Genomic DNA, 144,179 nt, shown 5'->3' with positions numbered 1-144,179 from the left:
CCTTCTTTTCCCTTCCCTTCCCTTCCCTTCCCTTCCCTTCCCTTCCCTTCCCTTCCCTTCCCTTCCCTTCCCTTCCCTTCCCTTCCCTTCCCTTCCCTTCCCTTCCCTTCCCTTCCCTTCCCTTCCCTTCCCTTCCCTTCCCTTCCCTTCCCTTCCCTTCCCTTCCCTTCCCTTCCCTTCCCTTCCCTTCCCTTCCCTTCCCTTCCCTTCCCTTCCCTTCCCTTCCCTTCCCTTCCCTTCCCTTCCCTCTTTTTTTTTTTTTTCACTACTCATCACTATACTATTCTTAAAGACTCTGCAAAACCAGGCAACTTTTAAAGTTTTATTCAAAGGAGGAGTTGTTTATCCAACAAGAAAATTCCTATCTTGGGCAAGCTTCTCAAATCCAATGGCAATATATTTCCTAAACAGCAGCAGCAGGATTCAGAGATCTGGCCAAATAACAAATTTTAAGTTGTGTAGTTTTAACTTAAAATGACAGGGGCCACAGCTCAAGGAAAAGAGAAGCATATGTTTTTTGCATTCATAAGGAGAAAATAATAGGAAACATAAGAAGTAGCAAGGAAGGTATAGAAATATTTATTTGTATATTTAAGTAAATTATACTTGAAATGTACAGTCTTCTCACAGATGCAAAAATTCCTCCAGTGATACAGTAAACGGAAAGCAACATGTCCAAACGCCAGCCTTTATTTTTGAAAGACATCTAATTGCATCATAAAAATGAATTCATATGGTATATCTCATTACCTTTAAGAGTCAAGGTTGATTTTTCAGATATTTGTTCAAACTCTCTGATAGATGTAACTCTTGAATAATGTGCATGTAAAATGAACATCCTCCCCTGCTGAAATGCTGAGTGCAAGTAAGTGGATGTGTGAAGACACACAGGTTATTTTACAATCTTAAAATGTTGCCCAGAACAAAAATATCCTTTTCTAATAGTACTTGCAATAGTTATCTGTAATTTGCTGCTACGAATTAATATTTCTCTTTTGAGCATGCCTCTTACACATGCACATGTGCATATACACATACGTGGAAGTTCTTTTATAATGCACCTTGGTAGACACTCTAATTCAATGTACCCTGTGCAAATAATTACACATTTAAGATAAGGTCAAGAGGAAATGTGGAATTCATTGATTAGGAAACAAAACAAGAGAAAACATCATACAATTAGAAAATAATTAAAATTCTAATTAACTTATTGCTGACAAGGATTTTGTCCATGAACCTCTGGAAAGAGGGAATGCTATTTGAAAAGTAGAAAATCTTTGCAATGTGGCTGCAAAGGAACGTTAAAAGTTTATATATCAATGAGTAATTATTACAAAAGCTATGCAACTGCAGGGTACAATATGTCCATACCTTGGAAAGTCTGGGGACAGCAGCTGTCTCAAAAGCCTATTGAAAATCCTTAATCTTCCCTCTGTCAAGCAGTTAGAATTATTTCGCAGAACAAAGAGTTACACGAGTGTGGTTACAGTTCCTGTGAAGGATATCACCACTGCATGGACCACCTCTATTTAGATCTTCTCTATTCAGACTGTGTCTATTCAGAGAAGTAGTGCTATACCTTTGAATCAACATCTAGCATTAGGATTCTGCAGCACTAGGTTTGACAACATACTGAGATAAAAACAAAAACAAATCTGTAAGCTTCATAGATGCTGATTACAACCTTTACAGCCAGGTAGCAAAGGCAGGATTATAGAATCATAGAATCACAAGGCTGGAAAGAACCTACAAGATCATCTGGTCCAACCAGAAAGAGACCATTACCATTGCTACCACAAGCACCAAACCATATATTATAGCTCCTCATCCAGACACCTCTTGAACACTGCCAGGAACTACGACTCCGCCACCTCCCTGGGCAGCCATTTCAGTGCCTGACCACTCTCTGAGGGAAAAAGATTTTCCTTATGTCTAACCTAAATTTCCTCTGGTGCAACTTGTGGCCATTTCATCAGATCTTCTTGGTTGTCTGGGAGTAGAGGCCAAACCCCTTCTCACCACAACCTCCATTCAGGAAGTTGTAGAGTGCAATGAGGTCTCCTCTGAACCTTCTCTTGTCCAGACTAAACAATCCCAGCTCCCTCAGCCACTACTCATAAGACTTGTGTTCTTAATCACCAGTGATTAAGAAAATCAGCTGATCTTTCCATTCCATTTTGACAACTCTTTTTAACTTTCATTTTTAAGTGAGTTAAGAGTGGCTAAAATATTTCATCTTTTAAAGTTTAAAATTTCCAGCCTTGAAACTACTGAGGCAAGGCCTTAATTGGAAGGGGTTATGAAGAATTATCCTTTAAATTAATTGTTTTTAACTCCTTCCCAGCATCCCTCCTTGACTTTCTCCTTTTTATGCCTTTTTTTTTTTTTTTCTTTCTATTGTACTCCTATCCGGTGTACATTCCCTCAAATGCTGAAATTCCTGTCTGGTTTGTAGGGCATCCAGAACAGTGGATATTGATTGCAGTGAGCCACCCTGGGTATTTCAGTAGACCCACCAACAGTATTATAGCCAGCTTGGAACACTGGGAAGCATGGAGTGTCAGGGACAGTCTCTGAACAGAAGTTTTCTTCTTTCTTTTCCCTTTTCCTTTCTTCACTGCCTTTTTCATTTTGTTTTCCTCTGACTTCTCATTGCTGATTAAGTAGAAATGCTTTTTCAGAAAAAAAGAACATTTCCTCCCTTAAGTATTTGTGCTGGTAGTTAATGCATATTAAAGTCAAATTATCTTAAAATAGTTTCCCCTTCCCTAATATATTAGAAAGCTGTTCTAAAACAATTTGTGGGCTGGTTTGCAAAGGGCAAAATCTCACTCAGGACTCTTTTATTCCCGATTAGCCTGACCACATGTTCAATAAAGTGCAATTATAGTTCTGCTCAACAGTGAGAGTGTGGGAACTCAAGGGAGGAAGTCATGACTCAATTTTTTCTCTCAAGTATTTTTCCACTGCAGTAATCAACAGTATTCAGGCTAACCTAAAAAAAAAAAGAAATCTGCTCCATTCTAGCTTTGTTCAGATCTTTACTTTTCACTGCTCTCTCTTTGTGTTTATTTATTGATGGTTTTGTTTTGTTTTTGCGCTTCTGATGTATTTTTGTTGAGATACTTTTTGAAATAAGCTCAAGGCTACAAGTGGAGAGGAAATGTTTTCTTGCCAACTGTATCGCTGTATTCATCCTTTCTAGTGGTACTTCTTCAGAGTTAAATTGATTAAGTTCACAGAGATGTAGTCAATTCCAAACACAGCAGGACCAGAATTCCTAGAAAAATGTGTTGTACTACTTGTCCTCTGCTGTGTACTCCAGTGGAGTTAAAATAATAAGAATGTGCAAAAATTAGTCTACTGTCAATCAATTTGTGTGCTCTTTAAGCAGCAGTAAACAATTCTTACTGTTACATTGATCTATTTCACTGTGTTGATGGGAAAATAAAAAAAAAAACCTGTAAAGTGGAAAGTGAAAGTTATTAGTCATTTAGCACGTATACCTTGATTTTCAGTAATTTATGGAGGACCATTATAAGCAATAACTAATAAACTAAAATTATTATCTGAAGCACCACCTGCTGAGGGTGCTAATTATGTAAGAATAGCATCCCAAATACTGTACGACTGTAACCAATAACCTTGCAGATAGAGTGGGAAGTAGTCCTTCACACAGGTACTATGTAAAAAACAAAATAGACTGTTTAGAGTTGTATGTGATGATTAGGATCACAATAAAATTACAGCCTTATTCAGACAGGAGCCATTTTAGTCTACCACCCAAGGATAGTTGTGCTAAATGTGTATTTGAGATGTCTGAGACAGGAAAGCCACATAACACAGCAGGCTTGGTACCCAGATAGAGCTTACAGGAGCTGCTGGTTCCTTAGCTCACAGCCTGTTTATGATGAGATCACCTGTACTCAGCAAGTTATTTGCACAGTATATACAAATCTTGTAAAGCAGTTCTGCTGGTACTCTCTACCGTACAGTTCTGGTGGCAAATGCAAATGAAACCTTCTAGTCTGTGATAGCCAGCATTGTTATTGCCAGTGACATACAGACTTGCAAGCTTAGAGGCAAGATTCTGGCAAGGTATAATCAAAACCAAATTCTGTTGAGGGCAGCAAAATGCTAATGATAGCAAACAATTGGTCCCATAATCTGTTTTACCTACAACAGTCTCCTGGAAAGCAGAGTTAGTTCATGATCATGCCAGGGGAAAAGAAGGAGTACGTGGCACACAGACATCTACAGCTGAAAGGTTTCTTTTGTAACCCTTCTTCCTTGAGTAAGTTTGTGCAGGATCCTTGAGAAATACAGAGATATACAGCATAAGCAGGATATACACTACTTAGAAGTACAAAGCAATTACTTATGACATTATCATTTATGAGCACTACATCAAATAGAGCTGGGATTTAGCAGTTACTCTTTAGACTCAGCATTATTAGGCTCATTATTATAGTCTGGAGGCCAGAGAGAGCTCTGTGAGGAGATGTGACTGGCCCTTCCTTGCTGTTCCTTAGTGTTGCTCAGTTGTGATCTTCTAACGCCTTGCTTTTTGTTCTTGTAATATTTTCTATGTTTGTTTTTTTTTTTCTCGAATCCTTGATCTGTGATCTACCCCATTTCAGCAATTCTACCTGAGTTTTCTTTTTTTATCCCTTGCAGCTGTGCAATACAAAATATGAAATATACCATTTCACAGTTCTTTTATGCTACTTCACATTTCCTCATCTGTCTCAGGTCAGGTTATGTATTTGGGCATAGTAGACCTGGGCTGAACCATGGGGAGTGAAGGGTATTATAGAGGGGACTACAGAGGGATAGAGAGTGGGTTATAGTTAACCTGTTGTGCTGCATCAGACCTAGGTTTTAGACCAGAGACATTGAACCCCCTATCTTTTTCTGAAGCAGAAGCCATCACACCTCTCTCTCTCACCCATGACTTCTCTTCCATCCCAATGGCAACGCTGGTTCCACGTAACAGACAGCAAAACTAAATTTTATCACTAATGCTGAAAAGCCATGAACTATTGTGCTTGGAGTTTACTGTGACTGCAAGAGCTGCAGTCATTAGCAAGGCAATATGGTCAATACTTCCTATGATAGCATGCAGAAAGTTTTGAGAAGACTTGATGTTTGAGGTCCAAGATTATACAGAGATGGTATTAAATTTTTTGTTTGTTCTTGTTCTTTTATCTGTGAAATGTGCCTCCTGCAAGGAGCCCTTCCATTGAAGATCTTCCAGCTGAGCATAATTGTATGCAGACACATTTCAAATGCTGTTTCCTTTTCCTGGGGAACCATCTGCCTGAATGAAGAAAGCAACATTCTCTTCACCGAACAGGAAGAAAAACATGGGAAGACTTCAGTACGCCCAGAGTCAGCCTCTGAGCTTTGGTATGGAACAGGAGTCAAATTCTCTAGCCACTAGGTTTAAAAGTGCTAAATGGTGTTATGCATAAATATAATTTTTTATGTGTGAATTGAACATAAATATAATCATATATTTTGGTTTATGTCATAAATTCGTTATTGAAAGAATAAAGGGAAAGTTCTTTGTCTTGGTCTATGCACTGCATAATACTGTTGGCTAAATACAATTAATGAAGTCACTGATGCACCAGATGACACTTGCTTTAAGAGGCAGAGAATAAAACAATAATCTACTGCTGTTTGCCTAAAACTAATTCTATTGCTTTTTTCCTGTTATGACAGGTGGCTTTAGTATTATTTTCTTAGGTGATTGCTTACCTAAGAAGGTCAAAAATATCGAAGTACCTTAATCAATCTAGGATATTAGAAACTTTTGGGCTTTGTTTTACAATCACTGAAGCTGATGGGAAGTTTGACAGTTACTTCAATAGAATAAGATTTTTAATGGAAAACATGCAAATCACGATAAGAAAATCCCCATGTTTAACTTGCAATTCACTGAAAAGTCTCCAGAGTTTTAGAAATAATCTGATCAAGAAAAGAAGATACCCAAAGTCGTAATGCTTATGTAACAAATTCCTTCTTCCTCATTTGTTTATTCAAAAAATTAATTTGGTGCAAAAGTAGTTGTCAGCATTACTGAGTTCAAGTATTTATTGTAATGTCTCACCTAATTATTAAAAATATCAGTCATACATAACACATCTTACTAGTTTAAGGGTAATGTTAAGCAAATCCACCTAAAGCTTCTTTGTATTTTGCCTTGTTAACGTAATTTTGAACAACAAAAAAAAAAAGGTTTAAATATAGTGTGGGAGGGAGGTAGATGACTAATGGAAACAAAAGTTATGCTACCAGAAATAAAATCATAGAATGTTAAAATCAAGGATATGGAAAGAACTAGTAGCAGAACTGTTTTACTGCTGGGAGTTTTCAGTGAGGTATTACTGAGTTCCCAGACCTTTTCTTCTTGACCAATAGAGCTGCAGTGCCTCACCTTCTGGAAGGACCTTTTCTCAAAGCTCTCTCCAGCCTGCATTTTATACATTCTACTAGTTTTGGAATGATGTTTTTTTAAAAAAAATCACTGTTCCCATTTCACTGAGCCAAATATAGCAATGTCAGAAAGATTCAGACAAAAATACATGAAGTAGAAAACTTCAGTTTAAATGCACTTTGGAGCACTTTTAGAATTCGTTGTGGGGCAGACATAACCAATTTTCAACACCGATAAACTTAAAAGTTGTATATGTGCATGGTTAATATTGTCCAAATAAAAAATAGTTGAACCAAGCTCAAAGAGTTTTTATGCTCCAGCAGCTTAAATGTCAGTGGTATAAAAAGCATATTCAGCATTTTGGAAAGAAATCCATCCTTCTCACCCCCATCATCAACGCCCCCATCTTGTTCTACCATGGGAAGCAGGGGTGCCATAAATCTCTCAGAGACCAACCGGTAGCTAGAAATATTTTCAGAATTATTGTAGCACAGTTGTTGAGAGGCATTTTAGTAGAGCAAAAGTAGACTTCATGAATGACCCATGGGCTCTCTCTCTTTTTTTTTTTTTTTTTTCAGTCTTGCTGCAAAGGAAAGGCCAGGGGCAACACTGACACCTTTTGATAAGAGCTGGATACATCCATTCCCTTGCTGTTGCTGTTATGCATCTACTTCCAATTTTATTCTAACCATTTCAGGCATCTCTCCAGTCTTTTAAAGAACTGCACATTTTCAGTATTCATTTTGATGCAAGTTTCAGCTAAAAAGAGGTGGCAGAGAAGGAAAACAGGGGGATAAGGGCTGGTGAAGTCATCCACTGGTAGAATCTGTAAGAGAAAATGCAAATGTGTTGTTTTGATGGTGAGGACCTTCTGTTTTGAGAAGCTTAGTTTCAAAATAAAGCCGACTGTAGATATTAGATGCTGTGAATCGTCAATCACTGTAGACAAAGACCCTACAGAAATAGGCTTAGACTTATTTTTTTCTTGAAGATTCATTTATAAATGTACACAGCTTTAACTGCAGAGGGAGAGATAATAGGTGGTTAAAGAAATAGCTTAAAAACATTCAGTCTTGGGCTAAGGCAAGAAAATTTTGCTTGAATGAGATGAATTGAATCACGTTGCTTACAGAATGAAAGCTTGAAATAAAAGATCTGCCTGTTCAAGAATCTTAAAAAAAAAAGCTGACTTTTTTCTAAAGGTAGTGTAATGGGATTCTATTATCTTCATAAAGTCTTGTTGAAATACAGTGCACTTCCGTTCATATTACCATAGTCTCAAAATCCATTTACTGCTCATGATAACATTTTGAGTCTCCTGTTTATGTTTTTGCTCAGCCCAAAAACTGATCTGTGATCAGTGCATGATGAGAATAGACATGATAAGCTATAAGACCAAGTAACAAATAGTACATTAAAAGTAAATGGGACTTGATATGCTCGGATAAATATCCTGCCCATGGTCTCCCTACACACAGATCAAACTGCGTATAGCATTTGTATTCCTGATAGGATATTTTCCTTCAAAAGCTGCCCCCCTCCGAAGCTAGTAGACAGGGGACATTTTAAGAGATTCTGGCCTTCTCTCAGCCCACACTCTAGATATGTTTTCCAAAGGAAAGCACAGGAAGGAATGGTACATGCCTGGGTTTCATTCTGACATTGTATCAGGGCTCAGCTGCTGTGTATATCTGTATTTGGCAGCTGCAAGATGCTACTTTCAATCTCATACAAGAATAGAAGAACCTTATTTCTAGGATGAGGTACTGCAATTATTTTTCTCTACTGATAATATAGGGCTTGTAGCCCTAGAGAACCAGAGTTCTGAATAACAGGAGATACTTATCACTTTATTCGGCTAAATTGACATAGTAGACATTGAATTGAAAGGGTCTTAACTGAAAGTGTTTTTTTTAGGAGTGCCTACCTATCTTTAATAACCCAGATACAGAATTTGTTAGTCTATTGACATCTTGCAGCTAGAATTTACCGGATCAGCAAATTTCTGATCCATCCTTAACCTGCTTACAAAAACTGAAATTTCATCAAATGTTATTAATTATAGAGAAATTATTAATAATTTGTGTTGCTGCTATACAATATAAAGGTATGAATTTAATAATAATAAATTTATAAACCTTTGCCTGACTATTAAAGCCCTTGAAAAAAAAAATTAGGGGGGAAAATTTCTAGAAGGACTTTTCTTTCAGTCACAGAACAAAATAATTATTTAAAAGACACACAAAATACTTCTGAAATAAAAACATTTATAAACTATGGAGGTAATTAAATCATAAACACCTTACTTTGCCTTTAGTATTTAAGAAGTGCCAGAAATTAATAGTCTCAGTGTATTTAAAGATATAAATTAAATAATTATTTAAATCAGTTATCATTCTACATCAATCGGGAACTCTTTGCAAGTGTGAGAAAAGTAGGTGTTTCACAAATTATTTTGGGGATTTGTAACGCACAATAAACAAGTTTTGAAATCAGAGGTGCATTTTCCATCCACAAGTCCTTCTGCATTCATACAATCATAGAATAGCTTAGGTTGGAAGTTACATTAAAGACCACTCAGTTCCAACCCCCCTACCATAGGCAGGACTGCTGCCCACCAGCTCAGGCTGCCCAGGGCCCCATCCAGGCTGGTCTTGAATACCTCTGGAGATGGGGCATCCACAGCTTCTCTGGGCAGCCTGTGCCAGTGCCTACCACCCGCCTAGTAAAAATTTTTCCACTAAAATCTAACTTAATTTCTTCTCTTTTTCTTCAAAATCTTTTTCCCTTGTCCAGTTACTATTAGATCAGTCAGCCACTCTCCTCTTTATAAGCTCCCTTTAAGTACTGGAAGGCCACAATGAGGCCTCCCCAGAGCCTTCCTTTCTCCAGTTTGAACAAGCCCAGCTCTCTCAGCCTTTATTTGTAGAAGAGAAGCTTCAACTCTATGATCATTTTTGTGGCCGTCCTCTAGACACCCTCCAGCAGCTCCACATCATTCCTGTGCTGGGAGCCCAGGATGCATTACCCTAGATGGGGCCTCACAAGGGCAGACTAGAAGGCAATCACCTTCCTCTCACTGCTGGCCACTCCTCTTTTGATGCAGCCCAGGATACTTTTGGCTTTGCAGGCTACAAGAGCACACTACTGGCTTGTGTCACACTTTTCATCCAAGAGAACCCTTGGATTCTTTTACACAGAGCTGCTATCAAAAACAGATGGTCCCAGCCTGTACACATATCTGAAAGCACACCTCCTAAATTATAAATCTTAATGGTCAAACATTATTTTCTGAGTTTTATGTGAGATCCCTCTGACTCCCGATGTTTGTTTGTTTGTTGTTGTTGTTGTTTTTTTTTTTGTGTGTGTGTGTGTGTGTGTCCTGATCTTTCTAAACAGTATCAACATCAGTCTGCTTTTAGGTAGCATAAGAAATTAATGTTCCTTTTTACTATGCAGCATTTAAGTACATTACAGTCAGTAATACTCCAAAGCAAAATGTTTAGGATAGAAAAAGGGCAATTTTAACAGAGATAATGCTAGATGGAGAGCAACTAGTGGTGTTATTTCCAAGAGTTCCCTGGATATTATTCCCTGGAAATGGGCAGAGAATTGCAAATATTTGCTTTTAGTTTTGGGTTGTCATTGAAACTTTGCAGAAGTGAGGCTGACCAACCATGAAATGAGACATCATTTATGCCAAAGTATCACATTAGCTGCAATAGACAATGTTATATGCACTAACGTCCTGTATATCTAGTCTTGATCCTTGAAGATCCATTTGAATTTTAACAGAGGAGGTCTCATACTTGCTGCTTCAGTGTTTGCCTTTTGTTACTCTGAAAGAAAAAGAATGAACAGTCTTTTAGTTTCTCTTCTTTTCTGCCTCTTGACTACCATACCAGACTTCTTCTCTCTTCCACCTAGTATGCTCCCAAACCTCTTTTTTTCATAGAATACCATAAACCATTCTTTAGCTTGAATACATATTCCCTAGATCACTAGAATAGATCTAAGATCCTACAAATAGTGTTGTCAGGCTTTGTTTCTCCTCTGAATCCCTGCAGGAGAGTCATCTTCCGTTATTCAAATAAACAAACAAAAACCACTACAGTTTAAAAGTTTTAAAAAAAAGCAGCACTTGATTGGCAAGGAAGAAAAATGAAATGCGTTAGAATACAAAATCAAGATATTCATATTTAGCTTTCTTAGGTTTTTCTTTGCATCAGTCATAAATACAATTATATCCCACATTAAATTTTTACTGTAGCAGTGATTTTACTCTGCTTGTGCATATAGTAACTCCAGTATTTCCTAAGACAGGAGAAGAACCAAACTTTTAAAGACTGCATGTTTATCAATATCTTCCCAGAAATGCAGTACCAGCAGCAGGGTCTACATTTTGCTATTACCATTTGATAATTGTCTCTACAGTAAAAAGTTCACAGTGAAGTCATCTAATAGGATAAATCTTGGGAACCTAGTGAGCTTGATTTTTATGTAGTTTCTCTGCCTTATTTTGGCATTCATTTTTTCCTACACAGCTTTCATAAATCTGAATATGATAAGTTGGTTTTAACCTTTCAGGACCTACTTTTCATCACACTTTCCTGACTCTATTGGCATCAATGCAGCTGTGTACAGTTCCACTACCACCACTATTTATTTATCTATCTATCTATATTTATTTATTTATTTTTGCATAAATGACCTTATTTCTTCTTCTCCATGTTCTTCCACATGCACCGTCTTGTTGTTACTAATTCACTGAAAGGATGAATTCACTTGTGGGTGCCCCATTCCTGGATGCATTTAAGGCCAGGCTGGTTGTGGCTCTGGGCAGCCTGGTCTAGTGGCAGGCAATCCTGCACATGGCAGGGGGGTTGGTATTAGAAGATCATTGTGGTTCTCTTCAACCCAGGCCATTCTATGATTCTATGACTCTATGATTATCAGACATAAATAATTAAATCCATGCACCTGAAATTATGAGCTTTAAAAAGTTCATACGTTTTTTCTATTCAACAGTCAGAAAGCTAATGACTATGATTGAAAGTACCTGCCTGTCATGTCATGTCTGGAAACTCATGAGGTAGTCTCTCATATTAATGAAAGATGGCAAACAGAGAGTTCAAAACAAAACCAGTCAACAGCAACAGCAATAAAACAGCAGAAACAAGCTCCAGGAAGAAAACTTAGGTTTCTTAAGTAGAAAAATACACAGTAAAAGTTTTTGAAGTCAGGAGAACTCTAGCAATGTGTACACAGCTTTTGGACTGGACAGGATCCTAGTGGGCCAGAACACAATGTCCTTTGCTAGAGTTAAGGTAAAACTGGAGCAATACCAGTATAGTATAGCTCAGTCAACATTAGCAGAGAATCCACTGTGTAGTTATACCTGGGTATTTCTATTCAGTTTCTTATACATTACCTTTTTGAAAATTCAGTGACATTTGTACATGACACAGAATAATTCAACATACATTAGTCTGCCATCATGGACTCCCACTTTGTCAGGACAGAGCAGTGTCCCTTCTAAGATCATACATTATTCATTCCTCTTTTAGTCATCATAAATGCTTTCATATATTTCTGACATCAATAGGGAAAAGCTGCAATCTCAATAGAAGTATTGAACCCTGAAAATCAGACTAAAATTTATGTGGCAGTTTAGATGCACAAAGCCTCATTCTGACAGATATACATTTTGCAAATGCTGGCAACCCATTGCCTGATTAGGTTTCTCATGGTTACAACACACTGTTGTCCTATCTAGAAGGAGTTCAGAATTAGTCTCCTCTGTTTTATGATGCATTATAGTTTCTTTTAAATTTTGTTGCTGTACTTCCAATATACTTAAAGACTAATGTTTATTAATTTGAACTTATTTTCCAGGTTGCCAGTTCAGCTGTCCAGAGCTGTTGTCCCAATTTACAACCAGATCACTATTTCACTGTTTTTCAAATACTATTATTTTTATGTTTCTATTTCTGTCTCAACCTTGTAATGTGAAAGGAGCTTTTCTATGTGGTCATGTAAATTGTATCACTCAATGCTGTCACACTGAGCAAGCCCACTTCTATGTGATAAATGAAGTACCTGTTTGCAGATGCTCAAATACTTAACATAATATGTGGAATTAGATCATGTCAAATAAGACTAGATCAAACTGACTCAAAGAACAGGACCACCTTTCTCCAAAGAAGGTGTAGAGGACTTAAGTAATTAATTTGCCCCCAAAAAAATTTTTACTGCATTCATTCATATAAGAAGTAACATAGAAGATTTAAAGTCCAAATCAAATAAATAGAAGCCTTGGCTTTCACTAGCATCTCTTACTGTAATCTTCTGCATCACTGCCCCATTCATACACCCCTCAAAACGTACGTCTGTCTTGAAGTCGAGGTACAGAATTCCTCCAAGACTGTCTGTGTAATAACTGGTCACTGGACATAGGAGGAGTGATTTCACAGTGCCTTATCATTTGAGATGTGCATGGGTGAAGCTTGCTGCCTTCTCATCAATAAACTTGTTTTTTTTTCAGAAATGTCCATAAGAATTCAAAGGTGACTGTATCTGGGACAGAAAGGAATCATATTTAGAGTTCTGGTAAAGAGAAAAAAAAAAAAAACACAATTTTTTTGCCCAGATTAGCAACACTTCTGTCTCAATATATCAAATGTAAACTGTTGAGACAGAAAAATCTGAGAACTACTGTGGAAAATCTGAAAGATTAATGTAGATGTGGAGAAGAACTCTGAAATGCAGAAATGAAAATGATAAATAAGTCTGGACTCTTCCAAATACAAAAGAGGAAGAAGATCTAATGTATGAAGCTGTGTACGGAGAGTGTATATTTTCCTCATTTAATCCATGGCAGGCATAAGTGGAGACCAGACAGTGGAGACAGTCCTCTTCTGAATTTCTTGCAAATGGATTTTTTTTCTTTTTAAGAAGAATTTAATAAGCTTTGCTGCAAGTAATTTCTTTCCAAGTAACTATAAAAAACTCTCTATATGTATTATGTTAAATGTATAGACCACATCCAGATCACCTGAAAACACCAAATTGTGCAAAAACTGCATGCTATAAAAAGAGAGTGAATACCAGCATACAATTTTATTTTGGCAGCTGAAGTTCTCAAGTCAAAATTGTAAGTTCTGCAAAAAAATGATCTCAGTTAAAATATTAGGTTTTAAGTATTTGCCATTGAGTCTTGTCATCTTCCTATGCCCTTGTATCCATCCCCACACCTGTCCTAAGAAACATCCTCCTCAGCCATTACTACTTGCCTTCATGTTTATGCCTTCAAGCCCATGGAGCAACGGCACAGAACTAAAAACTTCTGCTGGCTGGGGAGGAGGATGAAGGAGTAAAGATAAGGGGAAATTTGACCACACACTTCATGGTTTAAGCCATGAATAAGGGATAAGGGAAAGCTGCCTCCAGGCAAAACTGAAATAGCAAAACTCAAAAAACTCTAGAACACAATCAGGAGGAAGCTGGTTAGAGAGGGTGTTTTAACAGCTGGTTCAGCTGAAGCAGATTGGGTTTCACAGACTTGAGATACTGCAGTAGTAGATGTAACATGGAAAAGAGTCCAGGAGCACACACGAAACTAATGAAGCTAGAGGGAAAATTCTCTTATTTCTACTGTATGGATGAGGTAATGAGATGTTATCTTCCAAGAAGCAGGGATTAGACAGATGAGATCTTCAGCAATGAAGCTGAAATGCAGTTGAATCATGAGCAGGAGTTTTGGCAGAAGTATATCTGAGAGAATTCTGGTAGTCTTTGGGGCGTGATTGGTGATACACATACATACAGAAGTAATGTGAAGGTAATGAAATCAAAGTTATGTCAGATGTCAGCTAGGTGACATTAGAAATGGATATGATATGAGAACCAAAGATAATGCAGTTGAGGCTGTGTCTGTGCTCTCGTGCAAAATGGTATACCAAAGTAAATGGAAATTGAATCATTATGACCTTTCAATGTGACGTTATCTCATCTATTGTGTTCTCATTTCTCATTACTACCAGAAAGTAGTAATTCCATTTTTCTCTGGTCTTTTCTAAACAATTACAAAGTTCTGGACTACAAATAGGATAGATTGCCTCTTGATAAAGGTTTCTTTGGCATATTTTTTCTTCCTAGTATGTCTGAAGGCCTTATTAATAGCTTTTAGCTCATTTACATTTAAATCTAAGTCACATTAGAATTCATGTATTCTACTGATATACTAATCTGTTTTTCATTTTGTGTCAATTTGGGCACTTGTTACATCCCCGAATATTTTGTGTTCAAATTAAAACTATTTAAACATGACAATATTTTACGATGTTTAACAAATTAATTTCAAAAGGTTAGAAATTTCATTGTGAACTGCTAAATGAATTTATCAATACGATTTTTGAAGTAGTTATTTATAATCCACACTTCTTATGCATATATATAGAAAAGGTAGTTAGGAAAATAAAGGCAAAATCTGAAGCCAAGCTTCATTTACTGCAGCAGCATCAGGTGGTCTGTGTTTCTGCAGTATCAGATGGATGAAAGAAGCTCAGTCAGTTTTTGTCGACTACTGGCTGGGTTCTATTCTAGCATGAGTAGAGTCAGCTGAAGAAACAAATGTGCTTTCACATTCCCTGGATTCAGATTGCAGGGAATCCTTCTCAGTTCCTGGCTACTGCAGGTAGAACTTGTGGTGTTCTAGTCAGACAAGGAGTGGTCTGACTTAAACTGGTCACTTCTAATCTATGGTTGCTCTATGTTTTCTTCATGTACTGCAGAACACTGTTAAATGGCTATGTTGAAGAAGGGTAATTTGCTCATACTTCCATGAAAAGAAGTTTTAGAGAGAATATTTAAGCGAGGAAAACATTTTTCCACCTTTTTGTCTTTATTTTTCTGTTTTTCCAATTCTACAGTGGTTGACCTTCCTTTGCTTTGAACAATATCTCTACTTTTGAGAGAAGATCTCTCCTTGATGTGTAGTACCTGACGTTCCTGGTGAGTTCTTTGTCCAGGATAGCCTGGAATCAATGGCTTTTCATTCTCATTATTACATTTATTCCCATTATTCCAACAGGCAAATTGTTCAGTTTCTTTGGCACTTGTTCCTTCTCTTCTTCAAGTCATTCACCCCTTATAACCAAACGATGATGAAAGCTTAGGGCTCTGATGGACCCTAAGCATCCATCAGATGCCCTAAGCATTTAAAAGACAGAAGTTGCATAGCAAAGTGAAACTTTGGAATATCGAATAGAAAAAGAGGGAAATGATATTCAGAATAAAATAATGATTATTAGCAAATATTTTTAAAAAATCTTATGATTAAGCTCAACCAGATCAGACTGTTCCTTACAAAGCAATTAATTTTATTTATGTACAAGTAGACAGATTATTTTATCAGATTCTGTGAGTGATTTCTCTTATACAGCTGCATCAGGAGGAAGTACAACAGAGCCTATAGAATCAGCCATAGGTGGAGAGGAGGTTTACTTCCAGATTTGTTTCTGATCTTGATTTTTCTTGTTTGAAGAGTTAATTCATTCTCATTCTTTTTAAAATACTCTGTCCAACAGTCTTGATCTGGTAAAGCATGAGGAGAGGTTTGGGTGTAAGCACTTCTTCCAGGAAGTATTTCAGTAGCTGCACCAATGTTGTGCAGCTGGAGAGGTTACCGTTCCTTTAACCAATAAACTTTAAAGACTGACATTTTCACAAATATTGAACAAGAAGAGTTTGTCATTCCCTTTGTAATTTTCTTTTTATTTTTATCCTCACTGAATCAAGTGACAGGGAGCAAACAGGAAAGGACGTTACAGTGGAGGAATATTTTGAAATGTCAATAGACTATCAGTATAGCCCTAGAAAAAAAGCAGCGTATTACTTTCGTTCCATGTGCCTCATCTATCCCAGTTATCATACCAAAATCTCCAACTTGAGGGAAAGGCTTTGTGACAAAAATCCTGAGATTTCTGCAGGTGGAAAGGGTCCTTCAGGTCAGGAAGCAACATCTGAGACTCAGCACACTGCATAAGTGCAGGAATTCAACAAGTAGAGAGTGAAAAAAATCATGGTCATATGGAAGGGTTAATAATTAATGAACAGTTATAATAGTTATAAGCATGAACATTACTTATTACAGACAGCTACAAGTCCAACATATTGAGGTTATAAACTAGAGTGACAAGTAACCTAACAGCCTGATAGGATTTGTAACATCTCTTTAAAGATTTATTGAAAGAACATAATTTATTAACTCTATAGAAACTATTATATATACTCTTAGATAAAAGTTAATTCTATCAAACTTTTGATAGAAAAACAATTTCAGTACTTACCCCGAAAAGGGTACTTACCCCGAAAGATTCTATTTAGGCAATACCAATAAAAATTAAAGCTCGTTTTCTGTATGACATTGACAAAATCCTCCTGTTTGGAATGAAAGGATATTTTAACACCATCTTCTGAAATGTGAGGGATCTTATACTCCAATGAGAGTGAGCTCTTAAGGAAAGCTGGGTGGATGAACAGTCAGAAAGGCTGGAAAGGATAAGATGGAAGTCACTTCTTATATAGCACTAAGAGCCAGCACTGTTTCATTTCTGAAGTCCAGAAGAGCATTCTTCAATCTTTGGATTTCACTCTGGAAAAGAGATGATGTGCACAGGGGGGCCACTTTCTTCACAAGATATTGTGCAAAAATATCTGTCTGTAAAATATCTGATTGTAAGCTGTTTTTCCTTCTGTTTGCTGATTCATTTTCCACCATTTCTGTTCAGCTGTCTGATAAAAGTTAAGGCAGTTGAATGGCATCAGTGTTAAGAAATATTTAGAGATTTTTGGTGAGGCAAACATCACATTAAAAACTAACTTTAGCTCAGAGAGAAGGGAGATTCTTGCTATTTTAATTTGATTCTGATATCATCAGAGCATGCTGTACTTCACAAGAGTCTCTTGGGAAAAAAGGCATATCCCACAAGCCTACTAGACAAGTTTTTGCTCTTCTACTTGCACGAGATCTGGAAGAAAACAAATTGTTTTATTGCTACTCAGTTCCTGACATTTATTGTAGCTGCATATGAAGAGTACTGAAAAGAGGAAAAATTTTACATACTGGGACAGAAGGAAGGTCAGATCTCACTTGCTGAATTGTTGTAGCTCAACAAATGGAGAGAAAGCCAAGGGGAAATGGAACAAATACGATTTCCTGTGACAGAAATACAAGTCTGAAATAGATTTCTCAGCCCATAGATTAGTTGTGACACCAAAAGTGTTACGTCTTGAAAGAAACAAGGAGTGTTATTATTCGGGGTTTTCTTAGAGCTAGGAGGTACCTTGCCTCTCTCCTGTCCTAATTATACTATAATTCAGCCAGTGTACTTGTTTTTGGTATGTTCATGTAAAGTGAATTTACACTACAATGTGATATTACTGAATGCTATTAATATTTAATACAAGCAGGAAAAGATTGTTCTCCAAAAGAAAGAAAAAAAAAAAAAAGAAAGAAAGAAAAAAGAAAGCAACAGTTTGGTGGCTTTTGTAGGAAGGTCTAAGTATCCTGAAGACTTCAGGCAAAGCATGGTGTATGTGAGGCCAGCCATGCCTGTGTATCCACCAGTTGCTGCATGGCAACTACAGCACAAAGCCCACTGTAGACAAAAATGCCTCTTAGTGGGAATCTTTAACAGGTCCCAACCATGTCAAAGGTGCAGTCTCCAATGCAGTGAAGTTCTACAACTCCATAAAATGTCTGTGGTTGTTACTGGCATTGTCACTTGCAGGACAGAAAAGAGAAAATATTATGCTGTAAGGATGTGAGACACAATCTCCACAGTGAAACAACAGAGGGCTGGAGCCATATGAACTGAATATTTGATTATGAATGTGTGGCAGAGGAAGGAAAAGGTGGAGCAGGGTAGGAGTAGAGCACATGGAGTCAGAATCAGAACAGTTTCCTTGTGTTGGCCTGGGGCAAGTAGGGAAAGTAATGAGAGATGGAAATAGATTCCAGGTGTATCATTGACTCATTCCAAGCATCTAAATGTTACTTTATAGTAAAAAAAAAGTAGTTCCAGAAGAACCTATGACCTATCTTTTACATCTTAGCATCAGATGCCTATTAGAAAAATAATGATCTAATGCTCATAAGAGTCCAGGGTGACTAGCCTCTGTGTAGACAATTGCCTATCAGACTTTCATGTCTGGGATATATTTTGACCGCACGCAGAGCCACAATCCCAGAAATTCTTTAATGAATAATATAAATGACAATCCCATCATCTTTCCTAGAAAGGGCCTTAATTAAGTCAGTCTGAGATTAGTTCTTTCCAGTATCCTCATATACTTTCACTGTTTAATGCAGCTTTTCAACACAGTTTTACAAATGCACTAAAACACTTTGTATCTCTGAAAAGCTGGAAAAATAGTAAAGGTTAGTCCTATGATGAACAGATTTAGATATGTATTATCTGTCTTTTCCTTCAGTCTTTCACATTCTGTTTTTTCAGTGTGCAGGCAGAAAGGAAACGTGCAGCATTTTTCAGCTCTTGTAATGGAATGAAATGAGAATAGGCATGCAGTCTTTCTTCCTTGTAAATAATCATTGTTTTTCTGCATCCTTTTAATCTTATAGTTACAATACCACCAAAACACTGTTATCTGTTTTGTTCATTATTCAGCTGTGACATACAACAAGTAAGTTTCAAATGGCATGTTACCACATTCCATGTGGGTTGATTTACCTTTAATTTTGTTGCAGTGGGAGTAGTTGTGTATTATTAGTAAAAAATGGATCAAAGTGTAACTCTGGTGCTTGGGAACCATATGAGATTTGATCTCACACCACTGAAGTCAATATGACTGCTTCCATGTACTTAAATCAGAACAGGAGTGGGCCTCCAGTCGTCTGGGGCTTCAGTAGAAAGAGGAATTAGAATAAGGTTAATTAAACACAAGATAAATCACTGAACCAAAATACAAAGAAAGGTAGGCAGGAAAGAGCCTAGAGAAATGCAAACTGTGAGAACAGAATGAATATAAGTAAAATGGAAGTAAAATTGTGTTGGTTTTCTACTATCTTGGATTTAAAAAAAAATACAGATGAAAAATACATACAAATTTATTACACATCTGAACAACTAACTATTTTCTTTTGAGAGTCTTTGGTGAGATGAAAGTAACGCAGTGAAGATGAAACCCGCAGGCATTCCTGTTTCTCAGCATATGATTTAAGTGGAGACACTGGAGTGCTGAAGGATGAGATCTGTCACATCCTTTCCTTGCCTTGCCTTGCCTTGCCTTGCCTTGCCTTTGTCTGTTATCCTTTTTCTGTCTCTCTCTGAGTTAAAAACAAATGAAGAAAAAATACTAATTCTGGGCCTAAAATAAAGTTATGATTACTTAGACTTTCCATTAAATAATTTCAGAGATTCTATTTCTGGTGGATTTTCCTTTATACATGAGAAAAACTTGGAAAATTTCTGGACAGTTGCACCTTCAAGAAAATAAAGTCCTTGGAACTTGTGAGTAAAGACTGGAATAGATTAAACAGATGAAGACAAAAGTTATGCTTTTATTCAGTAGATTTTGTGCAAATGGATCATATAAAAATGGCACAAACAGGGAATCACATCTTTCATTGTCATATGAACATCCTCTTGCTCCTCATTCCCATACCTGAGCAAATACACATGTACATCCTTTCTCCTTCCACACACACATGTTATTCTGCCTAATAAGCTAGAAGCAGAAATAGGCATACAGTAAGCCTGTATGCCTACTACCTTAGGTATATTGTCTAAAAAGAGAGTTAAGTTCCCTAAGCTATAACAGATTTCTTTCCTAGAGGCATGGAGTCTGCATATTTGTCATGCTTTTCTGATTAGTTTTCCCCTCTACACTTTCCCATCAGTCTCCAGCTACCAATGAGACTGAAGACAAAATTGTTCAGGTTCTACTCTGCTGACTCCTAGACTAACATGTCTATACTTTATAACCTAAGAAACAGCAGTCTGTATCAATAACTTTTATGACCAACCATGATATAGAAGTACAATATGTGAGAATATATTGGCTGACAACAGAATAACAGAAAATAGGGTTGGAAAAGAAATCAAGAGATCATCTAATCACCAGAAAGACAAAAGCAGACAACTTCTTGCTAAGCTTTAGAAGGTCACCTAACTTGTTCTAGACATCAGTCAGTGGCAGGGACCACAAAACTTCCCCAGAGATTTTTTTGCTATTTAAATATTCTCTGTGCTATAATGTATTTCCAAATCCCCAATCACTTTGCAAATTAAACCTATCACTTCTTATTCTAACTAAAGTGAAAATGACAAGACAGTTCATCATTATAATCTTGGAAACTAACCTACCATGTATTTGAATTTTGCTGTCACGACCTCTTTACTCAACTAGATAACTCAGCTCCTTTAGATTTTCTTCAGAAATCATATTGTTTAGATCTCTAATCATTCTTGTTGTTGATTAACTGAATCTTGTGTTACACAGTCCTCTCACAACATTCTTATCAGACTCAAATAAAAAGATTGTTACATGACTTAAATATTTGTACATACCAGCATGATATCAAGATTTTAGATGCACTCCATGATTCCTACATCTCACAAATCTTTAGCCAGATGCTCTTCATTCTCTGTGCAGATGATTATTCCTATCTAGTGTAAAACTTCGTGTTTATCTCTACTGAATCACATCCGTTTTCCTAGACTACTCTTCCGATTTGTCAGAATTGTTTCAGATTCTAACCTTGTACTTCACTGTGCCTGCAGCTGTTCTCAACATGAAATGATTAACAAGTAAACAGCCTGTATTCTCTACTCCAATATCAAAGGTCATTATGTTAAAGTACTGAATCACACCAGCCTCAGAATAACGAATTCCTATTTGCTTCTGTTGTACTGTTGACAAAAATACCGAAAGAGTTCTTCCAATAACATAAATGGAGAGTTAACAGTTGCCTTCTGTAACATGGCTGTCCCAGTTATTCCTGAGAAGCCTAGCTTTCCTGACCTTCCTGAATGAACTGTAATAAAGCTTCCAGAAAGTATTTCTTTTCACACCCCACATGGCCATTAAATCATTGAATTTTTCAATCTATGGGTCCTCCCCAGCATTTATTCAAATTGGTGAAGTTTGGTTTGAAGATGAGGGTACAAATTCATAAATAACTTGATCACGGCAGGAGGTTATTTACTTATAAGTGTGCTGAAAACAATAGCAGAAAAGAAGTTCTGAAGAACTTAGATGATCTCTTCTAACCTTCATATTTAATATTTTCTGCCAGTATACTACGCATTTTGTCCTATTTTTTATCCATCTCTCCTCCTGATACGGAAACAGTTCCCTTATGCTTGGAAAGTACAAATCACCAGATGGGTGCTAGTAGAATATAAAAATTAAAAATAATATTAAAGTAAAGCTAAATGACAGATATGTATGTTATTTCTCCCTGACATTTCAATGGATTTTAATATTTGATAAATATACACAGTCGAATTCTTCACTGAGACAGTAACTTTCTTCATATTTTAATTCATATATTATTCGTACAAAGAAAGAAAGTCAGAGAGTTCTGTCACCTAGAAAAGTAAAAAAAATTAAAGATATCCCCTACTGGAACTGAATTTCCTTGGTTGTCTTGTTTTTGATCAATTGTGTCATGAGCATGTCAGATAAAAATAACAGAATATTTCAGGCTTAGGTTTGTTCAGTTTTTGGTTTTTGTTTTTGTCAGGAGTCATTGCTTTAAAATATTTTTGTTTTGAATTTGTTTCCATTTCACATATATATTCAAAAAGAAAATCATAAATAACACTTCATATCATAAAAACACTGTTATGTACAAAAGAAGAAACCAAACTGAAATGGATGTAACAGGCGTGAGATTTGGATCAATACCTGTTTCATGTTCTCTACTTCCTGCAGTATATCAGATATAGGTAGGTAGAAAGCCACAAAAAATGAACATGCATTTGTATTTTTAAGAAAATTCAGGTTATGTAGAAGCTTGAAGCAGTGAAGATGAGTGACCAGTATATTTTGTTTCGTTGTTTTTTTCCCTTTGGTCTCTCAACCCCCACACCCACTGATAATTGCAGCAGTCACTTCATTGTGTATTGTTACCAATTAAGTTGAATGCACTTCTCTGCAGAAAAGTATTTTTTCCTGTCTGCTTGTACAGCGGTTAATGCAATGTGATCAGGAACTAAAATGGAGCCTGCTGGGAACCAAAATTAGTAAAATAATATCAGTGATAATAATATTTTCAACTGTTACAATTAGAAGTTGTATATATTGTTTAATCAAAATGTAGAACTGAAGAAATTTGGTGCCAAAGAAAGGTGAATATAAAGAATGACCCACGGTCAGTGATGAGTCAGAAATAGTTACACAGAATTTGGAAAATCTAGGAGGATTTGGCTTTCACAAGCTTACTTAATATATGTATGCACTTATTTCTTACACACTGATGATACTAAGTACTTACTGTACTTATTCTTTTACATGGCCCTTCATGTTTTGCAAAAGAGCTTTGACTTCAGTTGCTAGTAGTTTTTATTATTTCCTGCCTGCGTCTCATTATTTCTGTGGACATAAAAATAAGCTTGCTAAGAAAACAGAAGGTAGATGAGTGCAAGACTGTAAAATAAATCTAATTTGCTTCCTGTACATTGATTGACTGATTTTAAGATTCTCATTCAATAGATAATGTGATGTGCACTGTCTCTTGGGATAGGAAAGTTGTTATCTTTCTGGATTTCCATGAAGCTGGAAGTCTGCAAACTCTGACTACTACATTGTGACACTGACTGAGCTGAAGGCTCAAACTTCCAAACTCAGGCAGGAGAATAAGACAACTGTCTTGCATCACAATAATGCCAGACATTCTACTAGTTTGAAAACCATGATGGTAGTTGAACTGTCCTAGCACACCCACTGTATAGTCTGGATTTGTTGTCTTCTGACTTCTGCTTGGGCTTATGGAAGATGGACTGCATGGGCAACAATTTTTCCTAGTAACTCTGTCATCTTAGCAGCTGTGAAAGTGTGTCAACTCCTCTGGTGAAGATTTTTATGAGTGCAGCATGTAGACTTTTGTTTATCTTTGGGTAAAATTAAGTGTTAATGGTGTTCACTATGTTGAAAAATAGTGTTGTGTAGCTGACATTCTCTATCAAATAGTGTTATTGTGCTCATTGCATGTGTTTTAGGTCCCGTGGAAATAAACACAAGGCATTACTTTCAGAGTAACGTAAGTGCATCTTCTAAGTGTGGCCAGATAGGATGCATGTTTCATCATAAAAAGATTAGATATCATATATCTGTCCCCATATTTTAACAACTTTTGCGTTATAAGCATGATTGTCACTAAAAGAAGGTCGTTTATGTGGGTTCTTAGATTTCCGAAGCTTCTAGGGTATAAAAGCAGAGACAATTTTTTTTCCAAGAATTAATGTTATCCTTCTGTGACAGTTAAATCAACCAATACAAGAGTAACCTTGTGGTATAATGTGTAAGACCAGAAGGTACAATAACCTTTTGTAGAAATTATAGCATTTTGTGTTGATTGGTCTTTCATATGACAGCTCTTTGTTTGCAGTGTGTGATCTCTTCTATGAAATATGTTGTTTTTGAAGAGCTATTGTATAACATGCCTTTCAGTTCACAAAGGAGGGGATGGCATATGCCACAGGGAACTGCAAATCTCTCTCAGATTTTATAAAAGCTATTTCATTACTGTAATGTGCTTTCCTACACAGTTTTCAATTTTTGAAACAGGGAAAACTGCCCCTTTTTTTCTCAGCCAAGCAGTCTAAAATTTCAGGAGTTGCTAAAAAATTCCTCAATCTGAATATGTTGGGAAATATTAATTTTTCCATTTTCCTTTTAAAATTCAAGGTAAAAGTTTTTAATAATTCCTGAGAATTGCTACTTATATTTGCCAAGTTTTAGACTCTGGTGGAAGAGTTAGCATACTGTATTCTCTTTTATAAAATGGGAAATGTTATTGGCACTGGCTTATATATGTCAGGGTTAAAAATACTATATTTATGTCTAATTACAATTCATTCACCAGCTTCCAGATGATATGTGCCCTGGGAATGTAAGAACTCCACATGATGTCCCTGATTTCTATAGTTACATTTGGATATCAGGAGCGGCTGAAAAGATGTTAAATCACATGTGCTGTAATAAAAAAAACCAAAACTTCCTGTTGCCTGCATAGCTGCAGGGGTTATCTCGGAAGAATGCATTTTTTCACTTTTTTTTTTTTTCTTTCAAATATATAGCATAAACTATGCTCAACAAATTACTTCTAAATCTTGTTTTGTGGGGCACTTTTTTTTTTTCCCCCTGAAGAAAAGTGAAATGTATTCATTGTCTAAAATGTCAAGTTTTGGCTGAATCTCAATCCTCCATAACAGATGATGAGCCACTGCCTATTGGTCCTGAATATCTCAAGACCAGATGTTTATGCAGAAGGAAAGTTTAGAAGAAATGCTTATCATGAAGACTGGTGCCTGTGCTCTAATTTGAGCTAAAGATTCATTCATAACCCTTTTTTTCTAATTTCACTGAATGGAAAATAAGAGATTTCAAAAGTCTTTTCATCTAGGAATCTAGGATTTTGGTTTTGGAGAGTTTGATTTGGAGAATTTGATTTGGAGAATTTGATTTGGAGAATTTTTTGGAGGTTTTCATATGCCTTAAACACTAGTTTAACATGGAATTCATACAGACAATGAGGAAAAATAAACAAATCTTTGTCAATACATAAGAAGTTGGTTTTCTAGCACAATTCTTTCTAGTATATGCATTGAATATGAGCTATGAACTTAATTTAGGTACGTAAGTCCTAGTGGATTCATTAAGATTAGAATTTAACAATACATGTAAATTACTGAAAGTCATCAGACATTCTTTGTGTATAGTACAAGAAATCAGAAATTAATACCTTCATATCAGTGGGAAAAGGGAGAAATACATTGTAGAAACAGTTAAATTTAGAAATGCACATGCTTTTGCCAAGACAAATGACAAATCACTGGACAAAACTGCACTTGGGAAAGGATGGCTTCTGTTCTGAAAGGATCAGGAATGGATGCATTTGTAGAAACTACTTTTGTAATGAAATGTGAATTCAACTTACTGAGATCAGAACAGAAGTAGCTGGATTCCAGGGCCCTCAGCAGGCCAGTGTCTGTCTGGATGATGAATTGGTACCTTCCAGACTGAAAATCTACAAATTTAAGAAATCCACAAAACATGTACTCTCAGTAGGAAATGAATGCTTTTTACCTAGCATGTGCACATGTGTCTAGAAGTTAGCCCTCATGAGTAATGGATAAAGGTTCCCATTTCTTCTTTTTTTTTTTACAGTCAAATGCATTGTAAGTCAAAAGCCTATTCAGAAGAAATACACTTTGTTCTCAAATAAATTGAGCTATGTCTCTGGCAGATGAACATTTTAAGTGCATATAGACATTAAAGGACAAGTCACAATCCATAATTTCTTCCAGTGAAGATTAAGCAGCAGATTACCTACTGCCACTTGATAGTGTTAAAGACTAGTTGCAAGCTTTTCATTTGTCTAGAAAGATGCTTTTAGGTTTATGTTTTGTCCTTCTTGCATAGTAGCCTTGCACTGTGCAAGTGTAACAGGCATATGTAAAAGAATGAAATGTATTCATGTATAACACACAAATGGTTATAGTTAAAAAAAGATTACTGTCAAAAACCACAAAGAAGGAAATGTATATATACATATACATAAATATGTAGAGATATTTTTATACAGCAGCCAGCTTTTTAATATATTTAATACAAATGCAAAACAACATATTGTGAATTGACTCAGACATCTCCTCTAAACTAGCAACACTAGCTCTCTTCAGAATGCTATGAATCTACAGAAGATAAAACATTTTTGTATAAATAACCTCAAACATATAAATTTTCACTTTAGATAAATATTTTTTAAGACTGAAAGTTTAGTCTCAGTTAAAGGAGACTACAATTCCTCTCATAAATTTCACATCACTCAGGTGAACATTTTCTGAAGAGAATCTAGGTGAAAAAGTCTTACCCTATGAGACTGTAACTTCTAATCTATCACTTGAAACATATGCATTTTATATAGAGACATTCAGAAAACTTTTTCTAATATTTTTAAAAATGGTGAAGTTGCAACAGAATTTGGTGAAAATTAAATACATTTTCTCAGTGTGAAGCTATGTTGAGCCAAGATGAGAGAAAGGTTTATAGTTTCATAATGCCGCATATTAATTCATTAGAGGGATAAAGATCATATAGTTTCCAAATAAAAGAATGAAAATAGTAATATCCATTTTATAAAATGCAGCAGGTATTGAATTTCAGTTAGCCAGTTACGTGACATTGAAGCTTCTTCAGAATTGTGGGGTCAACTGTGTGACATGCTAAATTCACCCTTAACCATTCATTTGAAGACTTGATTAAACTAGATGAGCATTTCAGATAGAATATTATGAACATTTTTATTATCTCATTCTTGAAAAAGATAATTTCTCATAACTCTGAGGCTCATTAAATATTCCAACTTCTGTTGACATTCAGTGCATGCCCCTGCATGTGAGAGTAGTCAGTGAGTAAATTATATGAAAGCAGAGTATTTTAGAAAAACAAATATTGTATTCATAGTTGTGAATACTTTTGTTAGAATCCTAAAGGAAACAAGAATGGGCATCAACTAGGTATAGTCATTTTTTCAGAATGAACCAGACCCAGAAAGGCCTTGCCATGAGGAGGCAGTGAGAAAGAGGAGGTAGATCTCTGCACGATTTCAGCTCATTTTTTGCCGAGGCTATTAAGCAAGTCTCTTTCAGAAGAAAAAGATCAATCTGTAATAACTAAAAGCAACTCTGGGAAACTGCATTCAACGTTTGGTTTTATTGAAAAGCTCATATGTCCTAATGGGTAGGCTCCAGATTTGGAATTTTGCACAGGTATCCACTGTTTTTGTTTGCTTCATGTACCTTGCCTTCTCTCCTAGTACCTTTATTTCTTCATCATAGGAGCAGTAAGTGGTTGTTACCTGAAGAAGAATGGTGAGGATACAGCAGGTGTTGATGCTGGAAAATGATATTCAGTGGTGCATATGCAGTGATCAGTAAAACAGCCCCTCTAATTAATTAATCCATTTTGCCCTTCCTTTACCGTGGTCTTGCATTTCAAATTCTGTGAACCCATTTCTTTCTCATCTGCTTCTTTTGCTAGAAGCATGTAATCATTTGCATCTAATGACACTGTTCCAAACGGAGTATGGAGAACACCCAGTGGCACAGAAAAAAATGGCAGACTGACAGAGGAGGAGAGATATACTCTTCGTAGAATATGGGAGAGAAGAACAAGGAAGCATCTTATTCAGGAAAGGGGAAAAGGAATGGGAAAGTTAGCACCTCTCTTCTCTGAGTTGGTTACACAAAATTCTCTTCTCCCTGAACTTTTTTTTTCCTGCCTCACTGCGTGAAGAATACGTCCACTGATAGGAACCACTGCTGATACGTAGGGAGGCAGAAAAAGGGAGATGATGCCTCTGTTGACAGGAAATTAGAGAGCTTGGCATTGCTTCACAAAAGTTGCCACTGATCCCTAAAATGAGTGTGGCAGTACTGTGAGCCAGATGGTTTGGTCTACAGTCAGAGGGAGCCTGACCACTCTATGGTTGCTCTCATGGGGGTACTGACAGTAAGACAAGGTGCCTCTGGGGGATTGAAAACAGCGTAGTGGTGAGCACCATGGCACAGTAAAAATACATGAAGAATTTTGATTCTGGAATGGGCTTGTATGAACCCTATTAAAAAAACAAATTAATTCTGGGTGCAAACACAGAACAAATTAAAACACTGAGCTGAGCTGAGTTTTAACCATTTTATGCATAGAATAGTAAATAGTTCTGGTGGGGAACAGAATGTGGTCACGATCATGAACCTGAAGCATAATACGAGCAAAAGCAGTGAGGATGAGGTAATACTAGGGCTGCAAAACTAGCATTTTCCTTCTTTGGAGAGATTGATTTTGCAAGCTTAATTGTGTTCTTTGAATGTAGTTGTTCAAAGTAGCACTGTATGATAATAAAACATGGGATAGTGTGAAATACTACCTCGTTAATGAATATCTGCTTATAACAAGTACTTAGGTCAGTGACCCATTTTCTTATTAATTTCCCAAAAGGTTCAGCAACTATGCCCATACTAGTGTGATTTACTGTAGAGAGAAGTTTTATTACACAGGACCTTCTTCCAAGGCAATTTTGATAAGTGATTTTATTTTAAACCATTAAATTGGTTTAACTCACAGCATACAGAGAACTCTTTATATACCCCATAGAACTGGTATTGTATTTCAGATGGTTTTATCTTCTGAATAAAAGCCATGCAAAATTGCTTCTAGGTCATTTATGTTTCAGACTATGGTAGATGCATCCGTACCTTAAGATGTTCTATGTGCTGTAGGGGAATATACTTAGTATTGCAATGTTGTAATGACAGCATACAACCATTAAGACCCAGTAATTTGGTGTGTTTGGGTGACAGTTGGACGGTGGCAGACTGGCCCATATGTTTCTAATGCTGCTTTATTTCATTCAGAAAGATTGCAATCAAAGCAGGTGTATTTAATTAAGCATATTTATCTCAAATCATTTTCAGTTAACCTCTCTTTTTCTCCTGAACTCATAAAAGAAAGCTGTGTTCTATATAATTTATTTATTAAACAAACAAACAAACAAACAAAAAATACCGAAGCTGATTGTTGATTAATTCCTCTTGGTCTCTTCTTTTTTCTGCTTCATCTTTTCCCCTCTTTTCTTCATCATATTGTTCCCCATGGTGAAACTGCTCGAGTCAAATCACTGAACATAACGCATCATGAATTCCTCAGAGGGTAAATGCAAACTGTTGTCTCTATTTCCTTGCTTTATTTATAATTCACACATACATATATATAAATTTATGTATTATTTATTTACTGTGAAACCTTATTTTCATGTAAAAATCCAGCGCAGACATGCATGTAGAGATTAGACTGAATCCAATTTGGTTTTGTAGCATTCTGCATACAACATATGAATATCAAGAATTTGTTTGACCATCATCTGTTTTTATATAGTTTATTTTTGTAGATTTTTATATATATTTTTATATATGTATTTTAATATAGCATTTCAGAAAATTATCTAGGGGAATATGTAAACTGGATTGGTTTTTTTAGCTGCAGACTTATCAGAAAAGATGTTAACTCTTCAGAGGAAAATACGTAAGAAGAAAAATGAACAGATTTACAATTAACATACTTTTATCTTGTAACACTTCCTGAAAATATTTGCAGAGAGAGCTGTCAAAAAGTTGTCGTTGAGTAGAAAAATATAATCACACAGAATTGCAAAGCATCATAGGTACTGGAAGGGACCTTTGGGGATTGTTCTGCCCAACACCTCTGCTGAAGCAGGTATTCTAGAGAGATTTGAAACTTTTGAATCACAATAACTGAAATTTACTTTCAAACAATTTATTAAAATTCCTATAAAATTTCTCAAATTCCATTACAACAGACTTCAAATTTGTGTTACGCTTCAGTTGCAACTATCCTTTCTGCTGCCAAAAAAAGTAGGCAATGCTGTTATTCAAACTTGTCATCGTTTAGTTCTGTGTGATCTGGAGAGCTGGGAGCTCAATCCTGTTTTCAGAGTTACCAAGTGTTTCCAAGGAAATAAGAAGGTGGAAAAATTTGGAAAACAATCAGAAATAATTGTTACTTAGTGTAGGGAATAGATTTAATATTTATTAACACAAAAACTATCCGCTATTAGAGCCCATTGGTACAATTTCCACTCAAGTTCCTGAAAAATGATTGCATGTCAAATTTGTCATCAATATTGCAATTTCTAAATATATATATATAAATATATATACATATATCAGGTTATAGAAAACACAAAGATATCCATTTATCTATCTGTTCTTACATTTTTGTGGGACATCTGACAATAACAGTACTGTCTCTTCTATTTATTCATCTGAAAAGTAACATCAGATATGTTGACAAAGGAAAATGTCCTTACAGTAATCAACACAAGTCCAGTTTCAAGAAAGCTGAGATCCACTGTTGGCCCTTTAACTTGACTTGACTTGACTTAGAATCATAGAATCATAGAATCACCAAGGTTGGAAAAGACCTACAGGATCACCCAGTCCAACCATCCATCCATCACCAATAGTTCTCACTAAACCATGTCCCTCAACACAAAATCCAAACGTTCCTTGAACACCTCCAGGATCAGTGACTCCACCACCTCCCTGAGCAGCCCATTCCAATGCCTGACCACTCTTTCAGAAAAGTAGTATTTCCTAACGTCCAGCATAAATCTCCCCTGGTGCAGCTTGAGGTCATTCCATTTCATCCTATCACTGGTTACACGAGAGCTGACCCCCAGCTCACTACACCCTCCCTTCAGGTAGTTACAGAGAGAAATAAGGTCTCCCCTGAGCCTCCGCTTCTTCAGATTGAACAATCCCAGCTCCTTCAGCCACTCCTCATACGGCCTGTGCTCCAGACCCCTCACCAGCTTTGTTGCCTTTCTTTGAACATGCTCCAGGGCTTCCAGGACTTAAGGCTTTGTTTCTTAAAGACATTATTTCCCAATCTGTAATGAAGGAAATCAATATGTCTCTGTCTCACAGATGTTTGCAAACCTTAACTCAGTCATATGTGGAAACTTGTGTAACATGATGGAAACTCAATAAAAATTGTTATGTATATGTTACCCCCAGTGTAAGGCTTTGGTCCATGAAATTGCTGCCATACGTAAGTAAAACTGGTCAAATTGCAGTGGGAGGTAGAGGAGGAGGGAAGAAACTTAAAATAGGATAGCTTTATCCCTGAGAATTGAGAACAAACCATGAATATTGAAGAAAAAAAAAAAACACACAAAGAAACACCTAACTAACCAAAAAGAAAAAATAACTTTGTAATTAGAATTAAAAAGCAAAGAAATGAACAAAAGACCTACACTTTCTCTAATTTAGGTGGTGTCCATAAGCATGGAGATGACTGCAAAGTTAAGTTGGTACAGGGAAAAAAAAAGATATTCTGGATAAGTTCCTTAGACTCATTTCATAATAGTTTTAAGGAAAACAGGAATGCTTAGCTGGGGATTATAATCTGCAGACATAGGTAAAATACATCTGTTAAAGGAGTTCATTTTGCAAAGGTCAAGTTTATACAGATCTCTTAAGAGCTGACTTAATTGATCCCTCTTCCAGTGAAGAAGTGCTGAAATTTCCACAGTAACATACAGAAGAACTTTTTGGATAACTTACATAAAATTTTCACCTTGGTTACACCTTCTAAGTTTTTTCCATGGATGCCTCCAACCTGTGGTTTAAGCTATTTTTCCTTGACATTGCCCATGCTTTTTATCCATGTTTTTAAGGTGGATATGTTTGTCCAAACATCTTGCTAGTTTTATTGAGATTTTTAATCCCACTAAGAGCAGAGTATGTAGGTTTGATGTAAAGAGTGCTTCTTTTAGGTCTATTTATTCAAAATAGAAAATATTTTGTAAGTATTATGCCTGTGGATGCTCTTTATTATCTTAGGAATAGGTTATTATATATACACTAGCATGAGCTCTCTATCTCTTCCAGCTGTTCCCTGCCAGAGCTTTTGATTTTCATGTCTTTGTCTTTCGTTTTTAGTCTATTCTAAAGGTGGACCCATCCTCTTCCACATTTTGCCATTGCTATGACTGCCAATTCCTTTTCAAGTTCAGCAAATAATGCAACAACTTATGCAATCTATTTTCTGTGCAGCTTCAGGGAGGGGATACTTTGCAGGACATGCAGAAGAGTGACTGTATGGTGAATGGTTGTATGTCCCTGGTGTCTCAGTACACAAGCAGGTCTTTTAGAGATGTCATGACAAGGTGACCACATGCTGTTTGTGTAATGACTTCAGTGAGACCTCCTGGTGAACTATGGTCCTTATGGATATTGTGATCTACGCTAGTGTTTGTGATGTCTGAGTCTATTGCATATGCATAAATTCAGGAATCATCTACAAATTAAAGCTGGCTGTAACTAGAAACTGTAGAATTTGTTTTAAAATGTAATTAACCCTTAAAATTATGGGACGGAATTCATATACTTAAAATTTTATTGAAGAGCTCATCAACTGTGCTGCAATGAATAGCCAGGTTACATTAGGCACGCAAAGAAAATTGTTGCATTTCAGGTGACAAGTGACAACATTATCTGGCACAACTACTAGTAGTTATTACAACAGTAAATGCAATGGAAATAGAATGAAATTATCCATATGCTGCACAGCAGAAATTAACAAGAATGTTGCATTCAAAATGGTAATTGGCAATCAGGGGAAGGCTGAAAAAGAGATGTATATTATCTTGTTTAAGGTGTATTTTTTAGTGTTATGAGCAAACTCGATCTCAAGTAAACAACATTGAAAATAAAGGCAGAAAAAATACACCACAGAGTAACAAGCAGTGAGAAGGTGTTGTAATTACTCTAATTTAAACATCTGAAGACGACATTGCATCTTTGAGACATCCCAAACTTACTGTTAAACTAGCAAAAAGCAACAAAGAAAGTAAATATGTACTATTTTCAATATTGCTCAGATCATTCTGAAAAGGAAAAAAACAGCCCACCCAGATACAAATATAGATTTGAGCTATTATTTTAGAAATGTTTCAAAAAGCATTTCTCTACATTAGTTTAATATTCTTTCTTCTTAATATTACTTGTGGAGGTTGATTCTTAAAAAAAAACAGCTTGTAACCTGAAGACTTAATTCTCTTGTCACATCCCACTTACCTGAGTTTCTGTGCTGTGAAATAAAGAAAGAGCACAACATTTCCATCACTTGAATTATTCCACCTGGTGAAAAAGTCTCCCTTGGCTGAGACTTACAATGCCAAATGGAGGAGATGCTCATCTAAACAAAGACAGCACACAGATGAGTTTGTATATGTTGGCCTACACATCTATCACCATTTTCTGAAATATGTATTGGAACATTATAAAAATTCCTTGTACTTCATTTTGAGCATTGGTAGCCACTATCAAGATGCTAGCTTCATCTGGGAACTGCTTTAATCCAGTGAGAATACTGTTAGCAGAAGACAGCCTCTTTTGCTGTGCTCTCCTCTTTGATTCCATGGCCATTGTAATAGAGATATATCTGTCCTTTCCACATTCTGGAGGTCTAAAAGTGATTCCAATGCCAAAAATTATTAAACGTTGCGCTCAGGGTTATTTCCTTTATATGTCCAATATGTTGTTACATAGGCAGGCTTTTTAAATATCTACATTTTCGTTATAAAATTTCTTAGAATTAACATCTCAAATAGATTTTGGGGAAAATAATTGAAAATGTTTAATTTTCTCTTTATCTATGTTATGCACATGAAGTTAAAAAGTGAAGGTCCAGAATAAATACACTGAATAAATACAGAAAATCTCATAAGCAATATTTTTTTAAAAAAATTTTTGTCACTTAGTTTTTGTGAAAATCTTCAGTAGTGTAGGATTTATTTAATGTAAGGGATGAACTTTTATCTTTTTAAATTTTTTTCACTGTTGCTCTTAAAGAGTAACACTTAAGGTCAAACGTTTAATGATTCCATTATTTTGAGATCTATCAACTGTACGTATTATATGTATGTTTTGTTTTATCCTTTAGCTATTCATTATTCTCATTTTTTTTTAATAAACCATTATTATCCTTTAATATTTTTCTGTACAGCAGACATGATGATGCCACAAACATCAGTATGTATTGCAATACCCAAAGTCTAATTAATTTCAGGATAGATGCTTCACAAAAAAAAATTAGCAGAAAACATTATTTTTCTATTTTCTATGAGGACGCTTATTTGGATTCTAATTATAGATTCCTCTTCTCAGGTTATTTGAAAGACGAGCAGTCTTCTACTTTTCCTCTGAGCCCCATCGCTTTCCTTACCACAGCAGCCCTGTGCGTCCTTTGTGTCTCCTCTCTGATGCATGGATCCATCCATCCTGAAGCTGTACACTAGCCTGTACTATCAGTCTTTCATAGTCTTCAGGATACATAGCAACATTAAATAGCTACAAAAGAAATGACCAAAACCAGGAAGTTTCTGTGTATCTATCTGAGATGCTGTCTACACATTTGGAAAGCTCAATCTGGCCTTTATAAGAGTAGAAGTGTAAGTATTTTCTACCATCTGTATTGACATTTATATGGAAAACTGCAACAATCCTAAAACCACGGGTAATTTTTCCTCAAAACTGTCTTATTTTAACAGGGACTTAGGTTTTAAACCAAATGATATTTTTTTTTTTTTTTTCCCCTACAAATTGAAAACCGAGAAGCAAAGGAACAGGTAGTGGTATCAGGGTTGTTTTTTGTCTATTTCTTCATTTGTTTGTTTTGCTTTGTTTTATTTTCCCCCCAAAATTAAATGCAGTAAAGGCAAAAAAATTTTCTCATCAAAAATTCAGTATTTTCATAGCTGAAATAAATCAGCTATGATTTCATTATTCATTCATCACTGTAAACAGTCTCTTGGGAGAGCTTAGTTATGGTTATAAATTAATTTCATGACTACCATTTCCTTGCTCTTTTTTCCATAGATCTTTCTTAACTACAGTTTTTAATAGGCTCTCAGAAGCATGGTCTCACCATCAATGGTGAGCTTAGGAAATCATGAAAATCTTGTTTCTGATATTCATTTAGCTGAATAGGCTGCAGATCTGGAGGAACAAACATTGTGCAAAATAAATACAATATGGGCTTAGCTAGGATTTAGCCAGAGTCAAGTGTATAGAATGAGCCATTTCCTTCTTTCAGACATGCCTTAGGGAGATTTTTGGTCTCTGTCTGACTTCCCAGATTACGTATACATGTTTCAGACATGCTGGAGTACAATTCTGCAATGTGCCATTTTGTGGCTATCACCTGAAAATATAGATATGGTTTTAAAATAGAAGGGAGTAATAGATAATTATAAGAGTAAAAGCAGCAGGAGGAATCAAACCTGCCTTTGAAAAATCCTGAGTGTTTAATACCAGAAAGATTTTATGCCCAAGTTTTCAGATTCATAAGTGATGAATTTAAATATATATATATCTGTATATGGTTTATGAGTATTATAAGTCCAAGTTGTCAAAACACTTATTCTGTATTTATTCTAGCATAAACAATAGTGAGATTGCACATGCAGTTAATTGTGCATTTCACATAATAGTGTCCACAGGGAAATAAATGAAGAAAACATAACAGATACTAAGTTCATGTTTTGTCTTCCATGTACAACTGCATCTTCTCAGCCCTTTCTTCTACACATCACAAGAAGTGTAAATAAATGATTCTGAAAAAAATCGCAAAGGATACAGGACAAGCATGTCCATATCTGTGTGTGTGATCAAATATGCCTGTACAGATATAAGTATGCATGTCTGCAATCAAAAAACTAAGTGAACATAGATAGACTGAGATTGGCTGTTTGTGGCACTGGTGTCTATGTGTGAGCTATGAATATTTATTCTCCTGGGTAAATATGCAGTAGAAAGGCAAGAACATTTAAGCTTAGTCAGGTAAGCTGCAATCCAACAAAACCTTTCCTTCATATATCTACAAAAAGCAAGTAATTGAATTTTTGTTCTCTTTTTTTTTTTTTTTTTTTTTTTTTAATCTGATGTTTTCTGATCATATGGTGATTTATGCACTATGTTACTTGCACAGAAACAGCAGAAACAGAGTTAAATGTGCAGCCCCATCTTTGGTAATTTTATTACCATGTTTATGGCTGCTAGCTTAAGAAATGTTTTTAAGGTGTTTTAAAATGGAATAGTAAAATAACCTTTGTAATTAAAAACAATTCTTAACTACATTACGGTACCCATGCTGATTTTAGTTTGTGCAACAAGGCTTGCAAATATGAAATAAACTGCTATATGTGTGAAAAGTAGGCAATCCTTTAGACATATAAGCCCCTCATGATTTCTCACAAACCTTCATTTACTTGTGCTTTAAGTCTATAATACTTGTCCTTCTGAGTATGAAATATGTCCTTTATAATGCATTACTCCAACCTCCTCCCCAGCTCTTTTCTCCAGATATGTGGTGCTCTCTTCAAGCTGTAAAAAACATTTCCCATTTAAATCAACATCCATCAGTGGCTTGGAACCCTTCTCTGCTGTGGGATTTTGTCCTTTCCTTTTGGTTAGCACTATGTACAGATGAAGAACAGAACAAGGACACCATGTTAGATTTATAAGGAAATAATGTCAAAATGGTTAATGCAATTCACCAGTTCAATAAACTGGATTACATTCTAGTAGGACAAAAGATCAACGAAAGCCTATTTATATTCATTGAGTGAAGGCTGCAACAGCAATCACATAATGCATTCCCCGTCTTTGGGCTCATTAGCTGTGCCTATTAGATTTGTTAGGTATCATAACATCCAGATGTTTCTGGACAGCTCAGCTGACATTTTATCCATGTGCAGATTAAATATTAATGGATGACAGGTGAAGAAGTGCAATAACCAGTCTTGGGTTTGGAGCATTTTCAACACGGACAGGGTTTTGTATTTCTTTTTTCCTTCTTCATGTCTTTTTTCAGAATGCATGAAAAAACAGAAAATCATGTATAGCAAGAGTGTTTCTAGCAGAAGGAAAAGGCAAGGAGCATCTTATTTCTTCTTTGTGTAAATTACCTTGGTATTCTGAAAAAAAATTCAAACTCTGGCACACCAAAGTTGCCTGTTCTTTTCTAGAAAGCTCACTATGCTCAAGTTGAGCTCTTATTTGAGAAACTGACCCTTTATTGACCCTTTCAGTTTCCTTTTTGAAACCAGTTCAGTTCAGGAACAATTCCTTTGGCTGATGTTTTTGAGTAATAATATATTCTTACTCCTCCTCTCCAGTGGGGAGAATTTCTTACCCAACCTCATTGGGAGAATCCCCTCATTTGTTGAGGGGAATTTGTTAAGAATGTGGGAATTCTCCTTCTGCTCCTTCTATGCTGAGTATCAAACTCTCAGTCATGGTCATTTTGCTCTTTCTTTCTCTCCCCAAGTATCATGATTAGTGAATAGCTAAGAGAAGTTTTTGAATTCATCTGCCTGTGCTGACATTCTTACCAGTTCAGAATAAGTGCGATACATAAGATATACTTAAAATCTTTATGTCTCTTTCCTGTTTTCTTCAAATATCAGAATACCTTTGATCGTAAGTCATTAACATAGGAACAGGTTTTGCCTTCTTTTCTCCCTTCTGCACCATTTTTTTTTAATTCCCTCTCTGGATTCTGTAGTTGTTGTATAACTACACTTTTTTTTTTACTGAAACTAGTGAAATTATTCTAGTTTGCACCAGTTAGAGAGGTGACCTACTGCTATAAGAAAGAAAAGTGAATTAAGGTCAGCCTGTTCATTAGGATCTTGTTGTTCCTACAGGTCCTCTGCAGTAACATTATCCCTTTGAATAGTCCAGTGGATGTGTATGAAAGATGGCAGAACCTGTCCCATTAACTATTTCAGTGTTCTACAAAGCAAAAATAATCTTACTCATCATTTAACAGACGATATTTTACTGTCAGATGTGCCCCAAGATATTTTCTGAAACTAATAAAATACTTCTTCAGACCAAATTAAAAAGGCCGGGAAATTTGCAAGAGAGTTCAAGTGAACTTCTTTGAATTCCTAAGCCATAATTAGGATATTTGCATAAGTGTGTTGTCATGTGGATTCTGTGTAGATTTTCTTCTCTTGTCATCTGCAAGAGCCTGGGGAGTGAGCTTTGTTGCACTGATGAGTGTTATCCAACACTTATCAGTTTTTGAGAATGTGTGAGTGAGAGACAAAATTTTATGCATTATGTTTTAACATTTTACTGCCTGTCCATTGTCAATATCTGTATTAGAAGTCATCCAGTTGTTTGCTTTGAATGGCAAATACATACATGAACCAAAAATAATTACTCAAAATGAGAAATGCAGCTGCGTAGCCCAAGCAGAATGAAGTCACTGTGCTCTCTGAGAACAGTCAGCCTTAGATGTTCAGGAACAAGCAGTATATACTGCTTGTCATCTGTTGATGCTGTTTAACCTGGCAAGTGGCTTAGCACCAGACAGTCATTCAGTCACTCCTTCCCTTTCCAGTGGGATGGGGAAGAGAATTAAAAAAAAATAGTAGAAGTCTTTAGTTGAGATAAAACTATTTAATAAAATAGAGAAAAAGAAAATAGCTATTGTTATATATGTAAATGTACATAATAAGTGATGCACAAGCAATCATTCACCATCTCCTGACTGAAGCCCAGCTAGCCCAAGCAGTGAAAGAGAGCAAGATGTGCTCCCACCTCTTCAAAACTCCTTTCGCACGATGTCACATGGTATGGAATGTCTCTTTGGCCAGTTTAAGTCAGCTGTCCTAATTCTACTCCGTCCCAGCTCTGTGGGGCCCTCATTGCATATGGCCTTGGCTCTGTACAACACTGCTTAGCAGCAGCTATAAGCATTGGTATGTTATTGACACTGTTTTTCTCCTAGAACCAGAACACAGCATCATACCTGACACTCTGAGGAGAACAGTTTCATCCCAGCTGAAATAAATAAATTTGAGAATTTAGAATTTTGAGATCATCAGCCATTCTAAACTAGAAAAGCAGCAAAAGTAACTTTTGTGTAATTGTGAAGCCTACTCAAATATCATCGTTTTGACATTTCATCTTGAATGCTATCACTTTGGATTTTCAGTTCCTTGAAGAGTGATTTGTTCTGTTTTACCTCATTGTTGTTTTCCTCTACTAGGCAAGTGAATAGAGAATAAAAAGAAATAATTCAGTGGGGGTGAAGAAGTTAACTGAGTAAAAAACAGAACATAAAAGACTACAGAAAAAAAAGGATCAGTGTTATTAGGAGAGAAAAAAAAAAAGAATTAAAAAAATAGACTTTATTTTCTTTCCAAATCAAAACTGAATATTACTACTAAAATATAAATTGCAGTTCTAGCAGAAGTTTGATATGTGATGCAGAAATGAATAGGTGTCAATGTTTTACGGGCTGGTTCGGCCCAGTTCCATGACTGGCAGGGTGAAGGGATTTCACAAAACCTGTGCCTCTGGAAAAAGGGAACAGGGGACCCCAAAATAATTAAAAACAGCGGCAGTGATCTGAGGAGAAACAAACTAATTTACTGAATATAGTATCAGAATGCAAGATAACACACTATAATACAGTATAATCAGAATTGAAGCTAATAAATCAAATATAATAATAGAGAGAATGTCTGAAAGATGGATAGGCTCACCACAATGCTGAGGTGAGACACACAGTCCAGTTGAGCAGCAGGGAGCCGACGAAGAAGAGCGGACGAAAAAAAGAGCGCATCAAGTGACCTTGCCAGGAATTCTATCTCCTCCCTGTTATCACAAAGTCCCCTGGGGAATGTAGTTCTTCTTCTCTTCTGGGCAGGTACCCAGGACTTTAGCATTAACAGTTAAACTCCCAGTGCCCCACATGATGTTATGATGTGGAATACCAAAAACCAAAAATCACAAAATCATGACATTAGACAACATTTTTCACGCCTTACTTTGTGTAACAAGAACCAAACTTCATGATCATAAAGATACTTTTATTTGTAACCCCCATAGAAAATACATAAAACTTAACTTCTGGCCCATCTTAACACTTGGATTACTTTAACTATCCAGAACAAAAGCTTTTTTTTTTTTTCTGTCACTGTAAACTCCTTTGAAGTAAAATTGTAATGAGAATGGAGCAACAGATTTCAGTGCAATAAACAAGACTTCTGCATTTTATTTTGAAATATGTCTGGTGCTGATGAAAGAGTTAAAATTTTGAAAACTTGATGAAATCTATTCCTTATTTGCTTTGCAGAAATAGAATGTATCAATCAGACTGACAAGACATTGTCATCTCAGACAGGTAATACTTTTCGTTACTTTGGAACATGTCCTTGCTTAAACCACTAAAATTACATTCATGATTGTTTGATTTTAAGTTTTTAAAAGAAAAGCAACTTTCCCAATATGATTTTTTTTCAAGTTTCCTTTTACCTGCTATATGAAAAAAATAAGAGTGATAGATAAGGGGAAAAAAAAAATAAGGAAAGAAAACAAAACAAAAAAAAAGTATCAAATGGATTATAGTAGGTCAGTGAACATGTGTTATAATAGGTCAATATTCAAAATGCACCTCAAATCTGGATCAGATGATAGCATTACAGACAGCAACATGCGGCAAATTTTATTTTTAGCTATTCCTTCTGACCCCACTTAAGATCAGTCTGTCCTATGCCATTCTAAAATCTTCTGGATGTTTTTGACACATCTCAAATCTCAGCACTTTGGCAGTGAAATTATAAAAGCTGAGATAACCAATTTAAACTCATCCATAATGTTTAATTAGACACTTTGTACTCGATTAGATGCAAAATCTTCAGCATCAAGATAACGGGTAAAAATTGTAGTGCAAAGTAACTTTTAAGCAGACTTAAGCAAAGTGCAGTGCTTTTTGCTCCTTTTATAGAAATCAGCTGTCTCTGTAGTTGCTACCTCCCCGTAACCATAGGAACAATATCCACTGTAATTTCTTAAAGTGGAACCACTGATAAAGTCATTTCATCTACAGGAAAATATATGAACAAAGTTATATCATAATAATCATACATGATATTTCACACTGTAGCTTGCATTTCAACAACTTTTGTACCTGAAGGAAGAGTCAGGATGGTGACCATTTCCTCCACTGGTGATTGTGATACATGAGATTGCAAGTTGATCCCACAGTTTTATTTTTATTTTAATCAGAATCTGATGTTGGCCAAGAAATCTTTGACTCTTCTTCATGATGGAGACTGAAAACTTCAGCACCCATTCCAATTCTGCTTTTTATCTATCTCTGTGCCTTTACAAAAGCCTCTGTCATCTGGCCTCATGGTAAACGAAGGGCTTGGTGTGATGATGAGAACCTCCCTTGAAATCAGGACTATGTTGTATGGGGTATGAGGTCAGCTGTATTATTCCACCACTTTCTCCTGCTGCTTCTTCACTTTCCTTGAGTGATACTGTCCAGAAAGAATCCAGATGTACTCATCCCTCCCACAGCATCTCCAGTAGATGAGCTTTGAATTTTTTTTTTTCCAGACAATTAGACACCAGCATTCAGCAAATAAAATGTCACAAAATTCAGCCTAAAACTTGGCCTAAATTGGTTCTCAGTAGACAGAAATCATGCACACTGCTTAATCATAAGCTTCCCCTCAGGTCTCCTTTGGTTTCATTATTTCTCTTGAAGTTCAGTAGTACCTGGCGAACAAGGAAAAGCAGCTATTTCCCTGGACTTTTGAGCCCCTTCACTAGTACCTTTTCCTCCATTCTTTCATTTAAATTCTCAGAAATTTCTCCAAGCCTCAAAATACAGACTCCAGTATATAAGCCATGGTGATCTTGATGAGAATTGATTTTTAGCCAGCAAATGTCATTCTTTAAATGCCCAAAGGCTGTTTAAACTCAGACATAGGCAGTGTTAGTAATGGCAGAAGAATCTGATCCAACTTACCTGGCAGTTTCTGCTCCAGAAGTCAGGGTAAATAAATGCATGGCAGGTTTTCTCAGGATGGCAAAAGATTTTTAAAGAACTTTGCAGTTGTCTTCTCACAGTGCTCTAAAAGTTGTTTTGTTTTTTTTTTGTTGTCATTGTTTTGTTTTGTTTTGTTTTGCTGCATATTTGCACCATATTGTGTTCTATTTCCTAACTGTAAACCAATAATCTTTTTTTTCTTTTTCTTTTTTTCCTAAATCGAGAGTATTTTACTTCCTCCTGATACCACTGAGATGTATGCTACTTTACCTAAAAATCCCTCCAAAATTAAAACATTCTCATCACTGTAAGATGTTTGAATACCTTTGCAATGATGTTCTACAAAAGAATGGGTATAAACCAAGTGTTTACATCTTTAAAAGTCCAGAATATGAAAACCTGCTGGATTTCCACCATTAGAAAGATATGCTTGTCCTCCTTTGGCTCTCATTCAGAGCAAAATATAAAGATGTAAAGAAATTGAGAACCACTGAGTGGACATATAAATTAGAAAGAAGAACACTAATTAGGGAATATTTGGACAGAGAAACCAGTGTGTATTAAACATTATAAAACTGCAAGGTAGATTGGAGGAATTATGGACTTTCCTGTGCGGCAGCAGTCACCAACTGCTCTGCACTCAGGGACAGTATGGATCCTTCTTGTGTTTCCCTTTGATTGCACTGTGTCCTCCTGGAGGCTTGCCTACATGATTGCTAACTGTATCATTCATACCCCAGGATGCTGTGAGTAACCAAAAACAGCTCAGAGGGGAGCCCTTCTTAGAGGGCCTTGATAGGAGAGAAGGGGGGACCCTTATCGCCAGGAATACCCCATGCTCTGTTAAGTCACTCAATATTGCAGCAAGACAATGTTTAATGGTTACAAAATGAATAGTTCTCTTAAAGTCATAGAACAGAATTATTGGAACAACCTCTAAAATTAAAACAAATTGTTAACATTAGTATTTACACTAAATTTGCTCTATTAACTCTCAGCATACCAGTGTCCTCCTGCCTCGTCTCTTAGAATAAACTGGAATCTCCAACTCTTTCTTCAGATGAAGTACCTTTTAGCTTGATAATCTGAGTTGGCTTTTGACACTACTTTCTCTTCCCAAAGAATTAGCAAAAGCCATGGAAATCAAAGTATGAGTATATTATGGCTTACTGTTGCCTGAATTCCTCCTCAACAAATGTTCTTCAGAGTTTTCTGTGTCTAGATGTACAAACACCACCTGGCATGCACATTTTTCTTCTTCACCTTCCCTTGCAAATTAATATTTCTATTGAATACTTTAATTGGCACATTCATGGCTTCAGGCTGCTTTCCTTTTAACAGTCTTCTGCTAATACACTTCTGAAAATTCTTATTTCCTATTAGGAGAAGTATGACATACATAGTCATCTGATTCAATTTCTAAGTACTTTCTGTTTTACAGAGACTGTAAAAAAGCTAAATGCAATGCCATTGCTAAAAAAGAAACTGAGAATTAGATCCTTATCCTCAGTACTTTACTCTCCTCCCACATCCCCAGTCTAGGGACTTATCATAATCTCATAATGGAATGAATGGAAACTCCAGTGTGTAGGTCTACAAAATTTTCACAGCAAGATTTCCGTATCAACATTAAGTTTTGCAGAAAGTTCACAGAGAAAGCTTTTACACTTTTGTTTAACCAAAACTCCACACCCTCTGCAAATTCGTTCTAAATGGGAAGCAAAATTCTCAGCAGTTATAAACTCAAAAGAATAACACATTTGACATTCCCCTCTCTTTTCTTCCCAGCCTTATATGCCATTTCCCAGATTTTGCTGCTGATTACCACCACATCTAATCTTCGTGTGGGTTGTCATTTTCTTTACGTTTGGTTTGGTTTGGTTGTTTGTTTTATTAGCATTTCTTAATACATTTAAAGAGTGTAAGGAATAGTAAAAGACCTGTGGCAGCCTCAGTAGCCACATTTGTCTGGTAGCTCAACTTTCACTTTACACCCAGCTTCAGCATCTGGTCCCTCTCCTCCATCCTCCTGGCATCTTTCCCTCCCATTTTAATTGTAACTAATGAAAGAGTCACAACAGAAATGTTATTTGCAGTTGTTACATTTCAGAGAATACAGACCTGAAATAACAATTTTGAAGACAGCTACACTTGTTATAGCACTGGTATCTTTGCAAGCTCCCTAAAAGGTACACGTGATATTTGATCCTTTTACTTTCTCTATGTGGGAGTTTTCATTACTAAGCCACTTGCCTTTTATGTTTGAGTGTGTGCTCTTCAGTATGCATATCCCCTAAGCCAAACACCCTGCTGCATTTCATCTATGGAGGCAAGGAATTCTGTTTGCAAGGTGCCCTTATTCTTTCTGCTATTTCTTCATTTACTGGTTTAATAACCTTCTTTCACTGCTCATTGTGTTATTCATTCAGTTTTTTTAATCCACAGTAGAATAAGACTCTGCAAAGCAAAGCTGTAGAGTACAAAGGCAAGGAGGATTAAGTAAAAAATTGGAAAAGTCTTTATTTTATTCACTTTCTTTGCAATTAGTTATGTAAATACATTTAATTATGTTACTTATTTATTTTTGTGTTGGCAAATACGTGAATGGAAAAGCAGAGTGATTTTCTAAATGCCCTTGATACATTTACATAAGGAAAAAATTTAATAAGTAAAAGGAATCCGATCGAATTGTTCAATCGTTCAGTTAATTGATACTTCTGATCTAAAACATATTTGACAAATGTAGATGAGTAGATTATTCTTTCCATTCCAGAGCTCTTATTCTCCATCTCCTTGGTTTAGGTTATACTAGCAAGAGCCATTTCTTACATTGCTCTTTTTCTTGCCTGCATGATAATTTTAATTTAGAGATGGATTTTTGGCTTCTATTCAAATAAACGTCTATAATCAATTTTACTAAATCTCTTCTATCACTTCTACTATGTGTCACTGTGTAAATAGTTGTTAATGATTATCTATTTTCTAGATGTTTGGTCATATTGTAAAAAAAACCAACAGGATTCTAAAAGTTGTCATTTATTGATAATAAAGGAAAACATAAGATTAACTCAATAAAATATTTTATTCAGCTCATTTCATTTTTTATTTCAGTTTCTTAGTCCTTAAATGTAAAATTATTATACTTTCAAAATGAAAGTCAATCATTTTGAGAAAAAAGATATGTTAAAACAGTTCCTTTCAAATCAGAAATTTTGTGTAAAAGCAGAAAAAAATTGAAATGGACCTATTTCTTTGAATACATATATACACAAAAGAGCACTTCTGTGTATAACATTATTATTGCTCTGCTGTAGGACTGCTGTGTTGCCCTGCAAGCTGTCTGATACTCTCTTCGTATCACTGGTGCTGGTGGGAATGGATGCTATTGTTATTAAATATCATTTACACTTGATTTTCATCAACTAAAGGTTTCCTTGAGTGTTTTTACAGCTTGGAACTCTATGGGCAAAATTACTTAGTTAAGCTGATGTCTACAAACACAAACAAAAAAACTTGACCTTCTTGCTTTTTTTTTTTTTTTTTTTTTTTTTTTTCACCTATATCTTCCTCCCACAGGTGTGGATGTAAAGTGATGGTTCCACATTTGCACAAAGCTGCTCTCTGGTGAAATTATCCACATTATCCACACAGACTAGAGAGCTGATAGCAGCTCTGAATTCGCAGTACCATCATCATCTCTTTCCTTCCTTGCCTACCAGGTCTATGGTGGGGAGTGGGACAGCCTGCTGCTCTCAGTGACATTGCTGTCCCACATTGGATGGAGGAAGCAAGCAGTTACAAAAATAAGGTCCCAGTTCTGTTGTTGTGGTACTAATTCCCAGCTTGCTGGAATAGGAAACATACAGAGGCTTAGAATGGCTAAATGGCTGCATTTATTTACCAGTTTTGTTAAAGTCTCTTCAAATCTTCATAAAGAAAGGTCTGAGGAGGCCTTAAAAAAAAAAATAAAAAAATAAAAAAAATCCACCAGACTGAGCATTGCTATATTTATGTCTTTGAGCACTCAATTCTTTCTCTTCAGTGTTATCTGTTGTGCTGCTAACTGCTGTGTCTCCCATGACTGCATCCTCAGTTGTCATGCAGTCCTTACTTCCATGTCATACAGGAGAGACCATGAGGCAGCAGTCAGCCCACTACCACTTGCCTACATTGCAGGCTTTTCTGATTTTCTCTATCAACAAAACCAACAAAAAAGATGCTTGATCCAGAAATTATTAGTGGCAACCATTTCAGGTAGTTTCTTGGTTACGACCATTGAAATGACATATTAAAAGCTAACAAGCCTGAAGGAAGCAAGCGATCCACATCTCCTCCCTCAATAGGCAGTATGTACCCAGCTGGTCTCTGTGGTAATCTGAACTGAGTGCTACCCAAGAGAGTCATTTCCATTAACTCATCCTGACAAACAGTATTAACCATGGGCCAGTTTCCAAACTTGGACAGTGTAAATCAAGATCTTCAGTTAATTTCTAGGCATTAACAGCATTGCTTGGTTGCCAAATTGCCAGCTTTAAATTGTATAGTACTTCAGATTTTTGTGCAGGGCAACATGATTTAAGTATTCATGATGTTTGAAAATTGTATTGGATTTTTCCCAAATTGCTATCACTTTAGAGCTGTGATGATCAAAACCAGTCTCAGAAGCAACCTCACTAAATTATATCATTTAGTAGGGACAAGTCAGGTCTGATATTGGTTACTTTTAGTCTTCTGGCTTGTCAAACTATATTTATTATCACTTCTCACAGTTCCAGACAGCAGCTGCTGCTGTTTTCAGCAGCACTACGGGAAAGAAGAGAACAATAAATGATAGAATAATACCGTTTCTTTTCTTCTCCCCTCCTTCTCACTTCAATGACTGTTCAATAGAAGATTCAAAGCTGGAAGGATGTGTAGTGGCGATCTTCATTAGCCATGAGGTCCTTGGAAAAGTAAGGCAAGAAATTTATTTCTGTACAAGGACAAAATTTATTGAGGAGGGAGAATAGATATGCTTAAGGAGACACAAAAGGAGGAAGGTGCTTATGGGTTTTTTTGTAACTGCTGTACTACAGCATATTTGCCCGCTCATCCATAACCTGATATACGACTCCTACTCCATTAGGAAATGTTCAGATTTAAGAAAACTCTATATTTACCTTTCCTCAGTTCTTCTAATTCTGTCCTGAACAAATTCCATCATAAAATCCTGTTGTTTTTTGTTGTTGTTGTGTAGCTGTTTTAGTTTTGTTTATTTATTCATTTGTCTGTTTTAGTAAGATCCTCATTCTTTTTAAGAAGATAAAGTATTATCCTACAATATTTGAATTGAATTCAGGACCTCCAGCAGAGAACCTCTAGATGAAATGACAATAAAGATTCAGACCTTTCTCCATAAAGAGAATTTACTGTCCAGTCAGAGGAGGAAATAATGCCAGGAAAGGTGAAGGAGGTGTCAAATTAATGTACTAAGAGATCAGTTTAGGTCTATATAATGCCATGACAGCTTTTCTGGGAGGCTCCCTTATAAAAGCCAGTAGGACTACATGTTAGGTAACTTGAATGTAAAAACTTCAAGATACAACAGCAAGAAAAAGAATGAACATTCTATTTTATGAATCATTCTTTATCTTGAGAGATAAACCAGTACAGGAATGTGAAACTTGTGCTTAGTTGTATCAGCAAGAGCAAACTTAGTGCCCATCAAATATTGATCTACCTAAGAGAATAAAAGTAACTGAAAAGATTCAAAGTTCAGTTCACATTATTAAATTATTTTAACATGTAATGACAAGACAAGATCTTAAAATTGCTTCAATTGTCTGCAGAGATATTTAGTCATCCAGCTCCTCAAAGTGCAATAGTTTTTAGAAGTCGAAACAAAAATCAACTGATCACAACAGTGAGATTCAGCTAATGAAAATATGTAGCCAGCTGAAATACGTAACCTTCAACCTTCAGTGGGATGTAGCACAGTGAATTGGATCAGCTGGCCAATTTTGCTGTTGGTATAAATTGAGATATGTATTTTATGAAGCCTACCTTGTGACTATAGACATAAGCTGCAGAAGTGAAGCCATCAGACTACTCAAGTTATGTTATAAAAATATTTGTAAAATATTTTTTCAGCATTAATTTTCCTTTCTTGTAGCAGAATGAGCCTTAAATTAACCCGTTAAAGTCTTCCTGGAGATCTATACAAAATCTGAGTTTGTAGGGATCATTTGGTGTTATTGACAAACTGAAATTTACTGCCTGTTGTTTTTCTGTTTAAATATCAGGAATCACTTATTTAGTGTGCAGATGACCAAGCAGTGGCACAAGATGCCCAGAGTGGTTGTGGAGTCTTTGCCTTAGAGATCTTCAAAAGCCTGAACCTGAGCCTGAACAATCTGCTCTGCATGTCCCTGCTTGAGTGGGGGGTGGACCATATGGCCTCCAGATGCACCAGCCAGATTTACATATTCTTTGATTCTGTAGTACATTTCAAGTAACTCAGTCACACAGAATTATAAGGTTAAAGGGTAAACTGGGCTGGGATGGGCCTTAGGGTATCCCTAGACCAACCCTAGGCTCACAGCAGGATACACTATAAGGTCAGGTCAGATTGCTCACTGCTGTCTCCACTGTGTGGACTTGAAAACCTCCAGGAATGGAGTTTACACAGCCTTTCTGGGCATCTGTTCCACTGCTGGACTGAAAGCACTGTCACAGCGTGTATCCCTTAGAGCCTAAAACAGTGTTTTTAAAATCTATTTCAATATGAAGATCCATTTTCTTTTTCTACTAAGGATACGGAAAACTAGGTAATTTAAATCTTCTAAGAGTGGGTTTTCTTTGCTTTGCCATTGTTCACAGTGCTCAGGGAATCAAAAAACAGTGAGAAACAGTGGTAAAAACTCAGGGTGCAAACGCTCAGATACAGTCAGTAAGTCAGGAAGAAACTGGAGATGAAGTCAGAAATGATTGATATAAGCTCATGCTCTTTTTTTTTTTTTTATATATATATATTTCTTGACCAGTGAATTCAATTCTGAACTGTTAAACATAAATCTTCAATATTATTTATAAAATTCACCCACAATCTGCAGAGAATAAAATACGCTTCAGTACAGGATCCAAGTGCCAAATGAATATGGAGATGGAACATGCAGATGCATCTATGGCATTAAATCTGGATACATAGCACATTCAGAATGTCAGTGCTGGGAGAAGGAGGCTACAGCTCTCTGTTGCTTCTTTTCCTCTCTGAAATCTGTTCCCAGACAGTTTTTTCTCTGTTACGGAAGATAAGGACTTCCTGAAAGATAAAAACTGAAGGAAGTTATTTCCTAAATAAAGAGAGAGAGTGGGGAAATATACAAACACACAAAATGCACAAACAACAATAAAAAAACAAAAAATACTAGGTAGTTTTCAGAAGAAAATAATGAAAGAAGAAACACTGACAGCTCAAAACTATGAAAAAATATTTTTATAGGATCAGTGTGAAAGTGTTTTTTCTTGGTTGCTCTAGTGAGCAACAGAAAGAAAATCATTTATTTCTGTACGCCAATATAGAATATTTTATTTTACAATACCAAAAAAGAACATTTCAACAACTGTGTACTTCTTGCTATTGCAGGGCCTCAGATTTTGGTAGTTGAGCTAGTTTGATGTATTTTCCTTCCTTTTATATCAGTCAGAAACATCCTGAAAAAGTAACATAAAAGATGACAAATTAATATTTCGCGTGTGGAATTATGTATCACATTCTACCCTGTGAATTATAGAGATTTTATCTAGGAATATAACCTTTCGTACAAATACATAGCACAAATGGAGTTCCACACCCAAAATAGACCATAAACTTTTGAAAAGCATAGACCCAGGAAAATGATGCATCAATACAATATTTTATTAGCAACTAAATTTAAAGCAAGCTTTAAATGTGTTCCTTCTTGATGCTGAGTAAATGAGCTGGTTTTTTTTTCCCTTTCTCTGAACTTAATGTCATTTATCAACCCTCCTGAACTCACATTTTCATTCTCTCAGTACCCTTAAGAGAGGAGACCTGTTGTTATTTTCAGTGAGTTCACTAGAACTTGAGTGCAAAAACTACAAGAATCTCTGCCTCGAAATGCCTCACTGAAAACACATTTACAGGGGGGGACAGCCCTTCAAACCTCCCTCAAGCAAGAAAATTCACTCCCACCAATCCCCTGCCTTCCCCCTCCCTAAAAAAAAAAAAAACCCACAAAAAAAAATATCAATCTATTTCTCTGTCTCAACCAAAATTCCTCCTTCCTCCATCACTTTGTAGACTAGACACACAAAAATGCAGTCTTGTACACACAATGCTACCCCTTAAAATATATGTCCTGCTGCCACCTAACACTAGCAAAGCCCAGAGAATAATATGCAGTGGGTTGAGGTTCACCTCTGCAGCTTAAACCCTCAGCTTCTTTTAACCTCCTCAGCTAGAATCACTCTTTTTAGGGAAATTTTCATCCCAAGCAGGATATCTGAAATAGAGGAGATGAAATATCAAATGAAAGTGAGTGCTCATGCTGAGCACACAGAGATCCATGGGCACAAAGACAGATACCATAGCCCTTATCAAGCTACCTTTGTATTACATCAGTCAGCTGAGAAGACTGAATATCACTACTTTTTCAAGGCTTTCAAAAACAGAACATATTCTGCTGGTCTGCTGGCTCTGCTGTAAGGACAAAAAAAAAACCCAAAAAAACAAAAACAGCCACACAGGTAAACAGTTGTGATAGGATTGACTGACTCAAGAGGGAAAAACCTTCTGTGCTGGTCATCTGGCATTCCCTCTATAGTGACTTTACAGTGACAGAAAGCCTAAAGCATCCACCCACCATAAAATCTGTGCCTCAAAGAAATGAGATGAATCATAGTCTAAAGCTGTCTGTTTCCCTCACTGACTATGAAGAAGTCAAATGAAGTGAATGCTCCCTCCTCAAATGAAGTTTGGAAACCACAATAGTAACAGTAAAGGGCTTTCAGATTAGAGGATCCAAGAGTTGTATAGGATCCAGATTTGCACACTTCATTCTGAAATGTGATCAGTTGCACATCCCTGTAATGCTGACCTCAGAAGCTGAACTCAAAGGATTCCAGATGTATAAAGTATTTAAAAAGGCATAAGCTGGCTTATATTTGAAGTTCAGGGTGTGCTCCATAGAAAATCTTCAAAGACATACATTGAAAATTATGCGAGATTTGGAATGACCTACAAGGAAAGATTAAAAGACTGTAACTGCTTAACTGAAGAGCTTATACTCAAAGAGGGCATGTTAGCATGAAAACTAGCGTAAGAACAGCACACAGAAGAAATAAATATTTATTTGAAGTTGGAAATCTTTTGGAAAAAGAAATGAGAATGTAGTACTGATGAAGACTTCCTGGGTCATCAGTTTTTTCTCCCCTTGCCATTTTAGTCAGCTATCTCAGAGAAGCTCTTAGTAATCTCATTTTAAAACAAGACAAATTCCTTGCTGAATGAAAGAGTACCCAAATCCTCAATTCTCCGGCAAAGAGAAAAGTCTTCTCTATTACTGCCCTATCTTTATCTATGGCTCACATATTCTCCTTCATATTTCTGAAACAATGTTTTTAATTTTCCAGCTAAGTGGTGAAATCCTTATTTTTAATAGGTATAGATATCACATATATGGTTTTATGTGTCATCTCTTCTGTCCATGAATTCTGTACATACTGAGCAATAAACTTCCACACATTTTTTCCCTGTTTTGATTGTGTAGCTATTTGCATTTCCTTAAACTCATCCCCATTAGTTTTTTTTATATCCTCAACAACTGAAACTGAAGTATAGTACCTATTCAGTTTCAATCAGTTTCTGCATTTTAACCTTTCTCTGTCAATACGATGTTGCCCCATGACATTTCTCTTCCTTTCTTTTGTCATTTCTTCAAAATCCCACAAATAACTAACTCATCTCAATTTTTGCCAGGATTCATTCTCTTTTCCAGCACTTTTCATGGTCTCCAGGCTATAACTTTACTTGCTTCATAGTATTACAGGTAACAGTACTTAAGCCTGGACTCCAAATGGTCTCAGACAATCAAGACAGAGACTTTATTTAAAGGCTTTATTTTCTAAAAGACTTGGCCTTTTAAACACAACAATTGTTTATAAGAACAAATAAGAAAGCTTTTCTTTCATTACAACAGAGAGCAAAAAGAAATCTGAAATTTACAAAGTTATCATCATATAAATTATTCTCTACGCATTTCAGAAATCAATGACAAACTTTCTCAAAATAAACTTAAATCAGTAAGTTTAGATTTTGACAGACACAAAGAAATGCATTTAATAGTAAAACTGACTGAAGAAAACAGCCACTGGATACATTTAAGGAAGTCCTTTTGTATACTGGAGCTCCATGGGGTCTTTGCTGATGAAGTCTGAATAGAATTGTCTAAGGGATGCTCCTTAATTTGGAGTATGAGTAGAACAGAGACTTCATGAGAAGATTTTTCATGTCTTCAGTTTCATGAGGATGGTGACATTTTCCATGAGAATATGATGGAATGATTATTTCAGCTTTCTGAGTTTCTTCCACTTAAGTTAATATAATTTCAGTCTCGTAAAGTAATTGTGTTTCATAAATATTTCCTATTTTATTAAATTTTGTTTCAATTTTGACAATATGCATTCTAATAAGCAATGTTTCACAGTACACACATACACACACACATAAACATCCGTATATATGGTATTTACTGCAGCATTCCACATCACTAAAACTGGTTTTATCTGAATGAAATAAAATTTCACATACATATTTCTGCATGAATTATTTTAAAGTTTTCTTCCCTCGTGCATTTTTATTATTATTTTTGTTCCAGTTGAGAATGAAAAAAAGTTCAGAAATGTCAAAATTTCCGTTGTGAGACAAAGTCTATTTTTCAGCCATCCCTAGAAACTAACAGCAGTTTCTGAAGCCAAGAAAAATAATCAGAAGATCCATTTAAATAAATGGATGCTTTTAGCCAATGAACAAATAAATTTATGTTGTAATCAACATAGTACCTCCATGAGGTCCTTTCACATTCAATAATATCAGTATAATTAACGAATGATGTTGTAAAGAAGACATCAAAACATAAATTAAGCACTTAGGATTCAATTTTGCTCCAAGACACTCAAAACACTTCAGTTACCTTCAACAGAAATTGCATATGCCTAATGAAGGAAAGAATTTGGCTATTAAGAATCACCATAAACAAAAAGTAACAGATTGTGAATGGATACTTCTATTAATTTTTCTAACAGCTTGCAAACAGCCCAAGCATTATGTAACATGGTAAGTGTTATACCATTTTATGTTTGTAGGTAAGTCAGAGCCAGCAATGTCACATGATATTTTTGTCAGCATTAGTGATTGGGCAAGGTCAGCTTCATCTTCAGTTTACATGCTGATTCGAAGTAGGTTTCATCTTCTCTCAAGGTATATATGTGCATGTATGTAGGTCGGAAGTCAGACAGGAAATCTCCTCATTTTTGTGACAAAGAGGAAAGCAGGTCAGTATCCCCAAAACTGCCTGCCTTTCATTTCTTCATATTTTGGTTTCACTCAGTCAAAAACCAAGGTCACTATTTTATTATTTTTATTTTCCCTCAAGAAGAAGATGGTATAGAGAAATTAGCTTTAGCAGGAACATATAACTATACAGCACAATGGCTGAAGCTCATCTGGAATAAAATATAAGAGTTATAATATATTACATATAATATATATTACATAAGTATATATATTATATGTAAGAAATTTTAAATATGAGCAATCAGAGAGCAATGAGCTTTGAAGAAAGAAGATTACCATGGTTTAAGGTGTTGAAAAGAGAAAAACCTGTTATCTTCTTTGAAAATTAAACTAAAAAGTATTTAATGAACAAGGTGCAAAAGATTTTTTAAAATTAGAGTTATCTTGATAGAAGCAGATTATTGAGCTGTGTTCTATGGTACTAAATTCTTTGCATAAACCACTGGACCAGTTGCAGTGCCCAAAGACTGACACACACACAGGGCTGGCAGTCCAGAGCCTTCTGGGAAAGCAGCTGAAGGCAAGGAAGAACACCTACAGGTGTCTCAGATGGCACCAGAGTCCTCTGCTTAGGTAAATTAGCCCAGGTCTGGATAAAAAATAGCTATCCATTATTTCCCATCTGCATAAATTTATATTGTGGCCAGCTCTTATGATCCGATGTTGTTTGTACATGATATTTCAGAATCATGCTATTCTGAAATGTACTCAAATTTTCTTTAAGTGAAAAAGTACATTTTACCTGCTCTTGTAAATTGATTTTTGTTTCTGTCTCTGAATACCATCATAAGCAACCATGTCCTATGTCCACTATTTTACATAGGCATTCATTAGGAAAGGTTAAATTAGCTCTACAAATAAGTTGTAAGTTAGATTTATTTTCCCTAATTGAACTAGTGAGTTGACACCTATTGTCAGTCTTTCTGTGAGTGCTAGGATTGTATTACTTGTATCAGTCCTGAGTGGCTCCAATAAATTAAAAAAAACTTGAAGTTCTTTGAAAGATATATGTTTCAATAAAACACAATTAAATTTGGGAGTTACAATTAGATCATTCTCCTAGTTTCATTTTTTGTTAAAGGATTGTTGCTTGTGTGGTTCAATAATGACCTGATATAGTGACCACAATTAATACAGTATTAAGAATTTTGAATTTATGAACCTCAAAATTAGGTTCATTCTCAATTACTAGATGTGGTGACAAACCACCGTGATTGAGCATTTCTCAGAATGTTAGAATGTTTCAACAGAACACTGAATGAACACATCTTTATTCACATACCAACTCTGACTGCTTTCTGTGATCATGTATAGCTGCCAGCACGAGTGCTTCAAAACAAAAAGACCAGCAAAACTCTAATAAAATATATGCAACATTTTAATAGGTCAAGAGTAGTTATATTCAGTTATATTGAAATCAGAGGTTGAACAATATTTTGTTCAATTTTACCTGGCACAATTTAGACCAGATCATCAGAAGTAACTTTGGTAGATATTCCTACCTTCGCTATGTGCATATATATATAATATATATATATATTTTACAAGTTGTGAACATCTGAACTATTCCAGAAACTTCTGATCACCTCAATTAATAGAGAACTACCAAAGTCTTAAATGTTCTTGTATTTTCTAGATCACAAAATTGAATTGAAGTTTCTCGGAAAACTTCAAATTCAAAAATCACCAGAAGTACAGAATAATACAGTTGTTAAAACCTTAATAGAGCATCAGACTAGGAATTGTTTCTCTTCTTCTTCCCTTTCCTTCTCTGCAAGTATGAAATGAATTGTGCCTCTTTCTGGGCAGAGAAATGTGAACAAGGGTAGTTGTAATGAAGTATTATTAAATTACATCTAGATCAGAATGTTGATGCATAAAACATAAATATTTTAGAAATCTTAATTCTTAAAAAAGTGTTGATGTGATTGTGAGATTGGGAAACATTGTTATGGGCTGCAAATTTTAGGCAGTTTAATTTCTTAACATCTTGGAGAAGGTGGAAAAAATATATATTCCTTAAATAAAGGAAGTAAATCTCTTTGCATATTTGACATAAATTTGTTTTTAATGAAATTACTTTTCAACCTCAAGCCTGAATGTGGTCTGTTACTAAATGAAAAAGATTGTTCAATATCCTACCAATATCCTATCCAATATCTATGACAGACTGACTTCAGTCATAACCTTTTAACTGTATATCAGCTGTATATTCTGTGAACAATGATTCACTATAGCACATGTATGTGCCAGCACAGTTTTACCACTGAGAGTATTTTACATGAGTATCAAATTTAATTTTAGTTCTTCATATGCTAGTTATTAAAGCATATTGTTTAGTCAGTGTTTCTAAGTGACATTCTTCCTCTTCTAACTTTGGACGATGATGATCAAATAAATACTATCATGAATGCATTGGAATGATTTCTTTAGCTGGATTCCTGAGTGTCTGGGACAAAATGAAAGGACAGATCAGTCATAAGAAGAGCCTCAGAGACATCTTTCATCTGTGACAGCTGAAGGCTCACCAGACCAGATTTTGAAGAGAGATGGCCTTGACCTCTGCTGAAACTTCTGTCAAAATAACTGATTGGTTTTCATATAGACTGTCCATAAGATTTAACCCAGCAGGATGCTGTGGTGTCCAAGGTAGGGAGCCAATTGGAGCAAAAGAACAATAAAATAAATAAATAAATAAGAGCATGAAACTCTGGGGGCTAGGGGTTAGGGCAGCATTCTAACATTCAGCAATTCCCAAGAACATCTTATCTCGGCAAGCTGTGAAGAATTTAGTTTCTCATTTGTTTCAGCCTTCCAAAGGCATCTTGCTGGCAGATTGAGTTTCAGAATGAGGCTGCCAGGTCCATATCAATACTGGACAGTTTTCAACTGTGAACAGTACAGTACAGCATAATACAACAGCTTGTGACCGCGCTTCCACTGAAGACTTTTACAGAACCTGGAGATTTTCTGTTAGATCAATTTGGACATGGTCTGCCCCTCTCGTCCCAAAAGTAAGTGAAACAGCTGCAATAAAGGAAAAGTTTTTGCTCACTCAGCTTGTTGTGGACATTTTTTGGCACACTTTGCTGTTTTGCCTGTTCATACTTGCCAAAGACAAAGTGTTTTGAAACAGTTATACACTTCATGTTGTTTTGCAACTTTGCCCATTTAGTTTTTGCTATGCATTACAAAAAGAAAATGCCTGTAGATGTGAAGAGCTTACAACATAACTTTCAGACTCTCTACAGCATCAGTTTGATCTGATCTCATATAAGCAAATGACACATTAGCAAAATAAAATTTAAAATCACTATTATAATTGGTGTAGGCCTTTCAAACAAATCACTGATTAACACAATAAGAAATATCTATTTTCTTGAGAAGGTGGGAACATTTGGGAATAATTAAAAAAAAACAGATGGAAGTATGCAGAGTTTATATATATAAACTCTGGAATATATGCATGTACAAATATGCCTTTGTTTCATCCAAATAAAAGAGTGTTGTAGTCCTTACTTGTGTATTTTATCATATATCATAAAGCACAAAAGGGAACTGCTGTACAGGATAATTTTCATGATTGCTAAGCACCCTTCATTAAATGTATGCTCATTTGTTTTTTATAGGTAAAGACTTTTCATACATTTATGAAATATGTAACAAAAATTTGGAACTCAGCCAGGGCAGAGAGAAGTCAAGAAAGTTTGCCTGGAGTTGTGAAAATAACCCACATTCATACCACATCTGTATAGGCAATTATTTTGCCTTCAATTTGTAATAACCATAAAGCATGTTCTGTGATCATGGAAAGAATTCTTTCAGAGATTGACAAGCTAGGGCAAGTATAAACATGGCTCCTTCATGGCACTTTACTTTTCTGACAGTTCTCCGCCCTTTCCCAAAGGAAGTGAAAGAACATTTCCAAAAGTTTCTTACTGATTAAGTCATTTAGAAACACAAATGGTACCAAAACAACTGGGTCATGCTTTTCATGACCCCTTATTTGTTGTTACCCTCAACACTACTTTGGATTTTCCCAAATATTTGAACTCCCTGTAAAAGCTCCCAGGAGTTGCTTACAAGATTATCAATCAGGTAGTTTAATAGATAATCTCTTTTCTTCCCCGTTGTGTCCATTAGATGGTATTGATTTGGATCCACACTGAATTTCCATAATTTTCCAGATGCTCGGGTGTTTTAATAAAATTCCACAGTCTGCATCATTGTTATTACCACCTTTATAACTGTGATGTGTGACAGAGTTCCAGCACTTTGGTTCTCACTGCTGGGAAGCACAAAAAAAAATTAATTTCCAGGGTGAAGTGCTTATGACTAATATATTCCCATCTATCAAAATGTTTCAGATGCACACAGGGAAAAACAAACATTTAACATGTATTACATTACGCACTTAACATATAAATTCATGTTTCCAGATATCTCTTTTTTTTAATTTTTTTTCCTCCAGTTATTGGTCCTTCTACTCAAATCCATGAATCTGTGCTAAAACTGTGATGAAAAGATGGTATGATGTAAATGTGCTGTTCAGAACTTCACAAAATTGTTGATTTCTGAAACTTGTTAAAAGAGCAGAGTAAGTACAAAGGACAACTGTAGGTTATAAGAGAAATTTGTCAGTCCTTTGTAAAGCACATAAAAAGCTATGTTGAAATGCATCACAGAAGACATCTTTAGTATCTGAAATGAAAAATTAATGCAGTAGGTGGTGAATGAATGCTGAAGTCACTGCCAGCCACTCAGAAATGATGGTGATAAAGATCCTGTAGATGTTACGACAAATACTCAGCACTTAATTGTGGGGATAATTCAAATATAGGGAAGAGGTATAGGTCAGTTCTTTTGTTCTAAAGTGAATGGTTTACTTCTCTTGAAAGCAACTCTAATTAAGATAAAAGGCAGGACATTAGCACTCAGTATTAACATTATGAACAGCACCAGCAGTATGCACCTCTGAAGTGAGTTAGTTATTTATGGTGTCTGTGGTGCAGCAGGGCTCTTTGCATACACATCAGATATCAGGCTCCAATGTACACATACATGTTCAGTGAGGGAATTAAGAAGGTGAATATCACCTGCAGAGTGATTTAACAAACTGAAGCTGAAGACTCCTTTCTTTATGACTCAAGGCCTTCACGGATTCATATGGATTTTACAGATTATGTCTAAAAGGAGAGGATAGCACACGACAGCAGCACTCCACAGCAAGACCAATGTGTGCCCCAGTCTCACCCAAGTTTGCACAGAGAAACCCCAGTTGGATCAGCCAGGCAGCCACAATGGCTGTCAGCCTGAGTCCTGGTGTGGGTAAGCCGCTGCAGACACCCAGATGTCACTAGAGACAATCAGATCACACCCAGCCTATTGTCCAACTGAAATGTAAGATCAGAAATGTACTTCAGTCTCCAGAGGTTGGCCAACTTATATATAAATTTTTAAGACCAGTAGCCTTTCTAGTCCTTGCTAGTGCAGCTCGGTTTCTTTCAGATATTGATCAAGACAAGTGAGGCATACTCCAGTGCAGTCAATATAGTGTTCCCATAAAACCCCAGCAGTTCATTGCCTCTGTACCTCATTAACAAAGTTCCTGCCTTTTGTTTAACCAGGTATAAGATCAGCCATAGTATAACATTACCAGAGATGACAACTACTATGATTAGCATAGCTTTTAAGTTAAAGTATTTTAACTTTGTTGAGTTCTCTTCCTGCTGGTGCCCCAGATTGTGTCCCAAATGTTACTTTTTTTTCTCTCTCTTTCAAACTGAAAGGTATTGTACTCATATCCACTTGAAAGCTATTCTTTCTTCCCTTACATTCCCACCTATTTCCGTAACTGTATGTCTTATTCAGTCATGGTGAACAACCTTTGAATTTGTTCTCAGATAAAAGACTCCTGGAAGATAACAAAGCAAATAAGAAATTATGCATAATGATGCAAGTTGCATTAACATGAGCTTGGAGCACATTCATCTCAACAGAGATAACTTTTCCAGTTTCCAGGAGCACCAGAGATACCATGATACCATTTCTCTGGGGAGAGCTGTTGTTCATAATTCTATCTCTGATCTGAGAAGGGATTTCATAACATTTAGACAAACACTTTCTGTACAAAGCAGTAAAATCTGAATCTTTTATGATTCCCTCAGCTGGATTTGACTCTTGAAGAGGCATATGAGGACACATTCTGTATCCTTTTTACTGTTTACAAGTATATTTCTTTGCGTAAGAGACAGGTACAGATTGAGAATCTCTCACTATAATAATAGTAATAATAATAGCAAGATAGTAACAATATTTTGTATATATTTCCCTGTAAAGACATTAAGAGGATGGGACCAGAACATTTTCCATTGCTACTAATGCTCCTATTTATCTGATCGGAACTTTTCTGAACATTAATATGTATGAATTAAGGTACTGACATTAGTATCTGTATTTGTTTAGGTCTAAGGTAACAAAACTTTTCTGGGAATGATTTTTGAAAAAAAAATCTGTCCTGCTCCCAGAAAATATAGGCATTCCTGTGCTGTCAAACATGACTGTGTTTTGCTATGATGTTTGATGCAACTACAGACTTTTACGCCCTCATTTTCTGGTGATATAAAATGGAATAGAATACTTGAAGAAATAGTGAAAAAAATTAAGCTCAGAATTACAAACAGTCAGAGGACAGACATGCAGTTTTCGGAAAGGAGTTTTCTAGCTTTATCCTAGCCCAGAATTCTTAACACAGAAATCACTGTGGTATTTTTACAACTTGTGCTCTAGAGGGAGTGAAATAGATCCTTATTATTGTCCCTTCTGGCCATGAACATCTACCTGCATAAAATAAAACTCCTATTTTAGGAGTACTCACAAAAATACCTTGATATTGCTCAGATCTCAAAACATACATTGAAAAAAAAATTAAAGCAATTGATCAGTTTTTTTTCAAGTGTTTTGTCCCCATTGAACTCTTTTCTGCTCTGTAGTGATGCTCTAATAGGAAGAATAGAGGTTTTGCTACCAGTAAGACATACAATCTAGTATGTGTGAAATGTCTCTGGAAAATTGATATATTTTAGATTTAAATTTTCTCCAGCAGAGGAAAGAGTTGAAGTGGTATCCCACATCTCAGATGAACAGTTTAATTCTCATAGGGAGTTACACAAAAATGACAGTGTGCATTGAAAGTGAAAGTAACATCCAGAAAAGTGCTAGTGGCTTCCCTGAACCCAGATTTCCAAGTGAGGTTAGGTAATTTTTTGACATGCCCAGTGGGATGTCTGGGAAAGGAAGGAAAGTAGGAGCCCACTGAAAAACAAAAACCGCTGCAGTCCTGATCCTCAAGGAGATGCAAGTACTGGGGTTCTTTGTGCAGATTTCTCAACTCCAGGCAGGCCAAAATTCACTTTCTGCTATGTCCCACTGATGCAGTGTATGCTCAGGATGGCCACAGCTTCGGCATTCTGTCTTTTCTGAAGGTCTTTCTTGGTAATGGGGAAAAGCAAGATTTTTCAGTGCTATCTGTCCTGCCCGAAAGCTGCAGCCAGAAATGCAAGACAGGCTGGATCTCTTCCCCATGACAATTAGTGCTAGATCTCTCTCTAAGCACTCTCCCAGTCCTATCTCAGTTTCTGAAGCTACACCTTTCCTCTTGCAAAGTTACACTGCTAATACCTTCAGAGCTAATGTGTGGTTTTATAATACATGTTTCATAGAAGATCAAGTAGTTAATGTTTCAAAACACATTCAAAGTAAGGTAAGCATAGATAATCAAAGCTAGTATGTTTTATTGCCGTGACTCTATTTGCATATACTTTTACTGAAATCCAGCTCTGATCAGTGAGCATCCAAATGCAGGTATGTTTTTTTTGTTCTTCAGATAGAGCTAGTGACATAGTCACCCTTTTTTGACTAATGACAGAGGAGACTATCTCAAGGGAGAGAGTGATAACATCACAAAACTGGAATAAGTAACCTCAAAGATTAATGAGGACAACTGAAATACTTCATCTTGACTAAAAAAATTGCTGGGTAAGAAGGAAAATGTAGCAAAATAATGTTCAAGATTTGCATGAGTTCTGGACCAAATGGAAACACTTCCACAGACTTGAACTGGATTTGTACTCATCTCATCATCTGCTTTAAGTAAAATAATACAGCATAGCAGTGATTCCTGAGAGTTTCCTTTTTCAGACCTTCCACAAATCTCCAAACAAGCAGACCTACAAAGCTGTTCAGTGATGATATTATACTTGTCTGATCTGTATTGCCTGGCCTGGATTAGATGACCTTACCATTCCTATTTCTCCCTCATTAAAGCATTTTCAGATAACTCAGTATGTAATACAATTGTGAATTAAATACAGTGAGAAATATACCTTTTACCTATTGTAGAATTAATTCCAGTGATAAGTAAAATGTAAATCTCAGGATTGCAGCATTTTGCCCACGAAGAAGAAAGCTAATTTCTCCTATCAGTTGTGTCTGATTGTGTCTCTCAGCTGAAACGAAGAAAGAAGTCATTCTGAACATTTTGCTAATAAGTAATATCAATCAGGGAGGAATAATTACAAAGAAATGGAAGTAAATTAGCTTGCCTCTTGACAGCACTGAAGTGAGAAATGAGTACATAGGAAAGGGTATGCAGTGGGTATGAAGAGTGTATTTGAGTGGAACATGAGTGCACTTGGAATGTAAAAGAAAAATGAGTTGAGGGGAAAAATTTAAGAAATAAAAGGCTCTTTTCAGTGGCGTTCAGTGATAAGGGGCAAAAACTGCAACACTGGGAGTTCCATACAAATACGAAGAACTTCTTTACTGTGAGGGTAATAGAGCACTGGAACAGGCAGCCCAGAAAAGTGGTAGATTCTCCTTCTCTGGAGACAGGGGGCATCTTATCATTTTGGAAAAAAATTACATTTATTTATTGTTTCAGGGGAGTTCTGTTGTCTTTAGCACTTAGTCTCTGTTTCCTGATATGTCTGATATGAAGGTTACAATCTGGACCTTGTTTCAAAAGTTGTTAAACAATTTAAGAATTTAAGATGCAAATGAAATATTACTGTATTCCCGGTAAATAATATCTTCCACAGATCTATATATGATCTGACTTCCTTCAAATCCTCTACCTAACATAAGCAGCTTGTTGGTTGTTAATAGAAAAAACAGGAGAGTGATTATCCTGAGTCTACTGAAATCATATTTTAGCACTGTCACAAACTGCATTACTTCTGAATTACTACTTCTCTACATGGAGACTAGATTGCGAAGACTGTGGTCTGTTTTCAATCTTAAAATGAGAGGTGGCTCTAACATAGCAGAGTTGTTTCTCCAAAAATATTTTGTTGTCCTGTAAAATGTTACATATTAAAAGATGAATGAATTTTACCACAGTTGCACGTTTCATTCACCATCATGCTCTGGTTCTCTGAGAAAACGAAATCTTCCCTCATTCTAGATGAACACCACAGCTTCCATAACAAATTGCTTGTGTTGATTTTTCTTAAGAGGCCATAGAACTGAGATTTGAAATTCCCAGAGAGATGGAAATGGGAGGAAAATATCTGGCTTCAGGGAAAACTGTTAACAGAAAATCTTCATGATAAGGTAAAATAAATTAGGAGAAAATACTTAGTTGGTGTAAGTACTTTGATTTACAAAATATAAGCCATACAGCTTCAATCTTTAGTCAATAGGATCTGGGTTTGTGATTTCTCAAAGGATGTGTTTCACATCTCTTTGAGTTTTAGTACGTTCATTTTAAAAGTTCTGCATCATATATACAATGATGTCAAAAGAGACAAATTACATCTCTGTCTGAATGGAATTCAGACAAGTATAGAAGGTAAAAAACAGATCTAAATTTTAGTGTTCAGATCAATTTCTGAATTGATCTGAATACAATATTCCAAAAATAATTTTCAAATCCTAATTGAATTCCAACCAAAAGCTATTTCTACTGAAATAGTAAATAAGTTAACAACAAACAAAAACTAGCGCTATTAAAATGTCTAAGCAATAGCTGTTTCCATTATTTAATGAATTTTAAACTTAATTCTTAATAAAATTTCTTATGGGATTGAGGAAGGGGTTTTTCTAGGGTTATTGTTTCTGAAGTTTGCCTGTTATTTCAGAATCTTATACATGAAATTAAAAGCATTTAAAGATAAAATTTACAAAATTACTGAATAGATCAGAGAGTTATGCTTCCATTAATGCTCACTGAAATAAGGTTCCATTTACCTAAAAAAAAAAGCTCTAATAAGCTTGATTAGGGTTTTTTTCTTTTCTTTTCTTTTCTTTTCTTTTCTTTTCTTTTCTTTTCTTTTCTTTTCTTTTCTTTTCTTTTCTTTTCTTTTCTTTTCTTTTCTTTTCTTTTCTTTTCTTTTTTTTTTTTTCTTTTTTTTTTTTTTTTTTTTTTTTCTAATGCACGTTTTGTCTCGTCAGCAGTTCAAAGCTTGACAGGATAAAATATTGCTATGTACATCTTCTGTTATCTTGTCAGAATCTTCTTCCAGACGCTTTGACCTTCAATCCCATGATGGCATCTATTCACATGGCCCCAAGCCACATTTACAGCCCACACTGCCAGCTGCAAGTTGCAAGTCCAGGATAATAATATTTCATTTTCCCTGATGGTTCAGTTTTCTTAGGGAAAAAAAAAAAAAAAAAAAAAAAAAGGAAAAAAAAAAAAAAGAACGTTATCATTGCTTTCTGCAGTTAAAGGTTACTAACAGATTGTGAAATTCCAGTCAAAGAGTACCTTAATAAAAATATTATTTGCAAAGTCATTTATATAAGCTTAGATTTTTCAGCATATTCAGCAGAGAGAGAAAAGCATCCACATAATTGCTTTTTCTCCTCTTTCAGTTATAAAAAGATTAGAGAAATAAGTGAAGCAATGTCATTAGCAAACATCACTAGTTTGGCACAACTGATGCGTTATTGTGCATTGAAACATAACTGGAAGATGTGAGACACATCAGAGAAATAAAAAGCAACAGACAGACTATTTTGGTATTGCTAAATATTCTGATTTTGCAGAAATATATCATTTGTTTTTTGCAAAAGCTAGTATTTTTTCACAATTAAAGTGATCTGTAAGGGAAAAAAATACACAAAACATAGTATAAAACAAGTATGCAGGATTACTTCTCTCTCTTTCAGACAAGCAGAAAATCAGCAGATGTGTGAGTTCTGTATTAATCTAGGATGTAGAATTGAATATTGAAGCAGCTATTTAAAGTTTGAATCTATGTGAAGAGGTATTAATATGCTAACACTGATAACTCTGTGTATCCACCCTATCATCACTGCCCATCCACTTTTCGCTTTTTAAAGCACAACCCCTCTTTACATTGACAATTTCCCTTCTTTCCTATGTGATTAATGGAATATTAACTTGAGATAATTGAGTTCTGTAATTAACATTCCAGCCCTCTGTGCTAACAGGAACATGAAATTCAGGAGAAAAAATGTTTTTTGCTCCCCAGTAAGCTATGGCATTTCTCAGATTAGTCCTACTTATTTACCATTCTCTTTAAAGTCCAGAGAGATGAAATTAATTTAGGTTTGATAATTTGAGGGTATACCCAAACCTAGAAATCTTTATTTATCTTCTATTGCTTTTTTCATAGAACTAAGAAAACATTTAAACAGACATTACTGCTTAAGATAAATGAATGAAAATATTTAGTATTGTGTTAACTGTTGAATTATGGAGACATAGATAATAATATTCATAAAAGCCTGATCTTTGAACAGAAAGATTATACTTGAATATTTCACTATTAGATATTTCAGCAAGTTCTGTTTTCAGTCAGTATCAATTAATCTTACAAAATTTATTAGTCATTTTTGTTGGCTGCACTATCCTGCATAAAGTAGAATTCATTATCTTGCTAGACAGTCTCCTTTTTGTATATCGTTGCTATTTAGGACTTTATTCTTACTTTACTAAGTAAGAATAAGTAATGTTTAGAATCATTTATTAATGCCATAAAAAATATATGTGCAAGCACTTGAATTGCCTTATTGTTAATTCTCAGGCTTAGATACTCTTGAAGCCCACAGAAAGGTAATATGCAACCCCTCTGCAATGGTTACAAGATTCAGATGAAATCATGTATTCATTTGTGCAGATACTGTCTGATTTTACAGCCCAGTGACTCATGCAACAGAAAGGGCCGCTCATAGCTCAGCTATTCATCCATTAACATCTCAGCAGAGCCAAGAGGTCCCTGCAATACCTGCCTTCAGATCTTCTACAGCACTCTGCAGTATTGTACTCCCATGTCACATTCAGGAACTTGATGAGCTTCTGCCAGCAAAGAAAATGAAAGCAAGTGCTTTCACATAAATATGGATTTCCACCTTGGGAGCACTGCGTTCACACTGTCTGCATCCCCTGACATCTGTGGAAGTGCAGGTTCATAGCCAGGGAATATTTCTGGATCCCACAACCTCTTCTTTTGCATCCTTTGTCAATATGGTATAAATGATTGCCTGAATCTTCTCAAAATTACCTAAAGGTCTTCTCAATTGCACAAGTAAAGCAAATGGGAATTCACTAGCAAAAATTATTCTTCCAAAGTCATAGTAAGCCAGAGGTGTCATTATGTGTAGCACTAAGGTTGCTAAGTATTGTTTCCAATTTTAGCAGGCTGACACATCCACACATGCTTCAGAGGGACTGTCCATAACTGACTTGGAAAGTCCTGGAAGAGTGTTCTGCTGACCCAACTCAGAAGAGCTGCTCACACAGGAACAGGTCTCCCACTCCCCAAAACCTTAAATATGGACCTGCCATAACCTAGCAACCTGGTTTGTCACTGTGGAAATACTTAATCTCTAGTAATTCCAGAGTGGCAGTAAGAGTAGTAACTTTCCTTTCTTCTCTCTTTATAATAATTCTTTCCAAGAATAAACATAGAACTAAGTCTTAGTCTGTTTAAAAAAAAAAAAAAAAAAAAAAAAAAAAAGCTGTGCAATATTGTGGCTCTGTGGATAACATTCTCACTGCAGGACTGAAAGAATCTGAGTTCCATCCCACAGAGTCATTCAATTAACATACAGAACTCTGGCCAATATTTACATCTCTAAATTAACACACATCACAGAGTAAGCAGAACTATACAAGCTCAAATACCTGTGGAAGGCATCATTGAGCACATAATGACCGGGACAATACCTTGCATAAAATTGCTAGAGCTCAAATGAGCAGTTCACTGCAGTATAAAGACCTCAGAGAGTCAGAGAAAGGTTTTTCTTCAGAGAAAGGAAATTGCTCGTTCAGGAGTTACCACAACTCTGTTAAAGATAGAGAGCAAAATCTGTTGTACTCATCCACCTCAGTTACAAGTAAAAGTGTGGATCACTAAAAAATAAGAACTGAGAATGTTAGATTCAACAAAATTTTGACCAATAGCTTCCACATTGCGTCTAAAGAAATCAGAGTATTTTAGACTGAATAACCCAAGTGTTACTAGGTAGACATACAGGTGGAAGGAGGGAGTAATTTTTCTCTCTCCTCTTAGCCCAAAGGTTAAAAAAAAAAACAAACTTGAGCACCCTTAGTAAGCCCTTGGATATGCCTACAGACACACATCTGAAAAACCCGTGCTCTGAGATGAGCTGTGGGTATTTTCACAGCCCAAATGTTCTCTTCGCCACCAGGGATCTCAGAGAGATTTCTTAAGTCCAACAGGGCTACACTCTGAAAGGTGCTATAGCTGCGTGCTAATTATATGTGCCTTTCTATAGAAGAATGGGAATTTGTATATTTTAATTCCAGCCATATCAACTAAATACATACAAGCTTCAACTTTACATTCCCTGGAGTCATTTTGAAAATTACATCTGAAGGTTTCAAAGATCGCACTTCATTATATACATAAAAATATAGAGACATGTACACAGGTTGAGGTGAAAATTATTAATTTAAGCTATTAATTTAATCCATCTTTTGAATAAAAAATAAAAGCTTCTCCAAGTCTTTATCTTCTTATTAGGGAACGTGAGTCCTGATGAGTTTTCTTTAACTCTGTGTGAAGTTAAAGCAGTCCTTCCATAGGGTTCTGCAGACCAAGACCCATCCCATTTACCAGTGCTGATGCAACCAAGGACTCTTGCAGTGACTAAATGTACAACAGCCTACAGAGACAATGACCAGCATACTCAGAGAACTTAATCAAAGCAGTATATTATGAGAATTTTGCAATAGACAGAGCTGTTCAGTCACTGGAGCAGTAGTCCCATAGCTACAAAATATTCCAGAGCTAGACAGAAACAGTTTTTTCTCTGTTGCATATTCAGAAAGACCAAATAAACTTCTTATTTTTATTAATGAATAATTTTCCAGATTTTCCAACTGATTGGATTGATTCCCTTAACAATGTTAGCAGAAGGTAGGAAAGAAAATCATGGTGAACAACAGAAAAAAATGTATATTTTACAGGATGAATAAGGGGAGCTGAGATGAGAAGAAAGGCACAGTCAGGGGAGATGGACTGGGAGGTAATGAGTGGAATGGCTGCCCTCTCTCCCCTGTGTCCAAAACAATGTGTGTGTCATGGGGAAATGGGGAACACTAAATGCTGACACATCACCAGGATGTCATGAGTTGTAATTAGACCTCAGAGCGTGATGACATCATAAACCCATTAACACCAGCTGCTAATTATGGTGTCAATGGAGCACCTCTCCAGGTATTTACAGTCTGCTTCTTCACAGGCACCATATTCAATGAATTATTCATCATAGATCTACCTCTGTTTGATTAGTCAAAATGCACTCACAAAGTACAAACCTGGGCTTAAAAGTGGATTTTGCTAGACCTCATTTAAGCTGTCATATAAATCTACTTTTTCAATTTATGAATAAGTAACCCAACAGTTTATCTTTTCTTTTCATGATGTACGAAGCAAAGAAATTGGCATAGAAAAGCTTTTCTGATAGTTTCTGTCTTCACAAACCAGTCTCTAAAAAAAAGTAAAAGCTCTCAAAGCAAATGCATCTTTTATGCTTTGCAAATACTATCTGCCTGCTGAATGAAGATTTTCTGATTTATTATAGAAACATATTGACACAAGGTAAGAGAAAAGAAAATAATGGGAGACATTTGTATGCTTTGGTAAAGTCAATTTAATTAGTATGTGAACCACACAGATAAATATCATCACTTCCTAATGTACTCAGTCTGGACACAAATCAAACCAAACAAGGCAAGCTTTTCAAGCAAAACTATTTATCACAAAATGAATAAAAACAAAAAACAAACAAAAAAAAACTCCAACCAACAACTAGAGCAAACAGCCCACACTTGCTTTCTTATTCATAACAGCCATTGATAAGGGTAAATGAAACAGTTCAGTTTAATCAGACTCTCACAAAAAGTACTGATTCTTGTAACCGCACTAAATAAATATCATAATTTACATTATTATCTGGAGTATAAAACAAGCAGCAACTTTACAAATTCTAAGCCATAAATCCATTTGCTTCTTTTCACTCATTCTATCTATACAAAAAAAAAAAAAAAAAAAAAAGAGATAAACTTTCATTAGTATAGAAAGCCACCTCATTATTTCTTTTTATTATGCCTCTCTCCACAAACCTGTCTACTTTCAATCTCTGAGATCCTCAGGAAAGAGACAATTCTTTGCGTCTTCAAACCAGGATATCATTGAACAATAACGGAGTTCACCAAAAACCAAAACTTCTTTCTCAAGAGAAGAACTAATATTAAGGCAAGTATTCTTTTTTGCCTGAAACAAAGTGAAAAGGTGAATATACAGTTTAAAAAATCCTGCTGAAATTTACATTATTGTAGCTAAGACTCTAATTACAAAATTTTTCAAATAAAAATGCTTTCATTGCCAGCATTTACTATATCATTTTTGTGCAGGGCTCTTGAAATTTCTTTCCTTACCCAAGATCTGAGTCTGTTGCATAGAGGCTGATGTTTTCCCTGAACCATGTTTGCAGTCCATTGGCTAGTCAGTTAACTCTCCCACAATACAGTCTGCTCATTTCCTATAGTGCCAAGATGTTCACTCTAGAAGATACAAATACCGATATTGATTAAAAACCAAATGTTAATCTGAGATGTAGAAATGTAATAGATGTATTTGACTTTGGTATTCTCAGTTGAGGAAATTTCCAAGACTAAATGTTTCACACACAAAAAAAAATTAAATTCAGAGTTCAGTGGAGAAAATGCTTTATCAGTAATTAATTTTTAATTCACCCTTAGTAGCAGTAACAATAAAAATAATATCCTGAGTACTGTTATGAAGTTATCATAAAAAAAAATACCTTTTTTTCAAGAAACAGTACAACATAGAAATAAAAAGCAAGATACCAGACTTTGAAAAATTGTACCTTTAATTTGCATAATTTTATACCAACAGAGAAAAAAGACCTTCTGTCCTTAAGGACAAAATATGCTCTGGTCACAAAATACACAGTGAATAGCCCCTTGAATAAAGCATTTACAACAGAATAAGTAGAACAGAGTGAGAAACACCTCAAGCCCTTAGAGTCTCAGTGGAGCCACTATTAACTTAGTAAAGAGGGCCTGAAGATTTACAGAAGTGACGGGAAACTGAATATCTACAAAGTAGCTTGAAGGTAAAAGATATTCCATATCCCTATTCAAACACCTTGATTCTTCCTTCAAAACATTCTTGACATTTCTTTTGCTGTGAAGATCACCTTTCCCAGGCGTTCAGCTGTGATGTGTGAGAAAGCTTAGAAACAGTAATAGGTGTTAAAGGTCCTCTACACTTTATACCTCTAGCCCTCTCCACTTTGGAATGTACTTTACTTTTGATATAAGCAATTGTTATGGTCTATTTCTGTCCTGTCCTTAAGTGAATCAATATAAATCCTTGTGAAATGAAGCAATGTGTTACTAAATCAGGTTTGACCTTTTAATCCTTAAGAAAGTGTTAGAGTTGGCTACGTTTCTACATTTTTGGCAGTTATTCAATAATATCTTTTTTTTCTTTCTTTCTTAAGAAGCTGCCTGGGGTAATTATTCACATAATGGGTATGGGAATAAGTAAGATGAAATATTTTAATTGCCTCAGAAAGAAAAAAAGAAAAGAAAAGAAAAAAAGAGTGCGCTTGTTAAATTGACATCACAGTAAATATTCATTCACTTGCAGATGCATTTTTTTTTTACAATTATTGTTAGCTGAAGACAATAAAAATATTTTCCACTTGTTGGAGCAAGGCATTTACTTCAGTAGAGCATCAAATCAAAGCTCACGGCCAGAGTTCTCTTTTCAAAACACCTCGATCATCATATCTACCTGCAGAACAACCCATTAAGAATAGTCCAAAGATCACCTAGGAATATTGAATTATGTGCACTCATTCTTGCTGAATTCTCACATTTAAAGTTTATAATTTGTAAATAATGCATCCTTATAAAGACAGAAAAGAGCAAAAATAGGCAAATAGGAAGGAGCTGGTCAGGGAAGGGTGCAGGAAAAGGGAGTGAAATCTCTTGATCTTCAGTGAAAAGACTAAAATAAAAATCATTTATTGAAATATCCCCCAGTTCCATGTTGTGAAAATGTCTGTATTTTTTCAGGGGAGCTTTTTCTTATAAAATTTCATTTCTGCTGCAAACTATGTTTATTCTGTGGGAGTAATTTAAGGTAGGGTGTGATCCTGGCATCCATGCCCTGCCTGTACTCATCACTTATTCTAATGACAGTCCCACTCAGCCACACAGGTGAACAAGGACAGCCTGGCTTCAAGCTGTCTCTGGACTCCCCTTGCTCTTCTGAGCTTTAGTCCCCTTCTCCTAGACCTACTCCTCTGCTTTCAGCCCAGTGCACTTCTAACTAGTAATGTCCTTGGGCTGCAAAAGGTTGTTTCCTTCCTGTGGATTGGCTTATAGTTAAACAAACCTCCATTTATACTCTTTGTGGAGCTGTGCCATCTTGAATGCCCTGCATAGGCAAAGTAAGTAGAATGACCTGTTTACTATTGCTTTCGTATTCCTATATTCCTTGACATGTATCCTGACAAAGATATGTGTATATAAGTTCCAGATAATTTAACTTTCCTTTTTAAATAAAATAAATAAATAAATAAATATTGGATAAAAATGTAGTGAAGATATCATTACATTTGTTTTAATGGGATGTTTTTCTCTCATCTATCTTTTCATTATTATTTTTCCAGTGTTATTTTCAGGTTCAAATACAATTCAGGTTGTTTTCCTCCTTTTTATTGCTTTGCAGAGCTGCACCTGAAATATTTATTCAAAACAAGAAGTACAAACATAGAGCAGCACTTGCATATTTCTCCGGTGTTACCTGACCTCCAGTACAGTTCTTCTCTTTTGTTAATAATTAAGAGAATAATTAGGATAGCAGAAGAGCATTTGTACAATTAATAGTACTTTCTATTATTTTTAAGCAGAGGAGCAAGCAGAACAAAGACTCTGTTTGGAAGACTATCTCAGAAATTCTTTCTATAGTAGACAAGAAGCATCTTTCCCAGAAGGAGATTTTTATTTGCAGAAAAGAGCACACAAAGAGGACAATGATCTGATACATATCTGAGCTGGATGGGACTGCAAATCTATAGCCCTAGTATCTATAGTCTGTGTTGTATAAAACTTAATGAGCTCATATCAAAGCACTTGAGAGAAAAGATGTGCCTGTCCATGGCCCCAAGCACTCCCGTAGCTCTCATCAGAATTCAGACACCATCTTTCTCAATATGTCATGGCCCAAATATAGACCTGTATGTGACAAGAACATGAAATCAATGAAAACAGCATGGGAAACCCAATGAATGGGATTTTTATTCTTTGTTTAAATTTTTCCTCATTAGTCTTCTATTCTGTTTCACATTGCTTTCAACAACAGCAATACTGAGTGCAGTCAGAATCAAATGCGAGAGCTCCAAGAACTGAGCACTCCAAGCCTGAACGAGAAATAACATTCTTCAGATCAGGGACACTTGAAATATTTCTGAAAGGCTGCTTGGCCTTTCCATCTTGTATTCAGGGAATGATGGAAAACAAATATATATATACATTAATAAAGAAAAAGAACATATTACAAGAAAAAGAACTAATGATGGTCAAAGGAGATCTTTATCACAGAAAGATTCCTAGGGGAGTCCACTTCATTCTAGGGTATGAGGTACAGCATTTACACAAAGTTTCACAGAAGCAACTTCTCTTCGCTGCAAAGAAAAATGTTTTGATATCACAGATTTTTCTGGTACATCTTTAATGAATTTGGAACTTGCATGTAGTACAACTTGGATAAATCATATGATAGAAGTCACACAAGCACTTCAGTTAATGTCTCTCTGAAATCAATGTCTCCTATTTATTTCCATGGAAAATATACAAATATGCATAATATACATAGAGTATATACATATATATAAATATACAAAGAGTACAATAACACTGTTTGACTGAACAAATTCTAAGCTACAAAACTGTTTTTCAACATAATCACCAACATTAGCTCTCCATTTTTTGATAGCGATGAACAAGAGCCTGCATTCTGCACTGAAAAAAAAGAAAATCTGCAACAAAATTTAACAGAATATTGACAGGAAGGTTCAAACTCTAGTGCCATATCACCAACAGCCACCTCTAATGTCTTGGACTAATATAATAAAATAGGAGGCATTACTTTCTGAGCCACCCTTGTATATATTCCTAATTTTCCTAGTAAGTATGTATCCCTTCCAACCTGAGTAATTCTATGATTCTATGATCTGCTACACAGACAGTTCAATCTTCCTGAGTGCTTTCAACCAAGCAGTCACTGAACTAACAAAACACACACTAATTTTTGGTAACAAAACAATCAGATTGACTAATGACACATAACTGACAATCTTTGCAGTAGAAATGTCAACATCCAAGGTAACTTCCATTTACTTCCATGTATGGTCAAGGGAGAAAAACAGATATTATTAATGTGTATTCTGATGACTTATTTTGTATTTATTCTAGGATGAATCACAATCTAGAAATGGTTATTTGTCTCTGCCAACTAGAAAAGGAGAACACAGTGACCATATCTGGATGTCTTCCTTTCAGCATCTTAAAAATAGCATTGGCATATTTTTTCCTTTTGTGAAATTTTCTTCTCTTTCAAAAACTTAGAGCACCTGTCTTCTTTATTATTTATCACTCCTCCAGGTGTTTTGTCATCCACCTACTAAAACAAAGATTTTACATTTTTCTTCCAGGATATGGATGAAAAAGAAGTGTTAAACAGCAAAGGGCAAGAACTGACTTCCATACAGTTTCACTAGAAATCCACCCACATGGTGATGAATCCAAATTGCCAATGGAATTCGGAGACCCACCTGTTAGCCAGTTGTTAATGCATTACATGTATGTCTTGTTGATAGTGTGCCACTTTATTTTCTAATCTAAATGTCAGTCAGCACTAAGTCAAAAACAATAGCAGATTATAACACATTGACACTCATACTTTTATCAACAGATATCAAATTAGTTTGAGAAAATCTATTATTCATAAATTGTTTAAATAGAAATTTATTTTATTGTGGTCCAATCACAATTTAAGAATTTGAGCCCACAGTCATTTCAAATTTGTTTCTGAGGAAGCTATCATGAGAACAGATATATAGAAGCTAGGGTCATTATCTCAGGTAGGATATATTAATGACAGCCCACACTGAATCTGGGTAATGGAGTCCACTTAAGAATCTCTTGAGATCGGATCTTTTGTCCTGTTTGGTTATTTCAGATATGAATTCACTTGTTCCCACAAGTCCACTATTAACTCCCTATCCAATCAGGGCCTCTTGGTCTGAAGTCGTCAGACAGAAAGTCAGTTTAGAATGCTGCTGTTCAGAGTATCAAGGAATAATTGGCCAAGGTTCATGGATGTACCCTCAGCATTCTTCTCCACACAGTTATCCAATTTCAGGATCTTTCCCCACTTCCAGTATGTTTTGTCTAGCCTCTTTTAACCACCCTCTTCCTAGGACCTCTTGTTTCAAGGAACAGCTACTTCTGGGAATCTTTCTTTCAGAGCCATTTCTTCTTTCCTAAGTGCTTGCTTTTTCCAGTCCAAATAGTCATTGTGTCTGATAGTCTGGAGAAGGTTCTTCAAGTGCTGAGCAGAAGTCCCCTGAATCCCAGGACTATATCCTTTCTTTCTTCTTCACTTGTGATAGCCATAGCTTCGAGATTTTCTTGTTTTCTTGGTCAAGATTATTTGAGAACTCTAAAAATTATTTAAATTTCCATATTAATTAATACTAATTAATTGAATAGCCAAGAAAGAACTTCATCCAGTTAGTTATGAATACTATATTTACATATTTGCATGTACAAAATACCTAAATATAGTAATGTCTATTAATCAGTCTTTTTAGTCATTGTTGGAGTAGAAAAATTGTGAAGTAGAATTATTATATTATCTTTCTCCCTCTCCATGACTGAAAAATAGAGCAGAAGAACTTGGAAGAATTTAGTGATTGTTTCTCACTTTCATTGTATTATTTTCCAAAATTAAAACTGAAACATTTTGCCATTGTTAAGTTTCTAGAGTATTTAGGATTCCTGTACGCATCCTTTATGGACTTCCTGTGACAATGGTTTACAGTTCCTAGCTTCTAATTATGTATATTACTTGACCTTTTTTTGTTCTTTTAAATCTTTTCTCCTACCAGAGTTGAAAGAGACCACAAGCAGAGGTAATCCCTATTGGCACTGCCACCATTGCTGTTACCTCTTGTTCTCCGCAGGGGCATTGAATCAACTGAGATTTTGTATTTTTTCCTTCTAAAACAGCTGTTTATCTATGGTTTTCTGTGCTAAACCCTCAACGTACACCTTCCACTGTCCCCACTGTCCCTTATTATTTTCTCTCAGTCAGGCAAAAATGATTTAATTCTCAAATGCCTAATGCTGTGGGGGATTGAGCCACACAGACTTTACAGGAAAAGACAGAGATTTCTTGTCACACTTGTTCAGTGCCACAGTCTCCCTCCTCATAACCTTGCTGGAGAGCAAATAAACAGTCTCAGCACACAACCGTCCAAGACTTACTGCTGCCAAACACCAAACTTGAAGCTACACTTTAGCAAAACTCTTCTGTTTAGCCCTCATTCATGTTATACCTCTGATTGTGCTTGATCGCCGAGGTCCGCGGCTCGAAGCTGTCTCTGGCAGAACCGCCGCGACTTTTAGCGAGGTACAAGGGGATTTTAATCGCTTTCCTCATCGAGGATTCCCGCGGCAATCGTGCGGACGCCGCTCTCAGTCGGGCTGCTCTCGCGAGAGCAGCTGACGCAGAGTGGGCGTTGCCAACGCATCGGCGGGAGATTTAAACGGGCGCAAACCGGAAGCAGCCCTTGATCGCTGCTACAAAAAGCCCTAGGGAGGGCAGCAACAGTCGCTGCCCACCTGAGGCACAGCAGAGGAGGTAGTATAGCTGTCTCCCAGGCTGTCTTAACGTGGTGCTTTTGCAAGCTACCCTTGTCTGCACTCTCCTGCAAGGAATCTTGTTACAGCTATTGGTGGTAAGTGCCAGGGCACTTAGCGAACCTGGCAACAGTGTGAGGGTAGGGGGCAGCAGGGCAGGGCCGATCACTTGCACCCCTTTAGGACTTTCTTGTTGAGTTAGTGAGCCTGCTGGTTGCCATGGGTGCACCCCGGCAGAAGGCTTCAAGCACAAAAACTGTGAAGACCCGTGCAGAGGTCCCGAGCACACGCAGCAGAAAGACAGCAGCCAAGAAGACGGTCCAGAGCCAGACTGAGGTCTGGTGCGTGCATAGAGGGGAGAATAACAGTATGAGGTGTGTGGCGACTCAGACAGAGATACCATCACGAGATGCTAGTGTGCAGGTCACTGGCTGTGAGGAGTGCCACAGCCTGGCATTTGCAATGCCACATGAAGGAGGCAGCACTTGTATAAGGTGTGAGCAATTGAATGACTTGCTCAGCCTTGTGATTAGCTTGAAGGAGGAAGTGGAGAGGCTGAGGACTATAAAAGAGTGTGAGAGGGAGATTGACTGGTGGTGTCAGTCCCTCTCAACCTCAGGTTCTCGGCACACAGACGAGGCTCCTCACGGAGCACGTCAGCCCCTGCCACCTTACAAACACCTGGTAAAGGGGAACCAGCCAGCTGACAGCGTTTCAGCGAGCCCCCTGTCCTCTCTTCCCCCTAACAGCAATTTGAGAAGGGAGGAGGAGTGGAAACGGGTACCTGCTCGGCGGAGGGGGCATCCCCCAACCCGTCCATCCCCGACTCCCCAGGTGCCTCTGCGTAACAGGTTTGAGGCCCTGGAATTTGAGGGGGGGACGAGTGAGAGGGCGGAGACAGGTTCACCCGTGAGGTTGCCTCAGGCGAAGCGGTCGCCCACAAGCCTCAAGACTGCTTCTACCCGTAAGGACAGAAGGGTGATTGTCATAGGTGACTCCCTTCTGCAAGGAACAGAAGGCCCTATATGCCGGCCTGACCCTACCCGCAGAGAGGTGTGCTGCCTTCCTGGGGCTCGGGTCAGAGACATTTCAAAGAAAATTCCCGAGTTGATTCGGCCTTCAGATTATTACCCACTTTTAATAATTCAGGCTGGCGGCGAGGAAGTTGATAAGGAAAGCCTGAGGTCTATCAAGAAAGACTTCAGGGGAATGGGGCGAATGCTTGAAGGTGCTGGGGTGCAGGTGGTCTTTTCTTCTATGCCCGTGGTGTCAGGGAAAGGTACAGGGAGGATCCAAAACACCCAACTCTTAAATAGATGGCTAAAAAGCTGGTGCAGACACAAGAATTTCGGCTTTTTTGACCATGGGGCAATTTACACTGCACCTGGCATGATGGCTGCTGATGCATGCAGCCTGTCCCTGAGGGGTAAGAGGATATTAGCTGAAGAATTAGCGGGACTCATTGACAGGTCTTTAAACTAGGAACGAAGGGGGAAGGGGACAAAATAGGGGCTACTGGGGGTGAACGGGTCATTCGAGGGCTTGTACCAAACTCCATGAGCAATGACGGCAGAGTGCACAGGGAAGGAGTAGGGCAGGGGGATGCTGGGGATGCTGCTGTTCTAGGGGATCCTAGATCCCTTATAAAGGTGGTGAGACGGATAGCCCGGCTGAAGTGCCTTTATACCAATGCACGCAGCCTGAGTAACAAGCAGGAGGAACTGGAAACTGTGATGCACTCGGAAAGTTATGACCTTGTTGCTATCACAGAAACATGGTGGGATGACTCCCACAATTGGGATACTGCGATCGATGGCTATAGACTCTTTAGGAGAGATAGGCGAGGTAGGAGGGGTGGGGGAGTTGCTCTCTATGTCAGAGATTGGATAAACTGTGAGGAGCTCCCTACGAGAAACAGTCAGGAACAGGTTGAGAGCCTGTGGGTTAGGATTAGAGATGGGACTAATACAGGTCAGCTGGTGTTAGGGGTATACTACAGGCCACCTGATCAGGGGGAGGCTGTTGACGAGGCTTTCTTGCTCCAGATGCGTGAGATGTCTGGCTCACGGGCTCTTGTCCTGGTGGGGGACTTCAACCATCCGGACATCTGCTGGGAAAACCACACGGCGAGCTGCAAGAGCTCCAGAAAGCTCTTGGAATCCATTGACGATAGCTTTCTGGTTCAGGTATTGGACAGACCGACCAGAGGTGAAGCGTTGCTGGACCTGCTGCTCACAAACGCTGAGGAGATCATCAAAGGTGTCAAAGTTGGAGGCTGCCTGGGCTCCAGCGACCACGCCTTGGTTGAGTTTGTGATCTCAAGCGATGTGGGCCTGGCAAAGAGCAGGATCAGGACGCTGAACTTTAGAAGAGCAGACTTCAAGCTACTCAATGGATTGCTGGCCAAGATCCCCTGGCGCGCCGCCCTCAAAGACAAAGATGTTGAGGAGAGCTGGCTGCTCTTCAAGGATGCCCTCCTGGAAGCACAAGAGGTCTCCATTCCTCTGAATAAGAAAGTGGGCAGGCGAGGTAGGAAACCGGCATGGCTCAGCAAGGACCTGCTGAGAGAACTGAGGGCGAAGAAAGGGGTGTACAAGCTCTGGAAACAAGGCTGTGTCACCTGGGAAGAGTACAGGGATGCTGTCCGGACTTGCAGACGTGGGATCAGGGAAGCCAAGGCGCAGGCAGAACTGAACTTGGCAAGGGATGTGAAAAACAATAAGAAAACCTTCTACAGGTACATTGGCCAGAAGAGACAGGCCAAAACGGGTGTACCTACTTTGGTAAATTTAAAAGGAGAACTGGCTTCAACAGATGAAGAAAAAGCTGAGGTGCTGAATGAATTCTTCACCTCGGTCTTCACTGGTGGCCAGGATTCTAGTCTTTTTCACGTCCCTGAGCCCTGCATCCCCAAACCTCTATGTGGGGACCAAGGAGGTAAATCCCTCCCCACTGTAAGGGCAGAGCAAGTCCGACAGTGCCTCCTTAGACTGAATGAATATAAGTCTATGGGGCCGGATGGCGTGCATCCCAGGGTCCTGAAGGAGCTGGCTGAGGTGGTTGCCGAGCCGCTCTCCATCATATTTGAGAAGTCGTGGCTGTCAGGTGAGGTCCCGGACGACTGGAGGAAGGGTCACGTCACTCCCATATACAAGAAGGGGAGCAGGGAGGACCCGGGGAACTACAGGCCGGTGAGTCTCACCTCCGTGCCTGGGAAAATCATGGAACAGATCCTCCTGGACAACATGCTCGATCACATAAAGAATGAGCATGTGATCCGAGACAGCCAGCACGGCTTCACCAAAGGAAGGTCATGCCTAACTAATCTTGTGGCCTTCTATGATGGAGTGACGGCATTGGTGGACGAAGGGAAGGCGACCGATGTCATTTTCCTGGACCTGAGCAAGGCCTTTGACATGGTCCCCCACCACATCCTCATCTCCAAATTGGAGGGAAGTGGATTTGATGGGTGGACGACCCGATGGATAAGCAATTGGTTGAAAGGCCGCAGACAGAGGGTGATGGTCAATGGCTCTATGTCCAGGTGGAGGCCGGTAACAAGTGGTGTCCCCCAAGGGTCTGTCTTGGGACCGGTGCTCTTTAACATCTTTATCAATGACATCGATGAGGGAATTGAGTGCACCCTCAGCAAGTTTGCTGACGACACCAAGCTGAGTGGTGCGGTTGATACGGTGGAAGGAAGGGATGCCATTCAGAGGGACCTCGACAGGCTGGAAAGCTGGGCTCGGGTGAACCTAATGAGGTTCAACACGGCAAAGTGCAAGGTTTTGCATTTGGGCCGGAAGAACCCCAGGCACCCGTACAAGCTGGGAGGAGTGGTCCTTGAGAGCAGCTCGGCAGAGAAGGACCTGGGGGTCCTGATGGACGAGAGACTCAACATGAGCCAGCAGTGCGCTCTGGCAGCTCGAAAGGCAAATGGGATCCTGGGCTCCATCAGGAGAGGGGTGGTCAGCAGGGACAGGGAAGTGATTGTCCCTCTCTACTCGGCTCTTGTGAGGCCCCATCTGGAGTACTGTGTCCAGGTGTGGAGCCCTCAGTACAAGAAAGACATGGAGATTTTGGAAAGGGTCCAGAGGAGGGCGACTAAGATGATCAGGGGGCTAGAGCACCTCCCCTATGAGGACAGGCTGAGGGAGTTGGGCTTGTTCAGCCTGGAGAAGAGAAGGCTGCGGGGCGACCTCATTGCAGCCTATCAATACCTGAAGGGAACCTACACCCAGGAGGGGAGTAAACTCTTCATAAGGGCTGACAATAGCAGGACTAGGGGAAATGGATCCAAGTTGAAGGAGGGAAGATTTAGGTTGGATGTTAGGGGGAAGTTCTTTACGAGGAGAGTGGTTAGGCCCTGGAACGGGCTGCCCAGGGAGGTTGTGGATGCCCCGTCCTTGGACGTGTTCAAGGCCAGGTTGGACGGGGTCCTGGGCAACCTGATCTAAATGTGTATGTTTGGTGGCCCTGCTAGGCAGGGGGGTTGGAACTACATGATCCTTGAGGTCCCTTCCAACCCGGGTGATTCTGTGATTCTGTGATTCTGTGATTGTGAGTAAAAGTCTGACTTGCATATTTTTTTGTGGTAGCTGGAATACATTTATATCATCAGATAGTTATTTATTGTCAAGCCTCAAAAAAAGCAAGTCATGAAATGGTAAATGATTTGCAGTGATATCAGACCTTGAATGGGTGCTGATACAGTGACACCAGGATTATCCATCAGTGCAGCCTAGATATGCATCTAGAGAAAACCACCCTGCTCCCTTTTCTCTGCAGAAGCAAGTTTATCTCAGGTGGCATGGTCTAAATAACAGTCCTGGAATATTTCCCTCTTGTAGCTTTGATGATCAAGACCCAGATCACCACATATGATTCACATACTTTATTACTTCTTTTCTCAAGTCTTGATCGACCTTTTCATCGTATATCTCCTTTTCTCTGCCCCAGCCTCTTCACAAATAAACAAACTTCTCAAATTATGTTTTTCCCCCCAGTCTCACTTGTGTTATTTCCATACCCACATTAAGTATTTCTGTTATCACTATCACCGAGACAATCTTGGCCTTGTGATAGATCTCTCTTTTAGCTCCAGTTATGCATGAAGTCTTCCCATCTCTCTCATAACTCCTGCTTATAAACCTGTGAAATCCAGCCTTTGCTCATGGTAATATCTGTTTGTGACTCCTCACACAGGAATCCAGCATATCCAGTAGTTTTTACTGAACATCTTGTTCAGTTAGCCAGATATCAGGCTAACACCTAGCAAGTGGTTTAGACATTGAGTTGTACCACTATGAAGAGAGGACTAAAAGAAAGACAGCTTCAGTTGGGTTTCAGAAATAGAATAAAAAATGGGAATAAGCATTTCACCCTTGATAAACAAATTGAGAGTGAAGATTGTATCTCACATGACAGTGTTAGTCTAAGGAGATAGACTTTAACTATCCTTGTAGCAATATCAGATACCTTACATAAACACCTGGGTTGATAGAAAAATAAGGTTAATACCAAATGAGAGTTAAAGACTTTTATGCAGCTGGATTTGCATCTTACTAGAAAGTAGGCAAACAAAACAGATGGATTGGTTTGGGAAGTTATAAGACCCATAGCGAATGTAAAGTAAAGGATTTAGTGGCAAGGTGCGATACAAAATAATTTTGCATATGGAATACTGTGTAAAAACCAGCAAGTTATACTTTTCCTACTGAAAACATTAAAACAATATTAAAGATTATGTGAGGAATGAGGTTTTTAAACTAAATTACACTATTTTTCTACCTGATCATTATGGGATTGCAAATCTCAGAGGATTTTCAGACTAGACTCCAAGGATAATTTACCTTCAAAGAGACAAACTAAGTATTAAATACTTATGAATAACTGTTACATTGTTCCTAAAGTAGTTGCTGTGGACTAACTAAAAATTTGGTCTTGTAAAACAAAATACAGTTTTGCAAAAACACCACAAGTTTTTTTATTTGAAACCGAACTAATTTCATTCCTGAAAGGATATTTAGAATCATAGAATCATAGAATCATAGAATGGCTTAGGTTGGAAGAGTCCCCAAGGATCACCGAGTTCCAAGCCCCAGCACAGGCAGAGCCACCAACCTCCAGATCTGGTACTAGACCAGGTTACCCAGGGTCCCATCCAACCAGGGATGGGACATCCATAGCCTCTCTGGGCAGCCTGTTCCAGCACCTCAGCGCTCTCTCTGTGAGGGGCTTCCACCTGACATCTAGTCAAACCTTCCCTCCTTAGCTTAAATGGTAGGGTTGCCAGCCACTAGATAAAGTACTGGATCAGATTGCCCAGAACCCCACCCAACCTGGCCTTAAACACATTGAGAGATGAAGTATTAACTGTTTCTCTGTGCAAATTATTTGAACACCTCACCACTCTCTCAGTAAAAAACTTCCCCCTGACATTTAATCTAAATCTCCTTTCTTTTAGTTTATAACTCTCTCCCCTTGTCCTATCATTATCTACTTGTGTAAAAAGTTGATTTCCTCGTGTTTATAAGTTCCCTTTAAATATTGGAAAGCTGTAATGAGTTCACTCCACAGCTGAACAATCCCAGTTCTTTCATTCTATCTTCACAGAAGAGGTTCTCCAACCCTTGGATCATCTTCATGGTCCTCCTCTGCAGCCTCTCCAAAAGCTCCACACCTTTCCTACTTTGATAGCCCCAGACTTGGACACTGTACTCCAGCTGGGGCCTCATGAGGGCAGAACAGAGGGAGATAATCACCTTATTTGATCTGCTGGCCACCTGTCTTCTGATGGAACACAGGATACCATTGGACTTCTGAGCTGCAAGTTCATGCTGTGGCTCATCAACAATTACACCGTGGTTTTTCATCAACCAGGACCCCTGAGCTTTTCTCAGTAGGGCTACTCTCAAGGAGTTCTTCTCCCAGTTCGTATACACATCTGGGATTTCCTTAACCCAAGTGCAAAAACTTGCACTTTGCTTTGTTGAACTAAATGAGTTTCACAAGGGCCCACCTTTGGAGTTTATCATGGTCCCTCTGCATGGCATCTCTTACTTCTGATGTATCAACCGTACTGCTTAGCTTGGTGTCATCAGCAAACTTGCTCAAGGTGCACTCAATCTCATCATCTATGTCACTGATTAAGAAGTAAAGAGGACTGGACCCAAGATGGACCCCTGGGAGACACTGTTCATGACCAGCCTCCACCTGGACATAGAACCATTGACAACATCCCTCTGGCTGTGACTTCTCAACGAGTTCTTTATTCTCTGAGTAGTCCACCCTTTAAATCCATATCTCTCCAGTTTAGAAATAATGGTGCTGTGGGGGACCATGTCAAAGGTCTTGCAGAAGTCCAGGTAGGTATCATCACTTGCCTCCCCTTTGTTCACTATGCCATTACTCCATACTAGAAAGCCATGAAATTGGTCAGGCAAAACCTTAGAATCATGCCAATAAATCTCAGGAAAGTTCATCAAAGCAGACAAAGTCAGACATCTGTACAGAGTATAGGCACCTGTACAAAATACACATCTATGGAAGGAATTACTGTGAAAGATAAAAGTCTGATCAAATATTCACACATCTGTATAATAGTTAAGTGATGTGTTGCTAACTGATGTTACTAATTTCACAAGATCCTACACAAGTTCTCTACATAACACAGAATTATTTTATCAGGTAACTTCAAAATGGTGCCCAGCAGCTAGCTGGCTTCCAAGGCTTGCTCAACTCTATATATAGACTATGATGGGAGCTTGCTCTTGTGTAGGTACATGGAGATAGTTAACTATGTTCAAGTGTTTTTAGAGAAGGCTTTCTATTGCCTGCTTACAGCCTCTGAAATTCAGGCAGAGAGTCAAATTGGGAAAATCAAGATATCCTCACACACCTGAGGCAGAAGATGAAAATCATGTTGGATACCTGAGGACAACTCAGACAGCACAAGACAACTTATGCTAAGACAACTGAGTCTTACTTCTGCTATCTCAAACTGCTTGCTTAGACATCACTTTGCAAATACAAGATGATGTTGCATTACCTAGAAATAAAATCTAAGTGCCTTTGGCCTTTATTGCATAAGAAATATAGTGACAGCATTTCAAATTTCGTCTTCTTACAGGTTAGATTTTAAGTAAAAATCTCTCACATTTCCAAATCAGAAGAAAAAATGTGGAGGAAATGAGTCCTATGACTCCAGAAAAGATAAAAAGATATCTGCATACTGTAGCTGTAACTGTGTAGGCTGTTGTGAAGTTTGATAAAGTAGGAGTTCATCATCAATGACAATCTACTTATTAGTGAAACAGACAAGGAAATCATGAATGAAAAGCCATAACAGAGATATCATTTTCCTAAGCAGAAACCTGAATGTGCTTCTCACTAACGGAAGGTTATAGTTAATCAGTAGCTAACAAGCTGTAATATCAGTAGGGACAGATGTTTTCTAAAATGTAAATAAAATGCATCTGAAAAGTCATCATCAAGAGGAATTTGTCTTTCTTGATTTAAGCATATTACTGATTTTTCTCACTGTAATTATGCTGTCTATTTGCTATTATCTGCCCCAGCATTAAGGAAGATTTCACCCTATGAATGTCAGTTTCCTATGAGACACCAAAATCTTACTTTTTTTAAATGTATTTCATTTGGCAGCTTGTTGTATAATAGTAGAGGTAAATAATGCTGACTCTGAATTTTAATTCTTTAGATTTCTACTTCTCTCTCCTTGGCAATAGTATTTGATGTTCAATTGAAAAAGAATGATAATTAAATAAATTCTCCAGAAAAATCTGTTTTGTCAAATGTAGTCAATTTAATCTTTTTTTTTTTTTTCCTCAAGGGAATCATCCTATGAATTAAGCTCATATCTTTTAATTTCTTTTCCTCTTTATTTGGCTGCAGAAGAATAATTTGTTAGAGTCTTTTGCTAAAAAAACACTTCAAAGTTGGTCCTCTAGCTGCTGCAGAAATGAGTCAGATACTTTTTATTAACATATCTGTGCAGTTCTAGATTGTTCTTTCATAATGGCAACAAGAAAGATCATTTAGTGGGAACAGTTTGAAAATACTGATTGCTTTAGCTGTATCAGTCTTGTAATAAAAGTTTTACTGATAACAAATAAGAATATGAAATCATTGCAACCATGACTTACCATGTCTCAACCACTCTCTAGTGATCTCAAGACACCTTACTCAGGTTTCATGGTTAGGTACAAAAGGGAAAGACTCCCATTTGTTTTGTCCCTTATGTGATTAAGCAAAAAAGCAAAACATCTTGCTACTTTGTGACATGAGCTCTGATTGTTGTCCAAACGGCAGCTTCATTACCCACTGTGCAGTAAGCCAATCTCACACAATAACGGGATTCTGATTTACTGTAAAGGGATTTTCACAACACTTTTTTGATACATATTCTTACCACTTGACCATTGCCTTGATACAGCCTCTGGCCTACAGTTTGTTGGTTAATGAAAGGGCTAATATCCCTACCTTCAGGCTAGTTAGACATCTTAATTAACCATATGTTTTTTCAGAATTTAAAAATTTAAAGATTTAAATGAGTATTTCTTTTCACGTCTCTCACAGCTACTTCCTATCAAGATCCTTTTGTGTCTCCCTGGCCTTCAAACATTGAAATGTTTTCCATGAAAATATGACTTTTATTTTTTAAGTTATTAGTTAGTCATTCAATTTGAGGTACTTTTACTGGTGCAGGAATGATTATTTAATGGAATTCTCACATCAGCATAAGAATAGAATTTCATTTTGAATTCTCTCTTCATGACCCCTAGTAAACTTCAGATTATTTATATATTTGAAAGATGGATGTTTTCGGATACTCAATTTCCATCATACACAAATTTAAAACATCTGGAGGTCTCCTCAGGATCTACTGCCACTCTCATCCTAGCTCTATCAGGAAAACAAATGATCAACTTCATGTTTCTGCTTCCACTCTTGCTGCTATAGCAAGTAAAAATATTAATTTTAAAATCTACAGGCCTGGCTTAGTCTAACATTGAATATACCATGCTTTGCTGTTAGCTTTTTAAATTCATATTTCAGAAGATTTTGTGTTATTATGAAATTCATCCTGTTCTCAAATACAAATAAATTATCCAAATGAGTGCTCTCAGCGCAGGTGATATGACCTGTGTCACTTTAACTGCAAGGAAAATAAATAAACAAACAAATAAATGAACAAACAAATAAGATACCTTCATCAGAATTGTCTGGCTTATCTCTTTTCCAGAAAAGGAATGAAAATGCTAAGAAGAACTTAAAGTTTCAATCCTAATGTTTCAGCACAATAACTGAGCACCTGAGTCAAAGCAGTTCATGTGATGTAACCTCTGTGACTGTTAAGATAATGGCCTGCCTTGCACCCAGGGAATGGGTGGATGCAATCTGGAAAGACACTGTTAGGAACTTAATTCTCTGTTCTCAACAAATAGCAGACTACGCTGGAGCAGCTGATTGAATCTGGCCACAGTAATCTTCAGTCATTCTTCCATTTGCAGTGAGCCCTCTAGAAGAAGGTAAAGGATGTGTTCCTTCTAGCTCTGTGCCCTCTGCAGATGCTCCCACACTATGGATTGTCCCATGCAGGAGTCCCAGCTTCTTTTTGTGCTCTTTGAGGATGAAGCATCTCTTGGAAGAGACCCAGAGACAATGTATGTATGTTGATTGGATTTGTACTGCACTAAATCTATCCTCTCCAGCTGGCAGCACTGAGGCCATATATGGCATGTACAGAAACCCAAAGCTGCACCACAATTTTTTTAGCACAATGTGATTCTCATTTCATGTGAATTATAGTCTCTCTGCTTCATCCTGCAATTGATATTTCACCAGTAATAGACTGGCACATTTTCTCAACTGAAACTATTTTAAGATACACCTTATTTTTTTTACAAGATCATGCACAATTAATTTGCAAAATGTTCAAATTTTTATCAAAGTGATTTGTAAGCTACTTGGTTGAAAATGTTAGATGCCCATTTTTTTTAGAGTCACTGCACTGTGGAAATGGATAATCTGTATTGTTTTATTTTTTCCCAGTTAGATAGCACTTTCCTTTATGAGCGGAATGGAAATGTATTATTTGCCAAATTTGTGAAATACAATGCAAATGCAAACGGATAACTGTATACTGCTTACTGCAGCAAATAACAAAGATCTCAATGCACTTTCTCTTGAAGTTATGATATACATTTGTCTGCTTCCAGGTTAATAATGAATAATGCTGACAAACACATACCAAAGAGGCATCTTCCACAAGTAGCTAAGTCTGCATCTTACAGGAAGAGAAGCATGATATGTTCCTGGTTTGCATACTTCTTGTCCAAATGAAGGACTTGCAGGATGATGAACAGAGCTAAAGGATGATCTAGGATTTACCTAGGGCACACTATGGCCTTACTAGTAGAATACTAATATGCCAAATACTGTGCCAAATAATTTGGATGCTGCACATCTGGACTCACTTCTTTTGTCTCACTGTTTGGATGGCAATCTAATCATGATAATTGATTTGAGGATAGTCTCAGAAGACAATTCTCATAGTAAAATATTGTTTCATAGCTTCCCACAACACCTGTCACTTAAATTAATATTTGTTTTCAGTGAGAGATGAATATAGCTCCAAACAAAGTGTCTCAAAAAGAATCTATGAGAGCTATAACAAAGAACTGCACAGAAAAGGTAAAAGGAGTTATTTGGCCTTCAGGTTTTCTTCCATATGAGAGGAGTACAAAAATTTTGATAATTTGGTTTGAAAACGGGAGAACATGGAAAAATATGTGAGAACATGTATCAGATCATTAATAGTGTGAAAGGCAAGCATCTATTCACTACAGAACATCCAGTCAAGGAAAGATCAAGAAGATACTGTTTTTCACGTGCTGTAATATATTTGCCAGAGTGTTGTATAAATCATTAAAAAAAAAGGATGCTCAGAAAAATCACTTTTAAAAAGTGAGTTTAGATGTTAAGAATACAGAAGTTGGAAGACAAAAAGGTTTTACGAAGCCTTAATACAGCTTAAGAGGTTAAGAAATGTCAAGTTCCACAAGTTTCACATGCTCCATCTGCAACTTTTCCACCTTATTAGGCCCAAATCTCATCACTACTGATTTCCAGAGATGACATTTCAAATGTAAGATCATACTTTAGATGAATTTGTCCTGCTGACTTTAGAGGTTGCAACAGGACATTTCAAAGTATAAATACAATTATTCTGAATTGCTGCAGCAAATTAATACCCTACACTGATGCCATTTTCAAATCCTTAATTTACAGTCTTCTGGGTAGAGCTAACTCCATAACTTTACTGATAAAAAATGTACAACTACAAATAAATCGTAGTGCAAAATTAATCACTTTTCTTTGGGTTTGAGTAAAAGACTTCAATACTCTCATTAAATGAAATCAGGCTTACAACTGTGCTAAAGGACAGAGCCTGATCCTAATCCAGAGATCAATTAACAAGTTTTTGCTTCAGTCTTCACTGGCTACTTCTCTTCAAACACTCTTGAGTGAACGGGTCAAATGGTGTCCCATCTGCTGTAAGCAAAGATCAGGTTTGTGACCACCTGAGGAACCTGAAAATCCATAACTACCAGTGAGATGCATCTCAAAGTCCTCAGGTAAATGGCTGATGTAGTCATCAGGTCACTCTTGATAAAATTAGAAAAGTCACAATGGTCAGGTGAAGAACCTAGTGAGAGGAAAAAAAGGCAATACACTTTTAAGAAATGTAGAAAAGACACCCCAGGGAACTACTGACTTGTCATCCTCACTCCTGTGATGGAAAGCTCATGGAACAGATCCTCTTGGAAGCCATATTAAGGCACATGGAACAGACGGAGGAGACGGAGTATAACCTGCCTGATTTCACCAAGGGGATGTCCTGCCTGACCAAGCTAGTGGCATTCTATGATGGCATAGCTGCATTAATGGACAAGGGAGAGCCACTGACATCTATCTGGATTTCAGTTATGGCCTTTGATAATGTCCACACCAACATACTTCTGGAAAGACATAGATTTGATGGGTGGATGGACTGCTCGATGGACAAGGAACTGGTGGTGAGATCGTACCCAGGGAGCAGTGATCAATGGCTCAGTGTCTGGGTGGAGATTAGTGATGAGTGGCATCCCTCAGGATTCAGTACTAGAACCAACCTCTAATATCTTTATTAAAGACATTGACAAAGGAATTGAGTGTACCCTCAGCAAGATTGCATATGACACCAAGCTGTACAAGGTGGTCAACATGCTCAAGGGACGAGATGTTATTCAGAAAGATCTAAAGAGGCTCGAGCAATGGGCCAAGGTGAAACTCATGAGGTTTGATGAATCCAAGTGCAAACTTTTGCTTCAAGCTCATGGTAAGCCCCACTGTCAATACAATATGAGGGATGAAAGAGGCAGAGTCCCACTGGAAAAACTTGGGAGTACAAGTGGATGGCAAGCTGAACAGCCAGCAATGTGTCCTCACAGCCCAAAAAGTCAACCACATCCTGGGCTACATCAAAAGAAGCATGATCAGCCACCTGGGGGAAGTGATCCTGCCCACCTGCTCTGCACTGGTGAGACCTCACCTGCAGGACGACATACAGATGTTGAGTCCATATTACGGAAGAAGCATGGACATGTTAGGAGCATGTCCAGAGGAGGACCACAAAAATGAACCATGGAATGGAACGCCTCCACTGTGAGGACAGGCTGAGAGAGATGGAGCTGTTCAGCACTGAGAAGACAAGGCTCCGGGAGACCTAAGACCAGTCTTTCAGTGTCTAAAAGGGGGCTGTAAGAAGGAAGGGGACAGACTATTTAGCAGTCTGTTGAGACAGAAAAGGGGAAATAGTTCCAAACTAAAAGAGATCTAGACTGCATATAAGAAAAGTTTTTTTTTATAATAGGTGTAGTGAAGCATGGGGACAGAGATGAGGTGGATGCCCCATCCTTGGAGGCATTCAAAATCAGTCTATGACAGGGTTCCGAGCAACCTGCTCTAGCTGTAGATGTCCCTGTTCATTGCTGTTGCAAACCTCCACGCAATTCCAGCCCAGTCCACAATACCCTATCAGCACCCTTATCCGTCTGTGCCCCTACCCGGCACAGGGACACGAGAGACGCACATCATAGGGTGTAGCTCAAGTGCCAATTTATTATTGCACAACAACTACCTACATACCGTGATGCGCGACCACCCCGTGAACCCATGACCTGTTAAGCACCACCCAGAACCACCCCCTGTAACTACCACCCACTTTAGCCCAAGTATCACCCACACCGAGTACTGCTCACAATTGCAAAAGAATTTGACCAGATAATGTTTAAAGTTTCCTTCCAATTCAACAATTCTGTAAGTTGAAGCTCTGATGCTGCATAAACTGATCTACAAAGTTAGACAGACTAGGAATCTAACCAAAATGTATGATGTCTCTTAGCCAAACTATATCCATAAATTTATTTTTTCATTTAAAAAAAGACATAAATAAATCAAAAACAAGTAAACAACGAACAAACAATAAACATGGAAGTGAAATTGGGGGAAAAAAAACATGGTCTCTGATCTCAGTCCAGTACAGATTAAGGATAGATCATACGTTTGATACTAACCATCATTTAGGTCCTCCATCATGAAGGAAAACACAAAGGATCTGCACTAAAGCTCTGCAATAGTAGTTTCAGTTCTCTAAACCAGTGCATTCAAGAACAATTGTGATTTCATATAATGGAGATTCCTTTCATCATATATTTGTCGCATATTTGGAGTATTTGAAATATACATCTCCCTGCTTCATTTCCTTTAAAGAGGTGAGCATATAAAGGTTGTTTATGTACCCCCAATAAAACAAACACAGTACAAAACGTAAGTCCTCCCACTCTCCAGTTCATTTACCGATCTATATATAAACCCCATTAGTTGGTTGCAAACACAGTATACAAGCAGATTATTTTGGTATTAATGAGGTGTTTAGATATTACTTGTGTTGCAAAATATGTGATTACTGAAATTACGTATTAAGCTAAAGAAATTGTCTGAGCTAAAAAGAGAAGGCTAGTTTAGCCAGCATGATGGATGCATGGAGTCTAATGAAAAAAATACCCTCCGTGCATTTGCACTCAGCACTATGCATCAGTCAGAACCAGGCTGCCTGATCATGAAAACAAACTTCATTGTGTTTCCTTTGTATTGCTGCTGACAAACATAGCCAACAGAAGAACTTTTCTGAATGAGATAGCAGTGAGGGGCAAAAAAAAGGAGTAGAAGGCTCTTTCTGAAATAAATAAAGGGAACAGAGAGCAACAGGGGAACAGCAGCTACCCATCTGTACCCCTCATGCCCACTAAGCATAAGTAAGAATTTTAATCAAAAGAAATGATCACTTCTCAATAGTAGCATTGTGACAGAGAAACTTTTACTGGAAGCCCTCTTCAAAGAAATGTCTGAGTGATGCCTTGGAAAAGAGATGTCAGGGAGAGAACAGATCTATCACCTCAGGTTGAAATCGACAAGTATTTCATTATATTTTTCTTTCTGTTTTTTTCTTTCTATTTTTTCTTTTTTTATTTTCTTTTTCTGACATTTTTTCTTCTTTCTATATTTGTTTGCAATTCTGCAGCCAATTATTTAACCTTTGTTTTGCTAGGATAAATGTCTTTTGATTTTCTCCTTCAAGATTTTTAAATTATTGTCCAGGTCTCAAAATGTTCTGCCCAGTTCTGCCCAGTTCTGACAATAATGGATAATCTGATCCTAGGTTGGGCTGATGTGTTTCCAGGCTATATCTAGATGACTATTTCTCAGCAGAACTAGCTTCAATACTGATCCCTCTTCAACCCTCATTTGCTCAGTGTTGCATTTCTATTATGAAATATGGCTTAAATCCAGTCAAAAATCACAATGGAAAAAATACATCCTACATCGTGTTCTGCTCTTGCAACAGTACTGTATGCTACTGCACCTTGGCAGCTGCTCCATGCGGCACGTAGAGGGAAGTCATGGGAAGACTATGAGCTTCAGAAGACCAGCTCAGCAGCAAAACTCACAGAGTGATCATGGACTAGGGTACCCACATCCACGCTGAGTTTTGCTATTCTCAAGTGACAAAGGTCCAGCTTTTCATGAATCAGATGGACACAGAGAACCATAGGACTGCACAGAAGCAAACATGAAAGAAGACTGCTGGAGGACTGTTTGAAAGAACATCTGAATGAAGGTTCGCAATTGTAGTTACTCCTGATTCATGACACTCGTCAGTCTTGTCTGTGGTCATCTGAAGCTGGTGGGGATTCTGGAGCACAAATGAGGAGAGGCTGAGGGAAACAGGACTGTTTAGTGTGGAGAAGAGGAGGCTCAGGAGAGATCTTACTGCTCTCTAAAACTGCCTGAAAGGAGGTAGTGGTGAGATGGGGGTTAGTCTCTTCTCCCACGTAAGTAGCAAGAAGACTAGAAGAAATGGCCTGAAGATGCACCAGGGGAGGTTCAGGTTGGATATTTGCAGAAACCTTTTTCCTTCCCTGAATGAGATTTCCTCATTGTAAGGATAGAGTCATAGAATCATAGAATGGCCTGGGTTGAAAAGGACCATAGTGTCATCTAGTTTTAACCCCCTGCTATGTGCAGGGATGTCAACCACCAGATCAGGCTGCCCAGAGTCACATCCAGCCTGGCCTTGAATGCCTCCAGAAATGGGGCATCCACAGCCTCCATGAGCAAAGAGTGGTCAGTCATTGGAATGGGCTTCCCAGTAAGGTGGTTGAGTCACTATCATTGGAGGGATTCAAGAAATGTTCAGATGTTCAAAATTTAACATATATTAAATGTTATATTAAGGGAGATGATTTAGTGGAGAAATAATGGTGGTGAAACGGTTGGACTGGATGATCTTGGAGTTCTTTTCCAATCTTAGTGATTCTATGATTCCGTGATTGTAACAAATATTAATTAAATTAATCTCTCTTGAAGACATCTACTTCTAGACTTCTCTGGTTTTTCACAGTACTGCAATAATACAATAATGCAAATTTAGGCCAGATAGAAGTTACATGTCTTTATCTGTAAGGATATAATTAAAATTGCCAGAGGACAAAAAGCTTTTTTTGAAACACGTGGAATTGTGTGTGTGTATATGTATATATATAATATATATATATATATATATTTTTTTTCCTTTCATAGAATATACATACACTGCCAATAACTTTCATTTACCCTTATGTCTATTGTCTATTTCAGATTTTCTTTTCATTGCAAGGTATTGTTCACACAAGGAAAAAAAAGGCCAGTTATTACAGAATTAAACCACATACTATACTCCTAAATGCCTGCAAACAATGTACATAATTACTTTTTAATTTTTTTCAAGCACCTCTCATCTGAGAGTACAGAATAGCCTGAAAGACATCCTTACATAAATATTGTATGGAAGAGTTTCTGACTATTAAGATAAAAAGCTACTCATTTCAGTATACCCCACTGAATTGAGAAGTTGACATTTTATAATAGAAAACAAATTCTGTTTATTTGTTTCAGCTGGTGTCTGCACGAATCGAAGGCCATAATGGTAATCTGGGATTCACAGGGTTGCATTAGAAGTGTTTGACAAAATCATCTATGATGATTGTGTACATCTGTACTCCTTCCAAGACACCACATATGGCACAGCCTACCTGCAGATTGTACTTCAGAGCGGGGTGAAACCTATATTGTCATATAGGAACATATGGAAATGAAGGCCACAAGCCTCAGAGTCTGCAATTTAGTATTACACACAGATGTTTTGTTGCTGCTGAGTGAGAGAGTGAGCCTGGGGCCAAGCTGAACAGGGCCATTCAACAGGGAAGATCCACTGCCATGACAACACAGCAGGAGGGTGTGGGGCAGAGCTAGTACAGGTGCCTGAATTAGGCCAGGGCTTATTTCATACTGCATGACATTACGTGGAAGGCCATGAAGTGATGGGGAGTTGGCTGGGGCCTGGCCACTGCTGGCCAGCTGGGTGTCAGTTTTTGGGAGGTGAGACATGGTGTTGCCATGGCCGTGGCAGGTTGTATTCTTAGCTGGGTGCTGGTCAAGGGGAAGCAAGTAACAATGTTACAATGTAACAATTGTAACAATGTAGATATATATGTACTGTTCTATTTGCATTTTTGTTTCATGTCCCTTTTCTTAGCAAATAGCTCTTATCTCAATGCACAAGTTCTATTTTGTTTCCACTTCTCTCCCCTGTCCCACTGAGGGGAAGGGGGCATGAGAAAGGCTGTATGGTGCTGAGCTACCGGCCTGATTAAACCACTGCATAGCACAGGAGGAAAAGGCTCACTTCAGAGGATGGCCTGCACAAGTACAACTGATCTTGCAGCCTTCAGACTCTCACTAGTCCTGCCAAGGCCTAAGAGGCAGAACTGGCTGTACCATCAGTTTTTCCTGCACTCCTTTACCATGCCACGCTCTGGCTTTCATCTGCCGGTCCCACCTAAGTCACCCTGCAACAGTGTCAAATGTTTAGCAGGAAAAAAAAAAAAAAAAGAAGTTGTTTAATTTATTTATTCTTATTGTGTGATATATTGCCATGAGAAGAAAGCAGCTTCAGGACATGTAAATTCTAATCTCTAGCTGCCTACGATTCAAACCCAGAGGAAAATACATCTGCTCAAGGCCTTGCAGTTTTGGGAATTTTCTTTGAAAAATTTTCAAATGAATTTCCTTGGAGCATATTTGTTCTTTCTCTCTTAGCAACTCCTTCCCTCACAGACATAAAACTTAGAAGGAAAAAAAGGCATATAGCCTTTTCTCCATACCATTTTCATTTATCTTCTGAGCAAGGCAGTAGTTGAATGCACTACAGAATTATACACTTTTTGAACAGCTTTTCTCATGTTCAGGTTTATTTATTTTGTTTCTCTCTGCCACAGGCCATTCTGTCATCCTTAATTTTAGAAAATAATTCTCTTATTCCTCTAGATCAAAGTGGAGACGTTTCTGCGCTGGCTCTTTTCATGCTTTGTCCTTGTGGTCTGGAACTGGCAGTATCTGCAGCAACTGTGCCTCCAGCTTTGAAGTCCATGGGGGCAGCCTCATCCTGAGGGGCACAGTGCCAGTCTACTCATCCTGAGGAAGTCCAAAGGCTCTGCACCATTGACAATCTTACTGAGTATTAAATGTTTGGACAAGCTTTGTTAGCGACTACCGAAGAACCAGCTGCATGGGTCCTTATGAAGAGCAGTCACCCATTAGCAGTTGCCCTGTGGGAAGGGCAGGCAAGTGCCTGGTTCCTATTTTGCAACTTTTTCAGGCACAGACCAGCAGGATTGGAATAATGCTGTTCAGTACCACTCCAAGCTGTCTGCACTTCTTGGTTCTAATCTACGTTGCAGGAAGGGAGGACAAATCTCCATGCTGATAGTAGCAGAATGGGGATTAGACCTCACCTTCTACTAAAGCATTCTGGGAAATACAGTTTTTATAGTTCTCTATAAACAAGATTTACTGTAGATAGTAATTTCAATTGAAGATAAGTTTTAGTGCTGCTGTACATGTAAAGATTTTTTAAGAGTAGGATATATCTGACAAACACAGGAATGAGTGTGGGACGACTTTTTAGTATGCTATTGGTAGAACTCAGAGAACATATATTGACTCTTCTGCTGTTGCATAATATAAAAGTATCTATCAATCAAAATCAGAGGTAGTACTTAAGAAATGACATAGCCTAAGTCATGGCAAGTATACTCTATGCATTGGAAACTGATGTTATCTTCTGTTGATATGAGACTGACAAGTACCTATGTATACTACCAAGCATATCTGTGGCTGAAAGCATGATTCTTTTCGTGACTCAGCTCTTGCAGAGGGTTACCTACAGTTGAAGTTAACACTGAAAATCAGAATTTTGAAAAGTTAAATCCCTTCCCACTTTACTTCTGGATACTAGAGGTCACTAGGCATAGGAAAAAGTGAAATGATGGATGAGTTGATACTTGGGTACTCAACAAAGAAGTTACAAGAGTAAATTCTGGCTGAGCTCAGCAAAAAAAATAAATCTCTGTGGTATGACCCTCCCCATGTCTTTCTGCTTGGGCAATCATTTATATCTAATAACAGTTTAGAAGCTGATTCTTCTTGCAACAAATCTATTGAATGGATCTCAAGTGCCTCTGACAGAGGAAAAATTTGTGAAAAGGCACACTGTACCACTAACTGGCACTGCATAGGACTCTGTTTGACATGAAATTTTACTGTATTTGGTAGAAGCAAGCAGGGTCATCATGATCCTTTCTTTTTTTTCATTTTTATTTTTATTTCAGTGTACCATAGGGGTACACAAATGGGGATAATGTTTCTGTTCTTCCATCTCATTTCTAGGGTTTTAATTGCCAAGATGAAGAGAATTAGCTGATTATTTTAAATGTTTAAACAATTCCCTACTGTGTACAACTCTGCATGTACTGAAAATTTAAGTTCATCATTCCTGAATTAATTCTTTGACTATTAGTTCTTTTTTTCCACATGAATGTTAGAACATGACTATATGTGTCATTTTTATAGCAGATGAGAAAGGTTTAGTATTTGCATTGGTTCGACTTTGGGACGATGGGTGTATACTATTTACATAAACAGGTACCAAAATTGTTGCTATAAGTAATTTTTTACTGCCACCTTGTGGTGCTGCCAACTTTTGCTGGCAAAAAAAAAAAAAAAAAAAAAAAGATCCAAAATCAAGGCCTCGTACAGATTCTTGTTCAAGCAAAACCAATCAGTACATACAATTACACTGATTTTTTTTTTTTTCCTTCATGACATCCGTGGTGGTTTTTGTTTAATTTTTTTTCCCAGCTTCTGGCTGGATTTCACAACTTCTTTCTTTGCTGTCATTTTTAGATAAGAATACAACTCACAAACTGCAAACTATGAACCATCGATCTTATACCCATGAAAACCAAATGCAATCAAGACAATCCTTTTTTAAAAAGGCAAAACAATGATTGGAAAAGGTCTAAACACTACGGTGTCTTTAAAAATAAAATTATATACTTGATACTATTTTCAGTTCCTCATTTCCTCTATATACTAAAATTTGTCTTTTCAAATGCTGTTCATATTTAGTACAGGTCTTTTTCTTATTTTACCTCCTACTTGTGTAAAACTGTATTTGAGAAGTTAAATGTTGATTTATTTCAGCAAATTAATCCACTACTGAATAGAAAAACATGCTTCAGCTTCTTTTATGATGGAAGCTGATGAAAATAAGAGTCTTCTTGATTTAGATGGGATACAAATACAGTGCACCTCCCTTTCTCCAAGAACAACCTAAGTTAGGGTAGGAGAAACTGGTGTCTCAGTTGTTACAGCAGGAAAAAACTGGCAGCAATTCAGTGTATAATAACTCCCTTCCCTCAAATACAAACAGATTCCCAAAGTGTCTACTTCCCTTCAGGAATTTTTCTAGCCCACATGTGTGCAGAGGATGATTTTACTGCATCATTTAGACTGGCTCCCTGCTTGGGGACTGCATAACTATGATCATGCCCTTTAACTTTACACTCTTCATTTACTTCTGCATAATCTATCAGCTCCTTGGAATGAAGGCTGCCGCAGAGATAAAAACTCAGAGTCTCTGATGGGGAACTCATACATAACTGTTCAGGTCTCCTGGAAGATTTGTACGTGGCTATAACAATATCCTTCAGCCTGTTTTCTGCCTTTTTTCCCATGAGCTAGTGAGGGGTCACATCTCTCAGCAAAAAAAGCCTTCTAAATGAAGGGACAAAGCGGCTATCTCTGTTCATATGTTCATGAATAGAAACCTACATGAATCATCCAGATCATAGAGAATGGATGTTAAACCCTATGGAGGGCATACAGGATATGCTGGAATATTTTGCATGACCATAAGCAGAAGTGAAATGTACCACTGTCAGATGAAAAAGTGCTTTACTTTCACAAAACCCCCTGGAGTTAGTTTGACATTCTCCTTAGCGAAAAAGTGATCTGTCAAGCCATGCCTTGTGATGTAATCTCTAGGAAAGGTTGAACATATCCCTGCAATTTTCTTGAGCAACACATGCTAGACATAAGAGGATACAAGTTTTGAACGCACTGTATAGGCTTTAAAACCAATAAAACCTTTCTTGTGGGTTCACTGGTGGCCACTCTATCAACCTTATTTACCCCCCAGTATATTCACTTATTCTCCATAACAAGAAATCACTTAGATCACTGAAGGTGTGGCTTACCATAAAGTTTTTACTCCTGCAATATCAGAGCAGACGTTGAAGTGTTTCAAGAGTGAGGTTGCTTTACTAAGGAATAGGAACAGTCCCAGTATTAGCTTGTCCTTGCCCAGAAAGCAACTCATACTTACAGGACAGGTGATATGATCATGTACACACTACAGTGAAACAGGAGACCATCCCAGTTAGGACAGTGTTTTTTATGTTCTATGGGATATTTCTGACATGGAATAAGAAGCAGTAAAGAATACATTCTGACCACAGGATGCAGATGGTTTGACAATCTAAGAAGATGTAGGCCTGCCTACTCTGCAGTCTCATCTGTGATGGCAGTACAGTGAGGAGTCAGTAAAGATGAACATATCTGATGTTTTATAAGAAATAGTGTGAGGTAAAGTGCACTTGTTTCATTTTGCTCAGCTGTCATCATCTTCTGGAATTCAGGCTTCAACAGGTAAATAGAGCTTTTCTTCCAGGCTTATGAAGAATTTTAACTTCATTCTACTATAAATGAAATGTATCAAATTAACACTTGAACTGGATGTAAAAAAATATATAATAAAACATAAATTAAATATGTTATATAATTAGCTAATTTATACTCTCTATATCCTATCTATACTATCTGTATTTTTGGATTTTAGAAATGTTTATACTGTCTTTCACAGTATCAGTATAGACAAACTGTCCAGCATACAGTTAGACAAAAGCATACTAAAATGACTGAACAGTTGGTGGATGAGTGGGGCTCAAAGGGTTATAGTAAATGAGGTTACATCAGGCTGGTGACCGGTCATTAGTGGGGCTTTGCAAGATTTCATTTTGGGGCCAGTTCTCTTTAATGTTTTCATAAATGAGCTGGATGCAGGACTCAAATGCATACTAAGTAGCTTTGCAAATGACACTAAATTAGGAGAAGCTGTTGACTTCCTCAAGGGTCAAAAGGCCTTGCAGAGAGAGCTTGAAACATTGGAAGGCTGGGCAATCACCAATCACATGAAATTCAACAGCAAATGCTAGATTCTGCACCTGGGCAACCCTGGATTAATGTGCAGAGTAGGGGTTGAGAGGCTGGAGAGCTGCTCTACTGAAAGGAACCAGGGGGTTGTGATTGAGGGCAAGTTCAACCTGGGTCAGTAGTTTGCTTTGGCAGCTAAGACATCCAACCACGTCCTGGAGTGCATGCCCAGAACAGCCAGCTGGGCCAGGGAAAGAGATTGTTCCGCTCTGCTCTGTGCTGCTCATCCTGAACTCGAGCAGTGTGCTGTTTGGGTGATATCAGGAGGACATAAAACTGCTGAAGAGCATCCAAAGGGCTGTGAAGATGGTGAAGAGACTAGAGGGCAAGGTGTATGGGGAGCATCTGAGTTCCTTCAGTCTGTTCAGCTCAGAGCACTGATTGTGATAACAAGCCGCTGAAGTTTGGGAAGCGTTTGGACAATACACTCGGATGAGGGGGTTTCGTTTTTGGAACATCCTGTGTGGGGCCAGGAGCTGAACTTGATCCTTGAGAGTCCCCTCCAAATTGGGATATTTTTTTCAGCTCTCTTCTATTCCAGAAATAAATAACAAAGGATGTACTGAGCATGCTGATTAATCCACAAGGAGAGAAAGCAGTTCTCAAAGTTGCAATGAGGAAGGAGAAATTTCAGGAACAGAAGTAAGCAAAAGATTTACTCCTTTTATGTGCTTAGAAAATTCTGACAGAATTACTCCCTGGGTATATGACAGACATAGATACTTCCAGGCATTTTATATTTCTGTTTCTCCTCTGCTGAGTTTTTTCACTCATCTATAGCTTCCCTCATCTTGTCCTTTCATGATAATTTTTGTTTACAAAACCATATTTTCTCACTTCAGCTACTGTACTATCTGAACTTTCTGTTAGTCATTTTTACATTTAACTTTCTTTTCATCTACTGAATTCCTCACATTACTGCTAAAATGCTTTTTCTGCCCTGCTCCTTCAGCCATATAATCTTCCTGTTCATACAATAATCACAAGTCCAATTGTTTATCTTTCTCTGGCTACATGAATCAAAATAAAAATACTTTGTCCTCTGCCTTTAAACGTCAGAAAAATTCTGGTTTTGTTTTTGTTGCTGTTGTTTCAGTTATTGGTTTTTTTGTTGTTGTTGTTGTTGTTTTGTTTTTTTTTTTCCCTCTGTCTTTTGTCTTACCTCTTTCTTGTTTTTGCTGTACATTCAACATTTCAACAATTTATTGGCTACTTCCATTTGATCCTCAAGGGTCTATACAAAAATGTCAGAGTAAAAGTACTCAAGAGTTAGAGTATAGAATGGTCAGAAAGGACTTGTGTCATGATTCCTATATATTCTAGAAAGACATCTTCATAAACTTTGGAATACATGTTTTTAGTTAGCATGAGGAAAGTGGGATGGTCTAAGATAGAAACAGTAGATACTAGCCCCACATAATATATCTGGAGGATGTAGAGAAGGAAAGGAGACCAGAGATGGGGCAACTGAAGTAAAAAATGTGAACAGTGTGTTTTACTGAAAAAAGTTTCCTTCTTTTCACTATCCCACTTACGAAAGCTTGCAGCTATGAGGCCGTCCTATGATAGGTAAATGGAAAAATACAATACCTTTTAGTGCTTGTTGTACATACAAAGAGTTTTAAAATGTTATAGAATTCAGAGGGTAAGTTGATTTTTGTTTCGTTATGTTTTGTATCTCCTTTCTGAAGAAGTGCAGTCACCTGGAATAATATACTGCGCAAAATCAGGAGGAGAGTACAAACTACAATATCGTATATCATGATATCATATATCATGAGCCACTCTGAAAAATACCTCAATTTATTCTTATTTTTTATGGAAAAGAAGCAAAATATGTATTTACCAACAGCAAACTCTTTCTCACCCTATAAAAAAATTGATGAGCTCTAAGGTTTTTGAAACAATCTCATGTCAGAGAAGTGATCTATGCTAGCATCATTTAAAGTAACTTAAACCAATGATTATCACAGCTGATTATATCTCCAAAGACATAGTATCAATTGAAAGGGAAGGAACAGTGGAAGGTCTGGGAGAATTATGGTGATTGCAAATGTAGAGGAAGAATAAAGATGATAAGAGAAAAGCTCAGCAAAAACATTTTAATCAGATACCAAGGGGCAGAAAACAATACAGGAAGAACAGAGAAAAGAATTACAATTATAAGATAAAAGAAAGCATCTCTAGAAGTTCAAATATGTTTGTGCTGACAGAAAGCACTATTACAGCCTCAGTCTACTGCCTTACTTGCTGGCAAACACAGCACTAAAAATAACAACCAAGTGCTGGCAGTGTGAAAAATCTGACTGTGGCACTACACAAAGCCTTGAAATCATCTTCAGTAAAAGGAAAAGCATGACAGTGACCCACACATCTGTCTCTTTGGTTAATGGGAAAAGTGGTGGTGTGTGAAACAGCACAGAAGACCATCGCAGTGACTGTCAGTGTTTGTTAAAGAGATTTAGAAAAGTAGAAGGAGTGAGTTCACTGTAGTCCAAGCCAACTTTCACTCGTGTACAGACAAGTCAGTGGAATTTCAAAATGACTACTTTCACTGCATTTCTAATGGTAAACTTTTCTGGTCTGACCATTAATCAACCCAGATTCTTTAGAACTACACACAAGACATCAGTTAGCAGGAAACCGGCTTTTCCTGGACCTCTGAGCACTCAAGAGCTGTTTCCTAGTGATTGGGACCAGACAGAGAGTGTCACAGTGGTAAGGTAGCTCTCCTTCTGTATACTGTCACTTATGGTTCCCAGCAGCTGTATTGGCTCAGGCTGTTACTGCACCTCAGAGCACTGAGCAGGACTGAGCCAACACCACCCAGGCAGCAGAAAGGGCTCCCAGTGTCGTGCTTCCTTCAGAGCTGATGCTCATGTAACACCTAACAGAGTCTAAATTTCTGTCTCTTCCTTGCCCAACTCTAAAACATTAGCATTCTTCAAGAAAAATGACGGAAATCAGTTTCTTTCATGTGGCTGTTTTTTGCTTCTTCAGCAGCTTTTTCTTTTCCTACCAATAATCTCACATACATCTTGAAAACTGTCTCCCTGTGCTTCATGATTTACTGAATCCAAGTCACATTATGCAGGTGACACAATAGTTTAATTTAACAATAAAATCAGGTATGGTAGAATTGAATTTACATGACAGTCAAATGTTGTCAGACTTGGAAAAATTATGGGAAGTAGCAGCATAAAGTCTATGCACAGGATTTTCTAATCTACACAGATTTGGCAGTTTGTTTATTATCTCAGCAACATCTGACACTTAGGGAAGGAAAACAACAGCACTGATGTAGCCCACCTGAAAAAAGAATACATTTGTGTTAATTACTGTGCAGTTATATCACAAGCTTCTCTAGAGAACTGACAACCTAAAGCAAGAAAAAGAAATGATGGATGGGAAAAAAATTACTCTTTCTTATGTCATCACTCTAAGACTTTATGTCCAGCTTTTTAAATCAAATATAGGAACTCTGGATGGCTTTTGCCCATACAAAATATTCAGAGAAAGTTCACAGATAAACAGCTCCTGTGGACGAGAATACAAATCCACATTCATTGTTCAAGTCTTCTAAATTTCTCTCAAATTGGCACCCAGAAATACATATTTCTACCATTACTATATTGTGTTTCTAGTCTGCCCCAGTCAAGAGACTTGGAAATGTACTTCAGGGGCAAATTTCATGAACTTATTACACAGATGGGGCACTTCTTTGACCTTATCCTGTCTAGCATAAATCTACATCGATATGCATTTAAAAATGCAAAGCAAACACTCTAGTAGAATACTTCTCACTCCTCAAAGGATGAGAAACAGATGTATAATTACTTTTTTAGCATCTCACTGGCAGCTGTTTCAAAACTATAGTGATAAGAGCAGTAGACAAACCACTCTAATATAGAAAAATGTGAAGTAGTTTGTTCAAAGTCAGACAAGAGCTGCATAGTTTAACTGCAAAAAAAAAAAAGAATGTAAATATTCTGTGCCAATTGGAACTTGCTATCTTCTTATAATCGAGACCCATAATGATATAATATATTTTGACTAATGAAAGATTTCAGACTCTCAAATATATAATTAATTATATAATCCTTTTAAAAAGAGATGTGCTTGCTTCGAAGGGTTTAAATCCAAAGGTGATTCTGATATGACTCAGGTTACACAGGTCAGTAAAAATGGAAGTGCATATATTTTAATCAGTAAAGGGATTGAAAAAATCTCAACAGAAGCAAGAAATCTGTCCTACATTTGAAAATTCAAATTATTTCAGCAAAACCGCTATGCAAAATATGTGAATGATGTTGATTGATACACATACTGCCATGGTGCAAAATAGTTAAAGTCTAATTTTCAGAAAAATCTGCTGCAAATGAAATGACAAATACTTTCCCGATACATTGACACAGGCCAATAATGAGCTGTGAATTTCACTTAGATTTTTGTACATCAGTTTACATGTTGCTTATTTTCAGAAATGTTATAGAATTAATGTGAGTGCTCTTATCTTATGAAATGATCTTGATGAATAAAGTGTGTCTAAGAGTAAGCTGATCTGCCTTTTCAAATGCACTGTTAATCTGTATTAGAATACACAAAAATTTCTAGTGGGAAGAATTTGTATACTGATTTGTTTTTACATTAGAAAGGAGATAAAATTAATTAATGTATCTATGTCACCAATCGTGCTTTCTTCAATGGGATTTTTATCTTTGTGGCACGATTGTCTTATATGTTTTTTTCTGTACGAGTTTTGTGAGCTGTGCCACTTAGGCCACACATTTCCTGTTTTCTGACCTCAAATTTAGTATTTTAAGCTGACAAGAGATTAAGATTAGGATACTCATTTGTGCATGGAGCACAGAGCAGGAAATCAATTAAGCAACCTGATCTAGTGGGTGGTAATACTGCCCATAGCATGGAGATTCAAACTAGATGATCTTTAAAGTCCTTCCAGCTCAAACTATTGTACAAATCTGTGATTCTGTGATACTCTTCTGTGTTTTCCCATAGCTAAGCACCTAAAACAAGTACTTAGTTCTCTTACAGTACATAAGCTACGTTCAAGACCTATGGCATTTACATCCTTAAGTACAAAGACCAGTCATTCCAGACTTCCAATCTGGTCAAATGCAAGAGCAGCTCTTCTAGAGCATCAATTAGAGTTTCTGACTTTAAATTGGTCTTTAGGGAAACTTGGTGTTGACTGTATACAGAAACTAAAATGGTTGTGCTTCATGCTTAGTCTTACAAAGCTGGATCAGGTGATCTGTGCCTGTGAGCATAGAAAGGGGTTGAGTACCTCAAGTGGAAATGTGGGATGCATGATACTTGTATACTGAGAAGCACATACACAGAAGACTAATCTTCCAAAACCATGAATCTAGACCAAAATGACACTATTTTTTTCTCTTCAAAGAAGCAAAATTCACTCACCACAAAGAAGACAACTAATAAGTTTTCTAATCTGTTGAAATAACATTTGCTGTTTGAGCTATTTTGTATCTCTTTCAGCTATGCCCTTCAATACGACTTGAGCAGCTGTACATTTTCAAGTTTTCCATTTCTGCACCATTTCTAAATAACTTCAATAAATCTGAACTTAAGCATCCTCTTGAATCTACTATTAAGAAGAACATGAAACTTCTCAGTAGAAAATATCATTTCATATCATTTTTCAAATATCATTTTAAAAAATTGCACATTTTAATAATTGTTACATGTTTTCATAATTGTTCAGACTATACTAAATGTGTGTACAGTCTACTCATTCTGCCGAAAGCAATAACTAAGAGATTAGTGTATTAGTATTTCACAAGCAAATTATGAAACTTGTGAAACTTGAGATTTCTCCTTGAATCAAGAGTCAAATGCCTTTAAAGATGAAGAACACTAGCAGAAGTCTTAAAATATTATATAGGGTCTTACTTGACACATTATAACATTGGTATGCTTCCTCACTTTTCTGTAACACTAGACAGTAGTGATTCTCTGTGGCTTACATTTCCTTAGCTCCTTCTCTCAATTTCATACAGGTTCTGTTCACACAAGTAGTCTACCTTTCTCCTACCTTCTTGGAAACTTTTGGGAGAAATGAATGTTTCTTTCAAAGTATGCTGGGAGTCTTACCAGTTAATTCTCAGTAGTGCACCTGACAGTGGTGTACAGCTAGTACAGTGAAAATTCTGAGTTAAATCCTCATTTCCAGTGGAGATTCAGGAAAGAAAGTAGTTTGGGAATCTCTCTGCTGTATAGAGCTGGAAATGAAACAAGAAGCAATTTGGAGTTAATTAACTCAAAGTAAATATCCTATAACATAATAGAAGTTAATTTTGTTCTTTTATGATAAGTTCATGAGTTTTTATACTGGTGAAATGTCTTCTGTTATTTGTGACATATGCTGTGATCTACTGTGAAAACTGCTTCTCTATGCAGTCTTTCTTCTGCTGCTGCTTTGGCAACATGACATTGTATTCTCAAACACACTAGTATTCCTCTAGGTTGACACCTGAAGTTTCTTATTTAAGAAGTATTTTTTTTCTACAAAGCTAATTTGAATGTTTTGTATGAATATGCTCTAAATGAACATATTTACACATGCATTGACACAGCTGGAGAGTCTCACAAAAAAGACTGTATCTGATATGTTTTCTCCATCATGTGAATAGTCCCCTGGGATCTTATTCAATACCAATAGGTCCACCATTTTAGGATAGCACAGAACATTTTCCCAGGTGGCTTATAGGAATCTGCTTATCATTGCTCTTTTTCTTCCTGCATAACAATAGTCTTTCTGGAGATCATTAATAAGTCCCATGCAAACACCTCTCTTTCAAAAGATCGCAAGCTGACTGATTTAATCTGCACTGACATTTCAAAGAATCAGCATAAATGTACTGACCAAAGAATTTGAAATATTTAATACTCAAATATGTATTAACTGGTGTGCCTTTGCACCCAGGATCAGCTCAGGAAGAACTATAGGAGAAAAACAAAGGAACTTGAGAACGGAAATTAATGATTTGCAACTAAGAAGAAATTCTACATCTCTGAGTGAAAATGGTCTCACAATAATAAAACCTAGCACTTGCTGAGTGCAGCCTTCAGTATCTCCAAAATGCTTCCTCACCAGTTGAGACTAAAGAGGAGAAGGAAGCGCAAAGAAAACACTGCAGAACTTTATTGTCCTTGAGAGGTATACTGAGAAAGGGAGGATGATCATGAATCTAAGATGATTAAATACTAATGGCACAAACTTCACAAGTGATGAAACAGCCAAATAAATTACCAGCACTTGAAACCAGACACATTTAGATTAAAAGTACTTCTGTGTGACAGTTTGATAAATGTCTCGGATTTAGCAAAGCTATGCTGTCCCACTTTAGGGACCTTTGGCTTTGGTCACCTGCTTATTAATTGGACTGGTTTGTAGCTATGCATTGTGAGATGTCATCCTCATGTTCTGGATAATCTTTGCAAAAAACAGGATTTTATTTATGACTGTACAGCATAGGTCTTCTCAGAAAGTAAGAACCGCAAGTTGCTGTTTCAACATGTTAGTATCAATAATATTCAACCTAACTGAAGATAGATCTATGTTGATAAAATCCAAGCGGAATCCAGACTAGTTTAGTTTGTCCAGACTTTAGGTCAAGTATTTAGAATTGCTGTCACCATGAATCAAAGTTGATTGTTTTATTGTGACAGAGCTGATATTCTTATATATTCTGAGCAGTAAGTTATCCCATATACAATGACACTGACTTTTGTATGATTACTTACTGTGCAAGGCACAATATATTCTAGCTATCTTAATGTGGTGTGCAGAAAAAAAGAATCATTTGGACTAAATTACTGTAGTCCTTTCAAAAGTGAATTGTGTCAGATCAAGATATGCTGAGCCATGAGGCAGTGCTCCAAGGACAGCTGTACAAGCCAGAAATACAGCCTGCTGGACAATTCACCCCAAACTGCACATTCATATGCATGACAGACCAGATTCATCTATACCAAATAACACTGAGAATTTGCCACTGACATTATTAAAAATTTATTTAACATTTATTGAAGAATTTTGCCCATGCTTTCTCCTTTGCCCTCTTCACAAAGCAGTCTTTAATTTGACGAGCTTCAAAATTTACTCAGAAATTTCAAATTTAAAGTGAAATTTCACTGTGAAGTTTTACAGAAGTGGTATATTAAGCAAGATTGTAGAAATGTATCTCATGCTGCTAATCTTCAAATTTTTCTTGTTAATTGATGATTTCAAATGTGAAATCAATAGCCTTGAATTTGTCTCTAAACTGCTGTACTGCATGACAATGCCTGTGTAGCCTGACAGACCATTCCTATCTTCATCATTTAATGGATATAGCAGTGGATAGATGACTAGTATGTCATTTCCATGGGAAAAGTGAACAAATCAATAGTAGCAAAATGATAGATATGTGGTGTTGTCAGAAAAACAAAACCTACTGTTCATGGTCTCAGATGAGGAGAAAGCATAACTAATCAGCGACTCTGTCTATCTTAGCTGAAGACAACCTAAAGCCCCAGTCTTGTGAACGAACGGAACAGAATAGACTTTTTGAGAGAAATGTCTAGTGTTTGACATCTCAGTATCTACAGACCTCTGGGGCCACAGTGCTATTGAACAATACACCTTTTATGCAATAATTACTGATATCTAGTCAGCACCAGCTGCAGAACTCAATCAAATGGTTCTTAAACTAAGTACCTTTAACTTTATAAGACATGAATGTTGATTTTTAATTTGAAAAATTTTAGATCTCACCACAGTTTTTGTTCTTTTTCTCAGAGCTAAATTTTTGTATATTCTGAATATACAGAACTTTACTATGTAAGCTTTTGATTGCATTGTCTCTCCTTACCATCAGCAGTTATAAAACTCTTCCAAACACATATTTTTTATCTGACCTAAACAAGAAAGACCTTGTAAGAACAAAATGTTTTACAACACTCAAAAATCTCTCAATTCTTTTTCTCTCATCAATTTTTCAGCAGCTTTTTAATGAATGAAAACAAAGTCTTTAGCAGAGTAATTTGATAATGGTATTCCTAGTGTCATATTCAAGAACCGTGATGTTGGTCTATTTTTCTTGATACTCCTTAAGAGTTATTTTAGCCTTTTAAGTTGTACTTCAGAGTCAGCTATTTCAGTGCCTAAAGCCTGCTAAGAATCGTAGCTTTCTAGGATGCATTTCCTCTGCCGTTTATCATAAGCAGTGTGTTTTGTTCTTAGCTGAATGACATTTGGAAGAATTAAAAACTGCACTGGGATAATCCAAGTGGCAGTTTAAAGGCGATATTTTGTTTACAATTGACAGCAAGATGCTTGCTGGAGCTAGTGAGCCTGAGCAGATTGCAGTGGGATAGCCTGGCTATTTTCAAGCTGCAACATGCAGCCTGGAGTCTGAACAATCCATTCAAGCCTGGGGGATCTGCGATATGGTTAGCAGGCAGCTGCAAATTAGCCAGCCCACAGCTGTGCAAAGGATAATGGGATCAAACACTGCTAACTGCTAAACAAACTGGCAAGGAAGTGAGGAGATCCTGGAAATAACTGAAAAAAAGCAAGGAAGTAATATAACACATCCCCCCAAGTTGCCTCCTGGCTGTATGGTATGAAAAGTTTGATATGAAAGACTATGTTTGTCAGTGCCTCCTCTTCTTCCACCAGCAGACTAATTTTTTTGAGCTCGGTCAGCAAATTTTTAGTTGAAACAACAGCAAAAATGTGTGTAGAAAATATCAAGTGACTGTGTTGCAGACCACTAGCAAAATTAACAAGGGACATGCAATCACAGTGTAAACATCCACAAATCTTCTAAATGCCACCCATCTACACAGGGGATGTTGTGTAACTGTACGTTCTGTACTTTGCAATAGATGTGGCAGATTGCAGCCTGGTACCCTGACTCATCTTATTTATGATGCAAACTTACATTTAAGGATTATTTAAAAAAAAAAAAAAAAAAAAAAAAAAAAAAAGGTATATCTTAAGAGTAAAATAATTCCTCAGATTCTTGATGACTAGAGGAGTAATGGACCTACTAAAAAGACTTCTGACTTTCTGGGGTATGCTTATAGGAGGTTTACCTACTGACAAGTAGAAAAGAGAGCAAAGGACGCACTTGAAGCCCTCTGAACCTGAATGTCCCAGGACAAGATCAAATATTGATGCTGAAAGGAAAGATTTTCTTTTAACACACATCCATCTAAAGTGTGCGTTCATGGCAGTACTGGAACTGCAAAAAATACAGCAAATTCACTAGAAACTAAATTTTCTTCAATGCCAAAGATGCATGAATGTATTTCATTTACTACTAACAGTGACTAAGATAATGAAACTCTATTATGATCAAAGGGCTGGAGCATCTCTCCTATGAAGAAAAGTTGAGGGATCTGAGTTTGTTTAGCTTAGAAAAGAGAAGGTGCTGGGGAGACCTCATTGTGACCTCCAATACTTGAAGGAAGAATATAAACAGGAGGAGGTACAGTGTTCATGAGGGTGGATAGTGATAGGACAAGGGGGAATGGTCTTAAACTGAGACAGGGGAGATTCAGGTTAGATATTAGGAGGAAGTTTTTCACACAGAGGATGGTGACACACTGGAACAGTCGCCCAAGGAGGTTGTGGATGCCCCATCCCTGGAGGCATTCAAGGCCAGGCTGGATGTGGCTCTGGGCAGCCTGGTCTGGTGGTTGGTGACCCTGCACATAGCAGAGGGGTAGAAACTGCATGATCTTTGAGGTCCTTTTCAACCCAGGCCATTCTATGATTCTATAACTCTATCCTTACAATGAGAAAATCTCAATCAGGGAAGGAAAAAGGTGAGCAAGAATGTATACCATATAAACCTCCAGGCTGCAACGTTTGAAGCCAATGTAAATAGTTATGCACTGTACTTTACCTGCTATCTCTTTATTCTGATGGCAGACTAATTTACTGAATATGTAATGGATGACTAAAAAAAGATGAAAAACTGTTACTATCACTTGTAGTGCAGCACCACAGTGCAGGACATTTCTTCCATTCAGACTCTTAAGAAGATTAACAGTAGTATAGTAGCTTTTTTCTAGAAAGTGGAGCCTTAGAAGTGTTTTTGATGTGCACTGCACATCACCTTTCAATATTTCAATAATGCAAGCAATGTGGCTTTAAGTAATCTACTGTATTATAAATACCCCTTCAGCAGAAAATATGTGTGATCTGACGTTTCTGGCACTTTAATGCTTAGGCATGTTATGCTATATTTGGTTGAAAATTGCAGTTTTCGCACAATTACCAACTTTACTAAACAGATATATATTTTTATTGTCAGGGAAGACATGTATCAGAATCAGATGTAATAAAAGGCAAATATCAAAGAGATGACCTCTCCAGACCATCCATCTGATCAATAGAGCTGTATTTACATTAAAAATTCATGTAGATAAGCTGGAGTTGTTCCATATAAATAAATTTTAGCTAGATTTTGATATGTTCTTCACAGTTTTTAACACTGTTGTCACGGTTTTGTGATTTTTGGTTTGGGGTATTCCATATCATAAGATCATGTAGTGCACTGGGAGTTTAATTGTTAATGCTCAAGTTCTGGGTTCCTGTCTGGAAGAGAAGAAGAATTACATTCCCCAGGGGGCTTTGCGGTCAGAGAGGAGATATGACTCCTGGCAAGGTCACCTGATGTGCTCTTCTTCGTCGGCTCTTCTTCATCAGCTTTTCCTCGTGTCCCTGCTGCTCAACCGGACTGCGCATCTCACCTCAGCGTTGTGGTGAGCCTATCCACCCTTTGGACATTCTCTCTCTCATTATATTTGATTTATTAGCTTCAATTCTGATTATATTGTATTATAGTGTGTTATCTTGCATTCCGATACTATGTTTAGTAAATTAGTTTGTCGCCACTGTTTGTAATTATTTTGGGGTCCCCTGTTTCCCTTTTCCAGAGGTGTGGATCTGTGGATTCCTCCACCCTGCTAGTCACGGAACCGGGCCAAACCACCCCATAAACCATTGACAACTGTTTCTCTGAAATAATAGCTTAGAATTTTTTGACAAACACTCTGTGTAAACGGTTTTCAAGCGATCTCTCTATTTCTTTTACATGTTTACTATCCTTAATTTGCATTGAAAGACAATTATTTTACTTGTATTTGTTCTATTCTCTGACTGAAATGTTGAGATTTTAGACAGAAAATTAGATGCATTTAATGAATATATGTAGTTTACAGTTAATAATCTAGTCATTATGTCATTTTTATAAACCCAAAACATATCCAGACTTATACAATGTTTAAAATGTTTCAGCCCAATTATGATTATTAGATTTCTAGAAAAGGATAAATATGATTTTAAAGGACTTATTCTCTCTTCTCTCACATACTGCATGTTACCTATGGTTATCTCTGTGATATGCAGTACTAGAAAAGAGTTTAAATGGATCTGGTGATTATTCTGGTAGTCTTGATATTGTTCTCCTTGCCCTATTTTCATAGGGAATTGTCTATTCATTTAATCTTTAAATAAAGCTTCAGTGACTCTGAAAGACTAATTAATTCATTGGTATCTGCTGACTTGATGGTGTCAAATATGCAGCTGAATTAGAAGATGAAGAAACTTGCAGATGTTTCAATGAATATTTAAAAGTTATCAGAATCTATATGACTGAGTTATTTGACCCATGAATCAGAGGAAATCAATGAATCATTTTTATTCAGGACAATACACTTCTTCATATCTAGTTGAGGAGACATCGCTGAAAGAGCTACAGCTCTTCTTCTGTATAGCTCAGTATTTTTATAAAGAAATAATAAATGTAGTGAATATTTGTTTGCAGAAACCAAATGTCTGTAGTTGATAGTTTTAGCAATAGTATTTCCCTTCAGTTCCCTAAACATAGCTAGATTTTCACCAGTCTATGCAATAATGTTTAATCTGAGTTCAGTTAGGAATGGCAAACAGTTTGAGTAAGGAATAAAAAGTCTATTCACCTTCATTATAGCTTTTATAACCACTCAGTTGGGTGACCTGAAGAAAGCTTGATTGCAGATGATGTGGGGTAAAGTGGGAAAGAGTTAAAGTGTCTTAGTAGTCACAGTTACATGATAGAATCTGAACAGTCCTTCAACTGAATCCAACTTGAAATGTTATTGAATTTCAACAAGAAAACAAAAACCATTCTCAACTAATCAGAATTTGTACCTCCATGCAATAGGTCCTACAGAATCACTGAAGGAGTTTTATTGCTTCTTTTCTCAGACTTACAAATTACTCCTGTTACATCAAGTTCATGGTCTACTCCTGTAAAAAAAATTGCAGTTAACAGCTGTGAACACTTCAGGCAAACAGAAAGCCATTTGACTGGAAAGAAATTGTACAAATACATGTGATATGTCTCAGATTTCTCTTCTACTAGTTTTTTGTTATTGGCAGTGTTTGAATGAGAACAGATTTGCTTGTTTGTTTGTTCTGGGAACATCACATAATTGTTGTTGAAAGTCTGCAGTTCTTCACAGGCCTCCCTCATGGAGCTGGAGAGAGGCTGGGAGCAGGCTGCAATTGCAACCCAGGCTGGATGTGAAGCTTCTCTGTTGGCCTCCTCTCCAGTTATCATCTCGCCAATTATCAGAGGAAAATGAAAAATGGATAGTCATCCTCAAATCTAGAAAAACAGAGTATAAATTCATTTTGAAATAATAAAATGCTAACCAGATAATTTTAACCAGTGCCTGCCAGAGAGGCAGACCCTCTCTATTCTATTTCTGATCATTTGAATTTAGTCTAACCTAATGTTTCATAGGCATTACTCAAACAAACTCAATATGCAAAATATGGCTGACATAAAGCATAAAGTACAACAGGCTATATTTTGTTGCTGCCATACTCGGATGAAAATATATTTACCTTTATCCATCTTTCAAAGTATTTCCCTGAGCAGCATTCAAACATCCCAGCTGTGAAGCAGGGACCTGCATGGTATGAACAAAAATTATCAACTCAATTAGAAAAATTTCATTTGGGAAATCATACTGTTTAGGATTACAAAGCTAAATACTTTTGTTTGGCTCATCCAGCACATCATTTAATACACAGATTGCATATACTAGCTTATACTAGCCAGAAGCTGACAGTCCTTAATTAAGCAGTGTCCCACTGCCTTCAGAAGTTTTGGATTTGCTCAAAAGGGGACTGTCTAAGGGGTTGTTATACCCACTTTCCAGGCAGTACAACAGAGGAATAAACAGGCTAAGTTTCTTAAGCCTTTCGGAACTATGTGAGTTAATAGCACAGTTAGAAAGATTCAAATATCCTGACATCTAATCCCTTGCTGCAACATATGCATAGTGTGAAACACTTGTGCAGTTTGTTTTGTTGTGTTTTTTGGGTTGTTTCTTTTTTTTTGTGCTTCTATTTATATATATATATATATATACATATTTTAATAAAAGAAATGTCTTACTAAATAGGACTGAATTGTCAAATCTGAAAAGCTCTGGGAACAAGATCTGAGTTTTCAGATTCCTTCTCCCCAGATCTTTGCCATTTCTTCTTTGCACAAGAAACTGTCTACCCATATGTCTCCAGGGCTCTCAATGCTTTCCTGTAAATAGATTATTTAGCCATCTCCTTTCTTCAGCATCACTCAGTCATTTCACACAAGTAATAAGTAAATTTTCCTCATTAATAGCAATTATGTATATATGTATGCAAACACTCAGTCACCTTTGTCAAACTTTCCATTTATATCATTACTTAGATTCTACTTGCAGCCACAATAGCTTCTTGTGCATATGCTGCCCTGTCTCCTGATTTCTTTGACCTATCTGTTGGTATATATTGCACCATGAAGAGAAAACACAGTCCTCCTGAAAACCCCAAGGCAAGTTTTCTCTGCAGGGTGAACTAAGTGGGGATGAGTAGTTCAGCTTTTTTTTCTCCTTCAGGTGGCATTTCATCAATGGTTCTATAGCAGCCCTGCATCTCTAGATATAAAAAGGAAGTGCAAAGCACTGAGCAGAGTGTGACAGACATGCTGCTACAGTGATTAATGTGCTCATCCAACCCGATGCCTCACCGTCCAGTCGATTCATCACTCTCCAGTATTTTGGAACTTGTTAAATTCAATCCCATTTTTAATGTATTTTTACCATTAGGCAGCCTTTCTTTTGAAGTGTGATGTCACCAATTCTCAGTTTCTTTCCTGCTTCATTTTATTTCTTCACTGTCTGCTAAAACATATTTCAATGGCTGCTGCGGTACTGGGTGGGTAATTTCATTTTCTAATTGGGATACACTCCAGAAAACACTAAATACGTGGAAAAGATTTTCTCCTTCATTTCTGTTTCTTGGGACAAACACTCCCGCACCAGAATCCCAGCTCTTGCACACCAAAGGTTCATGCCCTCACCCAGGTGTTCCTGGCTGTGAAGGAGATAAAGACAAGAATTCTGCCATCCTGCCAGACCAATGTTGCAGTGGATTTTCATTATCCTTTAGAAGAAGTGGATGTACAGTGATCTGGCCCCAAAACAGCTCCAGCAATAGTGATTTCATGTCCATTTCTCCATCTGAACGTCTCTAAAGCAGGCCCTATGACAAATTTGTACTGAAAAGCCCCTCAAAACACCTTAGTGGGCAAAAGAGTATTAACAAACTTCAATAATCCAACCAACTCATTTTCAGCTTTCCACATGACTTTAAGCAGCTATTCTCTGACCTCAATTTTCCTTCTCTAGTTGCTGCATTTGGCAAGCTTTCTACAAAAATAAATCTTCAGCTTGGTTACTCTTATTAATGATGTCAGGCAGGGCATTTTGCAATCTGAGACTCTTTGTGCTAGAAAAGAGTTTCAACAGACTTGATAAGAAACACCAGGCAACAAGCACTATTTTGAGAAGGAAAATGATCGATCATTACCTCTGCACAAAGAGAAACAGAAAGTTGCTCATTTAAGTGCAGGCTTTGAATAATAAAGTAAAGCACTTTAGCCCAGCAACCTGCTAGAACTGGGAGAAAATAAAATACAGTACAGGGTCAAAAAAGCCAGATTTAGCAGGAAGCATCCAGAGCAAACATCACCTAGTAGGGGTGAAAAAGTACACCAGACAAGCCTTGAGAACAACACAGTTCATTTGCAGACTAGATGGGGAAGACTCCTTCCTCAGCCTCTGTACAGAACCCCACTGGTCTCACATAAATTTTATTTCTTATTCTTATGGATATGGACATAAGCACATACATACAAATGTATATGATGAGAACATCCAGCATTCTACCATTCTTCCATTCTAATGAAAAGCAGAAATAAAAGCACACAATTACTGCTGTCGGTTCATGTTACACTGTAATGTATCACTAATGTTCATGACGGAAGTGGGACAAGGAACCTTAAACCTGTGGTCTTATTGTCATTTCATTCTGAACAGTAACATTATCACTTCAACATCATAGAACCAGCTCTTTCAAGTACAAAGAAATAAATTCAAACAGCAGTATGTTGCCCTTGGGATGCATAATTGTTCAAGTGACTAGGTTATAAAGATTAAGTTAATGCTTTATAAGAATATGTTGTGATTTAAAGTCAAAATGCCAAGCACAATTATTTCTTATGGCTCAAAATTAGTCTTTTTTCACTTGTGTTGGAGACAAATTGTTAGTTCATCACTTCCGTCAAGAAATTAGACTATAAACTGAGCTGTCTTCAGTACAGCTAGCTAGAACTCATCCCAAAATTTGAGATACTTGTTATCTAACACCTAGCTCAGCTGTGCAGAATCAGGCATGGTAGTTCCAGAGTGTAGGTAACTACTTAATTCACAAAATAGTGAACTATAGATAAGGATAGAAAACACTTGCGCCTGATCACTGACTTCTTGTCCTCATTGTTTAATGCCATAAGAAAGGCAATAACCACAGGGAAATTCTGGTAACAGTGAAAAAAAATATTGATGCCACCCAAATTTGAAGAGAGAGATCTGATTCAAAATTTCATGGAAATCATTGTTGGAATAAAAACAGCAGAACAGTCTCAAAAAAGTTAAGAAGAAGAGCAGAGAGTTAGCCGTACAAAGCCCACAGGAAAAACTTGTATTCAAATCTGCCAGTAAAAAGGCAGAGAAATAACCTGAGTGATGTCTGCATGTAGTCCAGAGCAAGTGAAAAGAGAAGAGAAGGAAGGTGAAGATCTCTTCCAATAGGTCCACGGGCAGAAAAATGCTCCTCACCTCTTCTGCCCCCTCCCCCCAAGAAAAACAACCAACCAACCAATCAGACAAATAAAACAAGCAAGAAAAACCGGCTAGTTTTAAGAAAGACCCTGTGAAACTAATGAAAGGGACTGTTGAATTTCTTCATTTCTCCCAGAGTCTGGAGTAGATGATAAAAACAAAATCTTCTAGGTTTGCATCACCTAAAAACAGTTTGTCCTTTCTCTGTAGGACTTCTCACACATCATGAATATAAGGGTGCGATGCAGACCTTTAACTCTTAAGGCAGTAGTTGTAATACTTCATCCTATCTATTTAAGTGCAGTTTTCTTACTCAGAGCAATGTTTTCAGAGAGATTGTTTATACTAAATTTCACCTAAGGCCAGCTGAGAGCATCTGTATGGTGGCTGGGACACAGACTGGATTCCCAAGCTTGCCTTGCAGTAGCCCCTAGCTAAATAGCACCCTGCTAACAAATTTGGAGAACATCATAGCCTATGTATGCTGTACTTATTTAGTGGCTGCTAAGGCCTACTTCTTAGAATATGCTCGTTTGTTTTTGTAGAAAACAAACCTTCCTTTTTTTATGCTAGACAGAATCTTAGTGAGAGTGGTCTGCTCTGTCTTTGACAAAAAGGAGTGTAATTGCTGTGGAATGCTATGCAATCCATACAAATGTTGTGTTGCACTGACTTATATACAAATGCAAAGTAGTGTAAAATAACAGTAAGAAAGAAAGAAGCAGGAAGTCAGAAAAACTGAAATCAAAAGAGATTCAGCTGTGGACTCCATTCAAATGAAATTACTTCATTTGGTCCCATTATTTGTCTTATTTCATGTGTACCAGCAGTTAGAATTAATGGCCCACAGTTTCCTTCCCTGCCTAAGCCGCAGCCACCATGAGAGGATGGCTGCCATAATCAGTCAGTGTCAGCTCCGGAAGGGAGAATCTCTTAGATAGAAATTAATTTTTACTGCTGTTTTTAGCTCAATTTTTTGTACATTTTGAGCAATTCTGTGTATATTTCCATATAGGAATACGTATCTACCATATATATGTAATAATACATATTACATTACATATATTTCCATGACAGGAAAAGGTACAAGATTAACTTACAATATCTTCAATTTTAGACCTCTTGGATACCAGCTTGAGATATCTGAGTGCACATGGTCCCCATAAGAATACCACAAGAGTACTGTTGGTAAGAACTTGTCAGAACATTGCTGGAAACATGGCTATATTACAAATGCACCAGAAAATACTTGGTACCTTACTAACATATCCTGAACAATTTCTTGGTGTAAAAAAAAAAAGCACCTTAATTAATTACAAGAGAATAAGCACATATATCCTTAAGAATTTAGAGAATGTCTGGGATCCTCTGTTGATAGGCACTGTTCACTGTTGTCATGAGTAATTACATGAGTAATTAATGCAATTACAGTTGCAGGCCTGGCCAGAAAGAGCGCTTTAGAGCTCAGCATATAACAACTCAAACATGTAACTCAAACATGTTGACTTTGCACAGTTTTGGTAATAATCACGCAGCACTTAAAAATAAATACATAAATAATATGCCTGTAATCTCGTATTTCAATTTGAAAGGAACTTGAAAGAGTCAAGAAGTAGATGTGAAAATACCTGGCCAGAAGAAAGTTTAAACAATTTCATATTTTATCCAGCATTCCCAGCCTTGGTTACTTGCAAGTAAAAACTGGGATGAAATTAACTTATTTTAAAAATACATTGCTAAGATTTCCATGCCCATTTGCATGGAAAAGCCAGCCTCTGGCTACCTCAACCTGATGCTTATTCCAATTCCTTTTAAAGTCATTGCAAATCTTTCTGTTGTCTTGAACAGAAGATGAAACGTTTTTTTCAACACTGAAGTGAATCAGAGATTAAAACAAAAATATTTGTGTGACAATGACGTGTGGAATCAAACTCTGTAACCCAAGTAAGATTACAAAACAGGTATGGTTTATTCAGTGCTGTGCAGACACTGGGTGCAAGGGGGATAGATCCGCCTAACTTGCACACCATCAGGAAAAATCATGCTACAGATATAGGCCAAACTAATACAAAATCAGTAGTTTTCCTGAAATTCGGATACATATTCATTACACCCCCGAGTCCATCAGCATGCAGACCCTCCCCTCTTGCGCATGCGTAGTGCGTTGTGAAATGAAGATTTGTTGTTTTTCTTGCGAAGGCTTCTGACCTTTCTCGCTGTAAACTTCTGACCTTTCAGGTTTCTTCTTTCCCTGTGAACATCTCATCACCTTCTTCCCAAATGTCCTTGGGCTGTTCTCAAACTTTTCAATACGGCCTTCATCCCCCTCAATATTCCAGACCCATTGTCTGCCATCCTTTATTTTCTAACAAGCTCTACATTCTTACTTCTATAAACTAAATATTCCCCTTCACCTCCCCTTATTCTCAATCACTGTGAAATCTTTTTGCCTTTTTACTTTCACTTATGGGTCCCTTCTCACCTTATAACAACTTTTTATTACCCTCCTGGGTAGCAGGATGCAGTATGCAAAGACAGTACTGATTCTATCTGATAAGTGACTGGAAAGCCTTTATGTGTTTCCTAAATTTCATTCATTTGAACTCATTTCCTTAGTGGTTATCTATAGGTCCATAAGATATAGGTAGATATAGATAATCAAGTCCAGCTTTGTCTGCAAATATCTGACTTATTAAGGTCATATAATCCCAGAACCATATCAAAAAATAGGATGGAGAGGATCACTAGAAATCTAGTATCTAGATGATGATCTAGTACCAGAATTTAGTACAGCTTCCTGCTCAGAGCAAGATACAGATTAAGATTGGATTGCTTGTCCTTTGGTGTTTAAAACCCCCAAGGACAGAGAATGACCCAACCACTCTGGACAATATCTCAAGGTGAACAGTTTTTTCCTTAAATGCAATTACAATCTCTCTCATTTTTCTTATTTCATCCTCCAGCAGGTGCCTCTCCTCTCCAAAACTTTCCAATGTGAATCTGGTTCAATTTTCTTTGTAAAACTGCAGTTAGATCCTCTCTTATTCTTTTCCTTAGGTTAAATACATCTAGCTCTCAGATTTTCTTTACTCCAACTTCCTAACTGCCGTCATGGCCACTCCATTGGGCCACTGTCCATCCCACAAGCAAATGCTGTGATCAGTATGGTAATGGCCTGACTATATACCATAAAGGCATTAAATGATTCAGCTTTATTAGTATCATCTATTTATAGCTATCCTTCCTTGATTATTAGTAATGTCTTCTGTACTGTTTTTCCTCTTGCAGTCAGTGTATTTGTGGACAATTTCTCCTTGCAGTTTGTGTCCCTTCTAGGTGAACAATTCCATTAGCCACTTTTATAGTTTGCCTCTATATGCTTTCGCATTCATTCTCTTCTTGGTTGTTGTTCTTAAATCAGTGACTTCAGACAAATTACTTTCTTATTACATTTCCTATATTTCCTCCATAATCAGAAAGAATTTGTGCCCATGTCAATATGACTTGAAAGAATTACCAGGTTATTCTAACTACATTCTTCCATTCAATCAGTTTTCCAAAAAACCTTACAAAGCAATAAGCTGAGTTAATTGCAGTTCATCTACTTAAAATCCATATTTTTTAATTAACAGTTATTCTGTATTCCTCTGTAAAGTGTTAGTAAATAAACTCGTTCATACACTTAGAGAATTTAAGACCAAGAGGAAGTCTATTCATTACTAAAAACAAACAAACAAAAAAATAACATTTCGATTTTTTGTGTGTGTGTTTGTTAAGAATAATTCTGTATTAACTACAGAAATATCACTTATTAGCTATGCAAGGTTTCTTATAAAATTATTTCTTTTAATAAAAAAATATTGTTGAATTAAGAAAAGCAAGGAAGCAAATAGAAAATCACATAACAAAAATCAAGAAAATGCAAATACCTGATAATATAACTGAAATTTTCTAATCCAATATATATAAAACATAAAAGATTCAAGGCTGAAATATAGTAAATAGATTGACTATAAGAATAAGCTTCAAGTTTGGAATTAAAATTATCTGAAAGCTCCGAACACATTAAATGTGACCTTTAAGCTTCAATTTCTTGTGTGAGAGTGTAAGGTTAATGAAATAGCTGAAAGATCATATTTGTAAGAAATCTGCCTGCTCGTGAAAGCAGTGTTAGTTTAGCCAGTGCTGTTAACATTCTCCACAAAGAATCAGTGGACTCTAAGGTCTGACATGTTATTTATTTGATAAAGTGTTTTATTCTTGAGCCTCATTTTTTGCATGTCCTTTGTTTTCTTCATGCTCTCCATGTTTCCAAGTTTAAAATAAAAAACTGACCTTTTTACTAGGCCAAAACTACACATCTAAAACCTAGAGAGCATTTAGATTGAGAGAACTTGATGCTTAACAGTCTGCATTGTGGATTTTTTTCCATTCATACTTGAACAGCAAGATAGGTATTATACAAGTTGTTAAACTTGTTTACATGAAAAAATTAGTTTGCCCTTTCTTTCTTCACTCAGTGTGTCATTTATACAACCCTTGCACTGTTGTCTTTAGATTAATTTTTCCTGACAAAGTAGTTGCCTGTTTCTAAGTCCAAGAAATAATTTCCATCACTAGTGGATTTGTATGGATGAATAGTGCCCCCAAAATATGAAGATGAGAGGGATGAAATGCTAAAGTGATCCAAAGAAATATATATATTCTGTTGTGAAGATTGATACGGAAATTACTGATTTCAAATTAGAGTTCCTGGAGGTGTTCAAGAAATGCTTAGATGTTGTACTAAGGGACATGATTTAGTGGGGAAATATTGGTGCTAGGTAGACACTTGGGCTAGATGATCTCAGAGGTTTTTTCCAGCCTTGGTGATTCTATGATTTCATAACATGTCATCAGTAGCATTCACTTATAGCCTCAGACAGGAAGACAATTTGACGAGGAATTTGAAGAGAGCCTGCTTAGGTCTTTTTCTTACAGCAAACACATGCAAAAAGCTAAAAGGGATGGAAGATCTAATTGCAGCCTTTCAGTACCTAAAAAGAGCCTACAAACAGGAGGAGAGTCAACTCTTTGAAAGGGTAGATAACAGCAGGACAAAGGGAAATGGTTTTAAGTTGAGCAAAAGAAGATTTAGGTTGGATGTCAGGGGGAAGTTCTTTACTATGAGAGTGGCAAGGTGCTGGAACAGGCTGCCCAGGGAGGTTGTGGATGTCCCATCCCTAGAGGTGTTCAAGGCCAGATTGGATGGGGCCCTGGGCAACCTGGTCTAGAATTAAATGGGGAGGTTGGTGGCCCTGCGTGTGGCAGGGGGTTGGAGGTTCATGATCCTTGATGTCTCTTCCAACCTGGGCCATTCTGTGATTCTGTGATTGTCTGAAGACAGATGACTGTGTGCTCAATCCATCCCTGCTGAACAGGTCCTCTACTGGACAGTGACTCACTGCGCACTGTCTCGCATGAGCAGTGTAGAGGTCCTCCTGTCCCACCTTAGGCTTATGAGAGCATTTTCTCTTTTATTGTCTCTTTTCTCAACAGAACTCCAGGTTCTTGTGTATCCTCCTCCATGTTTCCTGATAGGTTTGTTTGCTTATGTTCCATGCTGCATCTCACTCACTGCCGTCCTATTTCCTATCTTTATACTCATTCTTTCATCATATCTCAGCAGATCCAAAGAGGACACCATTTTTTTCCTTTCCATCTATCTTAGAGAAGGGCAAGGACACATGAACAGATCATCTCCTCCATCACAAAGGAACACTCTGCTGTGGGAACATGCTATGTAATGCACAATTTACTACATGAAAACATGTAACCAACACCAAACCTCCCCATCAGTATAAAAGGATTTTACTGACTTTATGTCTTTTAATGATTTTAACCAAGTGCCAGTTTCTAGAAGAACAAAGATAGTTGATAGTGGACAGTGAGAAAGACAGACTGTATACAGAATACTTTCCTATTCTTTAGTAGATAAACTGTTGAATTGTGGGCTGGATAAGCAGACAATGAGGTGGAACAAAAACTATCTGAATGCAGGACTCAAAGGGGTCTGTGGTGCAAAGTTTCATTGGAGGACAGTGACAAGCGGAATAACCCAGGGATTAGCATTTGATCCAGTCCTGTTTAACATTTTTACTAAAAATCTGGACAAAGGATGAAGTGCACCCTCAATAAATTCACATTCACAGATAAAACAAAAATACAGGAAGTGTCAGATTCACCAGAGAGCCAAACTGGCAAGACAGTTAGGGAAAATCAAGAGTCCTGCACCTGAAGGATAACAACTCTAGGCATCAGAACATGCTGGAGGTGGCATGGCTTGAAAGCAGCTTTGAAAAAAAAGATCCTAGGCATCCTGGTAGACACCAAGTTGAACATGAGTCAGAATGTGCCCTTGCTGCTATGAAGGCTATGTTATTCTTGGCTGAGTTAGGTAAATTGTTGCCAGCTGGTCAAAGAAAGTGAACCTTCCATTCTACTCAACATTTGTTGAGTACCATGTCAAGTTCTGACTCCCCAGTATATAACCTGGATATGCTGGAAAAAGTACAGTGTAGGGCCACCAAGAAACTATTCAACCCAGAGAAGGAGAGGCTTAATGTTTCTAAGTACCTGAAGGGAGAATGTGAAGAGAATGAAGTCAGGCTATTTTCAGAGGTGCCCAGCAGAAAAACAAGAGGCAATGGGCATATATTGGAATACAGGAGGTTCCCTTCTAACATTAGGAAACACTTCTGTGCTGTCCAGCACTGGCAAAAGTTGCCCAGACATGTTGTGGAGTCTCCTCCTTATAGATCTTCAGAAGCCACCTGATCATGGCCCAGAGCAACTTGTTTTGAGTGATCCTACTTGAGCAGGTGTTGATCAGATGGTCTCCAGAGGTCCCAGCAAACCTCAGACATCCTTTGATTCTTTAAAACAGTGTTAAGCTCGTTTCCCTCTCTTTGTCTGCCTTCCATCTTATTGTTTTATGCATTTTGATTTCTTCTTAGGAGGAATTTTTCAATGTGCCATTCACTCCCTGGTGCTTTTTTATACACACAAAAATACATTAAAAGAACATTAAAGATGTGCCAAAGACTAAAGATTGTCAGCACTAACACTGCTTGTACAGTTTTAATTTGGTCTCTTGTGTATATGATGCAGCTGTTAATATTTTCCACAGAACCTCTGTCTCACTCAACTTACAAGATGGACAGAGCTTACCGAACAAGCAATTATACAATATCTCATTTGTCCTCATTTAAGGCATATAATTAAACTGTTTTTTTATGCAAAAATATTCCTTTTCCCGTGGGCATTTCTAGAATACTCATTACTAAAGTGATTCTTTTATACAGACATGCACAGGCTTAGTGTTTGTAAGACAAAAGGAAATACATTATTGGGATTTTTCCATAGAGTAATCAAGATTTAAGGAATCAAATCTCTTAAAAAATAGGTTCAGCTATTTCCTAGATGACAAAATGAATCTCCATTGCAAGGGTCCTCAAATTGTCATCTTCAGATGGATCTGATGAGAAACATTGAATGGTTCTTCCAGTAAATTCTTATATCAAACATGACAGCTCAAACACATGTATGACTACTGCTATTGATTATCTTGAAGAACATACAGAATATCTCCATCCTATGTGACCATTGGTGCAGCCACAGGAACTCTTTCTCCTGATCATCTTCAAATAACTCATCCATTTTTAAGTCTAACTTCAGATAATTATGTGTTAGGAACTTCCTGAGTAGTCTTAGTGATGAGCAGACACTTTATCCAGGGTAGTCATCTTCACCACTGAAGCACAGAAGTTGTGTGCATAGATTGGATTTAGACGCAGCAAGAGCAGCTTGGTGAGAATATTAAGGGCTGTCCAAAATTCCCATCTCAAATGCTTAATTGTGAAGACACAGTTCAGCCAGTCCAGTTCCTTACAGTTATTCATCTTATGTATCTCATGTACACCTGAAGTCTCATAGCACTTGTTATAACACAGAAACTTTAACTGCATTTATTCCATATAAGAATGGAGGTATGTTTAGGTTTGTGAGGTCTGTCCTTATTCCTGCTGCTCCAGCTTTTGCAGTATATCCTTGTTCCACACAGTTCCTAATTCACATAATTTTCTTAAAGGCTCTCTTGCTCTCATCCTCTTCTCTTTAGTTTGTCCCAGTCTTGGTGTCTAAGATATTCACACCTGCTTGTATCATCATTCCAATCATTCTAAAACACCATTCCATTCTTTTTCTCAAGAATCTTCATTGCGACCCCCTAACTTCCTTTTGTTCCAGTTTTTCTTTCTAATCTCCCCCAGATTCACTGTCCAAATCCCCCATGTTTACACAGTTCACCTGAGAGGCAGTATCTGCAACTACCTTTGTCCATCAGGGCCACATATTCTAAATTTTATCTAGCTCTTCATTGGATTTTGGTCTTTTGTCTCCCGATTACATTTCTTATTTTCATCCCTCACCTTTAGTCTCTTTGTCTTTGAATCTCAAGCTCCCTACCTGGATCACCATTTCCAAGCTCCTTTTATGCCTCTTCTATCTCAGACATTTCCACCCATTTTTTTTTCTTTTTTTTTTTTTAAGTCAAAACCAGATTAAAGAGGGCAGCAGCAGGTGGAGGAGAGGCCCTTGCGCTCCCAGGAGACACGAGTAGCAGCTATAGGAAGGCCGAACTCAGCCCACACAGCTGTGGCACAAGCATACCCAGATGGAAGCTGCAGCATCAATATCCAACTGCCAAGAATATTAAAGATTATTCAAAGGCTTTTAAATTTCCCAAATTTGGGCAGTTTCTCTCAGAGACAGTAAAAGGTTCATCCTTGACAAAAGCACTGCACTTAACCACCTTTTCAGATAAAACTCAGGTCACATTATTGAAAAGCTATGCAAGCTCCTTATCTTAGGTAAAAACTCCCCCTTCTGCCCTTCCTTTCATTTGCAGAATTTGCAAAAAACATGAACTAATGTTAAAATTTTATAAACAAAGGCTAACATTCTGGCCCCAGCAGCTGGGAAGGGAAAGTTCAATCTTCACATTTAATTGCAGCAAATTTATAAGAAAATGAAAATGGAGATTTGAAATAGGAATGTGTGCTATGGGCAGTCCTTCTGATGCCTCCTGCAAGAAAGAAAACACAGTAAGTTGATTTAAGTTTCTGCTTGCTTACACTTTTTTTTCGTATTCTTTAATGCTTTTCTTTGTGCCAAAACCTCATAGATGCAGCAGGGCAAAATTCATTTTGTGCAGCTATCCGGATGCTTCTGTCTAGTATTGCACACTGAGGATAGCGGGGGAAGCTGGACAGGAGCTGATGCAGTAATGTATCACTGACTACTGGATTCTGTAGAACAGAACACATAAAAAATCGAACAGAAAATTGCATAGAGGCCTCAAAGAAATTAAGTAAACTACTGTACATCCTTTTTCTGCATGCTATGCTGTTGTCTTAAGACTGAGTCACTCCCTGTTCCAGATAGGCCTATCACTTCTTATTACAATTAATTGCCTACTAAATGCAGCTGCTGTTTCTAGAACAGTAGGAAATTCAATTTCGGAATGAATTTTTAACAGATCGTATCAGGGACAAATTCAAATGACTACTTAGTTATCCATTCCTTTCTTTCTCTGTTTTTTCTTTCCCAGTAATGAGGGAAGGTTTATATCTTTAAAACAGGACTTGTTACTACCACCAGCATTGAGCCAGATTTCCTAAGTTGACTGTCCAGACATAAAGATTCCTTTTCTTATTTCCCAGATTTCTCCAATACTCCCAAGTTATTTCTTTCTTTCTTCAGCAATCCCCAAATGCCAAAAAATTGTTGCCTTCTTGTAAAATCTTTGAAATCTCTTTGCAATCTTTTCTGCTTCAGTCCCAATGGTGCCCACTCTCTCTCCTCACATGATGCCTTCAATCAGTGAGCAAATTCTCCAGTATGCTGTTTAGCATGATGCAAAACAAGCTGATTAGTAACAGCAGCAACAAGAGTAATTAAAAAAAGAAACAAGAAAGGACTTCAAAAAATCTTCTTCAACACAGAGTTTTTCTTCAACATTTTTTTTTCTTTTTAAACAGAAAATCAAAATTTTTAACTGAAATGTTTGCCTACAGGCCTTAGGTGAGTCCAAAATTCAACTTCCATACACAAAATACTAGAAAAGAATAGCAGTTACTGCATCTACTACATTCTAACAGCTGGCAGATATGTGATGCCATCAATAATGTATAAATATATATGGTTTATATTTCTGTAGCATTTTTTGAAGACCGTGGCTTATTGCAGAAACGATATTAAGCAGTCAATCTTTATTTACAAAGCTGCTTTCATATGTACCATAGACTATAGAATGAAACACACCAGAATATCAGTGATAGATAAAACAGAACTAACAATATTACAAAAATGTTTCCAGAAGAACACAGCCCATATAAATTATGAAAACTGCATCTGATCAAGCAGAGAGAGCTTTTATTTAAATGCACAGGCATGTATGGCTCACCTAAAGTCATTAGAAAGAACAGTCAAAAAAGGCAGTCTCCAAAACAAAGTATGAGAATAGACAATGAGACAGTGAGAAAAAAAAGAAAAAAAAAAGGCCATTAGAAATTGTAAAATCTTACTTTGAACCTTGCAGTAATTATGCATTCTGTTCCAAATAATACATCTGAAATTTGCCTTTGAAATTTTAAATTTGAAGTCTTAACTCATTGATGTCTGGATCCTTTGTGGCCACATATTTATTTCCACAGATGCGCTGGACCATGTTGACTCTATACTCTCGCTATCCTTTCTGACAGGAAATGTAAGAGGAGTAATAGAATGCAGTGAGACATGAGATATGCCCTACAGAAAACAAAGGCAAGCATGGGGAAATGAATTGTGGCTGGAGCAATGGGAAAATCTGATGTCCTACTGGCTGAAACCTTGATTCTTGCAATATTTTTCAACAAGAAGCATCTAAATTAAAATCATGGACAAAAGGAAATATATTTTCTAGCTGAGTGCTCTAGTCAGAGGTTTTTGACCCTTGGCCTTCCTCATCTCTTTTTGGTTCTGCCTGCTTACAAGCTTTTCGCTGGTTTGTAGGCAGCATCAAGTGCCAAACACAAGAAAACCTGAATAGCTTTTAGCCATCACTCCCTTGTTGGCTTTTGAATTGACCTCAAATCCCTGCAGGTAAAGTATTTCCCAAAACCAGATTTCCTGTTTTCATGCCAAATCTTTTAGATAGATTTGCACTAATAAATGGAATATGTCTGGGGCACAGACTCAAGCACTGGATGTAACTGCCTCTACTGTTTAACTTTTAGCTTGTTTCCCAGTACCTTTTGATCAAGCAGTGATCACTCAAATTATATCTGCAAGGTTCAGGGCTAAAATATTCCAGATGTGTTTTTTAATAATCAAAACAAATGCCACTTGTTTTTGTTTGTTTGTTTGTTTGTTTTGTACTAAAAATAAAGATTAGCCAAATAAATGCATGCTGTGAAAAACAATCCAACCTCTCCTCAGGGTATTTTACTAAGACATAGTATTGTCGTAAATGTTTAATGAAATTTGGCCTTGGCTTTCTTCCTCTGTGGATATACTCATATATTCAGATATACTGAATCTCACAGAAAAATCTCTGTCCACATTGGGGTGTGATTTTACACATACCTCTCTTTCTGGGGCTTCCTGCTGGAAATTGCCATCCAAGTGGCAATTAAATAATTTCTGCCACTTACCATGCAGGACATTTGGAGACTTTTGCCTTCATTTTGAACCCTTCACCCTAAGGATGTTGAGATGTTTGAAATGCCAACGTCCCTTTCTTACCTCTCAACCAATGTACACTGCTATTTATGCCTGAGTACTTGATGCTTTGCTTAATTTCTCATCTGCTGTCATTCCCTCTCTTCTAGGTTAATTCCTTCCGCTTCTCATTTCACATACTAGTAGAAGCAGAATATCATCAGGCATACATCACTAAGAATTTGTTCTATCTCTTCACTTTGGTTGGTTGCTGTTAACAAAATTCTCTAAGGGTAATTTGCCAAATGTCCTTTTATATCACCTTTATGCTATCACACTCTGGAAATTAACTGTAAGAGTGTAATTAATAAATTCAGACATCCTCTCTCCCCCCCTCCCCTCTCAACAGATTGTGCAACTGCTTGTTTGGCTTGGGGTAATATATACAAGGTACCCCAAGAAACACTTACATAACAGTAAAAGAAGGACATATTCTAAAATCATCTGTTTAGGATGACAAAATGTGAAGCTGCCTTGGCCTACTTACCGAGGTGTGTGTTTCTACATGTGGGGGCTGAGAAATGATGGGAGCAGGAGGTTACATATGGCAACCTTACCCCTATCCTGAGGTGTCTACCCACTAAGATCAGCCTGAGTTGCCACTTTGGAAACAGAGCCTCCCTAGTTAAGACTGAGCTTCCTGCTGTACTTTGAGAGATATGAATTGGTACTTGGTTGTATTAAATCATACCTTCTTTTCTGGCACCAAGTCTTCTTGCTCTACACATCACCTTGCAATGGAGACCTGATATTTTCATCTCTTCCCTGTCCTCTTCATATTTGCTTCAATGCTGATTTTGTCTATCAAAACTTAATGTTTCCTTCAAAATCCCTCAGTACTCTACCTACATCACTGATGGCTCCCTATTTGCAACTATAGTTGCAAAAACTGCAGTCTACCCATTTTTAACTTGTTAAGTCTGTTCCTGTAACAGCAATATGTGGAACTTTTCACTGATCTCAAAATACTTCATAAAGTCATGTAACACTTATGGACGTTTTTTGAAGACACAAGTCCAAGGTCACCTAGAATGCCAGCAGCAGAACTGGGGAAAAAATACAGTAGCTCTAGGACTTCCTTAGGAAAGAAAGAAATTAAGAAATGCTAAAAGGTCTTTAACCTCGACCTGAAAAATCACTCAGAGATGTGTAAATAAAAGCTGCGGTTTAATAATGCCAGGGAAAGATAAAGGTTCTAATTGTAAATGATGCTTCTTTCAGAATCGCAGAACTCTAAGGCCTAATATTATGCAGCCATTGAAAATATTTCACGTTTATGAGCTAGACTGAGACTACTTGCTGTTCAGAATAACGTTTATTTTTCAGCTAAAATATTTTTCAGCTGCATAGGTAAAAATCTATGTGGGAACTTTACCTTTTCATACTTTGATGATACATAAAGGACATTAGAGATACTTTATGTCTTTGCTTAGATGCAGTCCAGAACGGCAATAGGTCCCTTAAGCATATAATATTAATGCAAATTGTACAGTCCTTTCTGGAAATGTGTTCTGTGGACTATAGCCAGATAACTGAATTCTTGTATTAGCTCAAATAGAGCTCCTGTCAAAGGGCTTAGGACACAAATGCTCACTTTCTTCCTCATACTGATTACCTCCCCCAGCTATGAATGTGTTGTTTTTTCCTCATTGTGCTGTAAATCATCTGAATCTATGTTTCTGAGTTGAGAAAATGGGGTGGGACTGGGGGGGTGAAGAAGCACATGGATAAGAAAAGAGGTTTCTGGGTCATCTGTTGTTAAAAGAGAAGACAGATAAATTGAGGTTTTGCAGGATAATTTTAAGCCCCATCTCTAAGTCGGGCTTGATGTTCCATATCCATAAAAAAAATAGGCAGTTTCTGTTGCATATGGTTAAGTTATGTAATTTATTTTGGTCATTACACTGTTGCAGAATTGCAAGGAGACTCACAGTCAGCATATCACAGAAATTACATCAGCCCCTGCTGTCCTCTACACAGTGAAGTCACTACTCCATTTTGTCACATTGTTATAGAATGCCTGAAATGTGACCAGCACTTGGACTTGAGGAGCTCTCGAAAGAATGAAAAAATACAGATTTCATAATTCTAGTGGTGATGGACATTGAACCCTCTTATTACTCAAGTAGTAATGTGTGCTCATTGTCTCCAGTGAAGCACAATAAATCTAGGAACATAAAAATGCACGAATACTAAGATATTCAAATCCATCCCTGATTTTCTTTTCAAATAAAAGATGTACTTACCCTAGATTTTGTTGTCTGTTGGATTTCATTATCACTTCAAAATGATTTCAGCACTCCCTTTCTCCTTTGTCATTTCTGGAGCACTGGGAGAAAAAGAGGGAGCCATGGTATAGCCTCTCTCACTTTCCTATACCATCTTCTGTGTATCCAAGAGACATCTAGGTACCACTACAGACACACAGAACTTCAAAATATCTCAGAGATGCTCTCTATGCTACCAGTATATTATAGTCCTGTCTATTGCTTGGATATTTCATCCAATGGTGCAGCCAAAATAACACAAGTTAGAAACAGCAGCTCCAAATATTTCAACAAAGATGTTTACCTGTTTTAAAGGTAATGGTTGTCAACCTCTGAAGACTTCAAATCCACTTTGAGATACCAGAATCACAAAGGGACTTGTTAGAAAGGGAGGTGGGCTTTGTACCGGCTAGCTATCAAAATATATTAGTGTATGGGTTGCTTTCCACAATGAAGAGAGGAAATATTTCTGCACTGATTTTATTATCCTGCAAATCAAGTGGTAACATTTGCATCAGAAAACCTACCAAAAATTAGCATTTCTGAAATGGGAACCTTCTGAATGATATTGAATGATCACAGGGGAGCTGGACTAGATGGCCTTCAGAGGTCCCTTCCAACTCTAAAGATTCTATGATTCTATGATATTCGTGTTAGTTACATGCAAGTACATAGGCATAAATAAGGTATGTTCATATGCATATGTGACAGCATACAGAAAATGCATAACAGAGTTAAAAACTGCCAAGCAAATTCTATTCATTAAGCTAAAAGTGACCAAATGCATGCAACATTTTTGAGTGCCAAGTAAGATTAATTACAATACTCAGCTGGTCTCCAACAAATGAATGATCTTAACTGTTTTTCAACCGCCAGATGGAGTGAAGAAGAATAGTCTGTGCATGCATCTAGGGATGAAAAAGATCTCTAAAAAATCAAATTAATGTTTTATTGTTTCTGACAAGAACATTTTGTACCTCCCAAACCATGTACATTTGCAAAGCCAACTTTCATCTAAAACACTCAAAGTGGCTCAGAAACCACTGTTTGTTTGCCCAGCATTCTCCTATAGTATGAGTGCATTATATCCATTTTCCAAAGGGACACAGTGCACCACAGATTTTAACTGTTTGAATTCTGGGTCACGCTACCTTGAATTTGACTGGTGGTATCTAAGAGTCTCTGAGCTTTTGTTTAATGCCACAAATAGCCTTGATGATTTCCACTGATGTAAGAAAGTGCAGCATGGTGTGAGTAAAGCACTCACAGCTACACATGGAATCCAAGTCTGCAGCAGGATGATTTGCAGACATGGCCACCAGTGATCTCAGCTTTGACCCCCATGAATCCTCCAAACTGTTTTCAGTTCAGGGGGAGCTTACAGTCCTACCTATTCTATTAATAAAAAAAGTAGCAGGACCTAAAACAGTTCATAGCAGGCTGCTTTGACATCGGTGTTCTTAAGTTCTAGAAGAAGCACAGATCTATTTACACAGTCCCAGCTAGCAGCACTGCTGTAGTGCCTTTTATGCCTGGCTGGCACTGGGGAGCCAGATCGTGAGCCCTAACCCCAGCTGGGCCCCAACTCTTTCCATGCAGGCAATGGCACCACAAATGAGCTGAAGTGCAAATTAAGTTACTGCAGACAGACCCTTTTGCTGGTATAATTAGGGTGATCGGAGGGGAACAACACATTAGAAGTTGCAACTGCTGCTCCAGCATCATCCAACTGAGAGTTTGACATATCCATAAAAACAGCTTGGATGGTGACATTTGAAGAGTAATAAGAAATCCTGAGGACCTCTTCACATCAAGCTGTGTAGATATGTGTAAATGTGTGTATATGTTTTAATGTGCATTTAAAAAATTCTACTTGTTATTTTGTGATGTTTCTAGTTCCTTTCCCCTCCCTCCAAGTACCAGCAGGAGCTTGTTATGTAAGAGAAATAAAAAATCTGCTTTTCACTGCTGGAGACTAGATATATACAACTTTCTTCTATTTATGTCCTTAACATTAGATAAGGATATGTGTGGAATTACACATCCTACAGACATGGAGGACTTGATCCACCAAATGTTTTACTGTGACTGAGAGCTACAATTCTATAATTGCAACTGGATTGATTGAAGGAATAACTGAATAACTTCTCTAATATAGGTAGAGTCAGAGATTATCTGTTCTGAATGTATGTATTTGTCTGTTTATTGCAAAATTATAAAACCTGTGATGTTGATGTTCCATGGGAAGATGTGGGGTCTAAGTCTGTAGTGTTTCAAATATAAATTAAAGGTAATTGTTAGACTTCAGACTCAACATAAAGTAACATAAAATCTAAAAGACCTGCCAAAATGGTTATATGACATACAACATTAATATCCAGATGAACTGTTTCATCTCTCCCAGCTTTCTTTGCCTTGGCTATGTATGGAGATATATACATTTACAAAATACAGGCTATTTGAAACTCAAAGCAACCCAAAATGAATGTTTCTAAGGATTATTCTTTTATCTTCATTTCTTAATTGAACTAGTGCTTACGGTGACAACCTTCAGCAATTTTTCAAGATGAGGGCAATCTTTTACAACCATGAACTATGAGCATCTTAATATCTGAAGTTTTCCTTTTGTTTCTCCTTGTTGAGGCCACAAAACGGTTTACGCTAAACCAGACAGTAATTTGTTTCCTTGTGCCATCTGGTGGATATTGTTTGTAAATGCACAGTCATATCTGCTTAGAGAAATTCATCCACTCTGTGCAATACCAGGTTTTTTTTGCAAGGCAGTAATGCATCCAGAAGAACTCCAGCTGATGTAAACATTCTTGTATGCCTTATTTCTATAACTCGCTCCATTTTTATTTCCTGCAAGAATGGAGGAGGTCAAAATTGAACTATTCATATTGAAAAAGCAAAGCGAAAAATTATACTGTAATTCCAATTTCATATTCTGAGAGCTGTTACATATGCTTCAGAGGCTTTTTTTTTTTCATAATATTACTCCAGTGGAACAACCTTATAATAAATCAAAAATAGCTGATGATTTTAGAAAAACTTTACAAAAGGCACCGGTGTCATAATGTTGTTCCCACAGTTAAAGGAAAACTCAATTGTTTTTCATCAGTTCTTTGAGTAACTTCCATGCAGAAAAAAAAGTCAGACAGCTTCTAAAGTGATATATTAAAATGAACACTTTTTATGAATTATTTTTAGAGTATTTCATCTAAATATTTCACTAAAATCACTAATACAGAAATAGTTACTCTTCCGACTAGGGCTATTTTTTCTCATTTTTTACCATTAATCATTAATCATTATTTGTGAGTAATGCATTCCACTTAAAGTAATCTCATATTTGTTCATTTCCAGTGCTCCCCACAAAACTACTATTCCACTGTTTCTATTGATGAAGCTATTTATTATGGTTGTAAATCTTATTTTCTAATAACAGAAGAGAAATGGTCAAAGTTACTCACACTACAGAAAAAAATCCCTCAGTATTTTATTTTTTTTCCTCGGAAATTTCTTGTTGTTGTCACGTGGATGACAGTTCCAAGCGATGCTGATAAGGAAAAGTTGATGCAAAATCAGCTTACATTGTGATTTTAAAATGAAATTAAAAGAGGGACAAGAAACCCTGAAATACATTTTTCACTGAATTTACTTATTTTCTAATAAAGACTTTGATGTTCAACTAGTGCTAAATGAAAACATCTCTGTTCAGAAGCCCATTGTAAATCAAATCCCAGGTGCTTCCTACCCATCATGGCTCTGTTCTGAAAAAAAGTTACATTTAGTTAGGACTTAACTTTGGCTTCCAAAGCTTTGATAAGCGTTATGCTGAACGTCTCTCATGTCTGTGCATTCGTGTCTACTTAACAATTAACCAAGAATTACTTTACCAACTGTGTCTAATTTAACTTTTGTGCTTAATTTTCAGGATTAAATTAAAAACAGATGGCCCCTGAGTGCTAAAATGATCATAAATTAGTCTTATATATTGAAATTAACATGGCAAAATATTAAAATGAATCTGAAGTGCATTTTTTTTTTGCTGTGCCTTGGTTTTTTTATGAGTTAACATGTGCGTATAATTGAGCAATCTTGCTGTACAGATCTAGAGCCCTAAAACTCCATCTGTCTTGAGAGTCTCTTCCTACAACATGGTGTACTTTTTCACAGAATTATACAGCGGATTTTCATTTCATAATTGTGTTCTTCATTAAGTAAGTCATGGTAAGCACTGAGATGTAGGGACTGCTTCAAGCTCACAAAGCAATTTAGGGGCATAGGCTCTGTGAATTCCATGGGCTGAAGGTACTCATTCTGTTTCTGAGCGCTATATGCTAACACGTTCTCATCTCCCTCAGCTCCACATGCAGTCAGCAGAGCACTACTTACCTCATTTTGCAAGAGCAATCAGATCCTCATGATTAAATTTAAGGAAAGGCTGTTTAAATTCTCATCCTTTATCCTAGAAAGTCTTTGTGGGGAAAAGTTCCCTCTAGGACTTTCTTCTTAAGATTTTCACCTGAGGTAAAGAGATCTCCTTTTTCTACATGAGCCTCTTATGGACAGGTTTGTGAATTGCACTGGCAAGAGCAAGAGTTCTTTTAATGAACTATATAAAATATGGAGGCATTGCCACAGCATAGACAAGACTCCTCCTGCTGGTTTAAACACCATGCCAAAGGCATGACCAATCCTAAGTGAGACACGTTAATTATAGTAATTCATGCAGTGAGTAGATAAGAGGGCTTAAAGGATTAGGCCATCGGTATGAATCTTGAATGATCACTCTGTAACAGGTAGGCAGCCTGGTGATGTTTCTTTTCTGCTTATTTATGTGAAGGAATGCCAATCCTTCAAGTGTTTCTTCAACTTCCATTTATCTCCTTCATCTGCTCTATCGTCCTTCTCTTCCCCTGATACAGCACTGTAGTTTAAACCAACAGGCAGCTGAACACCACATAGTGAGATGGGGAGAAAATTGAAAAATGCAGAAACTTCTGGATTGAGATAAGGACAGAATAACAAGAAAGTAAGAAAAGATGGATAGAAAAAAATAATAATAAATTTCATTTAAAATACAGCAACAAGTAACAAAGCAAGTAATGCACGACACAATTGCTCACCACCTGCTGGCCAGTGCCCTACCAGTTTCTGAGTAGTGGTGAACTCCCAGCCAACTTCTTTGGTTTTACAGTACCACATGACACTCTATGGCACAAGATACTCCTTTGTCCTGTTTAGGTCAGTTGCCCTGGTTCCATCCCCTTCCAGCTCCTTGTATTCCCAAAACTCCTCACTGGCAGAGCAGGACAAGAAGCTGAAATGTCTTCATCTCTGTGCAACACTTCTCACCAAAAACTAAAATAGTGTGTTATTGACCTTATTGTCACCTTAAATCCAAAACACATTGCTATTAACTCTATCTCAGCTGAAACTGGGACATATAATAACCAACAAACCATTCTTCAAGAAAGCTGTGCCTGTAAGCACAAAGCAAATTATGTAGCAAAATGAAAACAACACATTTGGAGTTGATTTGTTGGTCTCTTCAAGACTCCCATTCAAAGGTTTGCTGCTGACTGTGGGGATAACAAAATAATGTTAGGCCCCTGGGATCATGGTAGAATTAACATGGCCTCAAGTTCTGATGGTTCACCTGCCTGACCCACACAGCAAAGATGCTTTCCTAGTCAAAAATTATTCTTATTGCAGGTGTGAAAACCAAACAGCACTGCTGAGCATTACACTGACACCTCATCTGTACAGTAAAAGTACGTCACAGCAAACATAATCAAGGGCCATCAGTGGATATTTGTCCTTGGTTATCCTAGACCTTTATTATCAGTCCAAATGTACCTCCAAAAGGTCCCATGTGCCACCCTGACCTGCTGTGTTTCTGCATGATTTCCTTCACCTGTTCCTTCATCACAGCTGCAGTGAAGTGATTTGCCTGGGTTCTGCTTTGTCAGGTGGGAATTTCTTCCTTTCCTCTCTTTGCACAGCAAAATGCCAGAGAAAGTAATGCAGGGCACACTTGCTGTTCGTGTAGGGTCATTGGAGATTAACAGAGGGAAGAGGTTCAGGAGGGCAACACCCCGAGAATGAAGTAGGCTGCAGCTTCACCCTGATGTTCTATAGGGCAAAGCCTTGTCACAAAATCAATAGTCTCTAGCAGGAGGGGATGTTTACAGCAAGCAGAAGCACATGAATAAGAGAAAGCAAAAAAAATAATAATAATTGCATGTTGTTGTGAAAATACTGAGTATATGCAATTTGTTTTCTGTTTTCTGCCACAGCACACCCTCCATCATTCATAGCAGTCTTGTTCTGTTGCACCAATTTTTTCATTTGCCTTTTCTAAGAGTACAGACCTAGTAATTATGGTACTTCAGTGGCATTTGAAAAACCTTTTTAGTTGGCACATGTCAGAACACAGAAGCCCCACAGGTACGTAAGACATAGTGTTATTTAATCTGCCTATAACACCTTTGTTTCTATTTTCTTTTGTGTTTGGCTTTATATAATTTTAACCTAGTACTAGTAAGAGCCTAGTACTAATGTAAGTGTATGTGTTATCTTGAATGTTATGCAATTTTCCTTGATAATGATTATTCAGTTCTGCTAAGGTATTGCTACCAATGTGAATTGGCAAAAACCAAGCTCTATTTCCCATGATATCACTGACAAAGAACAGTCTCCAAAGGAAAAACGACAAGAGGCATCTTGTGATAAACCTGTGTTTTTATCCTAAGCAATATTTTCTGCATCATCTCACTTCAGGCAAACTATTCAGAAACTATGTTCATTAGAGAAGTCATTCTAGACCTCTAGAAACACAGTCTGCAAATCCAACCATCTAACCAAAGCAGGATTGTGCAAGCCACTTTACATGGGTAGGCAGAGACTAGGTGAGGTGAATCAACTGAGCCCTGTGATACTGGGCAGCAGAAGTATCCAAGTCTTGGGAGAGTTCCCTTACCAGAAAAAGAGGCTGTATGAAGAGGTCTGCAATTATTTCTGCAATGTATTTCTCTGTAAGCTGGCCGTGGGTGGGTTGAGTGCTGTACTTTTAGCTGGACCCTGTGTACTGTGCACACAGCCTCCCTTTACATGATGCTGGTCAAAGAGGAACCAGGACAGAAGGACACAGATTCTGGCAAACTCCTCTGCTCTAAGTGATCTTTCTTAACTGCCCTTCACAAAGTAAAAACTCGATTTTCCATGTTCCTCAGTTTATTTGGAAAGGTAAATGGCCTAAAGGAAGCAGCTCCCAAACCTCTCCAAAACAGGTACTTCCAAGAGAAAGGAATCAGTCTATAGGTCTTCTGTATGACTGGAGAACTATGATGCTGGCTTCCAGCATTCTTTCTGGCAGCTAAACAACCTCACCACAACAGAAGCAGCGACACTCCCTCCCCACCCTCCCTGCTCAGCCTGGTCTGTAGCCTTTCTCAGCTTCCTGCAAAAGGAAAGCAACCGATCTGAGCTCCACTTGTGAGACATGGTCCCAGAACTCAATCCTGCAGGTATGAGAAGACAGACCCAACTTAAACAGCAGGTGACATGTATCCTGATCAGTTCTCTCATAAACAAAGTGCACAACTTAAGATGAGGTTGGGTTCAGGTCTGCAGCTGTAGTCTTGGCTTGGGTTCTAGCTCTCTAGAAAGACAGAGAATTTCAAATACAGCCCTATGCTTGGTGCTTAGCTTTGTCTTTGCCTTTGTTATAACAGTGTGCAGTTTTAGCTTCACAGCCTAAAGGGCATGTCTTGTGAGATCATCTGTGCATCTTATGTAAAGCACATGCATTCAAGTATAGCTACATATGTATACAAATTATATTAATACCCACATGTCAGAATTCAGTTATCACCCTCTCAACTCATCAAAAACAAAACAAAACATTACATGGAATAGACTCTTCTCCCATCATTCAGGGCATTTTCTAACTTCTTTTTCTAAATATAATAACAAAAGATGGTGGGTAAATTTTATCCCCACAAGTTTTCTGAAAACAGGGTGTTGGTATATTTGACAAGCTAAAGAAAAACCTACTGAACTGAATTTTTGTAGAGAGCTGTCAACAGTGCACTGATGGAAATCTCACACCATAAAAAACAAATCTGTTATTAGACCTTCTATCTTTTTGGACGCAAAGAGCTCACCTAGAAAGCAAGAAAATACTGAACATAGGTGCCACTATTTCGTCTAATTGCAGAGCATCTCACTCAAAGTTGCTCTGCAGAGGTGCATGGCAATCCCTGCTCACCATCCAGAAAGATCTTTGCCCTGTTCGGGTCATGAATTTCATGCTGCAGCATAGGGATTTAAATGTTAGTTACTAGTATCTTGCACTAGATAATTTACTGGCAAAGCATTACTGATGATTTCAAATGCGAGGACATAATTATATTCCCTCTGCCAAAAGAAGAATTATTCTTTTATCTGTATTGTCTTTATCTGCAACAAAAATGACATGGAATATTTCAAATATTTGAAAGTCTGAATCAAGGGCAGTCTAAAGGAAAATTCTATTTATCAATATTTTACACCTGAAATGTCTGAACAGTAGCTGACTCTTAATTCATGAATCCTCATAAATGTTAGATTATTCTAAATGCATTCATCACGCAATACATTTATTGTTTGTGCTCAGCTTAAAGGTGAAGTGCTTCTCAAGATCCTCTTCATTTGTCGAAGTTAGAAATTGATTTTGTTCTGAATTCTCTGATTCACAAATCCTTCCTTCTCTCATAGTTCTTATAAAAAAAAAAGAAAGAAACTTAGTTGAACCTCCTTAATTTACATAAAACTGTGAAGACTGAATTAATAATGAAGGAATAATGATTTTTACAAATGCATCCTTTGATGAATAATCTGAAAAAAGTGAGTATCTAACATTGTTGAAGTGTACAAATATGCAGAAGATAAGAGTTCTTTTTCATTATCATCTTTCCTGATAAAACTCTGTGTTTAATTAGCACATTTATTATTTTCTATAATTTTCTAGAAAAGCCACCTAATATATATTTTTCTTCCTATCATAGGAATAGATATTTCAGTGAGCATTGCTAAAAGTCAGGGATAGAATTGCAGTTTTTGTACAAATTATACAGAAGATCCTTTACCTGCTGTTTTGAATCAAATGTTTTTGACTGTAGGCTTAAGTACTTTTCTATCTATCTGAAAATAAAACGTATTTTAGTGCAGAAGAAAATTCAGACCGTAACCCAAGCGGCAGATGTCTGTCTACATTTGTTGAAAATCTTGAATGTCTCCTTGAATGTCATGAGAAAAGTTATGAAGGAGTGTCTATCAGAGCGGTTGCAACTTCCATGACAGTCTGTGGAAAGAAAAAGGCATGGCTGAAATGTAATCACAGGTTCAGTGAATCACTTTACAGCACTGTTTCTTTCTACTGATTCTAAGGGCAGACTAGTGTGAATGTGATAGACTTTGGTTTTAGACCCTTTCCCAGCTCTTGCCAACCTGAAATCATGTTGTCCAACTATTGTCACCTCTTTTCATATATACATGCACTTACCAACTTGCCTCCTTGTTCGGTCTAGTAGTACACTGTAGGCACCTGGAAACAAGAAATTCAACTAACTTTCTTCCATCACATTTTCCAGTTCTCTGCTCCCTTTCTATCCTCTCACTTTTAGTTGCTTATAGTTTGCTCCCTCCCTCTTCCTATTTCACCATCCAGCCTCTTATCTACTTTCCTTCAACTGTTGTCACTTTTTCTATCTATGCAGAACGGGCTGGTGTGGAGAACTGCATAAGACCATAGAAAAGCCACTTCACGGACAGATCATTAGCCCACATAATTCAATATTCTGTTACCAGTAGCATCCATAAGCTAGACTGCTCTAGGAGAGCACAAGAGCCCAGCCTTTTTCTGCCCAGCCTTTTCTTCCTCTTCATATCCCAGAGTGTTCAAAACCACTGAATTGAGGGTGTTACAGCATGTCACATAGGCTAGACATTTTACTACCCATACAGAGGCCATTTGTTTAATCTCTTTTTACTTCCATGTTCTCCAGATAAGACACATTAAATTCCATCTGTGCACAAAGAAATCTTCTTTAGTGTGAGAGTGGTCTATCACTGAAAAACATTGACAACAGAGGTTGTGAAGTCTCCATTCTTTTAGATAGTCAAACCTTACCAGACATAGTCATGGACATTCTGCTTTATATGACCCTGCTTGAGCAGAAGATTAACTAGATGACCTACAAGAAGCACTTTAAAGTGCTAAAGAGAAGAGTGTTAATGAACTTAATGCCATTGTAGGATGCCTGAGATCTCTGCGGTTTTGAGAAATGTTTGTGCTAGAGAAACGAGTACTACTGTGTTACTGAGGGAGGCTGAGACTTCAATGAGAAGAGGGAGTTTCTGTCTGCAACATGAATGTGGCATGAATGTGAGGAAACTGTGTGGTGCAGGGATATGGGAAGGGGGATATTGCACTGCAAGGCTCTCAGTTGTTAATCATGGAAAAGCACTGTTCCATAAGTGCTCCATAGTAACAGGAGTAGAGAGTCTGGCAACAAGCTGTTCTGGAAGAGTTCTGAAAGTCTTTTGGTGCCACCAGTAGAGAAAATGTTCCAATACCACTGGGAAGGTGAGCAAGGATCTGCCCCGTGAACTGAAACTGTGTATTTAGGTTGAATTGTATAATGAAGTTTCTGAATGATTGAAAGGAAAGGGAAAAAGTATGTCCTTCTAAAAATACATATGCTCCAGATGGAGAGAAGGACGGGACAGGAGATGCAGCTGCCTGAGCATCTGCTGCTGCACCTGGGGCTCTCTCCGAGATCCTGCTTTCATTGCTTTCTCCTCTTTGAAAATCCCTTGAAGAGGAGCCTGCAGGATTTTGCCATCCCAGGAAGAAGACACAGGTCTGTGAAGAGGAATTGCCTGAAATGAATAGATAGATCAGCAGCTGCACTCATGAGGTTTAGTCATGGGCTGTCTGGGTCATGGAACTGGACTCTGTAAAGTGAACAGCACAGCCACCTCATCTATCTTCATTGGGGTCTCTGTCCACTGAGTGGTGGGACAAGGATCCCAGGAGTGGAAACAGAAATCCTATACTGCTTCTTCCTTCCAGATATGGACTAATATACAAAAGGACTGTGATTGACAGAATTGTTCCTCCTGCCTTCTTTTCTTTACCACACTGCAGTATTTTTGGAGGTAGAGGACAGATATCTTATTGTTTCTGAGTACTGTCTCACTGAGTACAACTGAATTGGACAAGGACTGTGTGAGTTGATTTATAAATGAAGATGAGCAGAGTTTGAAATATTTAATCTGACAAAGTACACACAAATACCATCAAAATACTCAAGAGTGAATGAATAATGCAATCTGCTTAATATCTTAATGGTATATTGGATGTGGGCTCTCTAAGACTCCCAAAAAACCATCCTTTGGGGTCACTGATGGAAAAAAGAGATCAAGAAAGTGGAAGCGATCTTGTATACAAGAAAGCTTCTCTAACTTCTGAGCAAGGATTTTAACTCTTACACATAAATAGTACAATACTTAAAGCTGTCACCTAAATGAGTGAGAAAAGTTGCTAGACTGCTTTCTGGTGTTAAATGGGCTGCACACAATAGGTGTAAGAAGCAATTCAGTGGAGCACTTGTGGACTACACAGAAGCTTGCTTTCAATGTCATATTCCCTAATAAAAATGCAAATATAAAGCTAATTCAGTTCCATGAGCACTCAGTAAACCTCAGTAGGAGCAAAACAAAAGCGTTGGACTGTTCTTTAGTATAATATAGTCACATCTGACTCTTTCACTAATGTTCTTTCAGGAGTCACTTGCTTCTATCATTTGAAAGGTTCACAATTCATATGCCAAATGGTTCCATACTTTTCCAAGTCTATTTTCAAACCAAATGAATAACTTAGTGACCTCTGGGAGCTGTTGTCATTACAATACATGGCTTCAGTCAGAACATTTTCTACGTGAGGTACAATTAAATAAGTAGCAAAGTCAGAAACCCCTTCAGAGAGTATAGTTCATCTCACCTAACTTTAGCCACCTAAGTTACTGATCAAAGCTCTCTGTGTAGTCGATGGAGTTCTCTTGAATACTTCCTGAAGGTGATTCATCTCATCTTGAATTGAGCAACAAAAAGAGGTGAGATGAATTGTCCTTTGGAGGTACTTGTCTTTCTCCATCAGCTTGAGAGCTGACGTAAGAGTCTTAGGGTATCTTGGATAATTAGCTTTAAGATCTATGGTAACTTTTAGCTGTCTATCTGATCAATGAGTTATCATGATTTGTATGCACAACAGATTTAGAGAGCCTATTTCTCTACCCTGACTTCCTAACAATGCCCTAATTCATGGGCAGACATAAATATATGTTTATAAATATTTAACTTTTCAATTTTAAATTTAGACATATATTTAATAAAATATATCAGAAAGTATTTCTTTATACATCCTTCTGTTGTTTGCTTTCAATTTTTGCGGCCAAATAATGTCATCCTTCAATAGGTTTTAATTATATTGGCTGCTAGTTAAACTTCCAATATCCCAAACATAAGATCTTTCTATTCTTACTGTTCAGAAACTTATGGGAAGAGAGGAAAGCATTCCCACAATTCTTGCTTCCTGGAGAGGACTTAAATATTTTAGCTGACTTAAAAGTCTTGCCACTAGGCTGAGCATCAGGGCTAGACAGAGCAAATGGGAGCAGGCTGCCCAGGGAGGTTGTTGAGTCACCATCCCTGGACTTGGTCATTTAGAAACAATTAGAAGTTATACTAAGGGAAATCGTCTAGTGGGGAAATATTGGTGGTAGGTAGACAGTTGACCGAGATGACCTTGGAATTCTTTTCCAACCTTTGTGATTCTATGATTCTATGATCTGAAGCATTTGATTACCACAGCTGGCAATTGAGGGTGATTTGTCTTTAAATCTTCTGTCTTAATAATTAGTAAAGTTAGCGTGCATGCAGAAAAAAATCCTGGTGATAAAAGACATAGTCAACGACTGAACAAATTTGGGCTTGCTATCTCATCACAAACTGAAAGAAGCAAATGCTACAGTAGATGCTTACTGTGTACAAATATTTTTAATTACACCAAACCATTTTCTTTACTGATTGCACCCCTTAAACTTCCTACTGATTTTGGCTACTAATGATGTACATTTTCCTGCCTCCTAGCCTACTGTATTTCATCATTACTTATTTTTTTTGTATCAAAGGCTGTCATCATGTAAAATGTAATCCCTTAGACCCAAAGAAGAAGGGAAAACATCGTCCTGTCCTGGGAGTTCACAGAGATGGAAACCTTTAATGTCTCTATATAAGTGCTGTGTTTGTATCTGTTGAAGAAAGAGGCAGCAAGTCTGGAAGGAGGCAACAAGTTTA

The sequence above is a fragment of the Tetrao urogallus genome (genome assembly GCF_951394365.1).
Source record: "Tetrao urogallus genome assembly, chromosome: 1".
In the NCBI taxonomy this organism is placed as follows: domain Eukaryota; kingdom Metazoa; phylum Chordata; class Aves; order Galliformes; family Phasianidae; genus Tetrao; species Tetrao urogallus.
This window is presented reverse-complemented; position numbering follows the sequence as displayed.